The sequence below is a fragment of the Ylistrum balloti genome, unplaced genomic scaffold (genome assembly GCF_031769215.1).
Source record: "Ylistrum balloti isolate Yb309-2 unplaced genomic scaffold, AGI_CSIRO_Ybal_v1 Utg369730, whole genome shotgun sequence".
NCBI lineage: Eukaryota > Metazoa > Mollusca > Bivalvia > Pectinida > Pectinidae > Ylistrum > Ylistrum balloti.
This window is the reverse complement of record NW_026781945.1, coordinates 1760762-1904940: the sequence shown is the minus strand read 5'-3', so window position 1 is coordinate 1904940 and position 144179 is coordinate 1760762. Positions and strand designations below refer to the sequence as shown.

Below are 144179 nucleotides of genomic sequence, written 5' to 3'. Positions count from 1 at the left end.
CCTACTCGTCTCTACAGAACGTCGAGATAACACGAGTTTCAATGGTTCATGTTATTACAAAATGTAACTAGACCTGCTCGTCTCTACAGAACGTCAAGATAAAACGGGTTTCAATGGTTCTTGTTATTACAAAATGTAAATAGACCTACTCGTCTCTACAGACCGTCGTGATAACAAGGGTTTCAATGGTTCATGTTATTACAAAATGTAACTAGACCTACTCGTCTCTACAGGACGTCGAGATAACACGCGTTTCAATGGTTCATGTTAATATGAAATGTAACTTGTCTCTACAAAACGCCGAGATAACATGGGTTTCAATAGTACATGTTATTACAAAATATAACTAGATCTGCTTGTCTCTACAGAACGTCGAAATAACACGGGCTTCAATGGTACATGTTATTACAAAATATAACTAGATCTACTCGTCTCTACAGAACGTCGAGATAAAACGGGTTTCAATAGTTCATGTTAATATGAAATGTTATTAGTCTCCACAGGACGTCGAGATAACATGGGTTTCAATAGTACATGTTATTACAAAATATAACTAGATCTGCTTGTCTCTACAGAACGTCGAAATAACACGGGCTTCAATGGTACATGTTATTACAAAATATAACTAGATCTACTCGTCTCTACAGAACGTCAAGATAAAACGGGTTTCAATGGTTCATGTTATTACAAAATGTAAATAGACCTACTCGTCTCTACAGACCGTCGTGATAACACGGGTTTCAATGGTTCATGTTATTACAAAATGTAACTAGACCTACTCGTCTCTACAGGACGTCGAGATAACACGCGTTTCAATGGTTCATGTTAATATGAAATGTAACTAGTCTCTACAGAACATTGAGATAACAATGGTTTCATTGGTTCATGTTATTACAGAATGTAACAAGATCTGTTCATCTCTACAGAACGTCGAGATAACACGGGTTTCAATGGTTCATGTTAATATGAAATGTTATTAGTCTCCACAGGACGTCGAGATAACAAGGGTTTTGAATGGTTCATGTTATTACAGAATGTAACAAGATCTGTTCATCTCTACAGAACGTCGAGATAACACGGGTTTCAATGGTTCATGTTAATATGAAATGTTATTAGTCTCCACAGGACGTCGAGATAACAAGGGTTTTGAATGGTTCATGTTATTACAAAAGGTAACTAGACCTAATCGTCTCTACAAACCGTCGAGATAACACGAGTCTCAATGGTACATGTTATTACAAAATGTAACTAGATCTACTCGTCTCTACAGAACGTCGAGATAAAACGGGTTTCAATGGTTCATGTTAATATGAAATGTTATTAGTCTCCACAGGACGTCGAGATAACAAGGGTTTCAATGGTTCATGTTAATATGAAATTTAACTAGTCTCTACAGAACATCGAGATAACATTGGTTTCATTGGTTCATGTTATTACAGAATATAACTAGATCTGCTCGTCTCTACAGACAGTCGAGAAAACACGGGTTTCAATGGTTGATGTTATTACAGAATATAACTAGATCTGCTCGTCTCTACAGACAGTCGAGATAACACGGGTTTCAATGGTCCATGTTAATACAAAATGTAATTGTGGAAAAGAGATCTGATGCTGTTGATGAGTGGAGTGTTTAACAGAAAAGCATATCAACCACGAAAAATCAACACACACAAATAACAAAATATGCTAAAAGTTTTCAGTTTTTTATCACGAGAAATTCATGTAGATCAACGAATGTCTAGGGTTATTATTCGTACACGTTTCGGGTCATATGCTGAGTACAGGGTCAATTTTGAACATTTTACGGTAAAAATGATCAGGGTGGGAGCATACAATTTTGTGTAGCTATGACTAACGAACAAACAATATAATTTTTCATTAAAGTATATATAACTCAGTCTTATCTTTAACGCATTCCTTTGCAAAACAACGTACAATTTTTTACCCCGAAAGTTAGAGTACCGACAAAATGAACTCGCAGACGTGACTTTTTGCCTGATTTTCGGCTTTACTTTCATCACCACTATTCTTCTATTAGTGAACAGATGATCTTCGCTGGACATGGGTATAACTTTAGATTACGTCCCTTGTTAGTTATTGTTAAGAAACAAATTTATTCCTCTATACCAGAACTAACACATTCGTTTGTAGACCCGAAACATATTTCACTTTCTATAAGAGTATGAATAATTTCACTAAACTGGAATGTATAAATACAACCTCTGTTACAGTTAAGACGCATATGTCCGTTTCATGTAGACATAAGTAAGGTCCGTATGATTTCTCGACAGAGACGGATCGTTAAAAATGTTAATTGATTTCAACGAATTTGACCAAATGTATTGAGAAATAAAATCACTTTTAAATGATATGTTACAAATTCATTCATGATAGAAAAAGTTATGTCACACATGTAACATGAAGTATCCAGACTTATCACTCCTAGACAACTATGATTAATGAATAGCGAAAGCAACACAATTTCAAACTCTTAATTTTTTTATCGAAGTCAAGATAATGTATAGTTTTCTATTTAACGTAAGTCATTTACAGATCCGACTACAAAGAGAGTAAGCCTACACGTAAAAACGATAACTATGTCCACCAACCCGCCTTTATGTCTATTGTATCTATATGTACACATGTATCCTTTGTTAATGGAAAATGTCTTGTTGCTATACTAACACATGGTTACCGAGACAACAAAGAAAATACCGACGTCACCACACTCTCAATTCAAGCAGAATAGGTTTTTCATTACTCCTCCTAACTATTTATTTATTTGACCAGTTCATTGTTCGAGGGTCGAAGAACCCGGTTTATGGTCTTTGGGTACGAAGACTTAAGAAGGACGAGAAGTCGAGAAGACGTTCGAAATCCATTTACCGTTTCCTAGTACAACATCACCATGAAGGCAACCTCGTCTGTTCTCCGCTTACGGATCGATGAAAATAGTAATGATTAGCGAAACACCTTTAGAAAACCGCGTTTCATAATTCTACCAGGAAATGAACGCTCGTACGAGATTCAGTCGCATGGCAGTATAAACCAATACATGTTTATTGGCGGTGATTCCCTGTGTGTTCAGCCCACCATCACCACTAGCTGTTCCGTATCGTCAACAAATGTACATCATCTTATACCACACCATATAAGTCAACTAAACAGCATTATAATGAATAATCATGTTTGGTAGTATAAAATACACTTACCATAATGAATACACGTGACTGTTGGTTGGTATGTGCTAGTATATCGTCTTGCGAGTTATCCGAGGCAGTGGTTGTTTTGGCGACCCTCATGCTATACGTTCATGGAGTACATTTAGCATGTGGACACACTGAAGCTGTGACGGGTGAAAAGGTACAAAATGTCTGACAGGATCAGCTGATCGTCTTTACATTCTCGCCACTTAATGAAAACTCCGCATCCTATGGAGAGAGTGTTCCGCACGTGAACACCTCGTGCTAGTGTTCATCGGAACACTTCCGACACATCTCCGAACTACTCATGCGTAACCCCCTTTCTAAAACATGTGGAGTAAACTATGTGCTGCATTTTTAGCCTGTTTTTTTACTTTGTGATATATTTCACTTTTCTTAAGGTTACCAGCAAATATTGAGTAAAATGTCATATTGTTTTTTTCAGCTTCCAGTTTTCCGTTATCCTATATATGTAGTGATATATACGACATATACGACCTTAACAGTTACATCCAATCCGTATTAACGGTAAAGGTCGTCATCATTACACCACACCCGTCACCATTACACTACACCCATCACCATTACACCACACCCGTCACCATTACATCACACCCGTCACCCTTACACTACACCCATCACCATTACACCACACCCATCACCATTACATCACAACCCGTCACCATTACACCACACCCGTCACCATTACATCACACCCGTCACCCTTACATCACACACATCACACTCGTCACCATTACACCACACCCGTCACGATAACATCACACCCGTCACCATTACATCACATCCGTCACCGGCATTACATCACATCCGTCACCATTACATCACACCCGTATTATCAGTAAAGGTTGTCACCATTACATCCCACCCGTCACCATTACATCTCACCCATCACCATTTCATCACATTCGTCACCATTACATCACACCCGTCACCATTACACCACAACCGTCACCATTACACCACACCCGTCACCATTACATCACACCTGTCACCATTACACAACATCCGCCACCATTACACCACTCACGTCACCATTACACCACACCCGTCACCATTACACCACTCACGTCACCATTACACCACACCCGTCACTATTACATCACCCGTCACCAATACACCACACCCGTCACCATTACATCACACCCGTCACCATTACACCACAACCGTCACCATTACACCACACCCGTCACTATTACGCCACACCCGTCACCATTACATCACCCGTCACCATTACACCACACCCGTCACCATTACACCACACCCGTCACTATTACATCACCCGTCACCATTACACCACACCCGTCACTATTACATCACCCGTCACCATTACACCACACCCGCCACCATTACATCATACCCGTCACCATTACATCACACCCGTCACCATTACACCACAACCGTCACCATTACACCACACCCGTCACTATTACGCCACACCCGTCACCATTACATCACCCGTCACCATTACACCACACCCGTCACTATTACATCACCCGTCACCATTACATCACACCCGTCACCATTACACCACACCCGTCACCATTACACCACACCCGTCACCATTACATCACACCCGTATTACCAGTAAAAGTTGTGCAATGTTCAGTGACTTCTGAATTAATTTTGATTACCAGCAGGATGAAGATTGAGCTTTCACAGTAGACGACATTGCTCGTTTAGAATATTATTATAAAGGTGTACTAGAAAAGATCTATCGTGGAACATGTATTCGTATGTACATTCATATAAGTAAACAACTGGAACATTTAAGATTGAATAATTATACAATTGATGAGCGAACTAGTGACAGTATTGGTGTAAAAATGAGTGACGTCGTTGATGAGTGACAAAGTGTTTCATAATTATCATTTTTCTGAGCAGTCAACTACAACAGCTGTGAAGCATTGGAGATTTCGGAGGCGGTATCAAACGCCCATCGATTACATTTTATGATACATCTTTTATTCAGTGATTCAGCATTACGGCACAGATTGAACGTAGACGTCCCTGCTTTAATTAATATGCACCATTTGGTACATACAATTTATGTGTATTGATAGAGAGAAGTTATAGGTGTTTTATATACATATCAATGCCTTTTCGTGACTGATGAAATATTCCTAGACTGCTGCAAGCGTGACCTTCACATAGCAGCACGTGTGCGCTGCCATGGATCACGCTCCAACCATGAACACAGCACAAAGGGATTTCCCGTAAAACGCCTGATGCTATTAATAATTCAGTCATAACACTACTGATACCAAGCTACTACAACTTATATTTGAGATCTATATACGACCCAGTGTTTTCCGTTCACTTACAGTAAGTGTAGACTAATCTTTACACCTAAACACACTTGTAGTACACACGATAAAAACCTTGATTTAGACAAGACATAGACTACCTGTTCACCCTTTTGTGTGAATGACCTTGTTTTATTCTAATGCAAATTATTATCTATTTCATAATTCAAAATGAAAATAATTTGAATAGCTACAGACTTGCAGTGATAACTGATACTTGAAAAAACAGAGACTTAACAGAAACAAAATATCCGTGGTGAATGAAAGTCCTCCTATTTGGAGGAGAGATTATATAACTTACAGAGTTTATATTGTTGGGAAATGAATTAATTGTAAGCACTATCTACTGGAAATTCTCAAACGTGTAATCAAATATATACATCGATATAAGAAAGCGAATTTTACACTTAAATGATTTGATTTAAAACATAAATGAATAAAAACTTATCTAAATATATTATTGTGTTATCGTCAACAGTTTATACACTAGTTTGATCATCTAGATAGAAATCATTTATTTCAATACATAGGGAATGCGATTTATATATAATGTAACAGCTACGTATACTGATAGAGGGGGTGGGGGTGGGGGGGGGGGGGGGGGGGGGGGGGGGGGGGTTGTTGTCTAGAAACCACATGAGGGGCTTACACGCATGTACAATGTTCGATGTAAAAGCTTACACCTACACTGTATAACACTGTATAACTATAGCATCAGTGAGTCTGTCTTTATACTTAAGACACAGTCAGGCTACAAATTATTAATCTGATGATATCATAACATCATAGGATAAAGAAACACAGGGAAAACTTTGGAGATGATTCTATGCAAGAGGTCGAGTATAATGTTCAATTTATTTTTAATAAGTAAAATGAAGATGAATCCATACAGACAAACTGCTGGAGTTCATGAATGAGTTTACCCTCCTCATTGGGATGTTGGTCCTTAATTCCAAGAAGGCTGCTCTCAGTTGTATTGGGCCAGATCAATAAGGGATAGGTCGGGGCTGTATGGCGGCCAGTCCAGTTGGGTGTTGTTTGTGAGGAGGTCGCGACAGATCCTTGCTACATGGGGCCGAGCATTATCCTACTGGAAAAGGTGGGATTGTTTTGCTGCAATAATGGGACAATATGGGGTCGGAGGATCTCATCTCTATCCCTAGCGGCAGTTAAATTACACGCTACCACAACCAGTGGTGATTTAATTCCATGTGATATTCCTTCCCACAACATAACCGATCCACCCCAAACCTATCCGTCTCTACTACGCAGCAGTCGGTTTACACGACGTCGAACGTCTGCTCGAAACAGGATGAACTGGGACTTATCAGTAAGCACGATCCGCCTCCACTGCCTCAATGGGAATATTCTGGTGGCATGTGCCGCCACCCTAGCCATACGACGCTGACGACGAGCAGTGATAAGGGTGCAGACCTACAAACGTGTGACGTTTCCGCAGACCAACTTCCTGCAATCGTTTCCTTGCAGAATTTGTATGGACGGTTATGAGTACCTTTGGTATGAAAGGCAGATTCAGTGGCAGTAGGGTGTTGGTTGCGCAAATGCGCGAGATGAATTAACCGTTGTCCTGACGTTGTGACGTCACGCGCGGACGGTCAGACCTAGGTCTGTCAGCAACCAACCCGGTTTCCATTAGTTTCCATAGTGCAAATATGTCTGGCAACTTGTATTTGCCATTGACCTTGCATAATCATCGCAATGACCTGATACCTCCGAACTTCCGTCAGCCGTGCCATTGTTTAATGCTATCAGAAATTAAACAAAATATCGGAAAATGATGTGTCGCTATGAAGACTACCTAATGGTATGGCGAGCAGTGTAACTCAATGTCACAACACTGCTGTGCACGAGATTTTCCCATTTCGTGCTTTCCGCAGAAGATATCGTCACGCAATGCAATAATGCAACATTTGATACAGGACCGCATGCACTGTAACCTAGAGAGTTGCTTGACCGATTTTCATCGTTTATGAACAACGCGTTCGCAAGATATTGCAAATAATGTCACCCTCCGTTTGTTTATCCCTTGAGTATATAATAAACGAAATCTTGAATAACAACAACTCAATACTTAACAGATAAAAAATCCATTTTAAACCAATGCATTTGTAAGATACCAAAGTTTTTGGAATAATTTGTCATGTAGATCTCAAATATTTTTCTGTGTGTTATTATAATTTGGTTTTGTGTGAGTAATCATGTACGTGTGTAAGGTATATAACTAACTAAAGTGTGTGTGTGTTTCATTATTTAGATCTTGTTACAGGTAAATATCGTTTTCTGTCATTCTGTTGTTTGTTTAGTATGCTTGGTGGTTTGTTTGTTTTTTGTTTTGCTGATTTATCTTGTTGAAGCCCTTCATATTTTACTTAAAGTTTGGCTAATTACAAGAGATATGCAGTGTACAGTGTGTGCACACGAGCGTGACGATCCTGAGATGTACGTACGAATACTAAGTCAAGTATGACCTATAATGCATGAACCCTGTGTAAGAAATTAAGTATGGGCATGCGTTTATCAACCTAACATAAGTTATTTCAAACGTTTCATTTCTTGTTCATTGGTGAATATACCATTCACATTTTGAAGATAACTATATAGATATATAATTCACTAACGTAATGCTTGTTTAGTTCGGTAGTACGGTTTATATAGTAAATGACAAGGGACGTAACTCTAACGTTCTTGACTGACACATTATATGTAATCCTCCCTGTTTTTTACATTATCAGAAATATCTAGTGTCTCCTTCAGCAGAAAGTTAATCTATATGTGTTTAAAGTCTCCGTCTATAGGTGTCTTATATTGTATATGTACAATGTCTCCGTCTGTAGGAGTATTACATTGTATATATACGATGTCTCCGTCTGTAGGAGTATTACATTGTATATGTACAATTTCTCCGTCTATAGGAGTATTAAATATGTACAATGTCTCCGTCTATAGGTGTATTACATTGTATATGTACAATGTCTCCGTCTATAGGTGTCTTATATTGTTTATGTACAATGTCTCCGTCTGTAGGAGTATTGTATTGTATATGTACAATTTCTCCGTCTATAGGAGTATTAAATATGTACAATGTCTCCGTCTATAGGTGTATTACATTGTATATGTACAATGTCTCCGTCTATAGGAGTATTAAATATGTACAATGTCTCCGTCTATAGGTGTATTACATTGTATATGTACAATGTCTCCGTCTATAGGTGTATTACATTGTATATGTACAATGTCTCCGTCTGAAGGAGTATTACATTGTATATACACAATGTCTCCGTCTGTAGGAGTATTACATTGTTTATGTACAATGTCTCCGTCTGTAGGAGTATTACCTTGTATATGTACAATGTCTCCGTCTGTATGAGTATTACATTGTATATGTACAATTTCTCCGTCTGTAGGAGTATTGTATTGTATATGTACAATTTCTCCGTCTATAGGAGTATTAAATATGTACAATGTCTCCGTCTATAGGTGTATTACATTGTATATGTACAATGTCTCCGTCTATAGGTGTATTACATTGTATATGTACAATGTCTCCGTCTGAAGGAGTATTACATTGTATATACACAATGTCTCCGTCTGTAGGAGTATTACATTGTATATGTACAATGTCTCAGTCTGTAGGAGTATTACCTTGTATATGTACAATGTCTCCGTCTGTAGGAGTAGTATATTGTATATGTACAATGTCTCCGTCTGTATGAGTATTACATTGTATATGTACAATTTCTCCGTCTGTAGGAGTATTGTATTGTATATGTACAATGTCTCCGTCTGTAGGAGTATTGTATTGTTTATACACAATGTCTCCGTCTATAGGAGTATTATATTGTATATACACAATGTCTCCGTCGGTAGGAGTATTAAATTGTATATGTACAATGTCTCCATCTGTAGGAGTATTGTATTGTATGTACACAATGTCTCCGTCTATAGGAGTATTATATTGTATATACACAATGTCTCCGTCGGTAGGAGTATTACATTGTCTATGTACAATGTCTCCGTCTGTAGGAGTATTGTATTGTATATACACAATGTCTCCGTCTGTATGAGTATTACATTGTATTTGTACAATGTCTCCGTCTGTAGGAGTATTGTATTGTATATACACAATGTCTCCGTCTGTATGAGTATTACATTGTATATGTACAATTTCTCCGTCTATAGGAGTATTACCTTGTATATGTATAATGTTTCTGTCTATAGGAGTATTATATTGAATATGTACAATGTCTCCGTCTGTATCAGTATTACATTGTATATGTACAATGTCTCCGTCTGTAGGAGTATTACATTGTATATGTACAATGTCTCCGTCTGTAGTAGTATTACATTGTATATGTACAATGTCTCCGTCTGTAGTAGTATTACATTGTATATGTACAATGTCTCCGTCTGTAGGAGTATTATATTGTATATGTACAATGTCTCCGTCTGTAGTAGTATTACATTGTATATGTACAATGTCTCCGTCTGTAGTAGTATTACATTGTATATGTACAATGTCTCCGTCTGTAGTAGTATTACATTGTATATGTACAATTTCTCCGTCTGTAGTAGTATTACATTGTATATACACAATGTCTCCGTCTGTAGTAGTATTACATTGTATATACACAATTTCTCCGTCTGTAGTAGTATTACATTGTATATGTACAATTTCTCCGTCTGTAGGAGTTTTACATTGGTATGTCTCTATCTACTATCATTATTTCTTATATTGGGTATAACAGATATGCTTGACATTTTACTCTGCTAGTGAAACTATTTAGATTTCTATTGAAATAGCGTGGCTTCACATTGTTAACTTTTGCTTTATCACTAACAAATTGAGGTTGAAAAGAATTTTTTTGATCTACAAGGTTATTATACTGTAGTTAGTGTTGCTTCGTGTCAAGCCTTTCTGTTCACAATCGAACACAGGAAAAATCTATTACAAATTTCCCTGTTCAGAAATGACCGAATACTGCGTACGTTGATGCAAATTATTAATTAATTATTTTATTTCCAAATGCAGTACAGCATATAGGATTTACAAATCAGGGTACACAATAATATCAATACAGTTTATGCAACATGACGGTGGAGAACACTACACACAATTAAAACGTAAATAATTTCATCAGGTATTCTGACAGTAGCAATTGTTTCCCAATTTCGATTTGATCTCACAAGTTTTTCTAACTTACGAGACACAAATAATTGTAATCAACTTATTGGATACAGACAATTTTACGGATTTATAATATAGTTATATAATTTGTAGTTAAATTACAAAAATAGTCATTCCTTACATCATCATCATCATCATCATCATCATCATCATCATGTCATCATCGATGTCAATCATCATCATCATCATCAACATTATCATCATCATCATCATCATCATCATCATCATCATCATCATCATCATCATCATCATCATCATCATCATCATCAACATTATCATCATCATCATCATCATCATCATCATCATCATCATCATCGATGTCAATTAATCATCATCATCATCATCATCATCATCATCGATGTCAATTCATCATCATCTTAATTATCATCATCAACAACAACGTCAATTATCATCATCATTGACGTCATTTAATCATCATCACCATCGATGTCAATTCATCATCATCATCATCATCATCATCATCATCATCATCATCTTCATCTTAATTATCATCATCAACAACAACGTCAATTATCACCATCATCGACGTCATTTCATCATCAACATCATCATCAGCAGCAGCAGCAACTTTAATTCAAATCAGTTCAAATTCAAATCAGTCGAAAAAATTAAAACCAATATCATAAACATGTATTTAAGATGGCGTAGAACACAACAGACACAGTTAAAACATAAACCTCTACATTCATTTATAAACACACAAATTTACTAACTTGTTCTAGCATTAAGAAGTAAAGTTCTTCTTGTCAAAGCATAACTGAAGTATTTACTGAGGTTTCTCAGCGTTTTAACATTTTTAACTGCCAATAATTCAGTTAATTTATGTACAGATGGACGTCGATAATAATACGGTTTAATATATAATGCTCTTAAATCTGAGTATGTTGGACATAATAAAATAAAATGAATCTCGTCCTCCATTTCTCTTTTGTCACATAATATACAATACCTTAGAGCTCTGGGTATACCATGGTATCTACCGGTTTCAACGTTTAGACTGTGTGCCTGAATCCTAAACTTAGAGAGGATATTTTTAGATTTAAAAGTCAAAGACTTACGAAGATAAAACTGCAGTTCAAACCGGTCAACAATATGTTTATATAGTATACACTTGGATGAATTTTCAAAACTGTTTCTTGTCTCTTGAATGAAAACATCATGTAACCGTTGAGTATATAGCATCAAAAAATGCTTTTCATTTGAAATACACTGAGTCAACCAAACATCATGAAACCCTAAACTACTAAGCTCTTGCTTTACATGGTACATAAAATTCATCTTAAATCCAGGTTTTCTTTAAATTTAGCTCTACAAGTTCATTATAACATGACTTTAAAACACAATTATCGGTATGCAGTAATTTAAGCCAATATTTCATAACAGCTATTTTACGATTTATTAACAAAGGGAAACGACCCAGCTCATGGTAGACCATAGAAGAATTCACGTTCTTTTTAACACCCAACACATTTTTTAAGAACAATAGATGTATTTTCTCTAACTGGGGTGCCGGACTAAAACCCCAAATTTCACATGCATAATTAAGTAAACAGGAAATATAGGTATCAAATAATGACAACTTTGTTTCACAATTTAACATGAATCTTTTCATTCTTCTGTTTAACAGGAAATAAGCTTTTCTACCTTGCGCAGCAAAGTTATCCAAAGCAATACTAAATTTACCATTGAAGTTAAAAAATAAACCAAGGTAACAAAATTGATCAACCAACTCAATGGGCGAACCATTGTAATTCCAACGTTCATTAGGGTAAATATTTTTACTTTTCCTGATTACCACAATTTTCGTTTTGTCCAAATTAACATCTAAATTCCACCTTGCAGAATAAGAATGTAGAAAATCTAACATCTTTTGAAGGTTGTCTATATCTTCCGAAAACAGGACAGTATCGTCAGCATACATCAGTATGAACAGGTTAATCAGCTGCAACTCGTAGCTTTGACAATTGGAATTGACTAATTCAGACTCTATGTCATTAATGAACAAAGAAAATAGAATCGGGGACAAAGATTCCCCTTGTAACAAGCCGACATGGAGGTCGTACATAACAGATAGTTTACCATTCAACCTGACACAAGACTTAACATTATCATATATAGATCTAACAATATCCAATAATCGATCTCTTACTCCAGCTCTCCATAACTTATACCACAACTTTTTATGAAATATACTATCAAATGCCTTGCGGTAATCAACGAAGACACAATACAACCTTTTGTTATTTTGTAAAGTCTTAGTAATCAAAGCATTTAAAATAAATATTGCGTCTCTCGTACCAAAGCCCGGCCGAAATCCAAACTGGGCGTCTGAAACGACATTTTCATTTTTACTCCATGTTAACAATCGCTTATTTAAAAGAGAAGTAAAAAGTTTTGCTACATGGCTAATAAGAGTAATACCTCTATAATTATTAACATTGTTCTTGTCACCCTTTTTGTGTAGAGGTACAATAACACCTTGTGCCCAAACTTTAAGGAAATAACCTACTTGAAAAATAGTGTTAAACAACTTTAATAATACAGGTGCAAATAATTCTTTATATTCAACAAAATACTCGTTAAGCAACATGTCCATGCCAGCCGATTTCCCCTTTGGGAGGCATTTGATTGCTTCAAGTAACTCATGTATACTAAATTCATCATCGAGCTCGGCATAAACACACTCATTGTTATCAATAATTACATCATCATGTAGAATTGTGTCCATTGGATTATCAGATAAATCACTAAAATATCTAAAAAAAATCGTCAAGAGACAAGTTACCGGTACCACCTAACTTACGTTTCGAAAATTTTTGATAAAAAGACTTTGGGTCGTTACGTTTTAAAGCGTACATCATATCGCCCTCCATTTGGAGGTACCTACGTTTCATTTTGACCTCATAACTTTTATAACTTTTCTTGGATCTGGTTAAATTAACCCTATATTGTTCAGACTTACAACTATTAAAGTGATAAAGTGCAGTTTTATAATTATTGTATAATCGTTGACATTCCGTATCAAACCAAGGCTTGTCAGGCTCTTTTGATTTACGAAAAGAAGACTCATGACAAGAACAATTACAGGTCCTGACAGTTTTGCTCTGACAACAGTAACGGTCAAACAAAAAATGGACATTTTCTTCAAATACAGCAAGACAACGATCGATACTTTCACTAGTATTATCGAGCCCATTCAAGGCATTACTGATCAGATATTGATTATCATACACAAATTGTTCTGACTTTTCCTTGTGATCACTAGACCAAGAAACAGATCTTACTACAGAATACTTACTTCCATCATTGCAGCAATCACAGCCTTCAGTCTTTACTTTTAAAGTAAGCAATAAAGGTGCGTGGTCAGAAAATTCGTTAAAGAGACCGACTTGGCAGGTATTAACTAACTTTATAGAGGTAATATTACAAAGAGCGCAGTCAATAACACTGGTGCCTAAGGCATTATAAAAAGTTATCCGACCATCCATATCTCCTTCAGTGCGACCATTTAATATACGGAAGTCGGTTGTTTTACACAACTGCAAAAGTCGACGGCCAAACGTATTGACTTGTCGGTCCTGGGACTTACGATTGGTATTACTTGACTCACTCTCGTAAGAAAAAACATTATCAATAACACGATGAACATTTTCAGGAAGAACGTCATGCACAATGTAGTCAGGCATATTACCAGTTCTACTGTTTAGGTCACCCATTATGAAGACATGACCAAATGTACTAAATTTCCCAATACCATTTAAAAGCAAATCAAAAATGTCTTCGTCATAAACGTGGTAAAACGTGGACCTTTCAGGAGGTAAGTAAGTTAATGCAAGAAAAACATCTTTGCCATCTGAAAAAAGCTTACCATTTATCTTTACCCAGACAATGCTATCAGCATCTACAGACTCTAAACTAATGTTACCCTTAAGCCATGACTTGAATAAACAAACAATGCCCCCACCTTTACACTTAGCCCTCTGAAAAGGCGGGAAACATTCAAAACCACTCACAGTGAAATTGTCAACAAATAAACTGTACACGCAAATTTTCAAGATGCACAGTATATCGCACAACAGAAAAAATTCCCAGTTCTCCATTTTATTTCACACATTTACAACATAATTATACAATTATACATATGCAATGTACAAAGTACCAACTAATTAAAACAACAATAAACTTGGTATATATTGGATAAACATACTTCCTACTCACGTGTGTTCTAGGTTTTTACTTCGCCTGATACCTATATCATTTCATTTCCAAATTATGGGCATTGATTAAACACTATAGAAACACATGAGATGCTGGCAACAAACAGCGGTCACATGACATACTTACATTACACACTATGGAGACAAACGAGATGCTGGCAACAAACAGAGGTCACATGATATACTTACATTACACACTATGGAGACAAACGAGATGCTGACATCAAACAGAGGTCACATGACATACTTTCATTACACACTATGGAGACAAACGAGATGCTGGCAACAAACAGAGGTCACGTGGCATACTTTCATTACGCACTTTCGAGACACATGAGATACTGGCATCAAACAGATGTCACGTGATTCATTTACACTACACACTATGGAGACACATGAGATGCTGGCATGAAACATAGAGAATTTCTGATATATTGACATTAAACACTAAAAGGACACGTGTTTCAGTTATATCTTAAACACTATAGAGATACACGTGTCCATTCAGTGTTTAATTATATAATGATGCGAAACACTAGGGAGACACATGATAAACGAATATTAAGACGTTAATCCCTATTGAGACACATGTTATACTGACATTTAATAAACATCAAGATTGCATGTTACTTGTATACTGACATAACTGGACAAATATTACCATTAGATTTCCGCCTTAAATGCCTTCGCTTATCAGTCAGAAACGACTGTAGTGTAACCAATTATCAACAAAGTTGGAGTAGTCGATACGCCTAGCAGTCTACGTGAACGTCTGGTGTTATTTTCTGTCAGTGACTCAATCAAGGACCCTGCTGTTGATTAAACACTGGGCGTTGCAGAAACCACCAAAGTTGGGGTCAGTTCCCACACCTCTTCCTCCCTTAGATATTGGCTGTTCAAACATTAGTACCATTACCCTACCCGGGGAGGGATCAACTTAGTGTGCAATTAAAGCAAGTGCGTGTACAAACATGATAAGCTATAATAAATGTAAGTTACGGTTTCCTTCATATCGTCCGTTATTTATTTTCCCATGTTTACGTCCATTAGTACAGCTTTCCATCGGACGAGAACTAACCAGTCACTTTTTGTACAAAACATATGTCACTGAACCGAAGCAGGCGTAATACGCCTGAGTGATCACACACGAGGAAGGCCTGCCTGCGAGGCAGTGTAGATATTTGCGTTGTGGACTTCGTAGTTTTGGAGATAGGGGTCGGCTGATTTTAAACACACAAATTTAACAAAATGGATCGGAATCGCAGCAAAAGTACCCGCGTGACAAGTAAGTAAACTTATTGTTTAATTGGGCAGGTAAAATAATCCCAGGTAAACCGTGAACGATGACAAGTACCTAGTTCCATACACGGGTCTGCTAAACCAGTGTAAACATACTGAGGGCTCTATCTCCAAACTCTAGAAAAAACTGCTGATTGTCATATTTTTCTGATTTATTTATAGCTTAACATGGTGTTATACCTTTAAACAAACACTTGACGATATAGCTGGGTAGTTAATTGTTGATAGACAAACCTATAACACACACGCACACGTTCGGTGGGGGACAGGCATAAACTTATTATGTGAGGGAAACCTGGGCAGATTATCAGCTGGGACGTTCAGTCAAATGGGAAACTGATGTGGAATTTGGATCACTAAATTATTGCCTGGATTTAAGTACAAGTAAGTTTACCGGAAACAGTAATACCGATATATCTATGTACGATCGTTATTTTAAATGTCAAAGCGTGGCTGGTCCTCCAACAGGTATGTGCCATGTATAGGTACTGGCTTTAGTTGATCATGAATTTCACATGTTAAGTGGTTAGGAGTCTTTCATCAGATATATATAGCTCTACAAATATTAGTGTAAAATAACACATACATATGCCATACCTCTCCACACTTACCCCCCCCCCCCCCCACCATTTGGGTACATGTATGTGTCTACCTTAATTATAGTGAAGCAGTGAATGTGTGTTTATTTATAACAATGTATGTGATATACCTAACAAGTTCTCCAGAATATATGTATTTATATATATATATATATATATATATACATAGATATCACCTTGCCTCCATGAAGCAAGATGACCGTAATTACCCAAAGATGATGGTGTTTTATGGTACACCCTAAAAGAATCATCACGATTATAAAAATTTCATCAGTCAGACATTTCCTCATTCCATATTTAACATTAAAGCTGACAATGTAAGTTAAAAAGAATCCATTTTGAAATAAATAAATGAAGTTTCTGTTTCCAAAATGCTTCGGAGGTGTGCCCTATGTTAACAACATCTTCTGGTCAGTAGATCTACAGAAGTGGCTGTTATTTTAGTCCAAGCCTTGCTTGGAAACAAGTATGGCATCCCAGGGGGTAAAAAGCTTGCAAGCTGTCAAACCGGTTATCATTTCAAAACTGACCACACAAAGTAAAAACCTTTATAATTTGTTAACAAATACGTGTGACTGTGTGAGAGAGAGCACTCGCCTGAGGACCCTAAGTTACGTGCAGATGATCAGTACTTGTCAGCTATCCAAAGTTAAATAAAAAACACCAGGAGAATGATAAACCGAAAACTCTGCAAACTCCCTATAGTCCATAACATATATCCCGAAACAAGTGCATGTACACTAGACATGACAAAGTTTACGATATCACTAAAGGGATTGAAAAAGGATGTAACGTGAGTATTTGTTAATTGGTTGACTGATAAAACCAATAACCACTGATAAAACATATACAAAGTGGTGACATGTTGTAGTTTGTGTAAAATTTGATCAGTTAATTTTTTTTTTAAGGAAATAGCTGGAATAACATAAGAATTAATTTCTGTGGTCTGGAAGAACAAGGTAGGGTTTGCCCCCTAGTTATTCATTTGTAGATATGTTGTGTATTTTTTCCTCCAAAATTCACAGCTGAAGGTGTAAAGATTGTAATATAAATAAATAAATATGTAATTCTGTTATTTGATTGATATTGTTTTGTCATAGATACGTGTTCAATATCCACTTCCCAGTTCTTAAATTACTCGGACAAAAAAAAGGAAGTGAGTAAATGTATGTTTTGACGCAATGCTTCTATTTATATATATATATATATACACTTATTTGTATATATATATGTATGATGTATATATACATATATATATATTAGTCTGCCACTTCCTTAGATATGATGACCTGAAGATATCGTTAGCTTAGAGGGAGGTCTTGTAAGCATTCTAAAAATATAGATTTTTTTTTATCTCAACATGGATATTTTTTAACTTACATTGTCAGCTTTATTATCAGAATGTCCCACTGGATGAACCCTTTTGTCCTGTCCACCAACTTATCCATTATCATCTCATACAATGAAATGTCCCAAATAGATGTGTTACTGTACAGCTGTGTTCTATTCACTGACAGATCTCATAGTGTATGGCTGTATGTCTTGTATTTTCAATTCAGTTTATTTCCAAATGCAGTACAGCATATAGGATTTACAAATCAGGGTACACAACAATATCAATACAGTTTATGCAACATGACGGTGGAGAACACTACACACAATTAAAACGTAAATAATTTCATCAGGTATTCTGACAGTAGCAATTGTTTCCCAATTAATTTCGATTTGATCTCACAAGTTTTTCTAACTTATGAGATACAAATAATTGTAATCAACTTATTGGATACAGACAATTTTACGGATTTATAATATAGTTATAAAATTTGTAGTTAAATTACAAAAATAGTCATTCCTTACATCATCATCATCATCATCATCATCATCATCGATGTCAATTCATCATCATCATCATCATCATCATCATCATCATCATCATCATCATCATCATCATCATCATCATCATCGATGTCAATTCATCATCATCTTAATTATCATCATCAACAACAACGTCAATTATCACCATCATCGACGTCATTTCATGATAATCATCATCGATGTCAATTCATCATCATCATTTCATCATCATCATCATCATCATCATCATCATCATCATCATCTTAATTATCATCAACAACAACGTCAATTATCATCATCATCGACGTCATTTCATCATCAACATCATCATCAGCAGCAGCAGCAACTTTAATTCAAATCAGTTCAAATTCAAATCAGTCGAAAAAATTAAAACCAATATCATAAACATGTATTTAAGATGGCGTAGAACACAACAGACACAGTTAAAACATAAACCTCTACATTCATTCATAAACACACAAATTTACTAACTTGTTCTAGCATTAAGAAGTAAAGTTCTTCTTGTCAAAGCACAACTTAAGTATTTACTGAGGTTTCTCAGCGTTTTAACATTTTTAACTGCCAATAATTCAGTTAATTTATGTACAGATGGACGTCGATAATAATACGGTTTAATATATAATGCTCTTAAATCTGAGTATGTTGGACATAATAAAATAAAATGAATCTCGTCCTCCATTTCTCTTTTGTCACATAATATACAATACCTTAGAGCTCTGGGTATACCATGGTATCTACCGGTCTCAACGTTTAGACTGTGTGCCTGAATCCTAAACTTAGAGAGGATATTTTTAGTTTTAAAAGTCAAAGACTTACGAAGATAAAACTGCAGTTCAAACCGGTCAACAATATGTTTATATAGTATACACTTGGATGAATTTTCAAAACTATTTCTTGTCTCTTGAATGAAAACATCATGTAACCGTTGAGTATATAGCATCAAAAATGCTTTTCATTTGAAATACACTGAGTCAACCAAACATCATGAAACCCTAAACTACTAAGCTCTTGCTTTACATGGTACATAAAATTCATCTTAAATCCAGGTTTTCTTAGATTTAGCTCTACAAGTTCATTATAACATGACTTTAAAACACAATTATCGGTATGCAGTAATTTAAGCCAATATTTCATAACAGCTATTTTACGATTTATTAACAAAGGGAAACGACCCAGCTCATGGTAGACCATAGAAGAATTCACGTTCTTTTTAACACCCAACACATTTTTTAAGAACAATAGATGTATTTTCTCTAACTGGGGTGCCGGACTAAAACCCCAAATTTCACATGCATAATTAAGTAAACAGGAAATATAGGTATCAAATAATGACAACTTTGTTTCACAATTTAACATGAATCTTTTCATTCTTCTGTTTAACAGGAAATAAGCTTTTCTACCTTGCGCAGCAAAGTTATCCAAAGCAATACTAAATTTACCATTGAAGTTAAAAAATAAACCAAGGTAACAAAATTGATCAACCAACTCAATGGGCGAACCATTGTAATTCCAACGTTCATTAGGGTAAATATTTTTACTTTTCCTGATTACCACAATTTTCGTTTTGTCCAAATTAACATCTAAATTCCACCTTGCAGAATAAGAATGTAGAAAATCTAACATCTTTTGAAGGTTGTCTATATCTTCCGAAAACAGGACAGTATCGTCAGCATACATCAGTATGAACAGGTTAATCAGCTGCAACTCATAGCTTTGACAATTGGAATTGATTAATTCAGACTCTATGTCATTAATGAACAAAGAAAAGAAAATCGGGGACAAAGATTCCCCTTGTATATACTGACAGTTCTCACACTCTTCAGTTGTATGTACCATGAACAGGTCCCACACTGTACAGGTGTATGTCCCAAACACTGAAGTGTCCCACACTGTACAGGTGTATGTCCCAAACACTGAAATGTTCCACACTGCACAGCTGTGTGGCTAAAGCACTGAAATGTCCCACACTGTACAGTTGTATGTCCCAAACACTGAAATGTCCCACACTGTACAGGTGTGTGGCTAAAACACTGAAATGTCCCACACTGTACAGTTGTATGTCACAAATGCTGATATGTTCCACACTGTACAGGTGTATGTCCCAAACACTGAAATGTCCCACACTGTACAGTTGTATGTCACAAATGCTGATATGTCCCACATTGTACAGGTGTATGTCCCAAACACTGATATGTCCCACATTGTACAGTTGTATGTCACAAATGCTGATATGTCCCACATTGTACAGTTGTATGTCACAAATGCTGATATGTCCCACATTTTACAGGTGTATGTCCCAAACACTGATATGTCCCACATTGTACAGTTGTATGTCACAAATGCTGATATGTCCCACATTGTACAATCATATATTCCAAACGCTGAAATGTATACACTGAAGAGTTGTACATCTGAAACATGTAATTGTCCCACACTGTACAGTTCACTGTCCAAAATGCTGAAATGTACCTGATAAATAAAACCCATGTTCCAATATCTGTAGTCCCATGTTCCATGTTCCCATATCTATAGTCCCATGTTCCCTAATTTGTACTCCTTAGTTCCTTTATCTGTAGTCCCATGTTCCCATATTTATAGACCCAATTTCCCATATCTATAGACCCATGTTCCCATATTTAAAGTACCATGTTCCCTAATTTTTAATCCTATGTTCCCTTATCTATAGACCCATGCTCCCATATTTATAGACCCATTTTCCCTTATCTATCGTCCCAGATTCCCTAATTTTTAATCCTATGTTCCCTTATCTATCGTCCCATGTTCCCATATCTATAGACCCATGTTCCCATATTTATAGTCCCATGTTCCCTAATTTGTAATACTGTGTTCCTACATCTTAAGTCCTGTTTAACTGTCCATGTTTCCTGATATATGTAAATCTGGCTGAATACAGAAGGAAGATCTTGTGGAGAATGTGTCCACATTATATACCAAAGTATTGTAAATATCATGGCCAGGGCTGTGTTATAATGGTTATGTAGAAACTTAATATCTATATAGTTTTTAAAAACTTGATTAACGTTTTTCATTGCAGAATAATTGTCTTCTACCAGAACTGGCAAAAGTGAGTTTGGGTTTTTAGAAGTGTGAAGCAGTTTTGCGTTTTTGCTTGAATAATTAGAGGCATGATTACTTGACTGCATATTGCTATGTTTAATAGCCTAGTGATTTCATTGATAAAACTAAACACTTTAACTTCCATGCTTGTGAAATGAATGACCTTGCTGTGGTTATAGTTAAAAGTGATAAAAATAAAACGCTATACAAAATGTATTGTATAGTCTTTGTTGTATAGATTAGCTGTATTTCCTGACATGAAATATTAAATATTACATAATTTATCGTGGATGTTTTTTTTACAAAATTATGTCATTACTCTTGGTTGTTGTCCGTGTTTGTGTGTGAATTTTTGATTGGCATGCTTGATATACAATGGCTGATAGCAAGTGGACATTTGTCAATAATTACACTCTGGTCACTTTTAAAAGTGAACCATTGTACACTTTTAATCACTTTTAATGGTACACTTTTTGAGGTAAACTTTAAAATACAAAAAATAATCAAATGTGTGCTTTTTTAATAACATCAGCTGATAGTAGGCATACAGTTTTTGGCACTTTTGTGTTCCAAAGTATACCGTACAGTGCATTTGTAGTGGTACACGTTTATTAGGTTTTAAATCTAATGTGTACCAGGGTACAACTTCAGGTGAAAGTGGCCAAAGACTGAGTGACATTTGGTGTAGAAGAATGTTAGATCAAAATTGATGAGTTTTATCAGTTAACGTGGGTACCCAAATTAAAACAGAATAGATTGATGTGAAACATAATTCTGAACAAGATTGTCTTTTTAAATTGGATGTTATAACAGGAACAATGTTTTCAATTGGGTGCTTGTCCAAGTGTTAGTGTCATTTGACAAAAATATGTCCAGAACATCTTATGAATATAACTATTGCAATTTTGAACATATGGAAATGTTGAAGTGGTATAGGGAAGAATTGAAAATAATGGCCTGTTCTGTTAAAATCAACCATCCAGTTCACTTAAATATTACATGCGATACACCAGTTAAGAAGCTATGTTGACCTGTTTTTCGGCAGGCATTCATGTCAGGAGTAAGTTATTACGATCTAATGAAAACCTTTTGTATAACCAGTAGCTGTTTTCAGCTTTAAATGAAGGACAAATGCACAATTAAGTTTGTATTACACAAATGATTGTCATGATATACTTTTAAACATAAAAGCACTGAAAAGTGTCTGGTCGTTACAGGTCGTTGTACTAATATTACTTATTAAAGCACTCAATCTGTAAGGTATAAGAATGACTTCAGTACCTCCCATTTGCACCATCCTTTGTCTTCCATTCAGCCTGTAAATTATAGCAAAATTCATTGTTATATGTCATTGTATGTCAAAGTTTACATTCTTGTATTCTAATCAAATTTTTCATCTTACCATTTGACTCATATCATTGCTGATGAGAAGTATTTAGTGAGAAGCGATATTCTGTAACCCCTACCAGGTACTAGCTACAGGTCAGTGCTTTTTCTCTGAGAATTCCGGCTTTCCTCCACTATCCAAACCTGGCACATCTTTGTATGTCTCTTGTTACATGTTTAAACAATATAGGGTAGGTATTTATTTTGGAAATATGTAAGTAATCCAGCGTGATTACAAATAGCTATAAATAAGCTTATTACTGGTTAGATATATTATATAGACTTAATACAGGGCAGAAATGGTAGCTAGATATAGGATTATTACAGGGCAGAAATGGTAGCTAGATACAGGATTATTACAGGGTAGATAAGGTAGCTAGATATAGGATTATTACAGGGTAGCTAGATATAGGATTATTACAGGGCAGAAATGGTAGCTAGATATAGGATTATTACAGGGCAGAAATGGTAGCTAGATATAGGATTATTACAGGGCAGATAGGGTCGCTAGATATAGGATTATTACAGGGCAGATAGGGTAGCTAGATATAGGATTATTACAGGGCAGATAGGGTCGCTAGATATAGGATTATTACAGGGCAGATAGGGTAGCTAGATATGGGATTATTACAGGGCAGAAATGGTAGCTAGATATAGGATTATTACAGGGCAGAAATGGTAGCTAGATATAGGATTATTACAGGGCAGATAGGGTAGCTAGATATAGGATTATTACAGGGTAGCTAGATATAGGATTATTACAGGGCAGATAGGGTAGCTAGATACAGGATTATTACAGGGCAGATAGGGTCGCTAGATATAGGATTATTACAGGGCAGATAGGGTAGCTAGATATAGGATTATTACAGGGCAGATAGGGTCGCTAGATATAGGATTATTACAGGGCAGATAGGGTAGCTAGATATAGGATTATTACAGGGCAGAGAGGGTAGCTAGATATATGCTTATTACAGGGCAGATAGGGTAGCTAGATATAGGATTATAACATGGCAGATAGGGTCGCTAGATATAGGATTATTACAGGGCAGATAGGGTAGCTAGATATAGGATTATTACAGGGCAGATAGGGTAGCTAGATATAGGATTATTACAGGGCAGATAGGGTAGCTAGATATAGGATTATTACAGGGCAGATAGGGTCGCTAGATATAGGATTATTACAGGGCAGATAGGATAGCTAGATATAGGCTTATTACAGGGCAGATAGGGTAGCTAGATATAGGATTATTACAGGGCAGAGAGGGTAGCTAGATATATGCTTATTACAGGGCAGATAGGGTAGCTAGATATAGGATTATAACATGGCAGATAGGGTCGCTAGATATAGGATTATTACAGGGCAGATAGGGTAGCTAGATATAGGATTATTACAGGGCAGATAGGGTAGCTAGATATAGGATTATTACAGGGCAGATAGGGTAGCTAGATATAGGATTATTACAGGGCAGATAGGGTAGCTAGATATAGGATTATTACAGGGCAGATAGGATAGCTAGATATAGGCTTATTACAGGGCAGATAGGGTAGCTAGATATAGGATTATTACAGGGAAGATAGGGTAGCTAGATATAGGATTATTACAGGGCAGATAGGGTAGCTAGATATAGGATTATTACAGGGCAGATAGGGTAGCTAGATATAGGATTATTACAGGGTAGCTAGATATGGGATTATTACAAGGCAGATAGGGTAGCTAGATATAGGATTATTACATGATTTCATGGATAGCTTATATATGCTTATTACTGGAAAGATACACATAGCTATATATAAGTTTATTACAGGATAGATAGATAGATAGATATAGGCTTATTATAGGATATATAGCTTTATATAACTTATGACAGGATGGATAGCTATATATAAAGGTTATGACAGGATAGCTTTTTATATATAATATATAAATGCCATGGTTTATTACTTGATACAAAGATATATATAAATTAATTACAGTGTAGATATATTCGGACTTATTACAGGATATATAGCTATGTACTACCATATATGTAGGTGTAAATAGGAGTTAATTTTTTTTTTATGATAATTTCAAATCATGGTAAATTGAAAATAAATGCAGATGTATTATACAACATAATATGATTCAGAGTTTTCTCAGTGTTGTACAATGTTTGAACATTTAGACCTTAACTGTGTAGGAGGGGAAAACTTATTACCTGTCAACATGATCTGTCATCTCACGATACAGGAGACTTACACATTGTGTTCAGTGTTGAGTGATGACATGCATGACAGATTCCTATTACAATATTCTGATCTTTACTGTTTAAATTTATAGATATCATCATAATTCTGTCGATGAATATATTGCAATAGGATTTTCCAAAAAGATGTCATCATAATTATGATTTATGATTATCAGATTGTGATTATTAAGGATGATGTTAAAGTTTAAAATAGATATATGTTTATGACTATCATCACCTGGATACAAAATAAGAAATCTGCATGTTCAGTATATGTTTGTGTGTGATATCTCTTATCACATCTACCCTATTGTTATCTACAATCTGCTTACCTCGACACACTTATGTTAGGTTGTAGCAGCTTTTTTGAAGTGAAAACAAAATATTTTGATCAAGACATGTTATCAGCTGCAGATTAAAAAAGACATGAAATTCATGATGAGGTTTAAATTGGTTTTGCTCCGTGACATAATTTTACAGACACAATATATATCTGAGAGATTGATTTGATGTAAATCTGTAAGTAAGCTTCACCAATCTATAGCTGTCCTGTTAAGGTGTCCCATGGATAAGTCTAGGACTGATTTAACCTATTTAAGTTGATTGACGTTTCCACCATCCTAACACAGACCATAGATACTTTAGTGATTAGAGATGTCGTGGATGTGGACTAAAAAAGATGAAATCTTACATGAAGCCAGGTTACCTGAAAACGAGATAAGTATGCATCAGCATCCTTTCTGCACCTGTACATATTTATCAGCATTTCTTATTGTCTGATGCCCAGCCAATTAATACCGCATGCAGGACACTACTATATAAATAAATATATACTAAAATGTGTACTTGGCGTGCTGATGTGCCTGTATGTTACGAAAAAAATATTGTCTCTTGTATCTACCACAGAGCTTCCAATTATTCCAATCCAGTCTTTACAGTGTCCAGTATATAGATATTTACCCTGGAGTGTTCATCACCCTCCTCAGTCATAACAGTGCCCAGTATATAGATATTTACCCGAGAGTGTTCATCACCCTCCTCAGTCTAAACAGTGCCCAGTATATAGATATTTACCCTGTAGTGGTTGTCACCCTCCTCAGTCTAAACAGTGCCCAGTATATAGATATTTATACTGGAGTGTTCATCACCCTCCCTAGTCTAAACAGTGCCCAGTATATAGATATTTACCCTGTAGTGTTCATCACCCTCCTCAGTCTAAACAGTGCCCAGTATATAGATATTTATACTGGAGTGTTCATCACCTTCCCTAGTCTAAACAGTGCCCAGTATATAGATATTTATACTGGAGTGTTCATCACCCTCCTCAGTCTAAACAGTGCCCAGTATATAGATATTTATACTGGAGTGTTCATCACCCTCCTCAGTCTAAACAGTGCCCAGTATATAGATATTTACCCTGTAGTGGTTGTCACCCTCCCCAGTCTAAACAGTGCCCAGTATATAGATATTTATACTGGAGTGTTCATCACCCTCCTCAGTCTAAACAGTGCCCAGTATATAGATATTTATACTGGAGTGATATTTATACTGGAGTGTTCATCACCCTCCCTAGTCTAAACAGTGCCCAGTATATAGATATTTATACTGGAGTGTTCATCACCCTCCTCAGTCTAAACAGTGCCCAGTATATAGATATTTATACTGGAGTGTTCATCACCCTCCTCAGTCTAAACAGTGCCCAGTATATAGATATTTACCCTCTAGTGGCTGTCACCCTCCTCAGTCTAAACAGTGCCTGGTATGTAGACATTACCCCGAGGGAGTTGTCACCCTCCTCAGTCTATACAGTGCCTGGTATGTAGACATTAACCCAGAGGGAGTTGTCACCCTCCTCAGTATAAACAGTGCCTGGTATGAAGACATTAACCCAGAGGGAGTTGTCATCCTCCTCAGTCTATACAGTGCCTGGTATGTAGACATTAACCCAGAGGGAGTTGTCACCCTCCTCAGTCTATACAGTGCCTGGTATGTAGACATTAACCCAGAGGGAGTTGTCACCCTCCTCAGTCTATACAGTGCCTGGTATGTAGACATTAACCCAGAGGGAGTTGTCACCCTCCTCAGTCTATACAGTGCCTGGTATGTAGACATTAACCCAGAGGGAGTTGTCACCCTCCTCAGTCTAAATAGTGCCTGGTATGTAGACACTAACCCAGAGGGAGTTATCACCCTTTTCAGTCTTAACAGTGCCATCAACGTAACAGACATTGACTGACATTTACTACATTCGTGATAAGAATTAAAAGTTTGAAATCAATTTTTAGGAGATAAAAATGTCAAACATAAGGAAAAATTTGATAAAAATTGAAGAATAAATTAGGAGGTGCTATTCTATGACTTAAGGATTATTTTTTGTATTCAGATGTTTTTTGTCTCAACTAGTGTTGAATAGTTTTACTTTGATGGAGATATAAAGCTATCTTCTTCATTGTTACAACATAGCATGAAGGAAACTGATATCCATGACTCCCATCTCAAAAAGGACCATCGCTGAAAAGAATTTATGACAAAGTGACCTAGTCAGATAGTCACACACAGAGAATCCAAAATTTGTTGTCTGTAGTGTGTAGATACTCCATTGTGATATGTTTGTCATTTCCACTGTCCCAGATTAGCTGAGTTATTCGCTTTAACTGGCTCAATGTTGTAATTAAAACTTTCAGTATGACCTTTGCATTAAGATATTAGAAACAAAGTAGAATTATCACAACAAATTTAATTCATGTATAGTGGAATTTGGGTTATTCATGCAACATTTCATGGCAAAAATTTCAATGATGAATGAAATTGGATTTGCCATGGATAAAGCATACCAGGTAGAATTGATGTTTAGAAATCTGAGGTAGATAAAATAAACTGTTAATTACCAAAGGATAATAATACATAACTATTACACATGTTTTAGAAAGAATTACAAAGTTTTTATATCTGGTTATAATCAATAATCATTTACAACAGAATTAATAGCGGGTTTCTTACAATTCCCAATCCTGTACTTCTGATCTAATATTGTGGTCATGCTCTAGTTTCCTGGATTTCTCTGAGTGCACAGTGTATATTAATGGCTGTTTTGCCTGTTTTACGATGCCATGCCACTGATATTAGGAAGGAGGCATCAGTATAAGCCCAGGGGGATAATGAAACATATATAACTAGAGCTAGGACAAGGCTAACTGTATTAACTAAAGCTGGTCTGGCTGTAAGATATGGGTATGATTATAACATATTATTGATTTTTCATCACTGGTACATTCTACAATCAATGTGTCTATTTGTCATCTCTGTAAACACACTTAAGCATTGGATCTGTGTGTTTTACAGTCACATCACAATCAGATCAATATCAACTATTGTACTGGCAGAAGTATCCTTAACCATTGTATAGAGTAGGCCCAAGTGTCCCTAACCATTGTATAGAGTAGGCCCAAGTATTCCTAACCATTGTATAGAGTAGGTCCAAGTGTCCCTAACCATTGTATAGAGTAGGCCCAAGTGTCTCTAACCATTGTATAGAGTAGGCCCAAGTGTTTCTAACCATTGTATAGAGTAGGCCCAAGTGTTCCTTACCATTGTATAGAGTAGGCCCAAGTATTCCTAACCATTGTATAGAGTAGGCCCAAGTGTCCCTAACCATTGTATAGAGTAGGCCCAAGTGTCCCTAACCATTGTATAGAGTAGGTCCAAGTGTCCCTAACCATTGTATAGAGTAGGCCCAAGTGTTCCTTACCATTGTATAGAGTAGGTCCAAGTGTCTCTAACCATTGTATAGAGTAGGCCCAAGTGTCCCTAACCATTGTATAGAGTAGGCCCAAGTATTCCTAACCATTGTATAGAGTAGGTCCAAGTGTCCCTAACCATTGTATAGAGTAGGCCAAAGTGTCTCTAACCATTGTATAGAGTAGGCCCAAGTGTCTCTAACCATTGTATAGAGTAGGCCCAAGTGTTCCTTACCATTGTATAGAGTAGGTCCAAGTGTCTCTAACCATTGTATAGAGTAGGCCCAAGTGTCCCTAACCATTGTATAGAGTAGGCCCAAGTGTTCCTAACCATTGTATAGAGTAGGTCCAAGTGTCCCTAACCATTGTATAGAGTAGGTCCAAGTGTTCCTTACCATTGTATAGAGTATGCCCAAGTGTCTCTAACCATTGTATAGAGTAGGCCCAAGTGTTCCTTACCATTGTTTAGAGTAGGCCCAAGTGTTCCTTACCATTGTATAGAGTAGGCCCAAGTGTTCCTTACCATTGTATAGAGTAGGCCCAAGTGTTCCTTACCATTGTATAGAGTAGGCCCAAGTGTTCCTTACCATTGTATAGAGTAGGTCCAAGTGTTCCTTACCATTGTATAGAGTATGTCCAAGTGTTCCTTACCATTGTATAGAGTAGGCCCAAGTGTTCCTTACCATTGTATAGAGTAGGTCCAAGTGTTCCTTACCATTGTATAGAGTAGGTCCAAGTGTCCCTAACCATTGTATAGAGTAGGTCCAAGTGTTCCTTACCATTGTATAGAGTAGGCCCAAGTGTCCCTAACCATTGTATAGAGTAGGCCCAAGTGTCCCTAACCATTGTATAGAGTAGGCCCAAGTGTTCCTTACCATTGTATAGAGTAGGCCCAAGTGTTCCTTACCATTGTATAGTGTAGGCCCAAGTGTTCCTTACCATTTTATAGAGTAGGCCCAAGTGTCCCTAACCATTGTATAGAGTAGGTACCTGTGGGCTTTTATTGACTCAAGTTTCAAAGTGGAGATAGCATTATATTTCTGCTTTTAGATTCTGAAGTTGCTAAGCAATCATGAAATAATATTTTTGATAATAGATTATTGATTCTTGTACTTGGTGACCTCAAGGTGTGTATTGTCTGATGACAGTGTGATACACATGGAGTAGACAGCAAATTTCAATAAATGATATAAAAACATATATAGGAATAAATTCTAGCATTCCAACCAAAGTACCTTGCAACCAAGCTATACCGACTGTCTTAAAGAATTCCCTGACCTTGACCAGTTAACTGGTCTTCTAAGTACGGGCTGTACGTTGAGTACTGGTCTTCTGAGGTTTGTTGTACTCTGGGCACTAGTGTTCTGATTAATGGCTGTACGTTGAGTACTGGTGTTCTGCGGAATGGCTGTACTTTGAGTACTGGTTTCAAAGTGGAATGCATTATATTTCTGCTTTTAGATTCTGAAGTTGCTAAGCAATGGCTGTAATAATATTTTTGATAATAGATTATTGAGTACTTGGTGACCTCAAGGTGTGTATGCTGTACGTTGATACTGGTCTTTCAATAAATGGCTATAAAAACGTATATAGGAATAAATTCTAGCATTCCAAGGAAAGGTTGTAACCAAGTATACCGACTGTCTCTAAGGAATGGCTGTACCTTGACCAGTTAACTGGTCTTCTGAGTACGGGCTGTACGTTGAGTACTGGTCTTCTGAGGTTTGTTGTACTCTGGGTACTAGTGTTCTGATTAATGGCTGTACGTTGAGTACTGGTGTTCTGCGGAATGGCTGTACGTTGAGTACTGGTCTTCTGAGGAATGCTGTACGTTGAGTACTGGTCTTCTGAGGAATGGCTGTACGTTGAGTACTGGTCTTCAGAGGAATGGTTGTACATTGAGTACTGGTCTTCAGAGGAATGGTTGTACGTTGAGTACTGGTCTTCAGAGGAATGGTTGTACATTGAGTACTGGTCTTCTGAGGAATGGCTGTACGTTGAGTACTGGTCTTCTGAGGTACGTTGAGTACTGGTCTTCTGAGGAATGGTTGTATGTTGAGTACTGGTCTTCTGAGGAATGGCTGTACGTTGAGTACTGGTCTTCTGAGGAATGGCTGTATGTTGAGTACTGGTCTTCTAAGGAATGCTGTACGTTGAGTACTGGTCTTCTGAGGAATGCTGTACGTTGAGTACTGGTCTTCTGAGGAATGGTTGTACGTTGAGTACTGGTCTTCTGAGGAATGGCTGTATGTTGAGTACTGGTCTTCATAGGAATGGCTTTATATTGAGTACTCGTCTTCTGAGGAATGGTTGTACGTTGAGTACTGGTCTTCAGAGGAATGGCAGTATGTTGAGTACTGGTATTCTGAGGTTTGTTGTACTCTGAGTACTGGTCTTCTGAGTAACAGTTGTATTCTGAGTATTTGTTTTTGATGTAGATGTTGTGTTTCTTTGAGTACTTGTTTTCTAAACAGTGGTTATACTCTATTGGTGTTAACCATCTTATATCATGCATTTACTGTCATTTTAAAAGAGGCTTTAGACCAGTTTACTGTGAAGTCCTGGTCCAATTGTTTCTATATCAAAATCAATGTCATTAACCAGATTGCAGCTGACTGAATAGTGAGTCTACAGATGTTCAATAGTTTTATTATCAGTGTTATATAGTGCTGTCACAGATAGTGGTTCCTCAGCCTTCCATGGTCATTGGTTCCCCGACAGTACTGGCCTTCCATGGTCATTAGTTCCCCAATAGTACTGGCCTTCCATGGTCATTAGTTCCCCCCAACAGTAGTGGCCTTCCATGGTCATTAGTTCCCCGACAGTACTGGCCTTCCATGGTCATTAGTTCCCCGACAGTACTGGCCTTCCATGGTCATTAGTTCCCTGACAGTACTGGCCTTCCATGGTCAATAGTTCCCCCCGACAGTACTGGCCTTCCATGGTCATTAGTTCCCCGACAGTACTGGCCTTCCATGGTCATTAGTTCCCCCCAACAGTACTGGCCTTCCATGGTCATTAGTTCCCCGCCAGTACTGGCCTTCCATGGTCATTAGTTCCCCGACATTACTGGCCTTCCATGGTCATTAGTTCCCCGACAGTACTGGCCTTCCATGGTCATTAGTTCCCCCCAACAGTACTGGCCTTCCATGGTCATTAGTTCCCCCCAACAGTACTGGCCTTCCATGGTCATTAGTTCCCCCCGACAGTACTGGCCTTCCATGGTCATTAGTTCCCCGACAGTACTGGCCTTCCATGGTCATTAGTTCCCCGACAGTACTGGCCTTCCACGGTCATTAGTTCCCCGACAGTACTGGCCTTCCATGGTCATTAGTTCCCCGACAGTACTGGCCTTCCACGGTCATTAGTTCCCCGACAGTACTGGCCTTCCATGGTCATTAGTTCCCCGCCAGTACTGGCCTTCCATGGTCATTAGTTCCCCGACAGTACTGGCCTTCCATGGTCATTAGTTCCCCCCAACAGTACTGGCCTTCCATGGTCATTAGTTCCCCGACAGTACTGGCCTTCCACGGTCATTAGTTCCCCGACAGTACTGGCCTTCCATGGTCATTAGTTCCCTGACAGTACTGGCCTTCCATGGTCATTAGTTCCCCGACAGTACTGGCCTTCCATGGTCATTAGTTCCCCGACAGTACTGGCCTTCCATGGTCAATAGTTCCCCCCGACAGTACTGGCCTTCCATGGTCATTAGTTCCCCGACAGTACTGGCCTTCCATGGTCATTAATTCCCCCCAACAGTACTGGCCTTCCATGGTCATTAGTTCCCCGACAGTACTGGCCTTCCACGGTCATTAGTTCCCCGACAGTACTGGCCTTCCATGGTCATTAGTTCCCTGACAGTACTGGCCTTCCACGGTCATTAGTTCCCCGACAGTACTGGCCTTCCACGGTCATTAGTTCCCCGACAGTACTGGCCTTCCATGGTCAATAGTTCCCCCCGACAGTACTGGCCTTCCATGGTCATTAGTTCCCCGACAGTACTGGCCTTCCATGGTCATTAGTTCCCCCCAACAGTATTGGCCTTCCATGGTCATTAGTTCCCTGACAGTACTGGCCTTCCACGGTCATTAGTTCCCCGACAGTACTGGCCTTCCACGGTCATTAGTTCCCCGACAGTACTGGCCTTCCACGGTCATTAGTTCCCCGACAGTACTGGCCTTCCACGGTCATTAGTTCCCCGACAGTACTGGCCTTCCACGGTCATTAGTTCCCCGACAGTACTGGCCTTCCACGGTCATTACTTCCCCGACAGTACTGGCCTTCCACGGTCATTAGTTCCCCGACAGTACTGGCCTTCTATGGTCATTAGTTTCCCGACAGTACTGGCCTTCCACGGTCAATAGTTCCCCGACAGAACTGGCCTTCCATGGTCATTAGTTCCCTGACAGTACTGGGTGGGGTAGGGGGATGATAGGTTCGTGTTTCATCTGTCTCTCCTCTTGTCCATCCTTTCACATTTTATTTTGTCTGGCTCTAGATCCTAAACTGCTTGTCACTGGGACTTCTTACTAGGAGCATTCTAGTTGTATCAAAAGTAGGTCACTTTGATCTATGTGTTGGTCTGACCTCCTGCACCATGTGCATTGTAGAAAAACCTACTTACCTGTCAAACAAGATGGATATTACTTAATCCGTTCACTTTTATATCACCAAATGAAGCTAAATAATGAAACCCAGTCGAAGACATGGTGTTGATGGATGTGATTTGATAATACAGCACCACTTACTGGGACATTTCCACTAGATTTGTTTGTAATAGTTACTCTGACATAATTCCTTGTTGAATGTGATGGGTCAGTCATACATTTAATGTCTGTAATTAGTCCTGTTCAAATTCATCATCTGAGAAACTGGAAAATAAGGGGAACCAACACTCAAGTTGTTTCAAATAGAGGTATCTTTTTGGATGGTATTAAACAGAGGTCGTTTCTTTGTGGTGAACATAAAATGTGGGAATGAAGACTTCTAAATACCCAAGAACTGTTGTTTTCTATATTGTAATCTTGATGTCGATGACATGATTTGACTGTTATGAGGCAATCATCAGGACGCCTTTTACTACTTTCATATACCCTCAGTGTATCATTCTGTGATCAGTGGCAGTGTATAATTCTATGACAGTGACAGTGTGTTATTCTATGATCAGTGGCAGTGTGTTATTCTATGATCAGTGGCAGTGTGTTATTCTATAATCAGTGGCAGAGTGTTACACTATAATGAGTGGCAGTGTTATTCTATGATCAGTGGCAGTGTGTTATTCTATGATCAGTGGCAGTGACAGTGTGTTATTCTATGATTAGTGGCAGAGTGTTATTCTATGATCAGTGGCAGAGTGTTATTCTATGATCAGTGGCAGTGTGTTATTCTATGACAGTGACAGTGTGTTATTCTATGATCAGTGACAGTGACAGTGTGTTATTCTATGATCAGTGGCAGAGTGTTACACTATAATGAGAGGCAGTGTTATTCTATGATCAGTGAGTGTTATTCTATGACAGTGACAGTGTGTTATTCTATGATCAGTGGCAGAGTGTTACACTATAATGAGTGGCAGTGTTATTCTATGATCAGTGGCAGTGTGTTATTCTATGACAGTGACAGTGTGTTATTCTATGATCAGTGGCAGAGTGTTACACTATAATGAGTGGCAGTGTTATTCTATGATCAGTGGCAGTGTGTTATTCTATGACAGTGACAGTGTGTTATTCTATGATCAGTGACAGTGTGTTATTCTATGATCAGTGGCAGTGTGTTATTCTATGATCAGTGGCAGAGTGTTATGTCATAGGCATGTTACACACTGTCACTGTGTGTTATTTTAGAATAACACACTGCCACTGATCATAGAATAACACACTGTCACTGTCATAGAATAACACACTGTCACTGTCATAGAATAACACACTGTCACTGTCATAGAATAACACACTGTCACTGTCATAGAATAACACACTGTCACTGTCATAGAATAACACACTGTCACTGTCATAGAATTATACACCGACCTATTAATTTAACATTTACCTAAGCCTGTGACCTTCATTTTCGTTCAAAGCTATGACACAATGTTCCTATTTATGATTACAGCTGCCACAGTTGTACCGTGATGCATTCTTTAGTGAATGAGATTTACATGTCCTCAAGTTTACCTTACAAGCACATTAAGTTTATACAATATCTAGACATTGTTTTCTTTTCTTATGGTGACCTTCCAAGTTCATTTTTTATTTCTCTATACCTGACAAGTCTCTGTAGGTAGAAGTTTGAGAACTCTAGCTTATACCCTCAGGTCATAAGTTGTGTCAAGTAGAAGTGTTTAGGCTATCTGTTATGTTTACTTTAAGGATTGAAGAATGTGTACACATATGGTAATATACAGGGCAGGTAAAGGCAGAGTGATGGGTATAGATATGGCAGACAACCTTATATATGTGGCCAGCAGGCTATTTAATATTACACAAGTGTCTTGACCACTTTAGGCCTTTTATTGGGTACTTACCAGTTGCTGGCATTTGTTACACAACATGTTCTGACCATCTGTCACCTTATATAGGGTAACCAGGCACTGGGATCCTTTATACAACATGTTCTGACAACCTGTCACCTTATATAGGGTAACCAGTCACTGGGATCCTTTATACAACATGTTCTGACCACCTGTCTCCTTATATAGGGTAACCAGTCACTGGCATCCTTTATACAACATGTTCTGACCACCTGTCACCTTATATAGGGTAACCAGTCACTGGGATCCTTTATACAACATGTTCTGACCACCTGTCACCTTATATAGGGTAACCAGTCACTGGGATCCTTTATACAACATGTTCTGACCACCTGTCACCTTATATAGGGTAACCAGTCACTGGGACCCTTTATACAACATGTTCTGACCACCTGTCACCTTATATAGTGTAACCAGTCACTGGGATCCTTTATACAACATGTTCTGACCACCTGTCACCTTATATAGGGTAACCAGTCACTGGGATCCTTTATACAACATGTTCTGACCACCTGTCACCTTATATAGGGTAACCAGTCACTGGGATCCTTTATACAACATGTTCTGACCACCTGTCACCTTATATAGTGTAACCAGGCACTGGGATCCTTTATACAACATGTTCTGACCACCTGTCACCTTATATAGTGTAACCAGGCACTGGGATCCTTTATACAACATGTTCTGACCACCTGTCACCTTATATAGTGTAACTAAGGCACTGGGATCCTTTATATATATACAACATATTCTGACCACCTGTCACCTTATATAGTGTAACCAGTCACTGGGATCCTTTATACAACATGTTCTGACCACCTGTCACATTATATAGGGTAACCAGTCACTGGGATCCTTTATACAACATGTTCTGACCACCTGTCACCTTATATAGTGTAACCAGGCACTGGGATCCTTTATACAACATGTTCTGACCACCTGTCACCTTATATAGTGTAACTAAGGCACTGGGATCCTTTATATATATACAACATATTCTGACCACCTGTCACCTTATATAGGGTAACCAGTCACTGGGATCCTTTATACAACATGTTCTGACCACCTGTCACCTTATATAGTGTAACCAGGCACTGGGATCCTTTATACAACATGTTCTGACCACCTGTCACCTTATATAGTGTAACCAGGCACTGGGATCCTTTATACAACATGTTCTGACCACCTGTCACCTTATATAGTGTAACTAAGGCACTGGGATCCTTTATATATATACAACATATTCTGACCACCTGTCACCTTATATAGGGTAACCAGGCACTGGGATCCAACAACATGTTCAAAAGCTGTAACTAAGTATAACAAGAGGAACAAGATCCTTATTCAGTCTGTGACAGACTGTTACTCTGTATACAGGAATACAAGATCCATATTCAGTCTGTGACAGACTGTTACTCTGTATACAGGGATACAACATCCATATTCAGTCTGTGACAGACTGTTACTCTGTATACAGGGATACAAGATCCATATTCAGTCTGTGACAGACTGTTACTCTGTATACAGGGATACAAGATCCATATTCAGTCTGTGACAGCCTTTAACTCTGTATACAGGGATACAAGATCCATATTCAGTCTGTGACAGACTGTTACTCTGTATACAGGGATACAAGATCCATATTCAGTCTGTGACAGCCTTTAACTCTGTATACAGGGATACAAGATCCATATTCAGTCTGTGACAGACTGTTACTCTGTATACAGGGATACAAGATCCATATTCAGTCTGTGACAGCCTTTAACTCTGTATACAGGGATACAAGATCCATATTCAGTCTGTGACAGCCTTTAACTCTGTATACAGGGATACAAGATCCATATTCAGTCTGTAACTCTGTATACAGGGATACAAGATCCATATTCAGTCTGTGACAGCCTTTAACTCTGTATACAGGGATACAAGATCCATATTCAGTCTGTGACAGACTGTTACTCTGTATACAGGGATACAAGATCCATATTCAGTCTGTGACAGACTGTTACTCTGTATACAGGGATACAAGATCCATATTCAGTCTGTGACAGACTTGTTACTCTGTATACAGGGATACAAGATCCATATTCAGTCTGTGACAGCCTTTAACTCTGTATACAGGGATACAACATCCATATTCAGTCTGTGACAGACTGTTACTCTGTATACAGGGATACAAGATCCATATTCAGTCTGTGACAGCCTTTAACTCTGTATACAGGGATACAAGATCCATATTCAGTCTGTGACAGACTGTTACTCTGTATACAGGGATACAAGATCCATATTCAGTCTGTAACTCTGTATACAGGGATACAAGATCCATATTCAGTCTGTGACAGACTGTTACTCTGTATACAGAGGATACAAGATCCATATTCAGTCTGTGACAGCCTTTAACTCTGTATACAGAGGATACAAGATCCATATTCAGTCTGTGACAGCCTTTAACTCTGTATACAGGGATACAAGATCCATATTCAGTCTGTGACAGACTGTTACTCTGTATACAGGGATACAAGATCCATATTCAGTCTGTGACAGACTGTTACTCTGTATACAGGGATACAACATCCATATTCAGTCTGTGACTCTGTATACAGGGATACAACATCCATATTCAGTCTGTGACAGGCTTTAACTCTGTATACAGAGGATACAAGATCCATATTCAGTCTGTGACAGACTGTTACTCTGTATACAGGGATACAACATCCATATTCAGTCTGTGACAGGCTTTAACTCTGTATACAGGGAGTATATGTTGTATAGGATCAATAGTCTATTGATCACAAATTTGGCAGCTATAGGTAAGATTATATAAAGCAGAAGAGCTCGAAGTAAAGCACAATGGCCCAAGGGTCCTACCTGTACCTAGTTGACATTACTAAAGGTATAAATTTAAATCTATTCCATTGTATTGGTGGTCAAAAATTCTTTACCTTTTCTACTGTGTGAGTGTGCACATCCCAATAGAAACACTAAAGTGGGTGTGTCCCTGATTGTGTTTGATTGTTTGGCTGTGAAGACATTGACAATTATCAGGGTAATTAAATAAAGAAAACTTTGACATCTGTATATAGAAATATCCTGAGGATGGGATGGTCAAAAATTTACATCTTGATTACATACCTTTTACCCTAGATAAATTGTCTATTTATATAATGTTTGTTTGCATAAGGTGTGGTAGAAAATTCAAAATTTTTATTTAGCCAAGGAAAATACAATAATTTTATTGGATATGAAAGAGTTTAACAAGTCGTATAATGAAATTGATTAATGTTCACTGTTTAGACTATAAATGACAAGATTTGACAAAATTTTATTCTTTAATGTTAATTTTAATATTTCCATTACTAAACGTAGACATCTATTGATCTTGCTTTAGGGTGTATTGATCAAATAGATTACAGATCAGGATCACAGAGTGAGTGGAAACAGCTATCTCACTGATCAATCTACAGAGGAATTTATGACAGTAGAAAATCAGCAAAAGTTGGTTCAAATATGTAGGTTTAAGATGCATCATTGACCATCACACATGGTTGAGCAGGAATACCACCCATGGCTGAATACTGTGTCCACGCCATCGACTGCAATGAAGAACAGTTTAAGCCAGGAATAATGTCAACTAACTAGAGAATAGATGTGTCTTTTTACCTGTAAAATTTTCAAAGCTTCTCCTGGTTTCATGAAATATTGGTTTCAGTACAGTAATTTGATAGACTCTATATTCCATGTCAATAACTTCATAAAAATGAAACAGCTGATGATGAGAGGCATCAAAATGAAGTTATTAATCCCAAGAGAAGGGAGGTAATTTATAGTAAGATATACATAACGTGTAACACAGGGGAAAACACATTCAGTTGAAAATATAAACTTTGAAATGAAACTCTCTTTTTATGATCATTACTTTTACTGTGTCAAAAACTTGTTTTCTTAAATAGGTAGGGTTGTACGCTTTTACGAAAATGATTTTCACAACCAGGTACAGAGAAGGTTGAGTTGTCATATGTAATTAGACTGTGTTTATAAATGAGTTGTCATATGTTATCAGACTGTGTTTTGAAATGTTGAAGGTTCAGTTGTCATATGTTATCAGACCGTTTTGAAATGAGTTGTCTTTGTAATCAAATGTGATGAATTATTATATAAGTCAGCATAATAAAAAAACACAGTGTAAATTTTAGTTTTGTGTTTTTGTTGTTGGCATGAGGTTGCACATGTTATGTTTGGGTTAGCCTCAACCCTAGACAATGTATTTGTTGTTCACAGAAATTCTATTTCATACATGACTAGAAGATAAGCTATTGGTAATACAGATGATCAATATATAAACAGCATAATTTGATTTCTGTCCCATCAATTATTAAAACTAGAAAAATATGATTAGTTTAGTGTTCATCAATGTACTGTATAGATACATAGTACAATCAGCCTACCTATTGTGTATGTGTGCTCTGTAGGGCCACGGGGGACATGATCAAACATTAAACAACGTAAAATTGAAGCTAACGGTAGATATGTGGGAAAGTCCGACGTCATGGAGCATTGGCTTGTGTGACGCATGTGTATACAGGTACATTAGGTATAGATTCTGATAGGATCTTACATCTGTATAAGTCTTCAAACCATCCACTGCTTGAGTAGAAAGTACTGTGTAGATTTGTAGGACTGTGGAGAGTAGGAGAAGTGTTACATAGTAGACTTTCCTATAGTCTGCACTGCTGTTTCAATGGATATATGCATCTGCCAGGGGGCTCTTTACTACAAAAGTGTGATGTTCTAATATCTTAGTGTCAATTAGTGTGCTTTTTGTGTGTAATCATGGCAGTTGTCATGTCACATAGACCTATAAAGATGACTTCCAAAGATCTGGCCGTACAGGAGAGCCACAGACAGCAAGGTGAGCCCCGGTATATCTGTAACTGTCACAGAAACTTCTAAATGATTCATGGTTTATTATGTATAACAACACCCAGGAGACACCTACAATTGTAGATATGTACAACTTCACTCACCAGACACCTACAAATGTAGATATGTACAACTTCACCTAGGAGACACCTACATATGTAGATATGTACAACTTCACCTAGGAGACACCTACATATGTAGATATGTACAACTTCACCTAGGAGACACCTACATATGCAGATATGTACAACTTCACCTAGGAGACACCTACATATGTAGATATGTACAACAGCTTTACCAAGGACTGACCCCTACAAATATATTTCTCAAACATTTTCTAAATGCATAAATGCTTTTATTTTTCTCCTGGGTATATAATAATTTCTGTGATAGCATTACATTCTGCATCAATTAATCATAGATAATTAATTCTCATTATATAATGATCAGTAATTAGTGACAGTAAATTGGCAGTTAATGGCATTTCATATTTTTGACAGCAATACTATTAACTATGGGCTTGTTAAATCAACATAAAGACCTATTCATTAATCTGCTAATATGCTCTTGGGGGTTTATGGAATTTAGAACGTTTATGTGATCTTGTCTGCAGAAATTAACTGATAATGATATAGAAATGTGCAGGGGATCTTGATATTGAAGGAAGAGATAGTAAACTTCCGTGGTCCTTTAGGTGATCTATGTTATAGTTAGATTGATTATTGGAGACGAGAGAGTATCCTGGCTGGACAGAGATAGCCACACAATATATAGCTACAGGTCAGAGAAAGTTATCTTATCAGCATATACAGAATATTCATTCATATCAACATAACTGAAAGTTACAAATGTGAATGTCAAATGTAAACAATTAACAATAATTAAACATGATAGCTGTATATACCAATGAAAAAACTACCTCTGTAATTAGTGTATGTTACAGTACTAAATAGTTCTTTAGTGGTACTCATGTAGTTGTCCCCTACTCCAATAGAGATTTCTCTGTCCTACCACCAAGCTTTGGAAATCCTTGGGTTAGACAGTCAAATATCCCCTACTCCAATAGAGATTTCTCTGTCCTACCCCCAAGCTTGGGAAATCCTTGGGTTAGACAGTCAAATATCTCCTACTCCAATAGAGATTTCTCTGTCCTACCCTAAAGCTTGGGAAATCCTTGGGTTAGACAGTCAAATATCTCCTACTCCAATAGAGATTTCTCTGTCTTACCCCCAACCTTGGGAAATCCTTGGGTTAGACAGTCAAATATCTCCTACTCCAATAGAGATTTCTCTGTCCTACCCCCAAGCTTGGGAAATCCTTGGGTTAGACAGTCAAATGTTTCCTACTCCAATAGAGATTTCTCTGTCCTACCCCCAAGCTTGGGAAATCCTTGGGTTAGACAGTCAAATATCTCCTACTCCAATAGAGATTTCTCTGTCTTACCCCCAAGCTTTAGAAATCCTTGGGTTAGACAGTCAAATATCTCCTACTCCAATAGAGATTTCTCTGTCCTACCCCCAAGCTTGGGAAATCCTTGGGTTAGACAGTCAAATATCTCCTACTCCAATAGAGATTTCTCTGTCCTACCCCCAAGCTTGGGAAATCCTTGGGTTAGACAGTCAAATGTTTCCTACTCCAATAGAGATTTCTTGGTAAGCAAATTCTAAAATATGTATTTTCATGAAATGTTGTTTTCAGAGAAAGAGGTTTTGGCCAGGCTAGTCTGCTATTAAGGGATTCAAACTGGATTAAGTCTACCATTCAGGTGTATCTACTTGCAAATCTGAAATGCTTTGTTTAAATGTTGTAAGTTTTCTTTGTTTTGTATTTCAGTGGACAGAATTCTCCATGAGTTGTCTCGTGGCACCTTGCTCCATAAAGTCAAGAGTGGTGGCATGTTGTACCCACGTACCTTCTACCTAGACACAAAGGATATGGTCCTACGTTACACCGGCTCCGAAAAACGCTTCCGCAAAAAAAGACTTACATGTAAGTACTCTTAACTTCGTAAAACAGACACAGATTTTTTCATCTAAAAATATCTCTCTTTTACTTCTTGGAGATGGTGTTGTCATGATTTAATTGGTTTCCTTGTTTATTACGATTCTTAAATATTGAAGCATTGAACTCTGTTGTATTATAGTCCTATAAATGACAAGGCTTTTTCTGACAAACATCAAATTGCACACTGATGAAATTCCATTAGAAAATAGTTCATTGCTTATATTTACATTCCCAAAGTTTGTTTTTACTTTATATAAATATAACTGGATTTGGACAATAGAAATAGTCATCATTGTTGGTGTTAATCCTTCAAGTGAAGCAATCATTTTGATAATGTACGGTTGATATCTTTTGCCCAATATACTGATGTCACAATGGTCACGCACTTAGTGTCATTTATGGTACCATAACTGACATTTATGATTGGTAATAATATGCATGTGTCAATATATAGATGTAATGAATTGTTGGTACTATAAGACGTAAAGTAATAAGTTGGGAAGCTTGTAACATAAGGGTACTAATGGAAAGGGAAAGCAGTATGTATGCAGTGTTATCATAATAGAACTGTATGGCTGTAAAACCTACAAACTTATCTACCGTGAGAACATGTCGGTATTGGATTGTCAGGAGTGATGGGAATGCTGGGATTTACATTCCTAAATGAAGTGCTGACAACTAAGCTTTACTATTACTCTGTGCTTGTGTCCTGTCGGATTGAATGAAATTGGGATATATACTCCTCATCTTAAATTGATCCAAATACACCCTGTAAATACACAGCTAAGTGCTGACCTTCTCATGAAAGGGTATTTGCTGATCGTAGATAGGAATTGATTTTTTGGCTTCTGAAGAAAATATTTCAATAGGAATATAGCACTGTGTCATTTACAATAAAAAGTGACATTGTCATATCAGCTGTAGTGTGGTATGTGTTGAAGTGGTCTGGTTATCGTGCTTGTAAATATCCACTGACAGAAAACAGGTTCACAAGTGCTTCTAAAGGCCTCTCTTTTTTGCCTTCATATTTCAGCGAAGTATGAAGGATTGGTCTATTTGAATTCAGTAATAGTGTAGCCTTGAGAATTAACCAATGTGGAAAACGGTACCAACACAAAGCGAAATATATAGAAATGGTAGCTGCAACTTTGTGTTCAGTAGTAGCAGCAGTCCTTTCTAGTACAATTTGACAGGATGGGGTGTCCTGCTACTGCCTCCATGCAATACATTTCACTGTGATGGCATTACATTAAATATATCAACAGCTAAATCAGCTCTTGACACTGTCTATATATGATGTTTGCTGTTACAAAGATTTAAAACCCCTAAAAAATTAAAATCTCCTAGACAGGTCTGTACTTGAGTACTCATTATCATACAGAAAAAGATGAATTTTTCATAAAATGATATTGATGTTGAATAGATTTACAATCGGACATTGTAAGTATTGAAATATTCCTGCTGGGATAACAGGGTTCATTTTTGATATACTGTGTATTAGTGGCACAATACCCTGAATACTTGAAGAACCATATCTGGTAAATAAATGGTTTGAAAATATTTCAATGAATCCTTGTTAATCCAGAGGAAGTTGTGTCATGTTGGTGTAAGGCGTTGTATGAACCTAACTGTTCAAACATTCGAGATGGTGACAACAAAAGTTCATTACCATATTTCATAACAATTTGTGTGGGAAAATTTATCTCTTGTACGTATACATATATGTATTAAATAAACAGACATATGTGTCGTCTTATCTCCCGGAGTGTTTTGTTCCAACTGGTGTGTCATGCAGTGAGATGCATATCATGCACTAGCATACAATATGAGATATGATGTAACATTTGTGTTGCCTGTGAAGTGAAAGTGATAAAGCTGTCTGCATTGGCAGCCTTAAAAACATTCCTTATAAGGAGTGCTGTAAATTTCATCAAAATATGTATACTTATCATTTACAGGATTTCATTTAGATAATTAAAACTGAGAATTTATGCTTTTCTTCGTAATAGCAGTCAATATACAGTTAAATTACATTTGATCTTTGATGACCAAATCATATAAATACTTCATAAAAATGAAAATGATTAAAAAAATATGCTCATGATATATTTCTAGTCCAGAAATTGTACAATCTCTTTATAAAGTTTGAGTACTCTGAGGTAGCTGTAGGTTATCTACTTCAGCCCTGCCAAGTGCTGCTCTCACTAACCCAGATCCTTCATTAAATGAGCAGGTCTTATTCAGGTCTGTGAAAACATGCTGTGCGCACATTTAAAAAAAATTGATGGACAGCCAAGTATTCCAGTGGAGTGATGTAAGATATCACATATAAATGGCTATGAAAACTCTGTTCACATGATAGGATATAGCTTTACATAGAAATAGTAAATATTTACAACAGGTGTTTTATACATAATGGTGAAGTTTTGCCATTATTATAAAGTAATAATGAGAGATAAACATGCCTCCGTAATTCTACACCACCTGTCATTCATTACAGCAGGTTTCTCTACTTCTATTGCATGTCTATATAGGAAATACTTAAACTGTATAGATATAATGAGACTACTCCATCAGGATTTAAGGGGTATTGCTGGAATTTCATGTGTCCCCTTCTGACATAAAAGCGACAAACATGCACCATAGCAAGAAATCTGGTATCAATTAAAAAAAACTGGGGGGTGGGTGAAGAGGGGCAGAGGTGGGGGCGGGGGTTGAAGTTGATCTTGTTCAAGTATTGTCAGTAAATTTTAACTTTAACAATTTAACTTCTGGTAGAAAGAGTGGATTTCAATGATAGGCAAACACTCCCTTTAGTCAAGTGAATCAGATGTCAGAACCCCAGTAGGATATGTTGATAATACATTTATAATAACACTTCTGTCTTTTTGAATCCTGATTTAAAACTTATCAATACACGAGGAAATTATGTTTTTTTTAACAACATCGTATCATAAATGGCAACACCTAATATTTGAAATTTAAATGGGGTTATATACTCCCGGACCTTGTGCCTACACAACTCTGTAAAAAGCCTTTATCACATTTGTTTGTTCTTCATCGATGTCACTTCTCTGTGTTCTAAAAACATTTTGTAAGTAAAACGTGATATTTACATTTGAACATGAATGGTGGCATGATTCAGTTAGTGTTTAGAATACTATTTATACTCTTTAAATGTTAAAATATCCATATCTCATTGAACACATACAGATGTCAACACGAAATCTCAAAATAAAGTTTTACTGATGTTATAGATCTTTTAGTGTGGTTCACAGCATGATAATATACTGTATGTATACACCTGTAAACACACAGGTAAAAAGGTCAATATGAGTCAGGACCTTACAGACAAATCATACGTGGACCTGCCTGAAGTGTCCTGAAGTATAATCTGTTTTATATTTTATTGGGTCTGGAATTAGGAAAAGGCTTGTCTGGGATTTAGAAGTAATAATAAGTAATAATTATTGTAGACAAAATACAACAAATATTTACAAAAGAAAATACATAACAAACAAAGTCTGTTTACTCACCAGTTTAAGCATAATTTTCTCTGCAATTAAGAGGAATTTTGTGTTTCATGATATTATGTATGATTGATATTGCTCATTCCCCATATCAGAATCCTAATTAAGCTTTGTATTACTTCTACTCTGTCAATATTGCAGTCTATTTCAAAGGGGGATAACTGAGATAAAAGATGACATGGTTTTTGCCATTGTATGACATTGCTTCTGTATTACCAACTCATCAACTGCCAAAGGAGTAGAAATCTTGCTTGTAATATAAACAAACTGAGTTTGTCACCACTTAAAACAAAATGAAATTTGAAATATTGAACTGAGTTGGCATTCCAGGGCATATAGTTAAAACAACAGGAGGTGCCTGCGTGCTTCATTGAATTTTTCTTTAAGCAGTTGGCATTCACGTGGTTTATGAATGCTAGGTGAAAGCATTTTGTTGCTTTTAAGTAAAAACTGCATCATTAGGTTGTTCAGTTTGAACACATTTCCCGGACAAATTCCTATGTATGAAAACTGATTAATTCTAGTTTTTTTTTTCAGGGCAAATTTCCAAGATCCGAGAAGTTCGGGACGGAGAAAAGGATTACTCCAAGAGATTAGATCCTTTTGATGTGAGTCTTACTGTATAGAATTTCTACCAGGACAAAGCTATGATGATTGTTGTACTGTACTAGTACTGGTAGTCAGGTCCAATGGTCGGTAGAGAGGCTATAGTTATCACCAAGTCAGGCTAGCTGTAATTCCATCCATTGTTTTAAACGATTCTCTTTCTGTTGACGTAATTTTTAGCTATCGTGAGATTTTTTTGTATTCCTGATGAAGGTTGATTGAAACAAAATGGATACAAATTACGTTTGTTTCCGGGGATGAAAATAATCATGTACACTATTCTATCCCTGTGTGTGTGGTGACATTTTGAGTTCCAATTTGATATGACCTGTTATGACCTCAACACAAACGGTACCTTTCGTTGCTTAACAGTATTTAGTGTGACTCTGATCTGTATATATACCATTTATGTCGTGATAAACCCAGGTGACTAACACATTAACTTTGATGCATGGAGTGGACTTATTTACATATGTAATGTTGCCCCAGTGATAAGCCCAACTTCAGATTTTGTGTAAGAAATAATGTTTTCCCTAGGACTTATTGTTTGGTGATAAGGCTACCCCCTGACTTTGAGTTAGAGGTGAGATGGTGCCTCCACCCCCCCACCCTCCCACCTTCCCTCACCTCTTCTCACTGGGTTGCAGGATGAATATGGTGAAAAGCAAAAAAAAAAAAATGAAAAACCTTAATGTGTATTTTCCAAAACTATTTTTGTGTCTCTTTACTTGCTAATTACATTGAAATTGTCAATCAAGATACTAACGAGGGCTATAAATAGCGGTTTTTACCACTCTAACTCAGACACAAAATAAAAAACAGTAAAATGTACTGTTTATTTTCTGTAGACACCAGATCTGGTAAGTAACCTTATCACAGGGACTGTTGGACTCTGACATTCTCTTGTTCAACTTGTGATTTAATGGTGCTACATATACCATTAATCTAACGTTTTATTATCAATTATTGGAAACTAACTGTACTATAAGCTATAAAACATACTTAACAAAAAATAAAGACTTACACAGGAAATAAAATGGTGACACCCATCGTTCCTCTTGGTCAATGTTATCTCAGGTATATAAATGTGTTTGGTGGAGATTTGAAGATGAAATATATTTTCTAGATTTTTAGTTTATGAAAACATAGAAATATTGAAGTCTCCTACTGTATGTGTTCTTACCTGTTATATCTAGAGCCTAACAGAAATTAATCTTTTCCTTAGGCTTAAGCCTTACAGAAACTAATTTTGTGTCAGATGCAATCTTTTTGGACAAGAAGAGGGTCCTCATTCTGTATCGTAATGGTAACATAGTGTTAATATTTCTTATCTTTGAACTGAACCAGTAATTAAACTTTACAAAACAAAATATGGTAGATACTTTATGTCTGGGTGGTCATGATCATAAGGAGTAAATTACTCGCCTTTCAACTAGGTGACCAGGGTTTCCCTGATCAGATGTTAAAGTTTGGCATTGCCAGCCCAACAATGCAAGTTTCCCCTGTACACTCTGCCCTGCATTTTCCCTATGTGTCAATGTGATTCAGTGTACTGTTGTCAATATGGAAACAACAGATGTAAACAGTATGACTTTTAAGATGTGCTATGTAACGTGTACACATTGATGTATGTAATGAAGATTGTACAAAACTAGATGACTATAATTTTAGGATCTGATATTTCAGTGAGATTGTACTATATTTTATATTTTGCATTATGAACTTCTATTAACTCTGTGTTAATCTTAATTAAATTCAGGGATAATAGATACACAATAGATCATAAGAAAATCAGTAACTAAACATACAAGGAAAAAAAACTTTTCAGTTTGATCTAAAAGATCAATTCATATTTTATGATTATATCTGAAATATTAATATAACTATTAAACGGACCTAAAATTGTATTTATTGAATGCCATCATGTTATCAGATAAATAATCTGTCATCTAGTTTGTATTCATATTGATGTTAAAGACTGACTGATAGCTGTTCATTGGTAAGGTAAAGTTATTTTAACTTTGTATCTGCTTATTGTTTTGGGTGATAAGGTCATCAGTTACATAAAGGGACACACAGGAATTTACTGGGACATTCTGTATAGGAATTTTTTTAGGTAGTGTTATGTCAAGCTGCATATTATTACCTACAGGTCATAAGGGTCATAGGGATAATACAACTGGTATAAAACCTGTCATTATACACAGTATATACCTATAAAACACAATGTCTTTGTCAACATGTACTGATACACTGACGAGAATTCACAGTTTGTGTACCTAGACAGTCTAAGGTCACCTGAGGGTCAGGGTTCAGTAGAAACTCACCACACAAATGATATGTCCTTGTTTCTTAGGGTTGGTTGGTTAAAGGTTTATCAGCTCCTTGACTTGTCAATCTCTGAACGTTGTCTCACCAACGAATGTCAGTGTTCTGGTGACATTTTTTGTCTTCTATTTGATATACAAAATATAAAACTGGCTTTAGCTGGGGGGATTTCCCTTTAGCCTAGGTAGGTAGTTAATATCTTTAACAATGGTCATCACCAGGTCATTAATGTGAGCCCCAGCATGGGCTATGGTGTGTTTTGTTCTTTAAAAGAGCTTCAATACTATTCCTGAATTAAGAACTTTCCTTCTGCATTTTGTTGTATTTCTGTCTGTTTGTAAGGGTTCAGAGGTTAGATAACTGCAGCTTTGTCCATCTGATTTTTGTGAAATTGGTGTAGTCACCAATGTCCGTGAAGTTGTGGGCATGAACATGCTTTTTTTTCTCTCTGGCTGTGTCATTTATGATGCTGGCGGTCAAAAATTGTCGGTATAATTTATCCTGGAGTGAAAACAAAAGTTTGGTTTCACCTCACTCTGTTACTGCCTCTTTCTTTACTGCAAAGGCATTGAGTTACATGTGTCTCATTTCTTATGCCAATGCATTAGCCAAGCCCTGTTTGCGAAAAACTTTTACATCTAATACAGCTTTTGATTCTCAGCTCTCTGTTGATGTCTAAGTACTGCTATGATTGGAACTTTTGTACTTAAGTTGTTATTTTGAAGTTTTTAGCAGAAATAACATTGATATTATGTTATGACATTTTGGACAGATATACCTGAGTTCATGAAATCGGGATGGAAACGATGCCCAGATGAGAATAAATGCATTTTTTGTGCTTTCATTTTCAATTCTTACATGGGGCAACCACAGTATGCTTTTAGGGTGTATACTTCACTATGTGTAACATATCGCTATCTATCTATACATATACATATTTAACACTGAATTGTATTACGGTAGTAACCTATTTACAACCTAGGCCTTCAGATTGTACGTGTTTATGCATCATTGATTAATGTAGTCTGTATTATTGTCTATATTGTATATGTTATTACCTTTTGTTTAGGTATTTTAATAAAGAATGACTCACTAATTCATTTTCATTAGGAAAGCCTAAGTAGTGAAATACAGAAATAGATTATATATGTGGGGTATCAGGGGAGGTAACTGTGAATTAACAGGGAGGTATCAAAGTATCATATTTGTTGATTACTGTGTACATTGACAGTGTTTACCACAACTGTCTTATTAATGACCTAATCTTGTATAACACAGGTATATTGTCAAACGTTTATCACATCTGTCTTATGAATGTGTCTTATTAATGGCCCAATCATGTCTAACACTGCTATATTGTCTAACGTTTATCACATCTATCTTATGAATGTGTCTTATTAATGGCCCAATCATGTCTAACACTGCTATATTGTCTAACGTTTATCACATCTATCTTATGAACTTGTCTTATTAATGGCTCCATCTTGTATAAAACTGCTATATCGATTAACGTTTATCACATCTGTCTTATTAATGGCCCAATCGTGTCTAACACTGCTATAATGTCTAATGTTTATCACATCTGTCTTATGAATGGCCCAATTGTGCTTAACACAGCTATAAAGTCTAGTGTTTACCACAACTGTCTTATTAATGACCCAATCGTGTCTAACACAGCTATAAAGTCTAGTGTTTACCACAACTGTCTTATTAATGACCCAATCCTGTCTAACACAGCTATAAAGTCTAGTGTTTACCACAGCTGTCTTATTAATGACCAGATTTATATATCACTGTTGTTTTGCATAACACATCTGCGGTTTATAAGAAACAAAAAAATGAAACATCAACATAGTGATGGATCTGATGGTGGCTAGCTGGGCTAGCCAAAACATTTCATTATCACACTTTACTACTGAATCAGAATCCCAGTTAGGTAAGAGAGAGTACCTAGTAATCACGTTGTGACTATACTGCACATTATAGAAGGTACTAATTTAAATACATCAGAATCTTGATTCTGGGTGCTAATGTAGGTTAGGTTTTGCCAATCCACTGACACCCTAATTAGATGATAAAAACAACAGCTGCAACCCTAACTACCATAATGAAGTTTCTCTGTATACCTATATTGACCTTGACCTTTGTAATTATTATTATAACTTTTTGTTCTTTTAGAGATGGAATTTTGTAAACCTTGAACATTTTTTTCTGTATTTGACAGAGAGGGCGTTGCTTTGCAGTCATTTTCGGAGCCAATCATGAAGTTCTGTACCTGTATAGTAACTCCATCTATGAGCGAGACATGTGGGTCAAGGGCATCCAGTTTGCGATTCACATGGAACAGTACATGGACCAGAAGCAACAGGCTGATAGATATCCTTTATGTAACATCATCACTGGTGGTTTAGACGATCATGGATACACATTTCTACATGATGAAACCCATCTGTCCCCCAACTTGTTGTGGCCCTATCAATGTTGATTTAGATATTAACATTGTTTACTGCCAAGATTTGACAAGCAGTGGCTTGTCAATATAGCAACCCTATTAAAGACCTAAGAAAATCTCACCATGTCATCAAAATTGTAATTTTAACTTTAAATTGTTAAAATGAAGTCAACATAGAAACAAGTCTTGAGATGGATATCATTAGGTATGCCAAAAATCGGTTGGGAAATCTTACCACAAAACTCCGCAAAATTATTTCATCAAACTCTTTCTTTTGGCTTACAGACGATGGATTTATGACTATACTTGTCAATTTTAGTTTATACAAAGTTATTTTAAAACTTTTTTAAAAATGTTGTGCAAATTGAAGGAGTTATTTTGGTTTAGACATTACCAAACATAAATTGAACATGTGGCTGTTAGAGTTCCCGTAATTGTTGCCAGGTCCTCACATCTGTGGACTAACAAGTGAATATTTGTAGCATCGTTTAACGAGAATGGTCTGCAGTAAACCATTTCTATGTAATGCCACTGACATTTGCAGACTGAAATGAATATTTCCCAAAGTTAATTGATATTTGGTGTTCCATTTAAGACATTTTTTTAAAAACAGCTGAAAACAAATATCTTTAAGAGTTTTGTTTTTTTTTTAGTTAACATGAGAATCATGTGCATTAGGTAACTACTTGTCTCTGTCCATAATTTGTTTTTGTATTTTCTGACATCTTCACTGAACTAATTAAGCCAGGACCAGATTCCATTTCTTTGCTGATAATTTTAAAAACTTATATTTTATTGGGGTGTCTGATCAATGCTCAAAGCTGGAGCCCAACACCTTGTACTGTTTTCTTAACACAATTTACATGGATCAAAGACGCTTTCAACATGGCTGACAAAAACAATGATGGCAGTCTGGATTTTGATGAGGTGATGAAGCTTCTGAAGCAGTTGAATGCTGACATGGATAAGAAATATGTGAAAGCTCTTTTTGATGTAAGTTGATACTATTTGGAAGAAGGAGCAAGAATGTGTTTAACAATTCAGATTTTTTGTATGGAAAAAATCTGATGAAAACCAGTGAATATAATTATAAATGTGCATGAGTTATGAAACTACTAGGTACAAGTCAAGCTGACACAGTCTCTTGTTACATATCAAATGTCTTTAATATGAATACATTTGAGTTAAGTAGACCGTAATACAGTGTAAACAGTATGGAGTTGTAACGGTTGTGAGATCCAGCTGGGTTATAGTAGACCTGTGATTTCTAACATGACTTAATTGGATATGTTACTGCTGGACTTGAATAATTATCAATAACATGGGTGATATTGACCTAATTCTGAGGGAAATATTTACCATGTAATCATAACTTATTCATTCTGTATTAAAATCATTTCTGCATCAGTTCCCTCTCTCAATGAAGTAGAATTGATTACAGATAAACAAATAGCATTGACAGGTGGAAAGTTTCATTAGTGATATTAGCAATATATAATATACACACAATGTGAATTGTTAATTACTAAATCGTTACATAATCACTTTTTCAGCAGCGATTGAGATTTATAATTCAATTTAAAAATATATCAATAATATAATAATCTATTAGATTTGTTTAAGTGCTATATTTACTTGGAAATAAAGTTGATCATATATCCATCGAGGATTTATCTTTGATAATCAGCACATCAGTACTGCCACTGTCCTCCAGTTAGACTACACCCTGGCTTTACATGATAATTTGTTGTCTTAAGTTAAAAATTAGACTGAGTGAATGATAAGTAATAATTGCCATTGTATTATAATAATTATCTATTACAACCCTAATCAACACAGAATTAGAGATTTTAAATATGTGTACCAACATTGGGTGAAAAACATGACACTTGTATGGTTTTTTCGAACAGAGCAGAGCTCTTTATAAGGTGTTCAAATTGACTTGATTACCTTTGGGAAAGGGGGGTGTTAACTCAGAGAAGATTGGTGTATTTTATTGGGGTAAAAAAGGGGTCAATGGTTTATTAAATAAGTAATGAGGAGACAATTATGAGAAAGTGGATGTGGCTTATCTAGGAAGAAATGAGGGGTTTATTTAAGAGGAAGTGGCTGTAGTTTATTAGCTCACTTGGCCTGAAAAAAATTACCACTCGTCATAAACAATAAACGGGACTTTGAACAAAATTGGTCTGATGCATCCTTTGGGAAGGGCAACAATTTTTGTATAAATGGTGTGTCTTGATCCCCAGGGGCCTGAGATGCAGGACCCAAAAGAGGATATTTTGAAATCCTATTCCTTTTGTAGAAATGATTGCACATTGCTCGTATTTGGTGTGAAGCATTCTTAGGTGAAGAGGAATCATTATTTTATAAATAGAAGGTCTAAGCCCCCTGGGGCTCCAGTAGGGGAAATAGAGTGAATTCTTGTAAATCCTACTCCTGTAGGAATGCTGCAATTATGCCCAGATTTGGTCTGAAGAACTCTTGTTGAGCAGGAATCACTTTGTCAGGTGAATTGTATAGGTCCTAAGTGCCTCTTGTCAAGGAAGCAATGACGGGTTAATTACAAGGAAGTGGCTGTGGTAAATCTTGGAGGAAATAAGGGGGTCAGTTAAGAGAAAATGGCTGTGGTTAATCTGGAAGCTGTCAAGGGTCAGTTAAGAAGAATTGCTCAGGTTTATCTCAGAAACAATGGGGAGGAGAGGAGGGGTGGTTATTAAGAGGAATTGCTTAGGTTTATCTCAGAAACAATGGGGAGGAGAGGAGGGGTGGTTATTAAGAGGAATTGCTTAGGTTTATCTCAGAAACAATGGGGAGGAGAGGAGGGGTGGTTATTAGGAGGAATTGCTCAGGTTTATCTCAGAAACAATGGGGAGGAGAGGAGGGGTGGTTATTAAAAGGAATTGCCTAGGTTTATCTCAGAAACAATGGGAAGGAGAGGAGGGGTGGTTATTAAGAGGAATTGCTTAGGTTTATCTCAGAAACAATGGGGAGGAGAGGAGGGGTGGTTATTAAGAGGAATTGCTTAGGTTGATCTCAGAAACAATGGGGAGGAGAGGAGGGGTGGTTATTAAGAGGAATTGCTTAGGTTGATCTCAGAAACAATGGGGAGGAGAGGAGGGGTGGTTATTAAGAGGAATTGCTTAGGTTTATCTCAGAAACAATGGGGAGGAGAGGAGGGGTGGATATTAAGAGGAATTGCTCAGGTTTATCTCAGAAACAATGGGGAGGAGAGGAGGGGTGGTTATTGAGAGGAATTGCTTAGGTTGATCTCAGAAACAATGGGGAGGAGAGGAGGGGTGGTTATTAAGAGGAATTGCTTAGGTTGATCTCAGAAACAATGGGGAGGAGAGGAGGGGTGGTTATTAAGAGGAAGTGGCTGTGGAAGTGGAAATTGGATACCAACATTACTTGATAGCTAATCTTTGTTAACTCATGCTAAGCTGCAGTAAACTCTCTGAAAATTAAACATTCTTTCAGGGACAGATTCTGGTGGTATTGAGCCTGATATTGTTCTGGTAGTGTTAATTCACACCAAAGCTCCAGTTAATTAAGTGAAAGCTCTGAAAAATTTCCCAGCCTTAATATAATAGTAACAGGTGTTTTGGCATTGTATCCACCGTCAGCACTGATGATGTTTATAGGACTAATGAAATCACAGGTAAATTGATTCATGGTCTGGTATTTCATCATATGATTTGATATCAATTCCAATTAAAACAAAGCTGTAATTCAGAAGTAAGATTCAGGTTAGTATGTTTTTCATCGTCGCATAAGTTATTCTAAGAAGGTGTTATATTTTCAATTTTCTTTACAAAGAAGAAAATATGTACTGAAATTTAACACCATCATAAATTCAACTATTAGAAGAAAATTGAAGAATGTATAGAAATGTCTGATTTATAGCATCATTTGGTCAGGAGGTTGTAGTCCCATTTGAAGCATTTTTAGGCCTGATTTTGTTAGTGATATTTAAAGTTGTTAATAATATCAGTGTAACCATAGTTCTGTTTTAGATGTTGCATCATTTAAGACGGAATTTTCATAATGTTTTTATAAAATATATCAACATGGACTTGAATATCCATATCGACTTAATCTGGGTCTTTTATCTCCTTGATTTGTAGCTCATGAGGTCTGTTTAACGAAAGACTGTCATCAATATTCACAAGAAGTTTCCACAGGCTGTTTAATGTCTTTAAGAAGTGTTCTGTATCTATCCCTAAATGTCCCGCAAGTGGTCTATCATGTCCCAATTTAATGATATTGAGACACAGCTAAAGTGCAATGTTAATGTGATGTAGATGTAAAAAGCCTTACTGTCAATCTTTGTGTGACCCCAGAGTCTCATCTTTACCAACTGTAATCGGTACATAAGGCAACCATTGTTTCAATGTGTAGTAAGTAAAAGGCCAGACAAAGTCAGTTTCTTGTTGGAGTCTGTGTTTTGATGTGTACTAAGAAAAAGGCCAGACAAAGTCAATTTCTTGTTGGAGTCTGTGTTTTGATGTGTACTAAGAAAAAGGCCAGACAAAGTCAATTTCTTGTTGGAGCCTGTGTTTTACATGCATTATATAAAGGGTATTACATATATTTCATATCTAATGTGTAATTCTCTGGAAATGTGTTGGTCAAGCACATAGTCATTCATCTGTTTGTTTCACTGGTTGAGATGCTTGTTTAGGGCCATAATTTATGACTTGATAAAATCATGTTCACTGTGGCGCTTACCACGGTTAAATTAAAGTAGAAAGGCTAGGTCAAAATGAAGTTCAAGGTTCTTGTCCATCACATGTCTTCTTACGCAATGAGAGAAGCTATAAAGAAATAACATGTATGTATATAAATGTAAGGTGTATGTTGCTAAACCCTTTTTGTGTCCTGTCAGCTTAGGTCAATAGGTCAGATTTACAATTCTAACCCAGAATTAAACTTCTTACTCCATGTGGTTAGAAGAAAAAAAATGCATGATATAAATATATAAATATTTTGATATCATGGTTTATTACCAATGCATGTATAACCAACATTTTTATGGCTGGCCTGAAAGCTGTCATGATAAATATCTTTCTGCTTCTTCAATCAGTGGACAGTGTATTTAGTTCAGTGGTGTGTTTTAACAGGACTTGGCTGCTGACATTGGTCCAGCTGTTGGATCTTTCTTGCTGTTCAATATCCTGATATATTAGCAGCATTGTAATGGGGGTAGCCTGGTCATTTACACTAATAACAGCTACAAATGGACCAGGGATGTGATTAGACAGGACATATTCTTTTCTGTCTAGGATAAAGACAGCCCATTGGCCTAAGGTGGAATTAACTTACATAAAAAATAAGTGGTCACCAATTAGTAGAGAACAAAAACCTGGACATGATACAGAACTATGAGTTTACACCTTTTTTTAGGTCAAGTCATGCTATCCTGCATTGTCTGTTGTGGTGCACTATCTGCCATCCATCATCTGCCATCTGTAAACTTTTCCTTTAAAATACTAATCTTGCATAATGCCTGCATGGATTTGAACCAAATTTTGTCTGAAACATCATTTTGGATGGGGAATTATTTCTGAAAATCAGAAAGTTGATTCAACCCAAAGGAACTGGGGAAATGGGAAAGTTAGTCACTAATTTTCATATATAGCTGATCCTTACAGCATATCTTTTATATATAGCTGATCCTTACAGCATATCTTTTATATATAACTGATCCTTACAGCATATAATTTATATATAGCTGATCCTTACAGCATATCTTTTATATATAACTGATCCTTACAGCATATCTTTTATATATAACTGATCCTTACAGCATATAATTTATATATAGCTGATCCTTACAACATATATTTTATATATAACTGATCCTTACAGCATATCTTTTATATATAACTGACCCTTACAGCATATATTTTATATAGAACTGACCCTTACAGCATATATTTTATATATAGCTGATCCTTACAGCATATAATTTATATATAGCTGATCCTTACAGCATATATTTTATATATAGCTGATCCTTACAGCATATATTTTATATATAGCTGATCCTTACAGCATATATTTTATATATAACTGATCCTTACAGCATATCTTTTATATATAGCTGATCCTTACAGCATATATTTTATATATAGCTGATCCTTACAGCATATATTTTATATATAACTGATCCTTACAGCATATAATTTATATAGAACTGACCCTTACAGCACACCTTTTATATAGAACTGACCCTTACAGCACACCTTTTATATATAACTGACCCTTACAGCACACCTTTTATATAGAACTGACCCTTACAACACACCTTTTATATATAACTGACCCTTACAGCACACCTTTTATATAGAACTGACCCTTACAGCACACCTTTTATATATAACTGACCCTTACAGCATATATTTTATATAGAACTGACCCTTACAGCACACCTTTTATATATAACTGACCCTTACAGCACACCTTTTATATAGAACTGACCCTTACAGCACACCTTTTACATAGAACTGACCCTTACAGCATATATTTTATATAGAACTGACCCTTACAGCACACCTTTTATATAGAACTGACCCTTACAGCATATATTTTATATAGAACTGACCCTTACAGCACACCTTTTATATAGAACTGACCCTTACAGCACACCTTTTATATAGAACTGACCCTTACAGCACACCTTTTACATAGAACTGACCCTTACAGCATATATTTTATATAGAACTGACCCTTACAGCACACCTTTTATATAGAACTGACCCTTACAGCACACCTTTTACACAGAACTGACCCTTACAGCATATATTTTATATAGAACTGACCCTTACAGCACACCTTTTATATAGAACTGACCCTTACAGCACACCTTTTATATAGAACTGACCCTTACAGCAGACCTTTTATATAGAACTGACCCTTACAGCACACCTTTTATAGACAAACAAACCCCAGCTCCTTTCATGTGGAGAGCACTTTTGGTATAGAACTTTGACACTTCTGTGATACAAACACCTGTCTATCATTTTGATTCCCTGACCTTAGTGACTAAGAATATATTGTATTTCAAAGTCTGGCCTTTACAGAGGCTTTTAAAAATTACCTTAGTTATGATATATGCCTAAGTTATAAGCCTGGGGATGTTACGTTTATTCAGATCAAAAGACAATACATGTATGTTTTCCTGATTTAATTGTAAAAGTTTTAAATCTCTAATACTTAAAAAAATGAAAATAACTGGATAAAAAAAGCTGATAGCTTAAAGACTGCTTTAAAGATACAAGCATCAAAGCTAACTACTATAAGATAACAGAACACAAACATTTGATGCAATATATTCCGAGGGTTCAGGACACTGACTCTGATATGGTAGGACTTTATTGGAACTTTCTGTCTATCCTTTACATAAGGCTGATTACTAGGAGCCTATGGCTATGACTGAAAGTTCAATAAACAAAAGGATTATATGATGTTATCTTTACACAAAAGATGTTTTGTCTGAGGTGTATAAAGGGGTTTTATTGAATGTGTGTAGTGATGTTTTGTCAGAGATGTTTTAAAGTGTTTTGTTGGTGATGTGTAGAGATGTATTTTGTCAGACATGTGTAGAAAAAGTGAGTTGTGTTGATGTCTGTGAGGTATGTAGGAGTGTGGAACATGATATCATTATTAAAAAAATTAATTGTTCAGTTTAAAATTTATATAGTCAGAGCTGTACACTTTAGTGAAAGGATAAGGGAGGAACTTGAAAGAATTAGGTTTCACCTCTTGATGGTTTTTGCATTGTGAACAATATGTTGGATAACTAATGCATTTTATCTGTGAATTTTCCAGAAAGCTGATACAGAGAAGTCTGTTAAAGGCAAGTCTCGCTTGGACAAATCAGAGTTTGTACAGTTCTATCATCTCCTCACAGAGAGGGCAGAGATTGAAGAGATATTCCTCAGGTAATAATTCTGTCATCTCCTCACAGAGAGGGCAGAGATTGAAGAAATATTCCTCAGGTAATCATTCTATCATCTCCTCACAGAGAGGGCAGAGATTGAAGAAATATTCCTCAGGTAATCATTCTGTCATCTCCTCACAGAGAGGGCAGAGATTGAAGAAATATTCCTCAGGTAATCATTCTGTCATCTCCTCACAGAGAGGGCAGAGATTGAAGAAATATTCCTCAGGTAATCATTCTGTCATCTCCTCACAGAGAGGGCAGAGATTGAAGAAATATTCCTCAGGTAATCATTCTGTCATCTCCTCACAGAGAGGGCAGAGATTGAAGAAATATTCCTCAGGTAATCATTCTGTCATCTCCTCACAGAGAGGGCAGAGATTGAAGAAATATTCCTCAGATAATCATTCTGTCATCTCCTCACAGAGAGGGCAGAGATTGAAGAGATATTCCTCAGGTAATCATTCTGTCATCTCCTCACAGAGAGGGCAGAGATTGAAGAAATATTCCTCAGGTAATCATTCTGTCATCTCCTGATGGAGAGGGCAGAGATCAATGAAATATTTCTTATGGTGATTGTCCTATCATCTCCCAATAGAGGGGGCAGTGATCAATGAAATATTTCTCAGAAAAAGTCCTATCATCTCCTCACAGAGAGGGCAGTGATCAAAGAAATATTTCTCAGAAAAAAGTCCTATCATCTCCTCACAAAGAGGGCGGTGATCAAAGAAATATTTCTCAGAACATAGTCCTATCATCTCCTTACACAGAGAGGGTAGTGATCGATGAAATATTTCTTAGAGAGGGCGGTGATCATACAAAAATTTCTCAGAACATAGTCCTATCATCTCCTTACAGAGAGGGCAGTGATCAAATTAATATTTCAAAGAAAATAGTCCTATCATCTCCTTAATGAGAGGGCGGTGATCAAAGAAATATTTCTCAGAACATAGTCCTATCATCTCCTTACACAGAGGGCAGAGATCAATGAAATATTTCTTTGGGTGATAATTCTATCATCTCCTTATGGAGATGACAAAGATTATGATAGTATATAGGATAATGGTTTCCACTTGTGAACTATATGTAACCTTTTGTCTGAATATTGCTGAATATTGAAAAATAAATCTAGGAAAACAATCCAGCCATCCAAAAAACACCTAATTCATGGAACTTTAGATGATGTACGTCTGTGGTGTGTATGTATCCTATCAACTGTACAAATTCTTTACCAGAAATGTCCATACTTTATGATTGAGACCTTAACTTTGTATACAATAACATTTTCTAAACATATAGAAGTACTTTGTCCTATTTTTATTCCTTTTTGTCTATTACAGGTACGATGGTGGTAAAGGCTACATGGACTGCCAGGACCTGCAGAACTTCCTCAAAAATGACCAAAAGGTAGAGCTACATATGTACTTAGATGAGACAAGTTGTTACTTTGTCAGTGTTTATGTTTGAGTTCAGAAACTCTGGGAAACAGTTTTTTTGTTAAATTAAGTGTACAAGTTCTATAGAAATAATCAATCCCCTTTTTCTGTTTGTGATTATATATACCATGGATGGTCAATATTTCATGAGTGGTCAGATGGGGTAGTGGTAACAGATGTGAAATATATGGGGTCACCTACCTGACCATGTGAGTTTTCTCCGAGTACTCTGGTTTCCTTCCACAGTAAGATCCCAGAGTGCTCCCATCTGGGCCAACAAGAATGATTAATATAAGCTTGTTTCAAATTGTTGTAAAGTAGATAAAGTTTATATTATATCTATATTATATTACTATATGTACAGGTGACCATGCATGAGGAAGATGTCAACGAGATAATTGCCGCATATGAACCACAAAAACAGTTACAGTTAGATGACCGCATGGGCCTTATAGGTAAGAAGAAGGCAACTTCATCCAAAAGACAATATTGAAACATTGTCAGAATGGGATGATGAAAAATAATACAATTTCACATTTGGTAGGGGATTGTAATTCACCGTAATGTCTTATTACTATAGGTAGGAACCCTGTAGATGATGTAGATGAGGACAGTGATTGCATGATTCCTGTAGGAATAACTACACAATCTTTTAAGTCTGTGTATTATTTCTTTGCATTTTTTATATGTGTGAAGATAAAAATGTCTTTGCCTAAACACATGTAAACATAGATCAATCTAGATATCTGTAATACTAATTATACTATTACTAATAGTTAAGTCATATGTTGAGGAGATTCCTTCCATTTCAGGTTTCAGAACATTCCTTACAAGTCGAGACCAACAAATGTTTAACCCATCCTGTCGTCGTGTTTATCAAGACATGACACAACCCATCACAAATTATTACATCTCATCATCTCATAACACGTAAGTATGTTTGACCTTGACCCACTTTCAAAGTCAAAGGGATCAGAAGTGTTGAAATCATCTAACAACATATTTTCAGTTACCATGAGGCCTTATGTGATAATGTTTACCTATTAGCATGCATGGATGAAGAGCTATCAGCTTTGTTATTATAAATGACATTGACCTACTTTCAAGGTCACAGTGGTCAGTTGTGTTGTAAACCAGCATGCTATAACCTTAATATTGTACCTGTTATATGCTGGCATGAATTGCTACCAAGGTTAGCAATGATTTGCTTTCAAGGTCACAGGGATAGAATGTATTTAAAGGTTAAACGACTTTTTCTGAATAATGAAAAGACTATGGCCATGATATGGGGTCAGTTGATTTGGGTATTTCTTCATCATGACAGGGATAAGTATCACCTTACGATACAGATGTGGTTATTATCAGAGATATGTCCCGAAAGTCACCAGCTCCCTAAACTTGGTTTGCACTGGGGTCAGCTCTCTAACCTTGACTTACAACGGGGCCAGCTCCCTAAACTTCACTTACACTGGGACCAGAGAGTACTACGATGGTTAAATTATTAATAATATCAAGTTCTACAGATTCTCACCACAGTTTTGATGAAGTGTAACATGTCTATTTTTAGTTGATCTCTATGTATTTTTTGTCAGATACTTGGTGGAAGATCAGCTCAAGGGCCCTAGTCGTGTGGAAGCTTATATCACTGCCCTCTCCCGTGGCTGTCGTTGTGTGGAACGTAAGTGATAGCAACCAGTAAGGTGATAGGCTGTACAAATTGTGTTTTGTCTGTTGTCTATCCTTAAACTGTTCTCGTTATTGCTTTCTCTTGAGAAGGACTTGATGGATTAGTTTCAAATTGTAGGTTTCCTTTAATTCTAGTTGTGCCTTGTCTCATTTTGAGACTGATCTGAAAGCTAAATTGCCAACAGGTGGCCAACTTCGATTTATTGTTTATTTTTGTTGTTTCTTGTTATGGAGTCAAACTTCATATCTAGGTTTGTCTTAGTCACTAGTTGTGCATGGTTCATTTTGGGACAATTTGGAAAATAAAATGGTAGAAAGACAGCCATCCTAAATTTTGACAGTACTGGTTTGTTATAGCTGCCCCTGGAGAAGTAAAAGATCGAAAATTCTCAGATTCCTTATGTACATTTCCTTTAACCCCTAGTTGTAACTTTTTAAATTTTGTACCAATCAGAAATACAGAATTTGTGGTGTTCCACAAGATTCACCTGGGATCTCTTGTTAGGTCACATGAGACAAAGGCTTATGATGACCTTTTGTCCGGCATCATAGATTATTTGTCATATCTATTGACATTTTCTGGAAAACCCTAGAACCATTTTCAATGAAATTTTGTACATATCTTTAATCATCTCAGTATTTGGATATGGTAGAGTCAAATACCTTCATGGATGGAAAGGTCTTAAGCTGCTTGACCAATATTGTAAACTTTATGATGTTAAGGTCTCACATTTCCCCTGTTGTGGGGAGTGGGTACAGTAGTTTATATAGGAAAACTACAATTTTGTTGTTATTTACAGTTGACTGCTGGGATGGCCCAGATGATGAGCCTGTGATATACCATGGTTACACACTCACCTCAAAAATCCTATTCCGAGACGTTATTGGTGCCATCAAAGACTATGCTTTCCACTCCTCACCGTAAGTTGAATCAGTACAGGAACCATATGGTTACTGTAGAAACTCATTAAATCTTTAATGGCATGGTAACTGCCGCTACCCTAGAAATCACTTAGGCTACTGTGAAATACTCTTAATTCTAGCTACTAGAGAAATCACTGAGGCTGCCATGAAAAGTTCTACTAATGTATCAGATTATATATGTATACAATGCACACACTTTTTATATAGTGATTTCCCCTCCAATCAAACAAGAGTTCCATTTTTGCACCTTTGTTAGTCATAGAAGGAAATCTGATGTATCCTAGATCAAACTTGTATATATCTCTGCTACAACAATACATGTGTTTACTGTAGTTTTCACTGCTGAGGTAGGTGGTCATAGGTGGATCCACAGGGGGGTTATTGAAGGCGCAACCCCTCTAAAATTTGCCAAGTGGCCATTGTTTGTGAGAATAATAAACTAAAATTCCATTGTCATACATCAGTGTAGAAGTCTATTGTAATTTGGCACGACATATAACTCAGTTGTAAAGTTGTAAACTCACATGTAAAGTAATTATTTCTATTCACAAAACATTTCGGAGCTGTGTCCCAATTCTGACATTAAAAAGTTGACCTGTTAATTGCCATCAAGTATTCATGGCTTTTATTGGTTAATTTACCATAACATTATTGTACTTTATATTTTAGTTTTAATTTTTGAGGAATATACACAGTCCTATTTATGATGTAATCCATGATTTTTGTCAAACTCAAAGCTAGAATAATTATACAATATATAAAATAAATGTAAATATGTAAATGAAAATCTTGAAAATAAAGGGAGGTGTGGGCCCAAGACAACAAAAATTATTATTCTGTTAACAAAAATGTGTGCCCTTTTTACCCACAATCCTGGATCAGCCCCTGGTGATGGCCCTTAGTTTCTGTACAATTTGGTTTTCTGTGAAATTTGAATGAATTAAAGGATTGTCCACCTATAGAGACCTTGTTATCTGATTAGTACTAAAGCATGCTGTTATGCTATTATAGCCCGAGTTAACAGATCTACTAACTGTACAGGATTGTAACAGCCATTTTCAACAGACATGTAGTATGTGAATGTTCCAAACTCTTTCAGAGATGTGACTATGATTTAATGATGATAAAGTGTCCTCTGTATTTCTGTATTAGAAATTTATCGTCTTTCCTTTCTGATTTCCTTGAGCTTTAATCTGATTAGAAATTTTGAAAACCGTATCATATAAACATATACTGCATACTTATGAATTTCCCTGAAGGGTTTAAGAAAAGGTCTTGAAAACTACATTGTGTATTAGTGATTCTATCAGTTAGACATATATCTATATGATATCTGAATTAGGGCCCCACATCAAAGATGTCATCCGTACTGTACAGCTGAAAGTCACCAGGGCAAATATGGAAGTCACATTTGAAATGTTATTTAAATTTAACAGACAAAGCGATTAAGAAAAGTTCAATATCAATGTAACACACAGAGAATCTTGGAATGTGTCGAGGCCCTTCCTGATGTGTTTCAGTACTCTATAGCTGGTTAGAAGTTGCTAGTTCATAGTCGAACATGCTGTTGGATGTATTCGCTCAAAAAGCTTCTAGCCATATGATTTCTGTCATTTGTACGATGGAAATTCAAATCTAAATCTTGTTTAAATTCATTCAAGATGTCACACTACATTTGATTGGTCAATTAAAGTAATTTGGGACAATACAACCATAAAATGTCATCCACCACTTTCTTATCTGTATATATAGAAAGGGAGATGATTGTAATGATCTCAATTGTCCCCAACAGGTCATGAAAATGACGTTGGCAACATTAATATGATCCTGAAAGGTCGCCTGATTTTAAATGTTACTGGTGTCACAACTCCTGAGCAATGTAATTCAGATTTCTGAAATTATGTACAAAAGTGACACTAAATCATTAGGATTTTTACTCGTTTAGAAAAACATGAAAAAGAAATTTGCTGTGGTTCACCATGATTACACAGTCACAAATATCTGTTTTATTTTAACATAGAGCATCCTCTAAATGAACACAAGTCGTTGCACTGTATTGTTTCAAACCTAATTACTACAATGACATATCTGTATATACACCAGTACATTTCTGAGTGCTATAATTTAGAATTTCGCTAGAAACCCAATCCTTGTATCTCTGTATATTTAGAATGTAGACCTGCACTAATATGTCTGTGAGACACTAAGGCCATGACAATAAATATATATATAATGTCACATGTTTTGTGCATGCTTTTTACTCTACAGAAGGGATCAAGGTGACAGAAGGTAAATCTTGACGCAAGTGTGATTTTACAGCCATTTTCTACCTCTTATTTTCTTCTCACATGTGTGGGTTGTGCTTTCTTCTCACATATGTGGGTTGTGCTTTCTTCTCACATGTGTTAATTGTGTTTGCCTTTCACATGTGACACTCTGATTGTGTTAACATGTTGGGTAGCTGTACACCTTGTTGTAATAGAAGTAGATTATTTATATAATAAGTAGACCTTGGTTTGTAGTTGTTTCTTTTAAAACAAGAATTGATAAGACTTTGATTAATGATTTGTATTCTTTTGTTTTATCATAAGATTGATTTTGTTTCTATAATTACTTAAAACAATAATAAACCTTCAGAAAAGTTCGAAATCATAACCTTAGAATTTAATGCTAACCTTTTCTGTTAAATGGAGACAATTCTGTCAGTTTCAATGAAAGCTGAATACACTCATGTAATCAATTGTTATCATATCACTATGAAGGATAAATTTCCTGGTACAATACCTTTTGATTAACAGTGTGTAAATACATCACTACCAGACATTTTTGGCATTAAATTTTATAAAACATAAATGACATAGTATTTGTGTCACCATTGAAGACAATACAATAATACCATGGCTGTTGATGAATATATCAAGTTCGATGCTCAGCAAAATTCTTTTATAACTGATATCACTGCTTTGACATGATTTTCATCAAAACCAATGTTCACAAAAATCACGAACAATTCACAATTAAAAAGTGTAATTTCTTTATCATTTTTGTTGTCAGCTGAAGATTTGCCTGTATAAACTCTACATTTTTGTTTGTTTATTATTTTTACCAATATATATATTTGTTTTTTTCTGATATTTTATTTACATATCATGATATGATGATTATACTTCGACTGGTTTATTTATAATACATAGCATATTTTTTGTAATAATATTACTCAAAGGGAGAAATTTAACATTATTGACAATATGCTTACGATATCTAGCTGACATTTCAAATATAACTATATATGTCAAGGGGAGACAACTTGCAGTTGACATGTTAATATCAAAAAAGATTTCATTATTAATTTTTATTGGCAATATCTAAGACAAATTAATGAAACATTGTCACTTTAATTCTACTACCACCTTTCTCTAACCTTTACACTTTCTCTGTCTTCTAAATGCTAGTTTTTGACCTACTTTTGACAGAGTTGTGGAGTGAGACATAGTAGGCCTTACTTTTCTTGCAGCAGCGACATCTATGTTAAATTCTTATTTAAGTTTCTATTATTTATATTTACATGTAATTCTTATTTAATAATGATAATGCTACATTGCTTGCTTTTCTCAGAGTTTCTAACGCCAGTGCTTTATTTTGATGATCTTTTTTATCATGTCACCAATGCATTAACCTCAAAAATTCATAGCTATCCCACAATTCTGAAGTCTTAGAGAGGGAGGGTTTCATTGACAATGTTAGATCCTTGTCATAGACAGGGAGGGTTTCATTGACAATGTTAGATCCTTGTCATAGACAGGGAGGGTTTCATTGACAATGTTAGATCCTTGTCATAGACAGGAAGGGTTTCATTGACAATGTTAGATCCTTGTCTTAGACAGGGAGGGTTTCATTGATAATGTAAGATCCTTGTCTTAGACAGGGAGGGTTTCATTGAGAATGTTAGATCCTTGTCTTAGACAGGGAGGGTTTCATTGACAATGTTAGATCCTTGTCTTAGAGGGTTTCATTGAGTTAGATCCTTGTCTTAGGGTTAGATCCTTGTCTTAGGGAGGGTTTCATTGACAATGTTAGATCCTTGTCTTAGACAGGGAGGATTGCATTGACAATATTAGATCCTTGTCTTAGGGAGGGTTGCATTGACAATGTTAGACAGTGTTAGATCCTTGTCTTAGACAGGGAGGGTTTCATTGACAGTGTTAGATCCTTGTCTTAGGGAGGCTTTCATTGACAGTGTTAGATCCTTGTCTTAGGGAGGGTTTCATTGACAATGTTAGATCCTTGTCTTAGACAGGAGGGTTTCATTGACAATGTTAGATCCTTGTCTTAGACAGGGAGGGTTTCATTGACAATGTTAGATCCTTGTCTTAGACAGGGAGGGTTTCATTGACAGTGTTAGATCCTTGTCTTAGGGAGGGTTTCATTGACAATGTTAGATCCTTGTCTTAGACAGGGAGGGTTTCATTGACAATGTTAGATCCTTGTCTTAGACAGGGAGGGTTTCATTGACAATGTTAGATCCTTGTCTTAGACAGGGAGGGTTTCATTGACAATGTTAGATCCTTGTCTTAGGGAGGGTTGCATTGACAATGTTAGATCCTTGTCTTAGACAAGGGTTTCATTGACATGTTAGATACTTGTCAGACAGGGAGGGTTTCATTGACAAATGTGTAGACAGGGAGGGTTTCATTGACAATGTTAGATCCTTGTCTTTTTCAGACAATGTTAGATCCTTGTCTTAGGGAGGGTTTCATTGACAATGTTAGAACCTTGTCTTAGGGAGGGTTTCATTGACAATGTTAGATCCTTGTCTTAGACAGGGAGGGTTTCATTGACAATGTTAGATCCTTGTCTTAGACAGGGAGGGTTTCATTGACAATGTTAGATCCTTGTCTTAGGGAAGGAGGGTTTCATTGACAATGTTAGATCCTTGTCTTAGACAGGGAGGGTTTCATTGACAATGTTAGATCCTTGTCTTAGACAGGGAGGGTTTCATTGACAATGTTAGATCCTTGTCTTAGGGAGGATTTCATTGACAATGTTAGATCCTTGTCTTAGACAGGGAGGGTTTCATTGACAGTGTTAGATCCTTGTCTTAGGGAGGGTTTCATTGAAACTTTCATTTGTGTCGTGACATACACAGTATTCTAGATGTACTTGGTAATTGAAAGGTATGTTAGATCCTGACATACACAGTTTCTGTTAGATGTCAAAAACAAAATGTGTAGTACTTTTTTCATTGACAATGGACAATGTTACCTTGTCAGACAGGAAGGGTTGTCGTTGACAATCCTTGTCTTAGACAGGGATACTATTGACAATGTTAGATCCTTGTCTTAAAGGTTTCATTGTGTTAGATCCTTGTGACAGTGTTCTAGATGAGTACAGGGAGGGTGGTAATTGAAATGGTTTTGTCGTGACATACACAGTATTCTAGATGAGTACTGGTAATTGAAATGGTATTGTCGTGACATACACAGTATTCTAGATGAGTACTGGTAATTGAAATAGTTTTGTCGTGACATACACAGTATTCTAGATGAGTACTGGTAATTGAAATGGTATTGTCGTGACATACACAGTATTCTAGATGAGTACTGGTAATTGAAATGGTTTTGTCGTGACATACACAGTATTCTAGATGAGTACTGGTAATTGAAATGGTTTTGTCGTGACATACACAGTATTCTAGATGAGTACTGGTAATTGAAATGGTTTTGTCATGACATACACAGTAATCTAGATAAGTACTGGTAATTGAAATGGTTTTGTTTTGATTTCTATGCAGTATTTTTGATGTACGGTATTTTTTATCAAAATCAGAAATTTTATTGGCTTTATTAGATTTCTAGAAAGGAAAACCTTCATAAAATAATTTTGTTCTTTTATTTTCCTGTTTGCTTTCAGATATGAAATATTCATTATTGTTTGTTGTTAGATTTACCCTAAAATATGTTTAAACATGCAATACTGATAAAGAGAAACTTTTCCTACTATATATTTTCTTCCTGTTGTTAAAAAGACTTCATAGGTGAAAGTTTAACGGTGAACAAGTCCCTTTATACAATGTTTACAATGTTTTAACATATCGTCAAAATATAGAATCAGTTTGGTGGCATTTTCCCATTTACACAATTTACAGAGCTCTTCATCATGTCGCCTTTGTCCAGATGCATAATATTACTGTGTCTTTACTAAATTGTTTTTTATTAGATTTGGTATATGCACCCACAGAACTGCCAGACAAGATCCCATCTCCTGCTGACTTGATGGGGAAAATTGTCCTGAAGGTACATTACTTGTAAACAAAAGTCTTAGTCTCATTTCCTAAAATTAAGGAAAAAATGAGGCAACATAAAAGATGTTCACAAATTTTACATAACTGTCCACCTTCTTTGAATGCATCACTATATAAAATTAACATTATATTAATACATGTACAATACTGGTTATAATTAGTTGTCAGAAGTAAAACTTCAAATTGACCTCCTGTTATATCAATACATGTACAATACAGGTTATAATTAGTTGTCAGAAGTCCTGACTGTTATATCAATACGTGTACAATACTTGATAAAACTTCAAATTGAATATCAATTGTACAATACAGGTTATAATTAGTTGTCAGAAGGTTATATCATTACAGGTTATAATTAGTAAAACTTCAAATTGACCTCCTGTTATATCAATACGTGTACAATACATTATAATTAGTTGTCAGAAGTAAAACTTCAAAATATCAATACGTGTACAATACAGGTTATAATTAGTTGTCAGAAGTAAAACTTCAAATTGACCTCCTGTTATATCAATACGTGTACAATACAGGTTATAATTAGTTGTCAGATAAAACTGTCCATTGACCTCCTTTATATCAATACGTGAAATACAGGTTATAATATATAAAATTAACACCTTATATCAATACATGTACAATACAGGTTATAATTAGTTGTCAGAAGTAAAACTTCAAATTGACCTCCTGTTATATCAATACGTGTACAATACAGGTTATAATTAGTTGTCAGAAGTAAAACTTCAAATTGACCTCCTGTTATATCAATACGTGTACAATACAGGTTATAATTAGTTGTCAGAAGTAAAACTTCAAATTGACCTCCTGTTATATCAATACATGTACAATACAGGTTATAATTAGTTGTCAGTAAAACTTCAAATTGACCTCCTATTATATCAATACGTGTACAATACAGGTTATAATTAGTTGTCAGAAGTAAAACTTCAAATTGACCTCCTGTTATATCAATACATGTACAATACAGGTTATAATTAGTTGTCAGAAGTAAAACTTCAAATTGACCTCCTGTTATATCAATACATGTACAATACAGGTTATAATTAGTTGTCAGAAGTAAAACTTCAAATTGACCTCCTGTTATATCAATACATGTACAATACAGGTTATAATTAGTTGTCAGAAGTAAAACTTCAAATTGCCCTCCTGTTATATCAATACGTGTACATAATACAGGGTAAGAAGTTGCCATGGAGTCAGAGCTCAGATGAAGCAGAAGTGAGTGATGAAGAGGATGAGGCTGCTGAGAGTCAGGAAGAGGTCAAAAGCAAAAGCAAAAACAAACACAAGCTCTCCAAACAGTTCTCTGATGCCGTGGGCATGAAGGCCATCAGCTTCAAGTCAATAGACGAGGCCATCTCATCAAGTAAGTTAACCCTATCATAGCCACCCCCCCTCAAGTTACTGAAGGAGTTCAAATATAAATCAGCATTTGGAAATTTCCCTTTTGAAATGTAGTAGACGTTAGATTTTAAAGATATTAATGCTTGCCAAATATTGCTATACAAGATATATTTGAAACTTCATGTGCTGTAAAAGTAGGAAAAAATTGTGACAGTTATACAATTTTACATTGGGATCTTTCACATAAAAATGTAAATATCAATAAATTCAGAAATGGAACCTTGTATTAAAAACTATTCTCATTAGGTGTGACTGGCAATGTTTAGATTTTCTAGATGTTACAGAAGATCAGCATACCATATTAGATATCTTAATGGATTTCTCTGTACCTCGTCACATATACTCGGCAAAGTCACATTACCAGGTAACTGTTGTCATCATTCTATTTCTGTCCCTTACAGATGGTATATTCGTGTCACTGGGGGAGAGCAAAGTGCTGAAAATGATCAATAATGAAATAAAAGCTGTCAACCGACTTTCCCATCATATGTTGGTACGAACCTACCCCTCTGGCTCCCGAACCGACTCCAGTAACTATAATCCTGTCCCCATGTGGACAGCTGGCTGTCAAGTGGGTAGGTATCATTTCATCTTCACTTTAAATAATTTGATGGTCAGAGTTTCTCTGGACACCAGACATTTGGACATTTTAATGAACAGAGATTCACATGTCTAACGTCTGAGTAAGGAACCATATGAATTTAGGCTAGTGTTTAACGATTGTGAAAATACTTTATTTTGGTGACTGAAATCAACTTTTTGCAAGGATGCATTGGTTCTTGAAAATTAATCCCCCACCAGTACAAGTATATTCACAAAAGCAGGATCATCTGTTTCATTTTGAGTCTTAACTTGTCCTTTTACATTTATTATATTTGACCTTGGTCAATAGGACGGTGTAATGGTGTTTAGAAGTCAATAAATGCTGTGAATGTGATTGACATGATGATTTTTTAAATAGTCTTAAAGTGAAATTTACTTCTTCTACAGTTGCACTCAACTTCCAGACGACTGGTGGAGAACCCATGCAGCTATTACACGGAAAGTTCCTTGACAATGGAGGTTCAGGATACGTACTTAAACCAGATTTCCAGCTATCAGGTACACCACCTGTCAAGCTTACCTGATTTCAGGAGTGTCTCTATCAGATTCTGTAACATTTATACATCACCAAGTAAATCTCCTTAGATGAGCAATATTTCACTTCTCTTCTGACAGCTTTATAGATATATGTTGTATACCTCGTACATTATCCCATTTTCAATTTGCAGAGTTGGCAAGAACACATTGTGATATTAGAGTTAAAATCAGAATTAATTAATGGAGACTACTTCACACCAACACTATAATCTAACCAAATTAATCAAAAGGAATGATATAACTTCAGATATCAATGTTAAGAGAGAAAATCTGTTGTAACTATATATAAATCTGAGTAGATACAGACAGCACATACACAAATTTAATTTGATTTACTTACAGAAGAGAAGTTTGCTTCCCAGGTAGCAAAACCTACCAGGAAGAAGAAGCTGAAAATGAAGGTAAATTTAAAACAAGCACTTGTTGTAATTTCACCATAAACATTTCAGTTTAACTCTTTATAAAAATTGTAGACATTTTCTACATCCAAAATAAGAAAGAAAACAAAGATGTATAATGTGTTTACAGGTTGTAGAAACTGTAGCTAAATCAGTAAACAAATATATCCTGAAGGATAAGGTTCATGATATATAAGTGAAGGGAGATAACTCAGATATTACACCTGCTTACAGCTGTGAAATGTCAACAAATCGTGACAAGTTTAACGTGTACCGTACATTTGGCACATCCAAAAACTGGAATCCATTTTCAAACTATTTTCTGTTAGTTTTCTGGATGACAAGTTTCTCTTCGCACATATTCAATATGAGTTAAATTTGTACCATATTAAAAACATTAAGAAATCAACTAGTACTCCATAAGTAAAATATTTATGAACAGGAAATTTGGTATATGAAACATTGAATGAAAACCATGCGGAAAATATGCCAATTTTTGTAATATGTGAAAAGAGGATCTGTTGAAGAAAAACAAAAGAGTAATGAAATCCCTGTAAACCATTAAAGACTTGACCTTGAAATTATCACTTCCTTGTCTTTGAATCTGAGAATAGTTCACCAACCTTGATTTTGGTTACAGATAATAAGTGGCTATCAGATTCCTAAGCCAAAAGATTCAAAGAAAGGAGAGGTCATTGATCCGTTCATCAAGATCGAAGTACACGGAGCTAAGTCTGACAACCAGCAAGTGAAGACAAGTGTTATACAGAATAATGGTAGGTTGACAACCAGGAAGTGAAGACAAGTGTTATACAAAATAATGGTAGGTTGACAACCAGGAAGTGAAGACAAGTGTTATACAAAATAATGGTAGGTTGACAACCAGGAAGTGAAGTAACCATATCCTTATTTTTACTCATAAAAAATTATTCATTTTGAAATACTTGGCCCAGTTGTTATAACAAATTTTCAAGTATATTAACATATAAATTGCATTTGACTTCAGAATTGCAATATTCTTACAAAGTAAATTAAGGTGAATTTGTGTATTATGTTTAAAACTATGTTTTACAATGTGTTATATGAAAGTGTGACATACAAACAGAGGGCGTTGATTATTCGTTTACCTGTTGATATGTGGTAAGTTAAGAAAGAGAAATAAGTTTCCAAACATTTTCATAATTATTTTGAAGCTCTATACAAATGAGTTTATGTATGTCTGATAAATGTGGAGATTTTAGTCTATAAAGTGAAAGTTTTAGCAGTATGATTTCCACCTTTTACCTGATGTAAGAGAATTGCTGTGATAAAATACTTTAGAATTCATTAATCGACAACACCAAACCATCATCTTATCAAACCTTTACACAATGTATGTATTGTAGGATTCAACCCACAGTGGAATGAAACAGTGAGCTTCACATTGAACTTTCCTGAACTGGTGTTGTTACGATTTGTTGTATATGACAGTGACAGATATGTGGACGACTTCATCGGCTATTATGTCATTTCACTCTCATGTTTACAACAAGGTAAATATCAGTTAAGGTTGTATGCTACCTTATCCAATTTATTTTTACATGTGATATATGTTATATTTTAAACATGTCATCATTAGTAAGTCATTTATAACCCCATCTTAGGTAAGAAAAGGTGTATAATGATCACTGTCTGTGTGTATCGATGATGACAAGTATGTGTACGAGACATGTTATGAGCCCATTAACAGATTTAATTCAGAATCTCACCATAGCATCACAATACCAAGGTCTACACCTGATTAGGTTTTGGTAGTCATTGGTCAAGGATAAAGGCTACCCTTGACCACATTGTAAAAAAAATGTTTGTGTACAAGATTGAGGTGGGAGGTATATTTACACCAGCTGCCACTCGCTTTGTTATTACTGACCATTATTATGCTGTCATCACCTTATCACACCCGCATCATCATCCATGCAATTATACTTCAGTTGAATCATTTTATTTTCAGGGTATCGCCATTTCCCACTGTTCAACAAGGCTGGAGACCAGTTGCCGCAGGCATTGATTTTTGTCCACACCGAGATCCTGGATGCTTGAAGGTTTATCTGATAACTACCTGCTGGTCGTTGGTTCTTCAGCTGATTTTTGGTGACTTGTCTGATTTTCAGGATATACTGAAGTGTACAAATGTGTGTCAAAATATTTCAAATCACCCGACATTCATTTACCAAATTTTTAAGCAACGTAACTTTGAGATGGAGAACAAGTGCCACCAGCATTAGTGACACACATACAGATGCAGGGCTGTGATTGAATCTACAATCCTGTTCACATTTTATCTATAGAGTTGTCAAATGTATATTTTTTTACTTGGTATGCTGGTCCAGTTAAAGTCTATGTTATATGGCTTTATTGTTACCTGACCTAATATTCTGGAATGGCATCTGTAACTGTGTACCTAGTGTATATCTGTTGGCTCAGCTGTCATGGGTTTTGTAGTCAGAGACAAACCTTTAAGTTCATGAAACTGCCCAGTATCTATTGCTTGAGAGCTTAGATAGCTTTGGTGGTGGAGGCTGAGAACTGAGAAGCTTTGGAAGTTGAGACTTAAAGCTGAGGTAGCTTTGGAAGTTGAGACTTAAAGCTGAGGTAGCTTTGGAAGTTGAGACTTAAAGCTGAGGTAGCTTTGGAAGTTGATACTTTAAGCCATGGAAGTTAAGACCTAGATTTGAGGAGGCTTTGGAAGTTGAGACCTAGAGTTGAGGAGGCTTTGGAAGTTGAGACCTAGATTTGAGGCAGCTTTGGAAGTTGAGACCTAGATTTGAGGCAGCTTTGGTGGTGGAAGCTGAGATGCAAGGTAGCTTTGGAAGTTAAGACATCCAGGTAGCTTTGGAAGTTAAGACATCCAGGTAGCTTTGGAAGTTAAGACATCCAAGGTAGCTTTGGAAGTTAAGACATCCAAGGTAGCTTTGGAAGTTAAGATCTAGAGTTGAAGCAGCATTGGTGGTGGAGGCTGTTCGAGTTCGAGTGTCTTAACAAACTTGTATACTGTACATATGCCTAGATTTATTTAATCTTTCTCTACATATATTGATGAAATTTTGCCAGAAATTTTGATTTAAGAATGATATTTTGCTATAATTGCCAGCATTCAGCCTTAATACACCTGAAATGACTAGTAACCAAAAATTACTGCTATCAATTATACAAAAAATGTGATATTTTGCAAATTTTTTATAATTTCTGTTTGTACCAATATTACATAGAGTAACGAACAAATACAATGTATAGTGATACTGCTGATTTAGTACCTTGTACCCCAGGGGCCTGCAACATTGTTACAACCTTGTACCCCAGGGGCCTGCAACATTGTTACAACCTTGTACCCCAGGGGCCTGCAACATTGTTTCTGGGATCCCTCCAGAAACATTGTTACAACCTTGTATCACAGGGGCCTGCAACATTGTTTCTGGGATCCCTCCAGAAACATTGTTACAACCTTGTATCACAGGGGCCTGCAACATTGTTTCTGGGATTACTCAAGAAACATTGTTACAACCTTGTATCACAGTGACCTCCAACATTGTTTCTGGGATCCCTCCAGAAACATTGTTTCAACCTTGTATCACAGGGGCCTGCAACATTGTTTCCTGGATTACTCAAGAAACATTGTTACAACCTTGTATCACAGGGACCTCAACATTGATTCTGGGATCCCTCCAGAAACATTGTTTCAACCCTGTATCACAGGGACCCTGCAACATTGTTTCTTGGATTCATCCACAAACATTGTTTCAACCTTGTATCTAAGGGGCCTGCAACATTGTTTCTGAGCTCCCTCCAGAAACTTTCTTACAACCTTGTACCCCAGGGGCCTGCAACATTGTTTCTGGGATCCCTCCAGAAACATTGTTACAACCTTGTATCACAGGGGCCTGCAACATTGTTTCTGGGATCCCTCCAGAAACATTGTTACAACCTTGTATCACAGGGGCCTGCAACATTGTTTCTGGGATTACTCAAGAAACATTGTTACAACCTTGTATCACAGTGACCTCCAACATTGTTTCTGGGATCCCTCCAGAAACATTGTTTCAACCTTGTATCACAGGGGCCTGCAACATTGTTTCTTGGATTACTCAAGAAACATTGTTACAACCTTGTATCACAGTGACCTCCAACATTGTTTCTGGGATCCCTCCAGAAACGTTGTTACAGGCCACTGTGCCTTGTACTGTATATTTATATTTTTCTTTAGATTACTATAGAATTATTTCTGTTTATACATGATAACACATTTAAAGATTCATTGCTGGTGTTTTGTTTGTTTATTTATATATGTATGTTTAAAAATTGATATGCTTCTTTGAATATACATTACTTATATACTAATACAAAATATTTTGAAAGCATGTGTAACATTGAAAATTCAGACTAGCTACTGGTAAAATTTTGGCATTTATATAAATAGATCTTATTACTGATGGTAATTTAACATCAATTTGGGTAGTATCATGGGATATGTCTTGTCGTCTGAAGTTTTGAATTTTTCAGTAATGTAGAATTTCTACAATTGTTAAACAAAAAATTTGTGTAAATATTTCAGCATCTTTTCACAACTTTTATGATAAATTTAGAAAACCCACCATGTCAATGTACAAATGTAGATATAGCATTACTAGGAATGAGGTATGGTTATCATTACATTCACAGGAAACCTTATTGATTATAGTATTAAGCTGTAAATAAACCCATTCTCAGTAATACGTCACAGAAAGGTGCTGCTGTTTATTAGAAATACAGACAGTAGATAGTCTGAAGTGAGGTGGTTTTACAGAGACACATCAGGACGAGGTGGTTTTACAGAGACGCATCAGGACGAAGTGGTTTTACAGAGACACATTGGTACTGGGTATATATTGAGTCCGAGTTTTTGTGTTGGTTCACTTGGGCTTATCACATGATAAATACAGGGAATAATGGACTAGTTATGAGATGGTTTAACAGGGTCACATCAGTGGTGAGTAGATTTTAAGTAAAGATATTTTGTGTCAGGCCACTTAGGCTTATTACATGATAGATACTGAGTATGATAAAGGCTAGGCTATGAGGTGGTTTAACAGGGTCACATCAGTGCTGAGTAGATTTTGAGTTTGTTCACCAGGGCTTAATACAATATGACAATTATGATAAGGGTCTGGCTAAGAGGTGATTTCACACAGACACATCAGTGGTGTGTAGTTTTTGTGCCATTGAACTCACATTGTTGTAATAAATGTTTTATTCTTTCTCACTAAAGTCATTTGTCTCACATAAAATGTCACTTTCAAATTTCATTATTTTGTTTTTTCCCTGTTTCTTTTTCATATTTCCATCTCTTTTAAAATTCTGTTTTGCGGTTATGTGGAGTTGACAGTGGAAAACAAAAGACTAATTGCAAAATGTTTGATCCTAGTATAGTGTCACAGAAATCAGTTTAGGCAATGATTTTCTTTAAAATATATTTTATATCTGTATGGTTTGTGTCGGATTAATGGACAGCTACATCAGATATTGTCTGAATCGTATTAGTTGTTCATATGAAAATTTAAAATTGTATTCCTTTTGGAATTAGAAAAATAAATTAGAATTTGTTATCCAATGAACACCTGTTTGTTATCACTGTGTGTTTTTATTTACTCACTTGGTCCCAAGGACAATGTACAGAATAAAGGTACATGCTTTACATACTGAAGGTATAGAGTATACACACTTAAAGTATACTGTACATACTTAAGGTACAGAGTGTACAATGTAAAGTATACTGTACACACTTAAGGTACAGAGTGTACAATGTAAAGTATACTGTACATACTTAAGGTACAGAGTGTACAATGTAAAGTATACTGTACATACTTAAGGTACAGAGTGTACAATGTAAAGTATACTGTACACACTTAAGGTACAGAGTGTACAATGTAAAGTATACTGTACATACTTAAGGTACAGAGTGTACAATATAAAGTACACTGTACACACTTAAGGTACAGAGTGTACAATGTAAAGTATACTGTACACACATAAGGTACAATGTGTACAATATAAAGTACACTGTACACACTTAAGGTACAGAGTGTACAATGTAAAGTACACTGTACACACTTAAGGTTCAGTACACTGTACACACTTAAGGTATAGAGTATACAATATAAAGTACAATGTACATTCCTAAGGTACAGAGTGTACAATGTAAAGTACACTGTACACACTTAAGGTACAGAGTGTACAATGTAAAGTTCACTGTACATACTAAAGGTAAAGCATGGACACACTTAAGGTACACTACACACTAAAGGTACTCCGTACAAACTTAAGGTACTGTAGAGTCGAAGCATTGTTGCCTTTTTATGAGTTTATTCTTCAACCATTACAAACCATTGGTGAGAGGTTAAGAATTGCAAATTAACATAACATTTGTTACACAATTTGCCTATCAAACAGTAATTTACATAACAAATTATAGGGCCTAACCAGGATGACATGGATAAATACTACACTAGTATCATATTGAAGTCTATAATGCTAGACTAGACCTAGATATATTGACCTAGTTACTAATTAAACTGATACAAAGTGATGTAACATGTCCTTAATCTGATTGTGTTTACATATTACATGTACAGTAATTTACATAACAAATTATAGGGCCTAACCAGGATGACATGGATAAATACTACACTAGTATCATATTGAAGTCTATAATGCTAGACTAGACCTAGATATATTGACCTAGTTACTAATTAAACTGATACAAAGTGATGTAACATGTCCTTAATCTGATTGTGTTTACATATTACATGTATAGTGTTAACAGACCGAACTAACTGCCCAAGTGACCCAACTAATATGATCAGATTACATGGGTGGTTTTTTTTAATACAAAGTCTTGATATAACCACAGCAGGAAATAGCTAGACCAAGTAAAAATATAATTCCTAATACAGTAATTGGACGGGCTGGTTCAGATTAGTTATACCGTATTATACATGTCCTAATAATATACCGACACAAATGACTAGTAACAGCTTATAATTCTGACTACAAAGATAACTAGAGACAGCTAATAATATTGAATACGGATGATTAGCAACAGCTTATAACTGACTACAAAAATATAACTAGGAACAGCTAATAAAACTGACTACAAATGACTAGCAATCATGCATGGATTTCAATCTCGCACGGACTGTACCATGCATATATAGTCACAACAAAGGTGTGGTTTATGCATAAGGTAGAATTACCAGTGATACCTACAAGTCTTTATGATTCATTCATACAGCGAAATCACATAACATAAAATGTTTTGTTCATATTTCGGACGGGAAATACACTTACTCTGTGGGGGACCCTAGCCTTATTGTTTTGTGCTGCAACATTCCGCACCATTTTACTCTATAAACACTAAACTGGGGATTTCCCCACAAGGGAGATAACTCTAACGGCACTACCTGTACGTATGCCTAGACTACAAGTACACTATGAATAGTAATCCAAAAACACAACAGGTACATCGTACATGTAAGTAACACTGTACCCGATAAAAATACACTGCACCCAATAAAAGTATTCTGTACCCTTTAAAAATACACTGTACCCAATAATAGTATTCTGCACACAATTACCGCACACTGTACACACCAAAGAAACACTGTTCCAAATAAAAGTACACAGTACCCAATGAAAATACACTGTACACAATTAAAGTATACTTCACACTTAAGGTACCCAGTACACACTTAAGATAAATTATGCATACTCAATAATTTGAGTGAACATATCAAGATGTGTAAACCAATGATTACAAAAGAAAAGTGAATGAAGATTACAAAGAAAATGTGAATCAAAACTACAATGAAGATGTAAATATACAGATTGAGAAATGAGAATGTGACTCAAGGATAACAATTAACGTGTGAATCAAGAATCACATATAAAATGTGAATCAAGGATTACAATTAAAATGTGAATCAAGGGTTACAATTGAAATGTGAATCAAGGGTTACAATTAAAATGTGAATCAAGGATTACAATTAAAATGTGAATCAAGGGTAACAATTAAAATGTGAATCAAGGATTACAATTAAAATGTGAATCAAGGATTACAATTAAAATGTGAATCAAGGGTTACAATTGAAATGTGAATCAAGGGTTACAATTGAAATGTGAATCAAGGGTTACAACTAAAATGTGAATCAAGGGTTACAACTGAAATGTGAATCAAGGGTTACAATTGAAATATGAATCAAGGATTACAATTAAAATGTGAATCAAGGATTACAATTAAAATGTGAATCAAGGGTTACAATTGAAATGTGAATCAAGGGTTACAATTAAAGTGTGAATCAAGGATTACAATTAAAGTGTGAATCAAGGATTACAATTAAAGTGTGAATCAAGGATTACAATTAAAGTGTGAATCAAGGATTACAATTAAAGTGTGAATCAAGGATTACAATTAAAGTGTGAATCAAGGATTACAATTAAAGTGTGAATACAATTAAAGTGTGAGTGAATCAAGGATCACATATGAATTGTGAATCAATGATCATATAAATTGTGAATCAAGGATCACATATAAATTGTGAATCAAGGATCCCATATAAATTGTGAATCAATGATCACATATAAATTGTGAATCAAGGATAACATATAAATTGAACTTTTTACTGTTAATTAAGGCTCACATATACAAGGCTGTCAGAGACAGGTTATGCTTCCACCGAATGGGACAAAATTTAAGAATAAAAAGTAACAAAGGGCAATAATTCCTAAATAATGCAAGGAGAGTTATGGTTCTTGTGCACTGCACTTCTCCTCATCAAGATCTATCTACCTATGAAGTTTCAAGTTGATACCTCTGATAGTTTTGGTGTTATGCTCCAGACAAACTAGGACAGATGGATGAGCAGACGGACAGACAAAGCTGTGACTATAAGCTCTTCCTTCAGGAAGCAAAATAAACTATCATTTGATTCTGGTTCTGCTTGGGCAAGTCAACTGTTGTATGCTGTCTGTGTAAACAGCTATTACTGTTTGTACAAGCTATCCTGTGTTGGTAGCTGCTTAATAGCTGTCTTGGACTATAGATGTGACGGATGTCCTTTGTAGGAAATCATTTCCCTAGATGGGTGTGGCTGACTGTAGATTGTCTGTTGTGGGCAGATTTTTTTATTTTGTTGTATATTGACTGCAGCAGCCATCATTTACAGGAAGTCTTCGTGTATGATACATCTGTGAACATGATCATTTAATCCTATGTGTTCCTGTTTTAGACATTGCTGGATTGACTCTGTTAAGAGACTTGAGTGTTTCAGTCCTTACTTTTAGAGACTGTACTGTGTAGATGTAAATAACAGTCTGGTTTGATATGATTTGATTTTGTGTGCAAAGGTATTTTGTCATAAAACTATTTTTGTTAAAACAAAAAATAGAGTTGTTTAAAACATGTAAAATAGTAATGTGTGTATTTTAAAAGACAGGTCATATAACTGTTTTATCAAAAAGGCGGATTTCCTTTGTGTAATGATATATAAATACAGTGTGTTCATTATATAGATATATGAGTATATATATTGTAATAAACCTTGTTTATTGTGTATTTGTGATGTTGAGCAATGCGAGTTTTACTCACCCACAATAAAACATATAAATTGTGAATCAAACTATATCAGGGATAGAACTGGCATTTCAAATGTGATTCAATGCATTCTTTCATGCGTAGTACATGTATGTCTACATAAGACTGTAAATACAGCGGTCTCTATAACGATACATATGGTATGCTGGCAATCTTTGTTTCCTCGATAAAATGTCAAATATCTAAATGATAGATATAGATGTGATTTCTTCTGTCCCATGAATCAAAGGTCACAGCAAACCTGTTACCATGCATTGAGATATCTAATGGGTGTCGTACACCATCTTCAACTGATAGCAATTCACGGAGCCCGTCACCAGTTGGTGATATCTGAACAATGTTATGAGAGGCATTACCACAAGCATAAACATTTCCTTCTTTGTCAATGTCAACACCATGTGTTCCTTTCAAGATGTCTGCCATAGCTATGCTCTGTACTTGTTTCTGTTTAGAGAATCGGCACACAGCTGCATTACATCCATTCTTGCTTGTTGAACTAAAGACAATGTCTTTTCTCTGATGGTCGTATACCATGTATAGGGAAGAGCTTTCGGGCTGCAGCAGAGGAGAAGCACACCTTCGTTTGGCACAGTACAAGGAATATTTGCAATGAAAAACAAGCACATTTTTATTTGGACTTCTTCCATAAGTCGGAAAATCTGAGATTAGGTAGAAAGTATCCTTTGGGTGTGAAATACCATAAACACTACTAGTTTTCTCCAAATTGTCTATCTCATGCTCATACAGTAGTTTCAAACTGTTGGCACCAACTCTCACTACTGCAATGAAATTGCAACCTGTCATAGAAATGGCAATTTGGCTCTTACTATGATGACATATCCCCCACGGAGCATGATGTAGCAAAATGTGATGTATATATGTTCCATCTTCAGTGAACATCTTTAAGCTCTTGTTGTTATGGTCAGCTACAATAATACGACTGTCAGACATAAACAAAACTCCAGTAGCATAGCAGTCAATTTCCCCCGTACATTGGATTTTAAAATTTGACTCATCTACAACTCTTCGTTGTGAAAACGGGACTTCTAAATTGTCAAAAATGGGCAGGTTTTTTGTAAAAGCGGATGTTGTGACCTTTCCCAAAGAAAAATGCTTTTGCAAATTATTGCGATCAAAGTCTACCTTGTGTTCCACAGTCCTTCTCTGCCATTCACCTCTGGCCCTATCAACCATCAGATGGCACTGCTCTACAGCAACCCTACACTTTTCATAAACTGATATTGTTTTTAAGTCATCCTCCATCATTTCTTTGGACTTGAGTGCATCGTTAAGGTGGGTTATACGATTCAGGATGGAGGTGTGCAACTTCAAGCCTTCCTGTAATTTGCTGTGTTCCTCCTGATGCACCTGAGTAAGCTCTTGTTCCATCATTGTTTGAAGGTTATTCAAATGACCATCTATATCGTGTCGAAGACTACGTATCTCCCCTAGGGCAGTTTGTTTCTTAAGATCAAGGACCTGCATCATTTGATTTGAACCATCAACAATAAAGTTCATAGCCTTAAAGGCCTTTTGAATGGAATACTTCATGTTTTTGAGGTTAGGACCTGCTCTGAGAGCATGGCTGTAGTCCTTGGCTGGTTTGACTGAAATGCAATGTCTGTGCATTAGAACTACACATTTGGAGCAGTAAAGAGACTTGTGGTCCTCACAAAAAAAATCCATAATTAGATCATGTTTTTTGCAGGTTTCAAATGGTGTTTCTTTTGGCGAATCCTTATCTGTTATTGTCAAGCCACACCCCTCATGTATCAAGTCATGATGGTTAATTTTGCAGTCCTTGCAAAAAGCACTCTTCATCACATTACACCAATAAACAGCTGCAATCTTGGATCCTTTCTTGCAACATGGGTTGCAAAAGGATGGCCTTCTCACTTTGATCTTGTTCTGTTGACCTTGGCTGGATTTTTGGCTCATTTCATCTAAGAGACTGTTTAGAGGAAAGGCTTTTGCCCATAGTTTTCTGTCTATAGATGGATCCAATGATGTTATTTCCTTCCTGCATACAGGACAATCAAAGCCTGTTGTGGAAGAGTTGTTTTGAATGATGTAAAAACTAAGGCAGTCCTCACAAAATGTATGCAGACAAGGCAATGAGCGGGGTCGCCGGAAATATTCCAGGCAGATGGAACATTCTAGGTTTTTGTGATGTATTCTCATTGTCGCTTCATCAGAGACCATTTGCTCTTCCATACTGATTCACCATCAAGTTTACAGCTCACTACCAGGGTATGACACCGGTAATCTGCACTATAAATACCCTTTGACTTGACAAGAAATCAGGTCTGTGGAAGTGAACCTAAATAAGAAAGGAAAAAAATAAATGTGATGAATGAACTACATAAAGAAGTTCCTATTATGAGCATTACCATAACGTATTCTAGATAAAAAAAACTTACATATCAACCAATCATCCTCTCAATTCCAAAGTTTGTTAAGTAACTTCAAAGCTCAACCAAGATTTCTTCTGAGAATGAAGCAGTTAATGACAAATAGTTGGAGGGTGGATATCACACAGAATACAATATTGTAATGTTATACCATTTTCTATTGACTTTCAAATTGGTGTGGAGACCATGAACAACTCTATTGTCTTTCTGGAGTCATTGAATGAGCGTGTCTTACCTGTTAAACACCAAAATATTAAATTCATTATATTTTATTAATATTCACACTTCTTGTAGTGGTCTGAATTATCCTTACATTCTATCAACTTTTTATATTGGTCTGGAGCTGATGTATCACTCTATCGACTTTTTTTTATCCATCTGGGGTCAATGAACTAGTGTGTGTTACCTGTTAAATATTAAATTAAGATTTTAATTAATATTCACATCACTTTTAGTCTTCTGAAGGACATTCCTCTGAACTTAATTTTCAGTCTGGGGTCGATGGACAAATGTTGTTCATAGACTCCAGACCAATATATATCTAAACAGGAGGTCAACGGGCCTTAACAGTCATCTGACTACAAAATCTTTCAGCAGGGAGGGTTATTTTTGCTACTTTGAATGAAATCTTACTAAGCTTTTTTCCATCATGCAGATGTTGGTTTCGGGCAGGAGTAGGAAATTACAACAAGTGTTACCTATTTTTTGACAGTAAAGTTGGAGCTCAATCCAAATGATGAAACCTGAGAAGTTTGAAATAGGTGTTGCACAAGAAAACCATGATTGCTCAAACATGTTACAAAATGGCTTCCTTGGCTGCCACATCAAAGTTTTGACAAGGTAAAAAAAAATAACAATTTGTTGGCTACCTTTCCTTAACATGCCCATCAGTTTTGGCTCAATGCCACCAGTGGAACTGGAGAAAAAAAATATGGTATGTTTTTCGGGCAGCCATGGTGGCTTGTTACGCACTTTCTAGCGAAAACGAAAGTAAACCATAAAATGAGGAAAAAATACTGATCAAAAAACATAACAACAAAAATACAATAGCAGATAGCTACAGTGATATAAAGGAATTGGTGAAATTATTAAAGTAAAATATCTTTGTGGTCACCAAATTTTCAAAGTTCACTTCTGCTGTGCTAAAATTTGTATGCCCACAAACCGCAGTCTGTAACCGGTTAGACGATTGACAGGATCGGGTGCAATCGGGCGGGATCGGGCAGAATCGGTGTAGAATAGTGCCGTTTTAATTATTTTAATAAATTTCTTTTGCAGTAATACCATCATATGTTAAAAATCATGAACAGTTGTTAAGGGAAAATAAAGACGTATTATCTAAAACATTTATATCTGTTTTGGTCGTGCAAGACCGAAAGACGATTTACAGGATCGGGCTGAACCCGGTGGTTTATATGTAGAATTTTGGAATTAAATTGTTCTTAGTGTAATAATTGTGGTGATTAATGACCATAGTTAAAATATTACAGTTTCATATTAATCGTAAACGGCCACAAAATATATTGTGTTCTTTTCACATAACGCAATGTGCCGCACAGGATAATGCTGCTAATTACGTAACATTATCAGGAAACGATCACGCATTGCCCAGGTCTCGGGATCGTGGACCCTGCTTTCATGGAGACCTCCCTTTTCATTGGGTGGGGTGATGTTTTTTTATGTCTATTTGTACCTAAACAACATTCTATCGGCACTAGCATCTTACTTACCACTAGCACACAGTCCGTCGGACGGAACTTAAAATGGTGACCCGTATGGGAATGGCCATCTCGCACGATAATGCGATAAAGATCCTTCTGCGGTTTTTCGAAAGAGAGCAGACGTGATAACGTCGGTCCAGGGGGAAGGATTAGATAAGCAATATTATTAAGTATATTGTATATTTTGACGGACTTTCAAAAAATATATTTAAAAAACTACATCGAAACGCGTATATTATAGGATCCCTTCCTTTTGGTTTGGTAAGGGTTTGTTCTGTGGAATTTTCCATCACCATTCGACCCCATTCATTCATATGAACATGTAAACTCGCATTATATGAAAAGGCGAGGAGTACCATAACTTGTCAGAGAAATTAAAATTTATTTATTTCACATCACCAAATTAGATACAGACACTTCTTGAAATGATAATGAAAATTAATTTTTAAAAAGAAACAAAAACAAAAGAAGAAATACTACAGTAGGTCTCCGTGAAAGTAGAGTCCACGATCCCGAGACCAGGGCAATACGGTGATATATTGCTGTTTAAACGACACCAACATATCATTGTAGCTGATGGCTCTCAATTTGTATTTTTCTAGATAAGTAACACAATACACAGAATGTATTTTAATATCAATTAATATATAAGTTAAGTTGAAAAATAAACCATGCCGGTGTCGATTCTGCACATAACCCGTGCGTGTAAAGCGTTTAGATAACGCCGTTAGGTTGCAGTTGGTGATGAGACGTTTCGTCCAGTATCATATCATCGTCATATGACTAAGTAGTCATTTATTAACACAGGAACTTTGGATTCTATAATTCAATAAAACCATACTCATTCAAAAAATGAAAATACACTGTAAAATCGTCCACATGATGAACATGAAACAGAAAAATATTGTTACCTGTATCAAACAGATTGAGGGGACGAATCGACTGCGACTTTGATCTGCGTTCCTAGAATGCTTTGTTTGGCGCGTGGCTGGAAAACGATAGGTATACTTTCATTTTGATGTAGGTTTTGGTTTATTTTAGAGTTCGGAGATTATCCAGGGCTTGCTGTTCACTTCATAATTCTATTTTACAATCAAATATTGGACTTGACGTTTTTTATGCTGATTTTAATTGCAACAGAGCTTTTCCAGTTGAACTAGATACAAGAATTTTTATTTGAAGTCGTGTTTTTGAACATTAAAACATTAGCTCTGTAGAGCAATTATTACGATCATAAAAGAAAATATCCCTCTATAAAATTACCTATTGTACTGCAGTAGAATGTAGAACAACAGATAGTAGACAGATATACTGCTTTTGGCGAGCACAATTGTAAAAATGTCATATTTCTAGGTACTTGCAATAGATAAACAAGAAATTGGGTTAAATCAGAGACATATATAACACAATATCTTATATATGTCTCTGGTTAAATATTGATGGTTACGACAATTCATTTATGGGTAGCAACAAATAATTTTACGAAAATCTTCATGTTAAAAAAACCCCAGTGCTTTCAGCTATTGTCTATTATTGTGAATGGTTAAGTATTACTTACAAATATCCACAAATAATTTGTGAAATGCATTGACTTATTGATCAACACTGATCCTTTTCTTCTACCAATGGAAATTTTACTATATTTATCCGACATTAAGTCCATATGCATGCCTAATCATTGAATAAGTCCACCCTTGTCTATCTGATGTAGACATAGGAAAATAGATAAGTAAATTTATTAAATGGGGGTTATGGTAATGGACTATGAATTAATCAAGGAACTGAGGACGATAAAAGTAAGTCTTCAGTGATTTAGAGATTTAGTTTTATCGGTATAGAATTAAAGGAATAGGACCATTTTACTTCTGTTTTTCACCAACTCTTCATGTTTGGTTGGGTTAGGGATACAAGTATAGGTAAGGCAATAAAATGGGGTGCAAATTGTCTTGTACATGAATGAATCGTGTAGATGAATTGAATTATAAACGACATTAAAATCAAAGGTCTTTGTAGTGTGATTGATCTATTTTTGTTTCCCTAACAGCAGTGTTTTGTTGCAGCCAAGGCATTACAGTTTGTGTCCCCACTCATTACTGCTGCAAAGCCAATGTCTACTAGCAGTCCTCCAGCAAAGAAAGCTAAATCAGACATGAAGATTGGAACACATAACGGATCTTTCCATTGTGATGAGGTTTTAGCATGCTTTCTCTTAAGACAACTCCCAAAGTACAAAGATGCACAGATTACAAGGTGAGACGACCCTCTGCCAGGGTACATAGATTACATTTGAAACAAATTTTATAGTACAATGATTGCAATATGGGTCAATGCTCTTAATACAAAGATCCTCAGTTAAGATCACAGGGTGAGATATAAACTCACAAAGTTCAAAGACCACAAGATTTAGAACTTCTTCCTTTATATACAGCAACATGAATATACAATAACTGAATGTAGAACAAAGAAAACATGTTCATGAAAAAAATTGAATGACACTAAACTTTTCTCATCAGTAATAATTTATTGCTTAATTCTGTGAAAATAATGTTAGTGCTCCAATAATTTAATGGTTAAATAAATCATTTATTTACTTAATGATAACAGAATGTAATGAGGACATGAGATGATTTGATATTTACCATATTAGTCTGCATTATCTTTTATAAGAAAATTTATTGATGGATAAATATCTATTTCAAGAACACGTGACCCTGCTTTACTGGACACATGTGATATAGTTGTTGATGTTGGAGGAATATTTGATGCAGAGAAAAACAGATTTGACCACCACCAAAGGTAATCTGGGGTTTGATAGTAATATATTTCATCATTTTCATCGTTTTGGTGGTAAACATTTAATTAAGTTTCCCTATCAAAACAACGAACATAAAAAGATTGTGATGGAAATTAAAAGCTTTCTTTTCATGGAAGTCCACATCGTCTGATGGAATACGAAATATTTTCGAATTCTTGCTTTATTTTGCAAAAGAGATGCCCATCAAAAGTTTTCATGCCACAGGGTATGGTTATGTCATCTGTATGTTCATCCTAAACTTGTATTTGTATGGAGATCTATCACTGTATGTTCATCCTAAACTTGTGTTTGTATGGAGGTCTCTTGTCACTGTATGTTCATCCTAAACTTGTGTTTGTATGGAGATCTCTCACTGTATGTTCATCCTAAACCTGTATTTGTATGGAGATCTATCACTGTATGTTCATCCTAAACTTGTATTTGTATGGAGATCTCTCACAGTATGTTCATCCTAAACTTGTATTTGTATGGAGATCTATCACTGTATGTTCATCCTAAACTTTTGTTTTTATGGAGATTTATCACTGTATGTTCATCCTAAACTTGTATTTGTATGGAGATCTCTCACTGTATGTTCATCCTAGACTAGTATTTGTATGGAGATCTATCACTGTATGTTCATCCTAAACTTGTATTTGTATGGAGATCTGTCACTGTATGTTCATCCTAAACTTGTATTTGTATGGAGATCTCTCACTGTATGTTCATCCTAAACTTGTATTTGTATGGAGATCTATCACTGTATGTTCATCCTAAACTTGTATTTGTATGGAGATCTATCACTGTATGTTCATCCTAAACTTGTATTTGTATGGAGATCTATCACTGTATGTTCATCCTAAACTTGTATTTGTATGGAGATCTATCACTGTATGTTCATCCTGAACTTGTATTTGTATGGAGATCTATCACTGTATGTTCATCCTAAACTTGTATTTGTATGGAGATCTATCACTGTATGTTCATCCTAAACTTGTATTTGTATGGAGATCTATCACTGTATGTTCATCCTAAACTTGTATTTGTATGGAGATCTATCACTGTATGTTCATCCTAAACTTGTATTTGTATGGAGGTCTCTTGTCACTGTATGTTCATCCTAAACTTGTATTTGTATGGAGATCTATCACTGTATGTTCATCCTAAACTTGTATTTGTATGGAGACTCTCCTATCATGGAGATCTGTATGTTCATCCTAAACTTGTATTTGTATGGAGATCTCTCACTGTATGTTCATCCTAAACTTGTATTTGTATGGAGATCTATCACTGTATGTTCATCCTAAACTTGTATTTGTATGGAGGTCTCTTGTCACTGTATGTTCATCCTAAACTTGTATTTGTATGGAGGTCTCTTGTCACTGTATGTTCATCCTAAACTTGTATTTGTATGGAGGTGTACTTATGTTCATCCTAAACTTGTATTTGTATGGAGATCTGTATGTTCATCCTAAACTTGTATTTGTATGGAGGTCACTGTATGTTCATCCTAAACTTGTATTTGTATGGAGGTCTCTTGTCACTGTATGTTCATCCTAAACTTGTATTTGTTCACTGTATGTTCATCCTAAACTTGTATTTGTATGGAGGTCTAAACTGTATGTTCATCCTAAACTTGTATTTGTATGGAGATCTATCACTGTATGTTCATCCTAAACTTGTATTTGTATGGAGGTCTCTTGTCACTGTATGTTCATCCTAAACTTGTATTTGTATGGAGATCTCTCACTGTATGTTCATCCTAAACTTGTATTTGTATGGAGGTCTCTTATCACTGTATGTTCATCCTAAACTTGTATTTGTATGGAGATCTATCACTGTATGTTCATCCTAAACTTGTATTTGTATGGAGGTCTCTTGTCACTGTATGTTCATCCTAAACTTGTATTTGTATGGAGGTCTCTTGTTACTGTATGTTCATCCTAAACTTGTATTTGTATGGAGGTCTCTTGTCACTGTATGTTCATCCTAAACTTGTATTTGTATGGAGATCTATCACTGTATGTTCATCCTAAACTTGTATTTGTATGGAGATCTCTCACTGTATGTTCATCCTAAACTTGTATTTGTATGGAGATCTATCACTGTATGTTCATCCTAAACTTGTATTTGTATGGAGATCTGTCACTGTATGTTCATCCTAAACTTGTATTTGTATGGAGATCTATCACTGTATGTTCATCCTAAACTTGTATTTGTATGTCTCACTGTGTGTTCATCCTAAACTTGTATTTGTATGGAGATCTGGAGATCTATCACTGTATGTTCATCCTAAACCTGTGTTTGTATGGAGGTCTCTTGTCACTGTATGTTCATCCTGCACTTGTATATGTATGGAGATCTGTCACTGTATGTTCATCCTAGACAAGTATTTGTATGGAGATCTATCACTGTATGTTCATCCTAAACTTGTATTTGTATGGAGATCTCTTGTCACTGTATGTTCATCCTAAACTTGTATTTGTATGGAGATCTGTATTTGTATGGAGATCTGTATGTTCATCCTAAACTTGTATTTGTATGGAGGTCTCTCACTGTATGTTCATCCTAAACTTGTATTTGTATGGAGATCTATCACTGTATGTTCATCCTAAACTTGTGTTTGTATGGAGATCTATCACTGTATGTTCATCCTAAACTTGTATTTGTATGGAGATCTATCACTGTATGTTCATCCTAAACTTGTATTTGTATGGAGATCTATCACTGTATGTTCATCCTAAACTTGTGTTTGTATGGAGATCTATCACTGTATGTTCATCCTAATACTTGTGTTTGTATGGAGATCTATCACTGTATCACTGTATGTTCATCCTGTATGTTCATCCTACTTGTGTTTGTATGGAGATCTGTCACTGTATGTTCATCCTAAACCTGTGTTTGTATGGAGGTCTATCACTGTATGTTCATCCTAAACTTGTGTTTGTATGGAGATCTACTGTATTTCATCCTAAACTTGTATGGAGATCTATCACTGTATGTTCATCTGTCTGTAAAAACTTGTGTTTGTATGGAGATCTATCACTGTATGTTCATCCTAAACTTGTGTTTGTATGGAGATCTATCACTGTATGTTCATCCTAAACTTGTGTTTGTATGGAGATCTATCACTGTATGTTCATCCTAAACTTGTGTTTGTATGGAGGTCTCTTATCACTGTGTGTTCATCCTGCACTTGTATATGTATGGAGATCTGTCACTGTATGTTCATCCTAAACTTGTGTTTGTATGGAGATCTATCACTGTATGTTCATCCTAAACTTGTGTTTGTATGGAGATCTATCACTGTATGTTCATCCTAAACTTGTGTTTGTATGGAGATCTGTCACTGTATGTTCATCCTAAACTTGTGTTTGTATGGAGATCTGTCACTGTATGTTCATCCTAAACTTGTATATGTATGGAGATCTATCACTGTATGTTCATCCTAGACTAGTATTTGTATGGAGATCTCTCACTGTATGTTCATCCTGAACTTGTATATGTATGGAGGTCTCTTGTCACTGTATGTTCATCCTGAACTTGTATTTGTATGGAGATCTCTCACTGTATGTTCATCCTAAACTTGTATTTGTATGGAGATCTCTCACTGTATGTTCATCCTAAACTTGTGTTTGTATGGAGATCTGTCACTGTATGTTCATCCTAAACTTGTGTTTGTATGGAGGTCTCCAGTCACTGCTTTAACTATAATTTCTTTGAAACTTAATACGTTCTATCACCCTGACATGAAGTAATGTTTTCCGAACAATATTTAGATTCAAATGCTTAGAAAGTATTACTTTCCATTGTTCTATTCATGAGTTACTTCCCTTAATTTTACTGACGGGCAATATAATTTGACAGTTTTTGGAAGAGTTGTTGCCCATTGTTAGCCCACCATCTGATGATGTTGGGCTATTCAAATCGCCCTGCATCCGTGGTCCGTCTGTCCGTCGAGCCGTCCGTCCGTAAACAATTCTTGTTACCGCTATTACTGGATGGATCTTTCTCAAATTTCATATGCAGGTTCCCCTTGGTCCCTAGTTGTGCATTGAACCTTTTTTGGACTGATTCGAATTCAAGATGGCCGACAGACAGCCATCTTGGAGTTTGAAAGTAGAAGTTTGTTACTGCTATTTCTGGGAAAGTACTGGATGGATCTTTCTCAAATTTCATATGCAGGTTCCCCTTGGTCCCTAGTTGTGCATTGTACCTTTTTTGTACTGGATGAATCTTTCTCAAATTTCATATGCAGGTTCTTGGCCCTTGGGGCCTGAGGGGCATGTCCCTATATGAGACATGTAGTAAAATCTCTAAAATCCTTCTTCTGCAGGAATGATAGGATTTTGTTGTTCTGAGGAATTTAACAAATGATGGGACTTCTTTTCCTGTTTTGATGGTGTTTTCATCTAATTTGGTCACAATCATCCCTGCTTGAAGGTTTTTTTTTTTGAAAGCCTTGTGTCTAACCTCCTAGGTAAAAGGGGCTGGGCACATCAGAAGGTTAAAATTCTTTTTTTAAAAATTTTGAACCATGCAAGACTTATTTTATTTTTTTGTTATAGTGAATGAAAACATATCATAGAACCTGTATCTAAAGCAATGTATGAAAAAAATGTCTATAAATTTCCAATTAATCAACTTAGATCCATGGTGTATGTTGTGAAACTGTAACAAGCTGTTTTTGAAAATATTGTTATACAAAATATATATCAATATAAAATATTCAGTCTAGTAATGATACAAGAAAATTTGCTGTATACGTGTATGTTATAATGAATCTTTGTTAGGACTTTTAAGGAAACCATGAATAGCCTAAACCCAAAAAAGCATTGGAATACCAAACTGAGCAGTGCTGGACTTGTGTATCTCCACTTTGGACATGAGGTTCTGAAACAAATACTCGAGTTAACTGATGACGATCCAGTCCTAGACATAGTGTACGACAAAGTTTACGATAACTTTGTGGAAGAGATTGACGCTGTGGACAACGGTATTGATCAGTATGATGGAGAAGCAAGGTAAATAAAACAGAATGTCACATGTCTGAATTTTAGATGAATAAAGTAGAACATGGATGATCTGTGTAGTTGGATTTGTGAAGCGGACTTGGAAAAAGCAAGTTGTTATGAAGAAATTTTTATGATGCCTTCCATGTTGTCGTTCTGATCTCATCTCAATAGTTTTGAAAGTGAGGACATTCTGACATGACATGGTATATGTATGTCAGCATGATTCGGATGTCATTATAGACGATACTACATATTAAAACACCCATTATATTAGGAAGTGGGTGTATTTACTACAAAGGTGGTATGGATATATTATAAAATGCAGCATTCTCAGATAATTGCTGAATCAATATAACATTTCCAGATCAGTGTAAGAAGTCAAAACAATTTCGCAGAACAAAATATTTTCAAAGTGAGAGAGAAATTGGGAAATTTACTTGATTGAACGAAATTGTGAAAAGTTTGATTATTAAGAATGTATGCAATGAAACGTCATTCTTATTGTGGTTTGAAAATTCTTCAACTTTGACATATAAACTAGCTGTGGACCTCAAGCTAGTGGAGTAATGGAATGATAACCCTAGCAGTCTTCTGTAAAACTTCAAAAAATAAAATAACCAATGCAAAGTAGACTTACACAGTGATAAATGTACATGCGAATCTCAAGTCCATAGACTTTTGATGGGACTCAAAGAATTTCAGGAAATACTTAAATTTTACATTGTGGGACCCATTGTTTTTAACAGAAAAGGTCAAAAGGACTCCTGAAAATAAATTGTAGATTAATCCATTGCTTAAACATTTCCTGTTATACTTGCCAGGTATCAAATAAGTACAACTCTCAGCAATCGTGTTCGACACCTCAACCCAAACTGGAATGAGGATGCTGAAGAGGAGGTAAATAGATTACCGAATTAGTAGAGATTCTCTGAACATTTTCCTCTTGTTAGTAACATATATTGAATAGAAGTTTTTATAACACACATAATTATGATTATATCAGAAACAGTTCTGACTTCTGTTATTGGTAGAGTCGATTGTTCAATTGCAGATTGATGTCTTAAATTCCTCTTGAATTAATATCCATACAGGTTTACATTTAGTCCCTAATAGTGTCTAACAAAATTTTACTTAATTGGTTTTGGTGAATTTGTAGGTCCAGTTTAAGAAAGCCTACGACATGGTTGGAGCGGAGTTTCTAGATAGGGTTCTGTATTACAAAAAGTCCTGGATTCCTGCTCGGGAGCTGGTAGAACAAGCAATCAAGGAAAGAGCAGAGGTATTGTGTGTAGTCTGTCATTGTACTGTTATTATTTCTGGCAGAGTTTGATATGATGTGTGATAGTAAAAATAAACCAGTTATTTTGAAGTAATATGGTGATGGACACCTGACTTTTACTTGTTACATTCCTGTAAGCCTTACTGATCACATTGAAACAGTGTACCTGAATTAAAGGGATATACCACCCAGGTTGTCAAGATATCTTGTTAATTGTTTGTCACGTTGGACAGATGAAATTGGTGGAAACACCCCCTGAACAGTATAAAATTAGAATGTTTAAATATAGTGTGTTTATCTCTTGATCATTTTGAAAGCGAGGCTGTAAAAACAAAACCATGATGTTGGATGATCAGTTGTCAAACATCATACGCAATGCAATTTCATTCGTTTTGCACTGCCTGTTCTTTTCCATGAAATAAATCCGCGGGAGTCGCCATTTCCATTTGTTTACAGTGTAGTACACAGTGGCAAACCGGTGGTGACGTCATCAGGGTAGTGTAAACATTTATAAACAGATCTAGCAAAAGTTGATTTTTTGGGGAAATAAAGTGTGCCATTTCCAGAAGAATAAAAGTAGATACTTTTGTACAATTTTCTCAAAAAGCATCTTATGAAATCTCAACTTGGAGCAGAATATCTCTTAAATCTTCCTCAGGATATAGTCACATATCAGAATGTAGAATGACACCTTATACAACTTGAAAGTTGTATGTCAAGGTGACATTGCTATAAATAACTTAATTATTATGTAATGTAGGAACTCATGTGTTGACTCATTATGCAGGATCAGTAATCGTTGTATCTTCCCTCTAACACTGATCCAATGTCTTCATGTCTGCCCTTTACTCGGAGTCAGAGATCATTGTGTGTTTTGATCAAGCAGGGTCAGAGATCTTTGTGTTTAACCTTTATGCAGGGTCAGAAGTTATCGTGTCTTCCCTTTACTTAGGGTCAATTGTCATTATTTCTACTCATTATGCAGGGTCAGAGGTCGTTTTATTTACCAGTTAACTTTTACAATTGGTCAGATATTATTATATCTGCCCTTTATATAAGGTCAAATGTCATTGTGTCTGTTTTTCCAGGACAAGAGGTCATAATGTCTGATGACCATGTACATGAAAGTACATTCTCATAATAATGTAATAATTCACACTGATTGTCTCCCCTGTATAGAAAATATTACTTGCCTCTGGTCTGATTATTTTGAAGGTAATCTATGAGTTTTGAATGTAAAAGTATAAATTGTTATGTAAAGGTTGACCCAAGTGGGGAGATTGTGACTCTGAAAAGTGGTGGCTGTCCCTGGAAGGACCACCTGTTTAACATTGAGGAGGAAATGTGTCTGTCTCCAAAACTCAAATATGTCCTGTATACAGACAACAGTAAGAAGTGGAGGATACAGTGTGTCCCTCTAAAGATAGGCTCCTTTGAAAACAGGTCAGTCTGTGTGCTGGATATGCCAGTGCTGCTGAAGGGGACACAAAGGGATATCTTCTGTGTGGTTGTTTAACTCAGAGGGCTAAAGCATTTTGCAGATGATTCAGTATATTTGTGGAGATAAAATTTTGTGCAACACAATCTTGTCAAATTTTGCAGTCACATGTATACATATAATTGAAAGCATTTTACTTTGCCATGATCTGATATTTTAAAAATGACTTTTCTGTTGGCTCTCTGAAATCAGATATTCCAGATTATATATTTATGTGTAACTGTATTGTTGTCGTTTACTATAATTGGAAATTAAAAGGTAAAGTTATAGTTGTTGGTTTTAAGTTTGATTTATAAGTTAAATGTTTTGGAGCTTGCATTGTCTATAATGACTGCAAATAAGGGCTGATGACACCACTGTCAAATACTAAATACACAGTACTGTATCATGACTATAAAATGTATTGTGGGAATGGACATCATTAATTATGTTTTTTTTCACTTTGCAGACTTTCTCTCCCAGAGGAATGGCGAGGTATACGAGATGCTGAATTGTCAGAAAAGTCTGGTATTCCTGGCTGTATATTTGTACATGCTGGAGGTTTTATAGGAGGGAATGAAACTTATGATGGTGTTCTAGAAATGGCTAGGAGGAGTCTCAAACAACAGAATAAAAATGGTTCCTAAACCCATACCACAAGAAAGCGGCGGAGATACATGACACTAGCAATTCTGATGAGAGTGAATGTTCACTGGATACTAAAGGAATGTTTCCATCATCAGAACAATAATTGTCTGGCTACTACAAGATAAAAGTGTTTAAATGTTAGGAAAAGAATTCTCAAATTTGATAATCATAATTGTGTCGCCTGCAGAGCTGACAGACACTATGGAATCACTTTGTCCGTTGTCACGCGTCGTCGTCTGTACGAAAGTTTTCTGGACTTTTTTCGGTAATACTTCGAGTTATCAAAATGAAATGTGGCATATGGCTTTTTGTTGCAAGGGTACAGATTAAGATCGATTTCCGGCTGTCTGTGACCTTTTTTGGTAGAGTTATGCCCCTTTGAACTTTGAACTTTGTTTTCTTGACTTTCTTTGGTTATGCTTCAACTTATAGAAATGAAATTTGGTATTACAACTTTATGGTTGATGGTTGAACATCCAGTTCAATTTCTGGGTGATCGTGACACTTTATGCAGGCGACACACAGTTCCGAGGAACTCTTGTTCAAACTATGTGCAGACTGCCTTGCAAGAAATCAGAGTTTCAAGTCTGTTGAACATGGACTCTTAGAAATACTGCATTTATGTTTAAGATGATATTAGATATAAGAACAATTTTATCCACAGATATTCACAGACTCCACATTTTGTTTATATTTCATTGCCAATAAAAAAAAACAACTATAAATTGTTTTATATTTTAGTTTTGTTTAAGTTCATATTGTTTTAACTATTCTTTAATTAACTCTCTTATTCAAAGGGTAACTGATAACATATTTGTCCTGCATGGAGCTCAAGGGACTCAAAGTCACGATTTGGCTAAAACAGGACAAAGAATTAGGTGAAGTAAACAGCTGTAGAGATTGGCTTATTACCAGGTATGGGCACACTGCAGGCGAGTACTAAGCAGTTCTACACCTGATTTGATTTTGTTGGTCATTTGTCTCTAAACCTTCCATACACATGTATAGTTATGTATCCATTATGCAGTCAGGTCTACTGACTCAATTGATGCTAAACATAGAATCATTCATGACGACAAATTGTCATATTTATCAGGGAATAAGTATTTGGTTTTAACACATGTAAATACACTGTGTGCCAATCTGATGAAAGTACATACCATCATCATAAACTATATGATGGAGATCTTACTGTGACTGGTAACAAACAAAATGTGACTGGCAAAATCAGAGCCTGTGTCTCTTAAGCTGCTATCATGGCTGGTCTTTACTATAACGATCACAACAGAGTCCCAAATGTCAATTATACTAAGATGGCTGTGCCCATTGCAAGCTGCCATGCACCAAAAAGTACATATTTACTGGAAAATTTATCTATTTCCATCACGTTAACTGCCTCTAGAGTGAATGAAGTGACGCTTTTAAGTGTATTTTCTACCCTGCTTCTTTTGCCAGTTCCATCACTTCATCTTTTTCCTCCATTTCACACGCACTGATGAACAGGCAAATGAGAGACGTGTTGATTGGCTGAAAATATCACGTGACCCCCTCCCCCTACTGGCCACTGTCAGATATTCAGAATGAAGTATATAGTGATATCTGTATTTTAATCAGCTTCACTTTATGCAGTGCATATAATATTTAGAAAGCATGGGTTATAAAATAAATGAATAGAACATCACTGTTGATACAAGGTAGACATCCAATGAATCATCCACGATTTTTAACTTCAGTGAATGATAATGATTTTGACTCAAGAGAATTTGGATTCATATGCAATTATATATGAAAATGAAACTTACTTAGACAATGAAAAACAGAAAAAAAACCTGCATTCACTGTATATAGAAATACTATATAGACATTCTGAAAACATTCAACAGCATCATAGCAACTAATTCATCGTCATGTTATCAAGGGAGATAACTTCGGTAATGTTGGCTGTTTCACTTAACTCAGCAATCCAGAAATCTTGAAATCCAGGATTACAGGCCACATTTTGCAGCTTTATATTTATTATCTTGTTGTTTAAATAACGTAAACATATTTATGTAAGTGCAATCAAGGTTTAATACAATGTAATCAACAAATAAGTGCAATGATAAATTCACACATTTACAATAATTGGTCAAAACTACGTTAATGACAAACTGTGATTGGTGATATTATAGTTGGTTTGCTGAGTTTATCACTTATTGACCAGCCAGGGTCATTTTAAGGTAGGATCTATTTACAGTAGCTGATGGCAACTTCACTGAACAACATAAGGGAGACCCATTGCAAGCTGTTCCAAGTGATTGGAGAAAGTATCTTGCCTAAGGACACAAAAGCACAGAACGGGCCATTTCTGAGCTTCATGAAAAACAACCGTTACTAGTTAGGAGTGCAGAACCACACACTGTGATCTCTGAAGGACACATGGACAAAAACTCTACCAACTGAGTTATCTGGGCCCTCTTTGTGAATCATATTTAGGCCACCCGAGACAAAGTCTCATGGTGACCTATTTCAGTCACCTTCATCTGGCATCGCGCATCCATAAACAATTTAACATTTTCAACTTCGCAAAAACTCCTGATCTGATTTCTATAACATTTTGAAGAAGACATGCCTGGCCTAAGATGAACCAAAATTGTGAATTATACAGTTCTCAACCCACAGAGACCTGAGGAGCACGACCAAATTGACTCGAATTTCAAAAATCTTCGCAACTCCCAGATCTTAAGAACCTTTACCAAAATTGTGAATTTCGTGGCTCCAAGGTCTCACATTTCTCTGAAGGGGGGCAAAGTTTATACAGGAAAATAGATTTTTGAGGGTAACTTGTTTTATTTCTATTGGAAAAATTTCAAACTTGGTTAGATGGCTGACCCCAAGGGGCAGGGCAAAAAGGGATCAAATTGATAAAATTTCTTCTCAACACCCAGGTATGGTAGATTCAAATGCTCTGTATGAATGAAAGCATCTTCAGTTGCTTTATTACGAAAATGGGTCGCACATTTTTTCCAGAGGAGGAAGCTTTTTTTAAACTTTACTGTAATTTTCATGGAAAAGTAGCATTTTTAGCATGACGTTGGTTATTTCCCATTATGAATTATTAGTGTAGGATGACAGTTTTGATGGTATGCATGTATTGACACTGGCTTACTATATTCAGTGTCACAATTTCTGTTTCAGGACATTTGATAACTTCCTTTTAACCTTTCTATTCAATATTGCTTATCTCAGGTGACCGTCAAGGCCACTAGGCCTCTTGTTTAATGTTATATCATTAGCATCAAAAACATTAAGATTATTTGCAGAATAACTTACATTAGTAGATCACTGCTAGCTCTTTTATATAGACCAGTCCAAAATCTAATTTTTCGCCATCTCTGAATGTAAGTTTTATAACCATTACATGAAAATGTGTATTCCTCAATGGGTTGTGGTGTTTATAATATGGAAGAGTTATTTGACTTTTATTTCAACATTTTTATCTTCCCTCAATTTATAGAAAACTTTTAAAAACCTCAACTGTTCTCATAAATACCATTCGATACAACTCTAACACACAATTTTATAAATGAAGTCCATCAGGAAGTTTTATCAATGTTATCAACAAAGTCTTTCCCACAACCTTATCTATGAACTTGCAGTGTTGTCAATGGTGTCTTCCCCACTGTCATCAACAAAGTCTTTCCTACTCTTTCATCAATGGAATTTTCACCTTTCATCATACCGTTATCAATTGGGTCTTCTCTAGTGTTGTCAATGGAGTTCTTCTCCATGCTGTTATCAAATGAATGAAATCTCTGACCTATTATTATCATCAGTCTTCCCCATGCACAGTTTTCCCCTACACTAATACCAAAATGGAGTTTCCCTCTACAGTGATTCAAACATGGAGACTTCCCCATCCACAATGTTTTCCTGTGCACTGTTTTCAATCAAGTTTTCTCCACACTTATAAATCGAGTCCAAAACATTTAACTTTCCACGCATCAAACTAAGTATAAATCTCACACCTGTCTGGACAGTAAAGGTACTGACAGGACTTAGGGTTGGTATATTTTACAGTGAAAACAAACATATTGTTATATTTCCAGTTTAATGAACACTGGTACATGTATATGAATGAATTGAATCAATGATTATTTGTCTTGGACAGTTTGGACAAAATATATATTTACAGCTTGATATAAAGAACATTGTATTACCTGACTTTCAACATTGCAAACTTTCTATTACTGGTTTACATCAAAATAATAGTTATTAGAATCTGCATCCAAAATTTCTATTTATTTTGTTACAACAGAGACCATCCAAAATCAAAACAATAGTAAGCTGGTGTTTCATCTTTAATTAGTAAAATAAGCAAACCACTTATATACTACAACTTATTACAAGACTGAAGGATGTTTGTAATGAATACAAAATATCACATTTACAGGTCTAATAACAGGATGAAAGAGTCTCTATAAAGCCCTCTTTGTTCCTTTTTCCTTAGTGATACATTAAGTTTATGTTTAACATCATACATTTCTTCATTACATGATTTAAGATGTAAAAAAAATGGTTGGTAGAAATGTTTGTATGGTATTAGAAATGATCAATACTGTTGATAAAGAAGTCAACATTTTCAGTACTAGCCAGTATAACAGCAATATAATACTGACCAACCGTGTCATCAGTAAAGAAGGCTCTGTAAGCTAGTCAGCACAATGAATGAAGCCATTGCATCTTGTGGGGATCACAATGCTGATTGATTACACCGTCCTAAAATGGTTTTGTTAGTTTTCTTACTTCTCATAAATTTCAAAATAAAAACCCTGTAAAACCAAACCCGAGATGCTGACACAGGTTTTCTATTTTGACTTGCTCACATGCAACAAATAACAAAAATTGCAAATTATGTTGTTGCCTTGCAGTTTCCTTGTTTTGTGAAGTAAAGCTGAACTTGAAAAGCTTTTCTCTGTGTCCTCCAGATTTTTTAATCCCTACATACCTTTGTGGACCAGCAAGAGTGATTAATAAACATAAGTTAAACTTGTTTCATATTTGTTGTAAATAAATAAAGTTTATATAAATGATATCATTACTGGACGTAATTATGATTATTGATTTTTTTTTTTTTTTTTTTGCAAACGTGATTTAAATTTTAGCAAATTCTGTACAAAAAACAAAAAAAATATGGGAATAAAAAAAGTGGAACATTACAAACGTACCAACACAACACAAATGAATCATTTATATACATTATGAAATTATGGAGTACACCACCATACTTAAAAATGTTAATTCCTACATAAAGTTTGAACATGTATGTCAATAAGATCTTAAAAGCATGCTCACTACAAAGATTATAAATACACACAATTCAGTGAAATTTTTACTACATCATTATGTACGAAATGTCAACATACTTTATCTACATACTGTATGTGTACTTACTTTAGTGCACTCATATCTTAGGGCTTTGAGGGGTTAGACCTTCTTGTGCAATCTTAAATTCTAACAAATACAGCAAGGATAAGTTTTAAGCCTGTCGTGGAACTCCATTCCCTGTCACCAGGCCAGGTTAGCTTGCTGTAAGGTGCTCAGGGGATGTGGATCTGTACTGACCTGCTCATAGATGGGAACCACTTTTGGAATCTTACAACACCTGTGGCACAATACCCCAACTCATTCCTAGCCTAATTAAGTTCTAAATCAAGTTTCAGTTTTCTGGTTTTGTTTCATTTCAATTTGAATGTCAATAAAAAAATTATTCAAAAGTTTAATGTATGGCTTTGTATTGAGATGACTCAGATCTACAACTAGGAGTAACAAATGTTGCCTATGAAAATTGGTCTTGAACAATATTTTAATTGATAAGTGAAATTCGATAGTAATCCTAAAGATAGAATAGAGAAATTTTAGCACTGCACTTGAACAAGTGCAAAAGGTGCTGATATTAGAATGATGGCACTGAAATAAGTACACACACAGTCAATAATAAAAGAAGTTTAATATATGGAGACAAGCAGCCTTCTATATTAATCATACCCTAACATAGAAGATATACTGAAATAAATCTTCTTCGTGTTTTTGACAGTATGCAGCCTTAAAGTCTAGGAAAATGCTGGGAATTCATCCTGGCTGATAAAGGTACAGCTCCAGAAAAGTCTTTGGTCTCATTTATCCAGATCTTCCTGTAGAGACTTGAAACAGATCTATCATATCAACACTTAATACAGAGCAATCTGTGTCCCAGAATGATAGCTTCTTCATTAACATTACATAGTAATGATTCTGAAACAAATCTGATAAATGGTCTGTTAAGATAATAACAAAATACTGCATCTGTCAAAACGTCCACGTAAAAAAGCCTAGCCATACCTATTGCAGCTTCAGTACAGAAGCTATATCATTTCCTTGTAATAAGCCACACCCTTCTATCTGGAATCTCATGTCGTATTGTTCGTCTAGTGTTTGATACTATGGCAATAATTGAACAATACAAACTTCACAATTAACGTGGGCCACAGCTAATCCTGTTCTTGCGGTGTTAAAACTGACGCAACCTTAGGATAGCTTTTACTTTTCAGTACATCAGTATCGCTGCCAAAATAGTCCAACATCTCAAGGAAGATTTGTTTACATAGCCTATAATCCTCTGGAAGAATGGCTTCCTAGAGAGGACTTTTGGTATTGATTTGTACAGAGATATAAACACACTCTCTACACAAATATGGGAGATTGCTTTGGCAGTGTCAATAACTGGTGACCCTAAGTAGGTTCCTCACACCCGCAGTATCTCGAGACAGTTATTGTAACAGATAGAGATCCAGTCTGGCTGTGTTGATGACCACTGTGTCTGGTTAATTTCACCACCAGCTGTGTAAGCTAGTATCGGATCCTCGATTGCCCGAGGCATTGACTGGATGTCCCATATCAGTGCTTGATGGTCATCAGCTGTAAGAAATAAAATACCAGTAGTTATTATTCAACTGAATGTAAACAGCAGATTTTTTTATATGTGACATGATGTAGTGTTATTTGTACCCTGAGATCAAATCATTGTAACACACTAGATTGAACAAATACTTCTTACAAACATATTTCAGTGTCACTTAATCCATGGATCTATTGCGACAAGATTATGACATCATCACTCAGGAACTGTCCTTAAATGACCATAACTGTTGATAGGATATAAAGAAATGTTAAACAGAATCATTATCACTCATGAAAATCAAGTCCTGAGGTCAAGGACAAAAAAAGGTCAAAGGTCAAAATATTATACGTATCCTCTAAAAAACATCTGATACAATTTTTTTTATGATACTTCATAAATATGTCCAGTTTGTGTCCTCATTGCCCTACTTTTAAAATAAAGGTCAACGCAAACGATCAAAAGTAAAATCCTCCTACATTGAATTAGGGGGTCAGTAATATCTTACCTGCAGTACAAATGTGGCAGCTAGAGTGAGGAGCCCAGGCAATGCCATTCACACAGGCTCTGTGGTTGTTGAGTCTGGCCACTGGTGTACATGGTACACGAACATCCAGTATTATCACCTACAATTTCATTATCACAAATCTATATCTCTTGATGTAAACTTAACAATAGGGATAACAAAGATGATGCATGGAAAATAATTAATAGACCGAACAATACTTCATGAAACATGAAGCTTCAAATCTTGTACAAATGTTGAGATCTCTGTTGATCTCTTTAGATATGAAATGTTTCTGATTATTTACCAATCTTTTAAATCCATTACATGATGTGAGATGAAGCATGATATCACTATACCAACATCAATAACTAGAATATGAATGAGAATGACTGTTGACTAATTATAAATAGACAGACCTCCAGGGAATCCATGGCCATGGTGGCTAGGTAGTTGGGATCTTGTTTGTTCCAGCCCAGTCTGAGTAAGGGATGGTGCTGAGGATCCTCATAAATAATTGTGGAATGTTCTAGATGTCGGAGGTCAAACATACGCACAGACCCATCAGCACCTATACAAGTCAATAGAACAAACATTGAGTCAGACACTAGATCTACAGGGTATATACTAAATCAAGCTTTTCAAGCAAATTCTGTCATTCACTCCTGGATGGTATATCCGGCATCCCATGAGATGCGTGCACATCGTTAGCAGGCATAGCGTGTTTTGTTAGCAAATAGTACAGAGGGAACTGCGTTCCTCTGACTTTATATCGCCTTTTATACTTTCATTATTTGTTTCACACCCCCAGAGGCTCTCTAGGGTTTACTTGTTGGTTTTCACTGTTTGTGCAAATACTTTTTACATTTCTGAACACTGCCATCTCGGCATATTTTCACGTTTTCTTGTGAGGAGGGGCTCCCTTTCGGGCGTGCTTTATGGCCATCCATCTTGGAAAAACATAACATTGTGAGTGAATTTGATTTTGTTGGGGGACATTCTGAACAATATGGAGCCCCGTTACACAGAAAAACCCAACAAAAAAGGCGACAAAGGCAAAAAATCCAATGTTACACATAACACTGGCAGTGTCTCTATAAATTTGGTTGATGTACACCAATCTGTTATACTTTGTTCAAACTATTGGCTGTATCTATAAATTTGGTTGATGTACACCAATCTGTTATACTTTATTCAAACTATTGGCTGTATCTATAAATTTGGTTGATGTACACCAATCTGTTATACTTTATTCAAACTATTAGCCGTCTCTATAAATTTGGTAACTTGGGACATATGGTAGTCTTTCACAAGGGACAAAAACAAATTCAAACCTCACTCACCAACACTTGCAAACATATCACGTCCCCCTCCTGCTCGACTGAAAGCGATATCATAGACCTCTTTGTCATGTGCAATGAGTTGTGTTTTTACATGACCAGACACAACATTTACACGTCCCAACACCTGTCCTGTCTGTAACATAGACAACATATATCAACGTATTATCCAAAGGACTGACCAGTGTGATGCAAATATCTGGTTCATAACACACCTGTTCATCGTAACATAAACTGCTAACCAGTGTGATACAAATATCTAGATCATAACATACCTGTTCATCTTAACATAAACAGCATCAATTTAAGTTACGTACAATTAGAAAACAAAAAAAATCATGAAACCTTAAGTGAAATTTGAATGTGTTTAACTTTTCACACCAATATATTACTATTATCTTTTTGTATTTCTGTTCATACTCTACAATCACAATTGCAAACTGTCCACATTTATAAATGATGTGTATTACAATCTACTGTATATGCATAAGCATAACTAAGTTGTCACAATAAATTCATATAAATTGGTAAGTATGTTTGAATTCAACTTGTTGAAATATGTATGGAGTAAACACTTTGTAAAAATCTAAATTGCAATCTTAGTGTTGCTTTATTTTCACCAAGAGGGCAGCTGTCATACAATTCACTTACTTCCAAACCCCATATTGTACAGGTTGTATCTATACTGGAGGTCCCGAGTAAATTTGGGTCCACTTCATTCCAGTCAAATGATGTTAAAGGAGCACAGAAATCAGAATTTTTATTCTGAAATTAAATAACAACAACTATTACTGTAGAATGGTAGCTATACCTGTAACTAGTCTTCTGATCCAACACAATAATTTCTGCAGGCAGGAACCAATATTTTCCCATTTTCCAACTTATACTGCAGAATTTTCATTCTTATCAAATATCAAATACATGCCAAACGGGAGGACTTTAACCTCATATGTGTTACAGTAAACCAATGTAAATGTGATTATCAAACTTCTTGTTTGAAAAAGAAATGACTTACATTGTTAAGTAGGCACTCTAAACGTGTATCATTGTCACTGCCAACCCTCCACACTCGCAGGTAATCCCCACTGGTGGCCAGCAGATCAGGAAATACACCTTTCTGTAATGACAAACAAATGTCAGTCAGTGAGTACATCTATACATAACTCAAGTGTAATTGAAATCCTGAAACAACATTATAATTGTCTATATGCACAGGAAGTAATTTGTATCAGGATTCCCTAAAGGAATTGTATCATATGTTTTGAATTAGGATTGCTCTGTAGTGTTATTTGTAGTAATAGGACTATATGACAAACCAGCTTGTGTACCAGGTACTCTATTTCTTAATATTGATAACATAGAATGTAACATTTCATTGTGACACAGACTTGGATATTTCTAGTACATGAAAAGCCAAGTATTGACCATTAAAGTTTATAACATACAGAGTCTGGTATCCACATGATCTTGGTGGTTGGGTATGGGTGATCAAATGTGCTCTTCGATGTAAATTCAGATGTTTCTTCATCAAGGGAGACAATCTGGACCTATAACAAACAAAGTTCCTTGGTTAAATTTGCAGAAAATTATCAACAAACAACATCAAATTTTAAATGCTCTAAATGCAAGACATCTATATTGTCTGGAAGCTAAACATTTACTAAAAAAGTGGTCACCTTATTGTTGTATTCTTCTACAAAACTTCCCAGTGCTAGTCTGAAGCGTTTGTCAGGCCGGATGCTCCAGTTCATGCTATAGACTGTCCATGGTGCCTCATACTTGTAGATCTCCTTCCTCTTGGTGGGAGGCTGGGAGGATGGCAGGGCACACATGGTGCTTGATTCCTACAGAAGTCAGATGCAGTATATCTATAAAGATGACTATGTACAAACATCAAAACATCTGTTAATATGTGATTTGAATTATTATGAAACTTTTATGATATCAATAAATCTAAACACAAATAGTGTGTTCACAGTAATTTTATTTTCTTGTTTTACTGTTGAAAACAGCAGATTAACAGATTAATGATGCTAAGTAACTAATAATTTAATATAACAATGATTCATAATGCTATGTAATTATCAAATTTGTTTAATTGACTTAAAAAAACACATGAGAGAAAAAATTATCAGCAAGACCATACAATATACTGTACTTTCTATAATGTTATTTTTAATGATCAATGATGTGTAAATTAAGTTAGTATGAAAAGAGGTTTTATGATTTATGTGTAAAACAACTATATACCACTTTCCATTCGAATGTTTAGGTCAACACTGTAAAGTTATCACTACATTTGATTTCCACTAGACCATGCCTAACCACTATTTACTGTATTGTAATATATTCTATGCTCACAAATCTCTACTTATATACTGCTTATTTAAACAATATTGAATCATGTTTTATTCATTAATTCTTAACAAACACAAGAGATGTATATCTTAAGAAAAACTTGTAGCTCATTTTTTGTTCTGGTTAGTTACACATCAAATGTAAATTAAGTCCCTTGATTCTGAACATGACAGCTAATGGCATTGGCTTCAGTAAAACTGCAGGTCATTACTGTACCAAATTGTCCTGATGAAAGGATAGGCAAGTTAGTCAATTAACAATAAGTCAACACTATCGTACAGGAAAACAAGAGGCTACTGTGCCTTAATAGTCACCACAACCACAGTCTTAAACATATTATTCACATGGGCACTAGTCCATGGAGAGCTTACTTTTCTGTCAGTTTGTAATTACAATTCTCCAAAGATTATGTAGTGGTGTCCATGTCAAAAATATGCTTGAAACTGAGAATGTTGGAAAAAATGAGATGAGGTTTATTGTATTTAGCTAATTATACTGTAATTTAAGTTTACAAATGTTTGATCTTTTCATCAATGTATTATCTATAGGCATCATGTAAATTATAGAAAACATCACATGGATGATGAACATAAAATCACACATAGACAATCAGAATCATTTTGACTGATAACCTACAACTGCTAGCTGGAAATTATGAGTTGTCACATGTAGAGAATGGGACCTGTCAAATTTTGTTGCTTGTGATTTTGCACAATTTTAGAGAACTAAGTACAAGAACAAATGGCTATGTGTTTTGGGGAGATCTTTTCACATATCCTGTCATTTATAGTAATATTGATAAAGCTGATATTGTTTCTTTGGGCACTTTTGATGTAACTTTGTACTCCATAACACTTAAAAGACTATTGAATATGCATTATAGAAACTTTCATTATTGATATAATTAGATAAAATGAGGTGTTTTCATACAATTTTGCTTTAAATTAACATCAATTGCAATCAGCTGGAACTCTGCATTGGGTATACAGAGTACCAAATTGTGTAATACAGGGCTCACCCTGGACTTGTTTATGTCGGAGCCAATATTCCGCATTTTTTGTTGAGTCTACTGGAGAAGTGGCTCATATGTGCTGCTGCAGAATTTACTGTAGCAGCTTCAAGGCCACCGTTTTGAAGCTATATCTGTAAAGATAAATAAACAGTGGGTGCATGGCCTATTTACAGGATGAGCCCTGGACTTGTGTGAATACAGTGGCAATTATACTAACAGAAAAACCAATTAATAACAGCCTTCATAAACAATATGTTATAATTAACAAAACAACTTGTTAGATTAATCAATATGAAATTATTAAAACGATGTTATCGTGGTTACATTTTGTGACAAATGAAGTGTACAGTAGTGATTGGGTTTCACGCATAAACGATATAGCATGTGCTAAATGGTGGATGTGAAAGATATTACCAGAAACTCGTATAAGTAAAAGATTATAATCCTATATGTTTACCTGCTATGTTTACCAAGAGAAGGCGTTATTTGTTTTTTCTTCACACTAACAATAAATTTGTCTTCGATATTTCGACCGTGTCAACAACTGTTCGTACGTTTGTGTACGACACTGAGGTAAGCAAGACCTTATTTCATTTCATTATCTTTTTCTGTCTTCAAATAACTACATGTACAGTATGTTCTTTGGTTAACGGGTGTTGATTAAATTTTTCTTAATTATAATTTTCATGTCTTTGTTTACGACAATGCTCAAATTGTAAACATAATCAGTCGCGGTTTTAAATACGCTTGCATATTATTTCACGTTTTGCTTCCTCCGATACAAACACGTCAGTGTCTCTTGAAAGATAACCTTGACCGATCACTTAGCGGGAAAGCGACATCTTGCAAGATTAGATACGATGAGAGCACAGAAACACTGCATTTTGATTTGTGAATAAGTCAAAATGACTGCTGATGCAGAGAAAAAGGAAGATGAAAAGATCCCAGAGGATCTTTTTAAAGATGTGACGTATTACGTGGTCGGCGATATCGACCAACAGGTATTTCGGAAACCAAAGACAACTGTTGGGCACGTCTAAATATTACCGACCTACCCAATATTGAATAACTATTTCCAGAAACTACACAATACTTCTCTAGTTTTAACAAATATCAGTGAATAAATACATAATTCAACTTTGATAATGATACTTTTAGCAGAAAATGAATGTTCTTGTGAATAATATCGCATGGCGTTACCTAATACAACAATATACTCTCCAATACTGAAATATGGATAACGACAAACCATTTGTAGCGAACGTAGTATTTTAACTTGTGTATTTCATTGTGGCAAACAACAGTGACAAAATATTTAAAAGATAACTAATCATTTAACCTTATGTTTAAGGAACTCTTTCTTCCTTGAATAGTGTACATATTGAGTTACTAACTAGTTCATGGGGTTTTGTTTTTCCAAGTTTATCTAGAAAAGTATTACTGTGAATTCCGCTTCCCTGTCACAACTTCAAGACTAAAAGCATGTGTGAAATTTTTCACCTTTTCTCTTTACATGTGTTATCTTTAGGGCTTGTTAGCAAGTAGTACCTTTGGGGCTGCTTGAGCTACTCTAAATGCTACCCAATACTAAATAGATATTACACAATACCACCCAATGCTAACAAAATATTACCTAGAATTACCCAATCCTACTCTAGCTTTTACAAATATCAGTAAATAGGTAAATATTATCACTTTGGTCATTATATTTTAGAAGAAATTGTGTGTTTTGGTGAAAATTTTGCATAGTAACAGGAAGAGTATTTCACACTTGTAATGATCTTAAGACCCTTGGGTTTAATATTATTGATATCCAAACTATTGCAAAAAATGAGATTTTTGTTGCTACCCATATTTTTGACTTTCTAATGAACACATGCACTAACTAGATGAAGTTGTTCTCTTCTGCTTGCACTTTGATACTAATATATATGTCTCAATACATTATCACTTAAGATAAAAAAAACCTTCATCGCCATATCCCACATTCTTTTTTAATACAAAGACTACTAAGAGTTTATCCTCAATACGCAAGGAGTTGCAATCACTTTTGCTCTCTGCACCCCTGGATTATCCAATGACGCCTTGATTTTTCATTGATCTTTTCCTGGTGATAAATCCCATACCATGTGATATTTCAGATATCACATATGTGACATCTAAAATATCGCATGGTTCTCTCTGATTGGCATGTGGATGAGAAAACCTTGGTGGTCACTGGATAAAACAGATACATAATTGACACTCGTAATGTATCGGATATATCACGCTTCGAACTTGTGTAATATATCCGATGCATTACTCGTGCTCATTATGTATCTATTACACATATCATGGCAAAATTGAAGGTTCTATGAGCGACACCTGATGGACAAAACCAAAAACACAAGTTTGATCCTTTGATGTACCGATACATCAACAAATCTCTAGGTCACATAACAGTATCTTCTAATGGCTTTGAAGTTTGGTAAAGCTACTCTATAATCTTCGAAAGTGGTGTATCAGTTTGTGATTGATCAGTTTTCTCCTGGAACTAGTCAAATTAATTTGCGTGTGCCTTCAGTTTTGCCATGACATGTTCTAGGGGTGCAGAGAGTGAAAATGATCATAACACCTGGAGTGTCGAGAGTTTAGAGTTATGTGTTTATCGAACTGGAATTTACACACCACTTAATCAATATTGTTTAGGTACTTGCTCTTTTGAATGCTGGAGGAGCTAAGCGAGACACCTATTTGAGTCAGATGGTGAGCCATGTCATTGCTGATGATCACACACAGGATGACTACTCAGAAGCCAAGGAACTCTTTGAACTCCCAGTGGTCACGGTGGGTTTAATAATCAAAAAGTATTTTGATGCCATGCTTGACTTGTAAAAGTGAGGTCTAACAGAAGGAAAAGTGGGGGAGGGGTTTAATATTTTGTGTACTTTTTAAAAGTTTTACAGCACTGTACAATATATAGATACCCATTTTCCTTCTTCAAACTTTGCAATTGATTTCTTTTTTAAAAATGCAAAAAATATATTTTTTGGTATTTTATTGTAAGGGATGAGTTGTGAAATATATCAGAATCTGATTTCTTTTTTGCAGAGCCAGTGGGTGACCTTGTCTGTGAAATGCAAGAAAAGACTTCCGTATCCTTTCCATTCCAATAAAAAAGGAAATTTAAATAAATTAGTATTGAATGATAAACATTATTATCATTATACCTGTGTCACTAACACTATCTTCCTTTATTTTCGTTAGTTTCCTGTATAGTACTAAGTTTTGATGTATAATTTCATATAAGATGTGTCAACTTACATATTAACATATTTAAAAGTCTAGACATATCATAAATGTGCACATATAATGCAGTTTTTTTTTTTTTTTTTTTTAATATTTGTTTTTCGAACATGTGATGTGGGCTGTATACAAGAACAAGGCATTTTCATGAAAGTTCATGCTCAGACTTGGGCCCATGTATTGGTCAATGCCTTCCCATATAGAAGATGATTTGTGTATGATGCTATCAAAACAATGCAAATACAAAGAATTAAAAGATCTTTCCATGTTTAATTTGTAAGTTTTATCTTGATGAATTATGGAACATAGTAAATTAGTTGCTGTGAGTAACCAGACAAATGCAGATATTTATGTAACTCAGCAGCATTTCCATCCTAGGTTTGTCAGCTCCAACAATTATGACAGATTATAGTCAAGGTGTCAAGAGTAAATGAGTGTCTACCCAGTAATTATTTTTTTCAGATCACATCTTCTCTCTTTAGTTCATTGAGCACACCTTGTGAAAACAAGGTTGTGTTCTGATCAGGAGACACATAATTTGACCAAGCCAAATATCTGAACAATACTGGGTGGCAAAATTTACAGTACTGGTAAAATTTCAGTAGTAATGTGTAAGATGAGATTTGCTTATGCAGCTCTCATCTTTTCATCTGGTCAAATCAATTAGTGAAAATATATTTGTTATTACTACATCTTCGTATTGATTCTTGTTTGCTAACTCCTTAGCTTGCCATTAGTATTGAAATATTTGCACCAGAAGGACGTTTGTTATCTGGAGTGGTAGCTTGTTCCTCACAGGTAAGACCTGTCAAACCTCTTTATAATTACATCAGCAGAATTGCAAATGTTCATACTTGCAAACATTTAAAATTTGCATGGCAGTGATTGCACACATTAAAAACTTAAAGCCTCAGAAAGGTGGGTTTTTTTTTATAGACCTCGTTTTCAGAAACTGGCACCTTAAACCACATTGGCTAGACTGCTCTGTTTGATGGCAAAATTAATTTTTTGTAAATATTAACAACTTTACAAAAAGACTTATGTATATACTTTATGCTGAGTTAGTTATGTTAAGTTTGCAGTGTTGTTTGTCTTTGTAGGTTAATTATATACACTGAATGCTCTGTTTCAGTTGGAGCCAGATGATGCCAAGGCACTGTGGGGTATGGTGACCTACTATGGAGGTCGATGTCAACAGAACCTAGACCAGAGTTGTACCCATCTCATCACCTACAACACTGAGAGTGTAGGGACAATTTCTATTAGGCGTAATTCTGTACCTCAGTGTTTCACACTGTTGTCACTTCATCAGAATTTTCATTTCTAATAATGTCATAAGCATTACCATAAGTTTGCCCCTTTTTTTAAAGGGGAGTAGTTTATCCAGTTCGAAGTCTATGACGTGATTTCTTTCATTCATTTCATGACTGGTTGATATTGAAAGAAATTAAAAGTTTTGCTAACGTATATGATAATATCTGTTTTTGTAAAATTGAAAACTTGATGTTAAGGAATGTTGTGAATGTAATATCTTGTTTTAACAATAGAATACAAAAACATTTTGATGTTGCTGTTATATTTTTTCCTTAGGAAAAGTACCGAGCTGCCTCCTTGCATGTATCTGATATGAAGATTGTCACTCCTGACTGGGTCACTGATAGCATCAGCAAGGGAGAGAGGCTTGATGAGACGATTTATGACCCGGAATTAATTGAGTATCCACGCCCAAAGTCCCCAACGCCACCTCCTCCACCCCCACGGGAGCCTTCCCCACCACCAGTCATGTTTCCTGAGGCCATGGATATCAATGACCAGATGATGCAAAATCAGTATCTACACATGATGGGTAACCATGGGAACCATCCTCGGCAACGTGGGGAGATGACTGCACGGTCGCCCGGAAATCAGGTGAACACCCCCTTCCAGCAGTCCGCCATGGCTGCTTTAGAGCGACGCGTGTCAGGGGAGGAGTCAGGAGCAGGGTCAAGGCCACCTACACCTAGTGCTAAAGAGGCATTGGCTCGCATGGTCAACAATCGCATACAGGTTTGCTTGCTTGCAGCTTCTCTGCTTGCACATTGCATGCTTCATAATCAAATACAGGGTCAACTTGAACAATACATTGTTAGGATGTCAAACCTGCAAATTATTCAACTCATTTTAGAAGCTGTTTGATTCCATCATATGTATACATGAAAGCAATGATTTAATCAAAATCTAAATTCTCATTATGATAAAATAAGTGATATAGAAGTGCTACTAAATCTCACAGTGACTTTAAACTTAAGTTTTAGATGTTCTGATTTTAAAATTAAATCTGTTCTGATCTGATTTTAAACTTCCATCTTATCTATACTATATTCCAATATCATTTAACAGCTATATGGCTGAGTGCCAATGTATAAATCTCTTTAATTGCTTTCTTTCAGACTAAACTTCTTGTTTCTTTTTATGACATATATAATATACTAACTATGAAAAAGCTTTTATTTAATAGAATTTAATCAGAAATATATGTCAAACATTGTTTTAAGTCAGCTTTAGTATTCTTTCTGTTTCAAAGTCTTTCTAGCATCACTTTTTCTGCTAATAGGATGTGTACTGAGGTACTAGGTAAAGTGGTAACATTTAGAAATTAGCCTGCTTTTTACTGCAATATCCTGTTGACTAAATAATCATTCTCTTCAATGTCTCAAAAATACTGTTCATGTTATCAGTTTATTAAAGATTTGAAACCATGTCTCTCTCAGATAGAAATAAATGATTGTCTTTTAATCTGAAAACTTGAGCCTTCAGTATAACTTGTACAAGGTTGATTACCTAACATACAACAGTGAGGTAAGTGTGTGGTCATAATAATATTTGACAAGATTTATTTTTACTTTCATCAGAATGCATTTTAATAACACATTATCAATATTAAAAGTACTTTTTATTTATTCTCAATAATATTTCTTCACAAAACGTCCTCACTAATGCACACAAAACATGTATGTGTTTGTATATAAACATTTATTCCACAAAGAATATCTGCACTTAAGTCAGGCCTGTCTAATATCTGGCAGCTTGACAGGAATGTGTGCACATCTTTTAAAGATATTCAGTAAGTCTTTCATTTTTCAATTAGAATTAGTAACTTCTTGTTATTTCAAATGGTTTTTATCATAAACATACAGAAATCGTATTACAGCGAAAGAATGCAAAATAACTGTTTAAAATAGCATATACAACAAACCTTTACCTCCAAGAATATTAAACAATATGTTTAGCTCACATTAAAACAACCTTGGCTTTCTGGTGCAGGCAGCTTCTTGGTGGCGGACTCTGTAATCTGTAGTATTTCCTGATAGTAATCCTTTTCTCTACCAGTGTGTCAACTGCAATCAGTATTTCAACTGCCTTTTTATCAAATTTCAATTGATTGAACTTACAATCTGTTCACTGTCTCCTTCAAACACACATGCTGAAATTATTATTACGTGTATTTTTAAACAGATGTAAACAGTTGTTTCTTTAACCAGATATTCCTAGCTAGCATGGTTTGTAATGAAACAAAAATTGACCGGGCTCTTAATTGTTTAGCCATTGTGAAGATTTTGAACATTTTGATTCAATTTTTTTTCTTTAAAAGTCTCAACCATTTTGTTGATATGAAAGTCCCAGTAATTGAATCTAATGAAAGTCCCAGTAATTGAATCTAAAGAAAGTCAAGTACTAATGCTGTTATTGAAAGTATTTATACACATCAAACATGCTTTTATAACAGAAAATTTTATTGGACGTAATGGGTAAAATCAAACTGATGTAGAAATAACATCAGTGTAATAAGCAAGTTCTTACCTCTAGAATAATCATCCAAGCCTGATTTCTGCCATATATTGTTTAAGAACAGGCTTAATGCCAAGTATGTATATTCCACAATAAACGACGGATGATCCCTTCGATAACCCCAATGTTTTTATAGTCTAGTAGTGAAATCTGTAATAGGACATAAAAATACATTTGCTTCTTATACCAGTGAAAGACTGCTGTAAGAGATAAATGTTGTAGACTACTGTATTTTTGCCAGTTATGATATCAAAGGCTAGTTACATCGTGTAAACATATTTAGCATTTTTCACACTTGAAGTATTGTGCTAAATTATGACTTGTTTTCTAGATTTTTTTCTGTATTGTGTGTGTGTATCTTTCAATTTTCCATATCTAATGTAACAGTACATTCAGATAACAGATATCATAAGATGACACAAAAAAAATAATAATATGGGGTCTCATAGCAGATATGATGGAAGCTTTTAGAATGTTTTGAAGTGATTCCAAACATGAACTGCTATCATACTATCTGTGAGTGGTGTTTTTGTTACTAGCTCTATCAGACATACGTAGTAAGAATGACTTTTAACAAAAGTGTACCATAATAATCATTTGTACACTCATATTTACGTCCTTCACTCAGAACATCAGTATATGCATGTTTTCACAGATCTGCAACAATCATCAGCTTTTTCTAATCAAATTTACCGAAATTTTCAAACACAATAATTATATCAAAGCCTTAATTGCTGGTATTTCAGCTAGTTCATTTCTGAAGATAATATTTACTAAACAATAAAATTTAAAATGCTGATAACACGTATTGTTAATACTTATTTGAGATGAATGCTAAATTAAACTTTCAAATAATGATAACATGCCTTGTTAAATCTTAATTAAAATAAATTATTTCACTTTAAAGTTTTTGTGTGAACACTTTGATGATTTTCTTTGTGACCTTCAATTTATGGTTGTTGTATGCCAGTCCTGTTAACTAATCTCCTCTGCTTGGATTTCAGACAATTTGTCAAAACTTATCTCACCAGTTATATAGATCAGATGTGAGAGCTATTTCTTTAAAAAATACAAATTCCCATTTAGTGGAGGGATATATTTGAATGGAATAGCTCTTCCATTGCCTAATCTGTATTCTATAATCCATGCTATACAGTAGTAATCATGACCATATTGGTCAGATATTATCAACCCTGTGTTCAGGCCTTTACTCTCTATGGTGAGATTAGACCGGCAGAGGAGGTAGTTGTCACAAGACTGAATGTGTATTTTAATATTATCACCATTTTCTCCACCTGTTGACCATGGAGCCAGACATCCTCTGAAAGAACTTTACATTATCTCATAATGAATATAATGATTTTTGTTACGTTGTTTGGTAACTGGGATAATTTGGTTTTATCCATTGAAACTCCTCAATACTGCCCATTAATAATTTAGTGTTATTTTGTCCTTATATGTATGCTATTAAAGACAAAACTATGTATCAGTAAGTCAGTATTTATCTGTCAGTAAAAAGTGTAAAATCTGCTTTATGTAACATCTCACCACTGCAATATTTCCATCAGAATTACATATATATTTGTTTACATTGCAACATAAATTTAAGTTTTGTAAAAATTACTTGTTACTGTAGAATTTTCAGACCAATTATACAGAATGAGACATATTATTTGAAGTTAATTTTGAGTTATTTTGAAACCTGATATATAAGACCAGACTGAATGCTAAAGTTAACTAATAGTTGAGCATGAAAATTCCCCTGCTGTAGAAGTATGAGCATGGTGTGTTCCCCTGTGTATATATGTAATCCATGATATTCATTATAACAAACATATATTGACACAGGCTGGAGGACAACCACGAGCCATTCACTCTCCTAAATCTCCAGGGAAGCCACACCCTGCCATGCCTGGTGGTATAAGCATGCCTTCTCCTCACCAAATGCAACAGGCAGGATTGGGCAGTTATGTAGGCATGCCAGGCCCAGGGTTGTCTCCCTTCCCTGGGCATGACCCCATGGGGATGCAGAATCAACAAGGGGTGAGATTTCAGAAACACTCTATTTTGATATGAGGACCATTATGTAGTTAAAAATCTTGCGGATGGTTAGGTCATCTGACTGGAAGGGACAGGATAAACTATTGTCACCTTGTTACATCCATCATTGTGTTCCTTGTTGGATCAATAAATAGTTTCTCCATGCTGGAAAGTTGATATCAGTATTTAGCATGATCTGAAAGCCATGTACTAGCCATTTAAATTACCTCTCTCCCATAATGTGTAGTCATTTAAAACAGCCCTTTTGTCTGAGTTGCAAAACCAAATTTATACTTTAAATTCTGAAAAAAAATGTGATCAGGCATCGTAAACATAGCAATTTTTTTACTCCAACAGAATCAACCACAGCGAACGTTACGAAACATCACCAATGCAGGCCCACAACACCCATCACCTGGACCACGTCCAAACACAAACAAGGTAGGTCTACAATCAGGTTTCTTCCTGAAAAATATAGTTAATTTAAACAATAGTAGTTAGTAAAAGCAAATTATGTGTCACCAAAAGACTTATTCAGGATAATTGATTCCCCAGAGGTACTAGAGATATTGTAAACTAAATTGTGGTATGTAATGGACTTGTTAACAAAATCCTAAAAAATAAAACAAGAAATAAGTTTAAGTTCAAATAATGAAATTAAATTTTGAATTTTCTATGTTGATAGATTAATCAAATTCTTGGCCTGAATATGAATGTGCCACACCGTCATCCTCCTCCACGATATGGATCAGCCACAGGGTCACAGAAAGGTCAACACCCATCCCAGTCACCACTGATGCCAACATATTGGGGTCATGACCCTACAGACAATGGTAATGTACATTTAGAAAACGTTACTGTCTTAAATCGGGCAATTTATAATTCTGTCATACTGTGGATAAAATATCCTTACATCCTTGTGAATATAATATTAGTGTAACCACTTATATTGTAGTGCCTGCCGACATGTGTTTGCTGGGATGTATCTTCTACATAACTGATTACCAAAAGATTGTGGGTCCAGATCAGATTGACAACTGGAAAAAGGTTTGTAATCTGTGCACTTACATTCAATGTACAGTGAATCTGAAAAACCAAATTTCATATGTCATGAATATGACATTGACTAGAGAATGTGTCCTGAAATTTTACTGAGGAAAAGTGAAATATCTTCACTGTGAAAATAACCATGTCTACAGTATTGTTACAGGATTTTGCTGTGAAGTTTTCTATGTTTTGACAGAAATTGCTCATCTTCATCAAACATTACCCGAATGATCACTAGCATTTAAACTTTAAATGATTGTACTGAATCTGATATCAAATATACCCACCAGAAAAGTCTGATATATTCAGACATTATGATGTATGTTATCCTCATAAAACTTAATGTAGGGACCGACATTATTGTAAATATTTTGAACTGGCATCCAATGGGAGGTTACACTGGTAGATTGATTTGGTTGCCATCTTGTTTAAGACTCATCTTCAACTGCAGTCCATCAATTTTTGATGTCCATTCTCCTATTAGATATGCTGGGATTTTTTTTTTTGTTTCAATTTAAATTTAATGCATAATATTTCTAGGTATCAAAGTTCATTATCAATTTTAAATTGTGATTCTGTGATGACAGGTGATTGGACAGCATGGTGGCCAGGTGGATCCGGCTTATTCCAATCGTGTGACTCATATCTTGTGTGCCAACCAACACAGTGACGTGTTTGCACTGGTGAGTGATTGTAGCAAATTATGATAATACAGGGGTCTTCAAAAACCCTTGAATTTGATATCTGTTTTCAAAAACTCTTGAAGATGACTGAGCATAAAAAAAACCTTGAAAGTGAATGAAAGTTCTTGAAAAGCCCTTAAATTGTAGTTATTTTATACTGTATTCTTATCATGGAGTTTTCTTCAGTGTAAGCAGGTTTTTAGCTCACCTGGTCTAAAGGACTTTTTCTACCACTACTAGTTGTGAACAACTGATGGGATATTGACCTTATTTAGAATAGAGGAAATTCAATATCTTCTGTAGGAATGATTGAATTTTGCCCAAATTTGGTGTGATCCTTCATTGGTGAAACGAAATCAGTTTTGTATGAATGATGGGTTTATGCTCCTTGGGATAGGAGGGACTCATTCGAGGGGAAATAGAGCAAAGGTTTAGTCATCTGACTCAAAGTTGAAGTCGATGGGATCAAATGAAATACTCAACTGTATTTCTATGAACAAAGACATTGTGCATGGAAGATTGACCCTATTGTCGTTGGTTGTTAACTGGATACATGTCTCAGCATGGCATGACAGTTAAACAGAAATATTTATATTTTTATACATTAACAACACCTTTTTATTTAAATAAACAGTTATAAGTACGAATATAGAAAAAAAGAAAGTGAAGTGAAACACTGTGTCTAGAGAGAAGCTAGAAAAATTCAGTAAACAAAATGACAGACTTTTTATTATATATCTGATTTTAAATATGATGGAGTGTTATCTGTTGTGAAAATGCTGCATCATATTGCATGGTCAAGTTACTGTTGAATGAGGTTTATCTTTAAATAAAGAAGTGGAAAGTACTGTTCTGACACAAAGGAACCTGGTAGTACAATGCATAATCTATGGTTATGTGACATGCTGTGGAGGAATTATGAATATTCCTATTACACATAAGTTAATTGTAACAGCAGGGAGTGCAAGGCAGACATATAGGTATCTTAATTGTAACAGCAGAGAGTGCAAGGCAGACATATAGGTATCTTAATTGTAACAATAGGGAGTGCAAGGCAGACATATAGGTATCTTAATTGTAACAGCAGGGAGTACAAAACAGACATATAGGTATCTTAATTGTAACAGCAGGGAGTACAAAACAGACATATAGGTATCTTAATTGTAACAGCAGGGAGTACAAAACAGACATATAGGTATCTTAATTGTAACAGCAGGGAGTACAAAACAGACATATAGGTATCTTAATTGTAACAGCAGGGAGTGCAAGACAGACATATAGGTATCTTAATAGTAGCTGTAGGGAGTGTAAGGCAGACATATGGGTATCTTAATTGTAACAATAGGGAGTGAAGACAGACATATAGTATCTCAATTGTAACAATAGGGAGTGAAGACAGACATATAGGTATCTTAATTGTAACAATAGGGAGTGAAGACAGACATATAGGTATCTCAATTGTAACAGCAGGGAGTGCAAAACAGACATATAGGTATCTTAATTGTAACAGCAGGGAGTGAAGACAGACATATAGGTATCTCAATTGTAACAATAGGGAGTGAAGACAGACATATAGGTATCTTTATTGTAGCAGCAGAGAGTGCAAGACAGACATATAGGTATCTTAATTGTAGCAGCAGGGAGTGCAAAACAGACATATAGGTATCTTAATTGTAACAGCAGGGAGTGCAAGGCAGACATATAGGTATCTTTATTGTAGCAGCAGAGAGTGCAAGACAGACATATATGTATCTTAATTGTAACAGCAGGGAGTGCAAGGCAGACATATAGGTATCTTAATAGTAGCAGCAGGGAGTGCAAGGCAGACATATAGGTATCTTAATTGTAGCAGCAGGGAGTACAAAACAGACATATAGGTATCTTAATTGTAGCAGCAGGGAGTACAAAACAGACATATAGGTATCTTAATAGTAGCAGTAGGGAGTGCAAGGCAGACATATATAGCAGCAGGGAGTGCAAGGCAGACATATAGGTATCTTAATTGTAGCAGCAGGGAGTGCAAGACAGACATATAGGTATCTTAATAGTAGCAGCAGAGAGTGCAAGACAGACATATATGTATCTTAATTGTAACAGCAGGGAGTGCAAGGCAGACATATAGGTATCTTAATAGTAGCAGCAGGGAGTGCAAGGCAGACATATAGGTATCTTAATTGTAGCAGCAGGGAGTGCAAAACAGACATATAGGTATCTTAATTGTAGCAGCAGGGAGTACAAAACAGACATATAGGTATCTTAATAGTAGCAGTAGGGAGTGCAAGGCAGACATATAGGTATCTTAATAGTAGCAGCAGGGAGTGCAAGGCAGACATATAGGTATCTTAATTGTAGCAGCAGGGAGTACAAGGCAGACATATAGGTATCTTAATTGTAGCAGCAGGGAGTACAAGGCAGACATATAGGTATCTTAATTGTAACAGCAGAGAGTGCAAAACAGACATATAGGTATCTTAATTGTAACAGCAGAGAGTGCAAGGCAGACATATAGGTATCTTAATTGTAACAGCAGGGAGTACAAGGCAGACATATAGGTATCTTAATTGTAACAGCAGGGAGTGAAGACAGACATATAGGTATCTTAATTGTAACAGCAGGGAGTGAAGACAGACATATAGGTATCTTAATTGTAACAGCAGAGAGTGCAAGACAGACATATAGGTATCTTAATTGTAACAGCAGGGAGTACAAGGCAGACATATAGGTATCTTAATTGTAACAGCAGGGAGTACAAAACAGACATATAGGTATCTTAATTGTAACAGCAGAGAGTGCAAGACAGACATATAGGTATCTTAATTGTAACAGCAGGGAGTGAAGACAGACATATAGGTATCTTAATTGTAACAGCAGGGAGTGAAGGTATCTTAATTGTAACAGCAGGGAGTGAAGACAGACATATAGGTATCTTAATTGTAACAGCAGGGAGTACAAGGCAGACATATAGGTATCTTAATTGTAACAGCAGGGAGTACAAGGCAGACATATAGGTATCTTAATGAGGAATGACAAAAAAACAAATGTCAGTGGAACAGTCTCACAAGAGAAAGAATGTACTAGAAGAAATAGAAGAACTTAAATGAGACTAAAAACATATATAAATGTTTTGAGTAAAGGTGATAATTTAGCAGATAAGGCTTAGGAGAGTGGACAAATAGCATTAATAACATAATCCCATTGTATGAGAAAGCGGTCACAGGAGAAAGAAGAGGAATTGAATAAGTCGGAAACCAGTATTTCAGAGAAGATTGAATGTTTGAAACACCTAACATCTAAAAATTTACGTGACCCTTGTAATAGTAAATAGATGTTTCATTGCAGTGCCATGTGAAAATTTTGGATATTTTGAAGATTTGTTAATGATGAAATATTTAACTAGTGGTGATATACAAAACAAAAAGCTGGCCTCCACACAAATTTTACATATTTTAACAGTGTTTAACATGAATTGATTGCCATGTTCAGGGTTTGAAGGACCAGCGACGTGTTGTGACAGCTTACTGGCTGAATGATGTACTTCTACGTAAGAGGATGCTTCCTCCATGGCAGGCCTTGCATATTCCACTTATCTTCGCTGACGTGAAACCCTGCTCAAACCAGGTAAATGACAACAGTCCACATGATCCCCCTATCAGAATACCAAATTCCTTTGTCTTAACTATACTAATATTTATTGTGACAGTTATTTAGGGCTAAATTACTGATCTGATAGAAGTTCTTATAACACAACCGTGCTAGTACTGACTTACGTATTGTACAAGATGGTAAGGAATCAACTAACTTTTGCAGCTATACTGTAATCCTATAAATACTTAGGTCGAAAATATTGTAGTACAGCTAGAAAAATTTCCTTACCATCTGGTTCACTACATTTGTCAGTGCTAGTATGCTCAACACTGGTCATTTGTCTGCTGAGAGTGGATGTATAGTTATGGAAACATCATTCTGTAATCTTCTACTGGGTGTGTTTTAGGATGAAGGTGACCTTGTAGTCATCAAAACCTCACACTCTAGTCTTCTACTGGGTGTGTTATAAGATGAAGATGACCGTGTAGTCATCGAAACGTCACACTCTGATCTTCTACTGGTTGTGTTATAAGATGAAGGTGACCGTGTGTAGTCAACAAAACGTCACACTCTATCTTCTACTTGTTGTGTTATAAGATGAAGGTGACCGTGTAGTCAACAAAACATCACACTCTAATCTTCTACTGGTTGTGTTACAAGATGAAGGTGACTGTGTAGTCACCAAAACATCACACTCTAATCTTCTACATGGTGTGTTATAAGGACTTCTATTCTGTTTACATTACCAACATGAAGAAAATGTTGTGATTTTTTATCTGATGTTCCTTTCTGCTTTTAACAGTAATTTCCCCAGACATTACGCATGAAAGTGAAATCCATGTTTAAAGATTTGAACTGTATTGTTATCTGTTTGGCAGATTATCTGTGTGACAAACTTTGAGGGGGATGAGAGAATGCGTATCAAACAGATGATCAATGCCATCGGAGCTAAATACACTGGTTATATGACTCATTCAAACTCTGTACTCGTCTGTAAGAGGTAAGTATGATCAGGTACTCACACATCACATTACAAGGGCAGGGTTAGTCAATTCACGATTTAGGTACTGGGCCTATTGTTTAGTCAGCAAGGTAGCCTCCATATACTTCATGGAGACCCCACCTTAAAAATTTACCAGTCTGTCCAAAGGGCAATAATCCCAGCAAAGAAATAAACAGGCATGAATTAAGGTTTTGACAAGGTTTGAGTATGAACTTTGTTTAATGAGGTGGAATCAAGTAAAATTAGACAGTGTTGAACTGTAGACATTTTGCTCTGATTTTGTATTGATGTTTTACAGATCAACACAAAAATGAAAGGTATATTAAATATGTTGACTCACTTCAGGGATTCCAAGATGCTTGTTGTCACTTAAGCTTCAAAAACTTGTGCAGAACTGGGTACTGGTATTCATTATTCCAAAAAACGTGTTTTCATATGACCACTAACCAGCTGGTACCACTAACCAGCTGGTACCACTAACCAGCTGGTACCACTAACCAGCTGATCTCACATTGATATATTAGAAACAGTGATACATCAGATGTTACTGTACCAGCTGGTATCACTAACCAGCTGATCTCGCATTGATATATTAGAAACAGTGATACATTAGATGTTACTGTACCAGCTGGTACCACTAACCAGCTGATCTCACATTGATATATTAGAAACAGTGATACATCAGATGTTACTGTACCAGCTGGTACCACTAACCAGCTGATCTCACATTGATATATTAGAAACAGTGATACATTAGATGTTACTGTACCAGCTGGTACCACTAACCAGCTGATCTCACATTGATATATTAGAAACTGTGATACATTAGATGTTACTGTACCAGCTGGTACCACTAACCAGCTGATCTCACATTGATATATTAGAAACAGTGATACATTAGATGTTACTGTACCAGCTGGTACCACTAACCAGCTGATCTCACATTGATATATTAGAAACAGTGATACATTAGATATTACTGTACCAGCTGGTATCACTAACCAGCTGGTACCACTAACCAGCTGATCTCCCATTGATATATTAGAAACAGTGATACATTAGATGTTACTGTACCAGCTGGTATCACTAACCAGCTGATCTCCCATTGATATATTAGAAACAGTGATACATTAGATGTTACTGTACCAGCTGGTACCACTAACCAGCTGGTCTCACATTGATATATTAGAAACAGTGATACATTAGATATTACTGTACCAGCTGGTACCACTAATCAGCTGGTCTCACATTGATATATTAGAAACAGTGATACATCAGATGTTACTGTACCAGCTGGTATCACTAACCAGCTGATCTCGCATTGATATATTAGAAACAGTGATACATTAGATGTTACTGTACCAGCTGGTATCACTAACCAGCTGGTACCACTAACCAGCTGATCTCACATTGATATATTAGAAACAGTGATACATTAGATGTTACTGTACCAGTTGGTACCACTAACCAGCTGATCTCACATTGATATATTAGAAACAGTGATACATTAGATGTTACTGTACCAGTTGGTACCACTAACCAGCTGATCTCGCATTGATATATTAGAAACAGTGATACATTAGATATAACTGTAAAATTATATCTTTCCATGAGGTTCAATATTCATCGTTTTTCAGTAAATTACTTTTTTATGGACACTTGATGTCGTCAATGGATTACACTCAATAAGTCTACTAATACCAATTTTAACATTTCATGGTAGATGCCTTTTGTTGATTAGTAGTACTCACAAAGAAGGAAAATAACCCCCCAACAAAATTAATGATTTCACAGTATATTGATACTTTTTACACGATTAATTCATGGAATATTTTATGAAGTATTATTTATTGAATACTGTAGTGTATGCACCTTGTATTGCTTGCAGACCAGAAGGAGAAAAGTATGAAAAAGCCAAGGAATGGCACTTACCTGTAGTGAATGCTCAGTGGCTCAGTGATCTAGTTCTCGGTAACTTGGATGCTCTGAAACTAATACAAGTACTCTGTTATCAATCCTCGTTATCCTATCAATCCTCGTTATCTTCTACAAACTGTCCATCATTTGATCCTCGTTAACTTAATCTTCTACAGCTGGATACAAGTCGTATTGGACATTTATTAGGTAAGATTTGGATAGACTTATGAGATATGTGAGGGCAACAGAACTAATACAAGTACTCTGTTCCATCATTTGATCCTCGTTAACTTAATCTTCTACAGAACTAATACAAGTACTCTGTTCCATCATTTGATCCTCGTTAACTTAATCTTCTACAGAACTAATACAAGTACTCTGTTCCATCATTTGATCCTCGTTAACTTAATCTTCTACAGAACTAATACAAGTACTCTGTTCCATCATTTGATCCTCGTTAACTTAATCTTCTACAGAACTAATACAAGTACTCTGTTCCATCATTTGATCCTCGTTAACTTAATCTTCTACAGAACTAATACAAGTACTCTGTTCCATCATTTGATCCTCGTTAACTTAATCTTCTACAGAACTAATACAAGTACTCTGTTCCATCTGTTCCATCATTTGATCCTCGTTAACTTAATCTTCTACAGAACTAATACAAGTACTCTGTTCCATCATTTGATCCTCGTTAACTTAATCTTCTACAGAACTAATACAAGTACTCTGTTCCATCATTTGATCCTCGTTAACTTAATCTTCTACAGAACTAATACAAGTACTCTGTTCCATCATTTGATCCTCGTTAACTTAATCTTCTACAGAACTAATACAAGTACTCTGTTCCATCATTTGATCCTCGTTAACTTAATCTTGATATGTTTATGGATTAGTCATTTAGTGATTCAGAAGAGTAATACTGCTATTGATACCAATCTAGAGATTTATGGATGTTGGTAGTGAGATGGGGGGATCTCAACCCACGAGGAAAATGTTTCAGTTCAGGAGTGAAAGATTCTATTAATCCCATCCCTAGCAACCACAGCATCACCCAGGGATACTCCTGACCAGAGTGAGAGAAAATTGTGTCCAATTGACGTGGCACATGGAATTAGTTTGGAAAGGTTTCAATACATTATAGAAAACAATGGAACACAAGGAGGTGGATTGTAATAGTAGAAACAAATGTGTGTAGATTTAATTGATCAGCTTACATTGTAGAAATTAGGGATCAGACTAAAGTTATAAATTAACTTTGCGGAGAATGTGGGACATGCTTTTAATGTTGATAATGAATTTATGAATGTACAACTCATAATCAAAACTGTGATTGATATTAATGAACTTTTACAGTTGGTTGGAGGAATCCTATGAAGATTCAGAAAGAAGTATGGAAGGTATGTATAACACTGTTGTACAATTAAATAATGCTGTTCAGTATTGTGACAGGACGAAATTGCCATGGATCCATGGGAAATGAAGTATGGTTGGAATTAACTTAAAGGTTTATAGGCTGTTACAGTTAGTGCTTTGTCAATTGTAGTGATTGTTTGATTTTTTTCTGGCATAATTTGTTCTTCTCTGCAGCGATTTTTACCTGGTCTGCCAAAGTCCCGCCCTGCTGCAGTATCTGGCCAGGAGAATGTACATATCCCAAAGCCTGAGGCAGCTGAACCACCTGTTAAAAAAGCCAGGTAATAAACAGTATTATACAGGGTCAGATATAAATTGTTTTCTTGAATCACTTCAAATCTTACTGTTGGGGTTTGGTGTACTGGGATACACTGAAGTAGGGGTGACTTTAACGAGTATTTCAGGATTTCAAAGACATTTTTACCTTTCTCCTTCATGTTGTCAGTCTACATGCTTTATTTTTTACTGATTTGATTCAACTGACGATGCCTAGAGAGGAATTTGCACTATCTTTGTGACAAAAGCAAGGAGAATGCTTTTCCATACATGGAAAGTGTTCACTATTCAAGTGGGAAAAAAATAATAATGAATATACTTGATAAGTTGGATGATGGAGTTGATGATGTTCTCGGTGTTTTAAGAGGCACAGTGGATTTGATTTCTATTTGCACATTTATTTGTACAGAGTTACCAGATATTTCCTCCTTCTCCTGGTAGTCTGGTAGCCTCCCACATATTTTATTCTGTCAGTGTTTACCTGGGCTGACGATTCTAAATTGTTTAATTTTTGTTTAATTAAACTGTCCATATAATACATGTAAAGTTTCTATGGGATTGAATTCACCATTACTGTATAGAAAGTTCTGAAACAAAGGAAACTACATGACTGGATAAATGTGGATGTTTGAGACATATTTAAAGTGTCTGATTTGTTTTCAGAATGGATCTAAATAAAGAGGACCAGTCCATTCTAGACAGACCTGGGCCGAGAGTCATGTTCACAGGGTTTCCTCGCGGCATTGCTAGACGACTACAATCTGTGAGCCTTTTTTCTCTAACAAACTACAAATATTTCTAATAATTAATGAGCCAGATATAATGTAAAAAGGAAGTATGAGAATCTGTCGCACCATATTTTTTGTTTGATATGACCCAGTACAAAAGTGAGGGTGTCCTATAGTAATCACGGTGTCCATCCGTCTGTCCGTCTGTCTGTCTGTCAGCACTTTTGTTTCTGTGTGATAACTTGATTTTCGTTGGGCCGATCAAGCTCAAACTGCACACTGTGCTTCCTTATTGAAAGTGCTTGCATGGGATTGCTTTTCAGCATCAAAGGTCAAGTCGCTGTTCCTATAAATAGAATAATTAGTTTCCTTGCAATAACTCAAATTTTGATTTGGCCAATCAAACTCAAACTTCATACAATGCTCGTTGATTGCTTTTCAGCTTTGAAGGTCAAAGTCAAGGTCACTGTTACTGCAACTAGAAAAATCAGTTTCCTTGCGATAACTCCAGTTTGCTTTGTCAAACTCAAACATCATAAAATGCTTCCTTACTAAAATGGCTTGCTTTTGAATGCTTTCAGGTCACTGGGTTCATGGTTCAGATTACTGTTACCCTAAATAGAAAATTGTGCAATAACTTTGGTTCCCTTAGGCCAATCAAACTCAAACTTCATACAATGCTTACTTACTGAACTAGGATTAGTTCCAGACCCAGAAGTTAAAGGTTGAGGTTATTGTTGCTCTAATTTTGTGGAATAACCAAAAGTACTGTACATTTTACACAAGATTTCAAAGTGTTCAACTTACCTGGTAATCTCATTATAGGACAAAAACAAAAAAGCTGGTTCTGTAATTTCATTGTTCCCGTTTTTGATGATTTATATGCAAAAAGGGCTATGTACATGATTTTTGATGTTTACAGAGTGCTATGCAGCTGGGTGCCAATATCACAGAGAATCCTCGTTATTGTACACATCTTGTAACCCCAGCCTTTTCCCGCACCCTGAAGTTCTTCATTGCTATCAATGTTTGTAAATATGTGGTAACGCGCAACTGGATTGAGGACAGTCTGGAACAGAATCGATTCCTGGGTATGTAAAATTAGATTCATTTTATTTATTGGAAAAAAAAAATCTTTAAGTCGATATAACTCAAACAGACAGATATATTGTTTTTTGAACAGAACTGTCTTTCAATAATTTTGTGTTCAAAATTCATATGCCTGCAAAGGCAACCAACGAATAAAATGACCATTGCTGAAATATGTATCATGGATTTCTATACTCGGTACCCTAATGCTAGCGTTCCTGGCCATGCAAGGGATTGAGACAACATGTGGTGAAGATCTAAGATATTTGGTTCATAGAGCTTAAGACATACATGTTATCTGTAAACTAGGCATACCCTTATATGTGCAGGATAGTAATTAAAATTGCCTTTATTTTTTCTTTATCAGTGTACATTAGAAGGATAATTTACAGATCCTATATTTTAGTTTAGGTAAAATTTCTTTTGTATGCTCTCTCCATTTCATGGTGAGGAGGGGGACGTATATTATTTTATTTTTCCGTCATTAATTCTTTTTCCACTTATTTACTTTTTTAACTGATACAGATATAGAAATATTCTTTGATATGTAGTTGTATATCGGTCATTTAATCATAGAATTAGCTTCTACTAAATTACAGAATGGATTTCAACAAAATTTGACAGCAATTTATCCATAGATATTGTAGTTGTGCATAATCTATATCAGGTTTAGTTGTAATCTCCCCTTTTCACAAAGTTATACCTCACTACAATTTTGTCTGACATTTATTAAGGACTCTTTTCTTTGACAATTTCTGAAACTGCTATATTTGCCAGCCAAAGAAATATTGCAAAATAAAAAAAAGTTCCAAACTTTACGTTGGTTGCTAGCAGGGACATTTGTGTAAATCTGACACATTTAGTTCATTGTGATATTTAAAACACTTAACTTGGGATTGAAATTTGTCCCTAAGTAAAGTAACTGGCATCTCTCTCTGTGATGAATGAGATTGAAAGTGAGATCGTTTTATTCTGCCTATTGTTAGGAATACAATTTATCAGAACACTGAATGCTTTAGCTATTCTCTGACAGATTTTACAGGGAATTTATTCCAGATTAATGTTAACTAAAGTGAAGTTGATTACAGGGCATCTAAATTTTTGTATACAATATGTTACAGATGAGGCAAACTATATGCTGAGAGATTTAAAGGCGGAGAAAGAAATGCAGTGTAGTCTACAGGAGTCTCTAGCTCGGGCTCATGTCAAACCTCTATTCCAGGTACAGTCTCCTATCAGGGAATACTGATATTACCGTATTCAGTGACAGTTCCTCAGAAAAAACTACATAACACTATATTTTGTTCAGCTGAATACTTCCTATACCCTGTAATTAGTATAGTATTTAATATGTAGAGTTGGTACTATATTACTAGTCCCATTTACTGTTTGTCAAGCATTACAATATTGGTGGAGATAGAGGTAAAATATCTATTAAGTAATTGCATTAGAACTGTAAGAACTAATGTACTTTTTACTTCAATTGCAGTTGTATTTATTACATAGGCATTAATACATGAATAAAGACCAAAGCTTGTGATAACTCTTTTTAATCATCTTTAGTATGTCCCCAAAGCTTAGTCTATTGTTTGCTATATACACACTGTTGGCTGGAACCTGCCACAGAGTGGATTAGTGGTCGTGACATGGCACTAATTAGTTAATTGGGTTCGCCTTGATGAGACAGTCTGATGACCAGTATTACCCGTATTACATACATGAATGGACTACAGGCTCACTTGCAACAAGATTTTACAAAATTATCAGTGATATTTTTATCATCAAAAAAATTGCCCATCTCAATATTTTATTGCAAATTTTAATTTTATATCACAAAATGTGACATTTGTGACTACTGGTGTGAACCTTGTATAAACAGTATATAGCAGATTAGTCTGTAAAGATAAAAACATCCAACTTCAATTATTAATATTTCTATGATATGTATCAGGGATTGACATTCTACATTACACCAAGTGTGAATCCTCCTGTTGGTGACCTCATCAATATTGTGGAGAGTGCAGGAGGCAAAGTAGTGAAGAGGAGGCCGGGACTACGAACCTTTATCTCAATGAAGGATGAGCAGGTCGGTTTGTTGATATTGTAAACTATTTTACCTGTTCAGATACTTACTGTATACTGTAGGGGTTATGATCACTTTCACTCTCTACATCCCTGGAACATGTCATGGCAAAATTTAATGTTCCATGTATGACACCTTGTGGCCAAGACGAAAAGACTGGTTTGATGATTTGATGTATATCAAACAAATCTTGGGTCACATTACAGTATATTGTAATGACTCTGAAGTCACACCTCTATAATCTTCAAAAGGAGCGTATCAGCCTGTGATTGGTCACTTGTTTTTTCCTGGAACAAATCAAATTATTTCGCTTTTCCGTATCTAGAAAATTTTAACGAGTACAGGGGTTTATACTTAAGTGAATGGTGTAAGTGGAGTAGTATTAGAATAAGTGTACCTTTACTTGATTCAGATGTAAGTTAGTAATGTATGATACATTGCAATGTGTAGTGCCCGATGTTGTAATGGTAGGGATATTCATCTATCTGGCTATAGTTTTGAAAGTTTACACAATATTGTCAATATTTTGTTGATAATCTACGTGTTCCTAATTATGAAATATTTCTTGAAAATTTTATTCCCTAGTTAAATCTATATCTTGTTCTATTTGAATTTGTGTATGAATAATGTTAAATGTTTTCTTGTTTCAGGGAAATCCAAAATGTATACTTATTACCTGTGAAAACGACATGCATTTATGTCGAGATTTACTGGCGAAGAACATAGGTAAAACAGTCTACTTCCATAATGTGTTTAGAATGAGAACCTCTATTGTGATAATTTTTCACTATTCAAGCATACAGTTGTACCTACAAAGTAATGACATACCTTGCCCTACAAACCTTACTGATACTATATTTTGTTAGTGTATAATTCTCATTCACTTGTTACAAACTTTTCCTCCTTAGATTTTGAAGTTTTCAGTTTTCATGATCTACGCTATATACATTTTGAGATTTTAAGATCATCTTTTTCGCAAAACTATTTTTTTATTGTTGTATGCTTTACTTACAGCTATGTACAATGCAGAGTTCATTCTTACCGGAGTGATCAGACAGAAAACAGACTTTCGAATGTTTCAAATTGAAGTTCATTGACACAACCTGGAAGTAGAATGACGTAAACAAACCAATCCAAGGCAGCTAACCCCGTCACAAACTCTTCATGCAAGACTGAAGGTACAGCTCTGTGATCCAGTGAAGTGATCAGTAGTGGAGACACGGTGTGCCTGAATCCATATGACCAGGGTTTTAACAGGATAGTTTGGTGGAGATGTGTTTCATATATCATTTTTTATTTTATGAAGGAATGGACAAGAATTATATAGAGAGAAATGTGAAGCTTTGAACTAGTCAAGTTTGAACAGATGAGAGAGATTTTATGTGAGGATATATATGCTAGAGATGGAAGTTTTAGTTTTGAAAAGATGAAAAAACATTATTTTGTGAGACATTCCGTTTGAATGGACGATAATTGAGATTATTTAGTTAAAAGTTCTTAAGTGAAAAATAAATGTTTTTGATTCGGAATAAAAATGATTTGAGAGGGATTATATGTTACCCTGCATATTGGAATATAGCACAGTAGGTTGTGTGTTTATATTCTTTATTCATGTGTCAAATCTACAAGTCTGTTTCTAGTGGTATATTTACTCTGGTAATAGGGTGTTTGTTAGTTGATGTGAAAGATGAGGTCTAGTTTAGATGAGAGATGAGCTGTGTGTTAGTTGATGTGAAAGGTAAGGTCTAGTTTAGATGAGAGATGAGCTGTGTGTTAGTTGATGTGAAAGGTAAGGTCTAGTTTAGATGAGAGATGAGCTGTGTGTTAGTTGATGACAGAGATGAGCAGTGTGTTAGTTGATGACAGAGATAAGTTGTGTGTTAATTGATAACAGAGATGAGCTGTGTATTAATTGATGACAGAGATAAGTTGTATGTTAGGTGTGAGGTGGAGAGACAGGGTGATAAGTAATTCTCCTTCAGTGGGTTTTTTTATAGCAGTGAGTTTATGTATGTATACTTGCATATATCTGTATGTTTTTGTTTGTTGTTTTTTTTTTTTCAATTTTTCTACCCCATGTAGTTCTGAGCATGTAGATCATGAAAGTAAAAATAAATAAAAACATATACAATACTTGTAAGAAATGTTTGTAGTTCATTGTCCTTTATCACATCAAAAACAAAAGTCCCCTAGTACTGTGTCATCGATACAAATTTAACATCTTGGATTAACAAATGAAGTATCGAAAGAGGCTGAATGGGCCTGCATTGTTCACTTGGTATTATGTGCTTTTAAGAAATACATTAATATTTCATTTACATTCAAAGTATTGGTTAATGATAATGATTGTGAAGATTAAAAAAATTGGTTACTTTGACATTGAGTATGGCTCAAGAGCATTTCCTTTTGCAAACAAGCTGGGCTTCATCTCAGGAATCGATGAGGCCAATTATGATTCTTAACCCTTTTGTGAACTTAAATATATGTTCATTTCTTTTTCACAAGCTTTGTTACCTTCAGTCCAGGAACATACCAGCAAAATGTCATGATATTAGGCTTTTTGGTTGCTCAGAAGTCGTTTGAAGATTTCTAACTAATTTGACCTCTTGTCAAGGTCATTTTCTTTTCCAAAAGCTATACTTCATGCCAGGAACATATCAGTCAAATATTCGACATTGTAGCCCTTCCATGGTAATTAAAGCCATATTTGGTGTTACTACAGGGGTTGTGTGATCTTTGGAATTAAGAAACATGTCTGGCAAAGGTTTTCATTGCATGCGAGTGTTTCAGCATTTCTGTTGTTTTAGAACTGAACTTAGGAGAGGAAACTGACCTCTTCCTATAACCCAGACCCTAACTGCTTTAGAATATGATATCGAACTGTCCATAGCTCATCTCTCTAACTTTGATTTTCTGTCACGTGACTTTCCAATCCACCATCAACTGATGTTGAACTGATCAAATCGTCGGTCTGGCTTTCAATTCTAAAACTTGATCACTCCCTTTAGTTCCTAGTTAAGCATTATCTATTTTTGAGATTTAGGAAGGAGAAAAAAATGACCGACAGGCCATCTGGAATTTTGACACGCTTATACTTAAAATTGCAGAGTTTTGATAGGAAGGTACTTGATCTCTTCATGTATATCAAACTGATAAGACAAAAGAAAGACTACAAAGTAGTGGCCGATCACTCTGGGACATCTTCTTTCATAAATATTTGATACAGGCGTTTCTCGGACAAATGAACCATTCTACTAAGCGGAAGCAGATAAATGACTAGCGGTCAACATATCGCAGTAGCAACCGTAACGCATGCAAGAGTTATCTCCCGTTGTACACAGAATCGTAAAAAACTTTCTTGACAAGTGTTGTATTAGCCATGACATGGACAATGTTTGATGGGAAATTCAACGCTGAAACTCCTTTCTGAGTCTAAAAATGTTGTCAGACCATTTAGCTGCGTTCCCAATCACCAAGTTGCCAATTCTGAAAACATGTGACGAAATAACTTGAATAACCTTAAGGAAAAACCAGTGAGAAAAGCCGGAGTTTTCCGTAACTAGAAAGCACAACGAGTAGTGAATTATACGGACACATCACAACAGATTCGATCTTGTTCAGACGACATGTTCTATGTAACCTGTGGTTCCAGTATGTGATTTACACGTGTATTTGTGGTGTACACACTCTATCCTGGGCCCGATTTGCTTATGCTGCTAAATTTAACAAATAAAACGTAGACTGTGTCTTTGATAACAGGTTTACACGGAGGTGGTGACAGCAAGACAAGTTTTATCTTCTGAAGAAATTTGATAGCCTGACAGGAATCCATTCTTCACATTATTAAAATGTTTATTTTTTTTCTCTTTGGCATTGAAATAAATTTTATAACACTGAAATTTAAGCAAACGTAAAGGAATTTATCACAGTTTAATTTTCTACTATGTTATAAACGTTATTGTGCGTTGACCTTATGATGACGTACTATCAACGGGCAATGTTAGGACAAGGAAGTCATTCTGACGTAGATTTATCCCTGTTCTCGTCACTAAGTGTCAGTATGACGTGGATTTGTGTGTGTTCTCGTCACTAAGTGCCATTCTGGCGTAGCTTTGTGAGTGTTCTCGTCACTATATGTCATGATGACGTAAGAATGGTCTGTTTTCTCGTCACTGTGTGTCAGTATGACGTAGATTTGTCTGTGTTTTCACCAGTGTGTGACAGTATGACATAGAATCATTAATTTTCTCGTCTCTTAAGGTAAGTCTGACGTAGATTTATACATGCTCTCGTCTCTTTAGGTCAGTCTGACGTAAATGTGTCTGTGTTGTCGTTCACTTTTTCAGTCTGGCGCAGCTTTGTCTGTGTTCTCGTCTCTTTAGGTCAGTCTGACGTAAATGTGTCTGTGTTGTCGTTCACTTTTTCAGTCTGGCGCAGCTTTGTCTGTGTTCTCGTCTCTTTAGGTCAGTCTGACGTAAATGTGTCTGTGTTGTCGTTCACTTTTTCAGTCTGGCGCAGCTTTGTCTATGTTCTCGTCTCTTTAGGTCAGTCTGACGTAGATTTGTCTGTTCTCGTTACAGTGTGTCAGTATGACGAAGATTTGTCTGTTTTCTCGTCAGTGTGTGTCAGTATGACGTGGATTTATCCATGTTCTCGTCTATCTAGGTCAGTCTGACGTGGATTTATCCATGTTCTCGCCTATTTAGATCAATCTGACGTGGATTTATCCATGTTCTCGCCTATTTAGGTCAGTCTGACGTGGAGTTATCCATGTTCTCGCCTATTTAGGTCAGCCTGACGTGGAGTTATCCATGTTCTCGTCTATTTAGGTCAGTCTGACGTGGATTTATCCATGTTCTCGCCTATTTAGGTCAGTCTGACGTGGATTTATCCATGTTCTCGCCTATTTAGGTCAGTCTGACGTGGATTTATCCATGTTCTCGTCTCTTTAGATCAGTCTGACGTGGATTTATCCATGTTCTCGCCTATTTAGATCAATCTGACGTGGATTTATCCATGTTCTCGTCTCTTTAGGTCAGTCTGACGTGGATTTATCCATGTTCTCGCCTATTTAGGTCAGTCTGACGTGGATTTATCCATGTTCTCGCCTATTTAGGTCAGTCTGACGTGGATTTATCCATGTTCTCGCCTATTTAGGTCAGTTTGACGTGGATTTATCCATGTTCTCGTCTCTTTAGATCAGTCTGACGTGGATTTATCCATGTTCTCGCCTATTTAGATCAATCTGACGTGGATTTATCCATGTTCTCGCCTATTTAGGTCAGTCTGACGTGGATTTATCCATGTTCGCCTATTTAGGTCAGTCTGACGTGGATTTATCCATGACGTGGATTTATCCATGTTCTCGCCTATTTAGGTCAGTCTGACGTGGATTTATCCATGTTCTCGCCTATTTAGATCAGTCTGACGTGGATTTATCCATGTTCTCGCCTATTTAGATCAGTCTGACGTGGATTTATCCATGTTCTCGCCTATTTAGATCAGTCTGACGTGGATTTATCCATGTTCTCGCCTATTTAGGTCAGTCTGACGTGGATTTATCCATGTTCTCGCCTATTTAGGTCAGTCTGACGTGGATTTATCCATGTTCTCGCCTATTTAGGTCAGTCTGACGTGGATTTATCCATGTTCTCGCCTATTTAGGTCAGTCTGACGTGGTTTTATCCATGTTCTCGCCTCTTTAGCTCAGTCTGACGTGGATTTATCCATGTTCTCGCCTATTTAGGTCAGTCTGACGTGGATTTATCCATGTTCTCGCCTATTTAGATCAGTCTGACGTGGATTTATCCATGTTCTCGCCTATTTAGGTCAGTCTGACGTGGATTTATCCATGATTCTCGCCTATTTAGGTCAGTCTGACGTGGATTTATCCATGTTCTGCTCTTTAGTCAGTCTGACGTCTCTTTAGGTCAGTCTGACGTGGATTTATCCATGTTCTCGCCTATTTAGATCAGTCTGACGTGGATTTATCCATGTTCTCGCCTATTTAGGTCAGTCTGACGTGGATTTATCCATGTTCTCGTCTCTTTAGGTCAGTCTGACGTGGATTTATCCATGTTCTCGCCTATTTAGGTCAGTCTGACGTGGATTTATCCATGTTCTCGCCTATTTAGGTCAGTCTGACGTGGATTTATCCATGTTCTCGTCTATTTAGGTCAGTCTGACGTGGATTTATCCATGTTCTCGCCTATTTAGGTCAGTCTGACGTGGATTTATCCATGTTCTCGCCTATTTAGGTCAGTCTGACGTGGATTTATCCATGTTCTCGCCTATTTAGGTCAGTCTGACGTGGATTTATCCATGTTCTCGTCTATTTAGGATTTATCCATGTTCTCGTCAGTCTGACGTGGATTTATCCATGTTCTCGCCTATTTAGGTCAGTCTGACGTGGATTTATCCATGTTCTCTCTTTAGGTCAGTCTGACGTGGATTTAGGTCAGTCTGACGTGGATTTATCCATGTTCTCGCCTTTAGGTCAGTCTGACGTGGATTTATCCATGTTCCATGTTCTCGTCTCTTTAGGTCAGTCTGACGTGGATTTATCCATGTTCTCGCCTATTTAGGTCAGTCTGACGTGGATTTATCCATGTTCTCGCCTATTTAGGTCAGTCTGACGTGGATTTATCCATGTTCTCGCCTATTTAGGTCAGTCTGACGTGGATTTATCCATGTTCTCGCCTATTTAGGTCAGTCTGACGTGGATTTATCCATGTTCTCGCCTATTTAGGTCAGTCTGACGTGGATTTATCCATGTTCTCGCAGTCTGACGTGGATTTATCTATTTAGGTCAGTCTGACGTGGATTTATCCATGTTCTCGCCTATTTAGATCAGTCTGACGTGGATTTATCCATGTTCTCGCCTATTTAGGTCAGTCTGACGTGGATTTATCCATGTTCTCGCCTATTTAGATCAGTCTGACGTGGATTTATCCATGTTCTCGCCTATTTAGATCAATCTGACGTGGATTTATCCATGTTCTCGCCTATTTAGATCAATCTGACGTGGATTTATCCATGTTCTCGCCTATTTAGGTCAGTCTGACGTGGATTTATCCATGTTCTCGCCTATTTAGGTCAGTCTGACGTGGATTTATCCATGTTCTCGCCTATTTAGGTCAGTCTGACGTGGATTTATCCATGTTCTCGCCTATTTAGGTCAGTCTGACGTGGATTTATCCATGTTCTCGCCTATTTAGGTCAGTCTGACGTGGATTTATCCATGTTCTCGCCTATTTAGGTCAGTCTGACGTGGATTTATCCATGTTCTCGCCTATTTAGGTCTAGTCTGACGTGGAGTCTGACGTGGATTTATCCATGTTCTCGCCTATTTAGGTCAGTCTGACGTGGATTTATCCATGTTCTCGCCTATTTAGGTCAGTCTGACGTGGATTTATCCATGTTCTCGCCTATTTAGGTCAGCCTGACGTGGAGTTTTCCATGTTCTCGTCTATTTAGGTCAGTCTGACGTGGATTTATCCATGTTCTCGCCTCTTTAGGTCAGTCTGACGTGGATTTATCCATGTTCTCGCCTATTTAGGTCAGTCTGACGTGGATTTATCCATGTTCTCGTCTCTTTAGGTCAGTCTGACGTGGATTTATCCATGTTCTCGCCTATTTAGATCAATCTGACGTGGATTTATCCATGTTCTCGCCTATTTAGGTCAGCCTGACGTGGAGTTATCCATGTTCTCGCCTATTTAGGTCAGTCTGACGTGGATTTATCCATGTTCTCGCCTATTTAGGTCAGTCTGACGTGGATTTATCCATGGTCTCGCCTATTTAGGTCAGTCTGACGTAGGTTTATCTGGATGATAGCATGACGTCACCACTCGATCAATAGACTGTATCACTTTAGCAAGAAATCTGAACATCCTGTAATTGATACGAATTTGTAACATATTTTGATTTACTGAGTAACTGATGTTTCCATTTATGAATTGTTTTTGACAAAAACAGCAAACTGACCAAGAAATCATTGATTCTTCTGTTGTAGTCAAGGATTATGATCACTAATGTCTAGGTCTATTGACAGATCAACCAAACACGGATGTGTATTCTCAACAGTCTCAAAAGAATGAGCATCTATAGAAAGCATGTTTGTTATCAAAATACACTAAAATGACACCTCTTGTTAACTGAAATTTCTTTTTGACTCACCTGGTCCGGAGGACCGGTGACCTTATGACTTGGCGTGTCGTCCGTCCGTCCTTTCTTCCTTTCGTGTTCGGAGCATAACTTTGCCAACAGTTAAGCAAGGATAATGAAACTTCGCGTTACAATGGTCACACTTAAGCCATGTGCAGAGTATAAAATTCAGGGCTCACAACCGTTTAAATTACAGAGTTATTGCTCTTTGTTAAACTTTCGTGTCCAGGGCACAACTTTAAAACTAGGATAATGAAACTACGAATACATTGGTCGTGCAAAGAGGATGTCCAGTTTACCAAGTCAGTGACTGAGACCGCTCATTGACATAATTATTGCCTTTGGGGAGCATTCATCAGTTTAACTGATACTCTTGTTGTCTGTGTGATGTTGCCATGCATTCCATTACGCCGATGCCATCATTGTTTAAATCAACTTCCTCTCAATAGCCAAGTACCACAGGGTGAAGAATCCAGTGATAGAAAATTACCGCATTAAAATGTGTGACCTTGACCCCCTTGCAAGGTCACCAAAGTCAAAGATATTTAATTCTTTAAGTGACTTCTCAGTAACTAAGGGGCCAGAAGTTGAGGCATTCCAAGTTTGTTCAAATGAATGTGTATATAGATTACATGGTCAGTGTCTTATCCAGTAACATCGTACGTGTCTACAAACCAACCAACAACATCGTACGTGTCTACAAACCAACCAACAACATCGTACGTGTCTACCAACCAACCAACCAACAACATCGTACGTGTCTACCAACCAGCCAACCAACAACATCGTACGTGTCTACCAACCAGCCAACCAACAACATCGTACGTGTCGACCAACCGGCCAACCAACAACATCGTACGTGTCTACCAACCAGCCAACCAACAACATCGTACGTGTCGACCAACCAGCCAACCAACAACATCGTACGTGTCGACCAACCGGCCAACCAACAACATCGTACGTGTCTACCAACCAGCCAACCAACAACATCGTACGTGTCTACCAACCAGTCAACCAACAACATCGTACGTGTCTACCAACCAGCCAACCAACAACATCGTACGTGTCTACCAACCAGCCTACCAACAAAATCGTACGTGTCTACCAACCAGCCTACCAACAACATCGTACGTGTCTACCAACCAGCCTACCAACAACATCGTACGTGTCTACCAACCAGCCTTCCAACAACATCGTACGTGTCTACCAACCAGCCTACCAACAACATCGTACGTGTCTACCAACCAGCCAACCAACAACATCGTACGTGTCTACCAACCAACCAACAACATCGTACGTGTCTACCAACCAGCCTACCAACAACATCGTACGTGTCTACCAACCAGCCTACCAACAACATCGTACGTGTCTACCAACCAGCCTACCAACAACATCGTACGTGTCTACCAACCAGCCTACCAACAACATCGTACGTGTCTACCAACCAACCAACAACATCGTACGTGTCTACCAACCAGCCTACCAACAACATCGTACGTGTCTACAAACCAACCAACAACATCGTACGTGTCTACCAACCAGCCAACCAACAACATCGTACGTGTCTACCAACCCGCCAACCAACAACATCGTACGTGTCTACAAACCAACCAACAACATCGTACGTGTCTACCAACCAGCCAACCAACAACATCGTACGTGTCTACCAACCGGCCAACCAACAACATCGTACGTGTCTACCAACCAGCCAACCAACAACATCGTACGTGTCGACCAACCAACCAACCAACAACATCGTACGTGTCTACCAACTAGCCTACCAACAACGTCGTACGTGTCTACCAACCAGCCAACCAACAACATCGTACGTGTCTACCAACCAGTCAACCAACAACATAGTACGTGTCTACCAACCAGCCAACCAACAACATCGTACGTGTCTACCAACCAGCCTACCAACAACATCGTACGTGTCTACCAACCAGCCTACCAACAACATCGTACGTGTCTACCAACCAGCCTACCAACAACATCGTACGTGTCTACCAACCAGCCTTCCAACAACATCGTACGTGTCTACCAACCAGCCTACCAACAACATCGTACGTGTCTACCAACCAGCCAACCAACAACATCGTACGTGTCTACCAACCAACAACATCGTACGTGTCTACTAACCAGCCTACCAACAACATCGTACGTGTCTACCAACCAACCAACAACATCGTACGTGTCTACCAACCAGCCTACCAACAACATCGTACGTGTCTACCAACCAGCCTACCAACAACATCGTACGTGTCTACCAACCAACCAACAACATCGTACGTGTCTACCAACCAGCCTACCAACAACATCGTACGTGTCTACCAACCAGCCTACCAACAACATTGTACGTGTCTACCAACCAGCCTACCAACAACATCGTACGTGTCTACCAACCAGTCAACCAACAACATCGTACGTGTCTACCAACCAACCAACAACATCGTACGTGTCTACCAACCAGCCTACCAACAACATCGTACGTGTCTACCAACCAGCCTACCAACTAGCAGTGACATTTTTATCTCACACAGGATTTGATTTTCAGTTTATTTTTCGCTTTCTACACAATTGTTCAGATATGACATGGTTTAGGTTTCGTTATCAGTTGAGTCGTGTATAAATATATTTAACAAATTAAATCTCTATGTCATGATGATTATTCTTAAATAAAGCTACAACTCGTTAATTCTCAGTGAATATTTAAGTAGTGTAATATTCTTTAATTTGACAACGTTTCCCGATAAATTCTTCATACAAACACGAAGATTTCTGGCTTGCCGAGTATTATTTTATAATGTACATTTAAACAAACACTAGCTTGCTACTGAAGTGATATTCCTAATTTGCAGTCAACAAGTGATCAATTTTACATCGAACTTTGATTTCCTGTCCAATTTTCCGTTTCCTGATTCGGTCTAACAAATAAATGCCAATTTGAATAAAATAGTTTGCAGTTTGATATTGAAAACGGGTCGCCGAGCAAATGAATACCTTTCAAATTTGAATAAAAAATTGCCAGATCAGTAATATTTAAACAGGGTCATTGTTACGTTGAACATTATGGTGAAAATGAATCAGATCAGGACTTTGACGCAATGCCAA

General features: G+C 36.1%; 4 protein-coding genes, 1 long non-coding RNA gene and 1 pseudogene across 6 annotated transcripts; 4 read left to right on the top strand and 2 right to left on the bottom strand.

The window, feature by feature from the left end:
* The first annotated feature begins 40370 nt into the window (after positions 1–40370).
* Positions 40371–75246, top strand: LOC132565645 (1-phosphatidylinositol 4,5-bisphosphate phosphodiesterase eta-2-like). Its single transcript, XM_060230339.1, has 21 exons — positions 40371–40602; positions 42447–42602; positions 46685–46755; positions 51306–51457; positions 52397–52526; positions 59367–59479; positions 60819–60885; positions 61279–61369; positions 61727–61844; positions 62507–62592; positions 63401–63521; positions 65793–65813; positions 67216–67233; positions 69670–69817; positions 71020–71209; positions 71649–71822; positions 72238–72348; positions 72730–72788; positions 73426–73561; positions 74171–74317; positions 74776–75246. Exons 1-21 carry the CDS (start codon positions 40524–40526, stop codon positions 74862–74864), a joined length of 2277 nt encoding a protein of 758 aa, XP_060086322.1. The 5' UTR covers positions 40371–40523; the 3' UTR covers positions 74865–75246.
* Positions 75247–75288: 42 nt separating this feature from the next.
* Positions 75289–78408, top strand: LOC132565638 (uncharacterized). The gene is made up of 2 exons (XR_009554930.1): positions 75289–75650; positions 75704–78408. It is a non-coding gene; the product is annotated as an uncharacterized LOC132565638 (long non-coding RNA).
* Positions 78409–82709: 4301 nt separating this feature from the next.
* On the bottom strand, positions 82710–84660 carry LOC132565679 (uncharacterized; annotated as a pseudogene).
* A 2898-nt stretch (positions 84661–87558) lies between these two features.
* LOC132565660 (MYG1 exonuclease-like) lies at positions 87559–98510 on the top strand. Its single transcript, XM_060230355.1, has 8 exons — positions 87559–87580; positions 88639–88828; positions 89279–89374; positions 94166–94396; positions 95209–95284; positions 95544–95666; positions 96928–97109; positions 97613–98510. The coding sequence occupies exons 2-8, from the start codon at positions 88686–88688 to the stop codon at positions 97788–97790; spliced, it is 1029 nt and encodes a 342-aa protein (XP_060086338.1). The 5' UTR covers positions 87559–87580; positions 88639–88685; the 3' UTR covers positions 97791–98510.
* A 3608-nt stretch (positions 98511–102118) lies between these two features.
* On the bottom strand, positions 102119–110458 carry LOC132565652 (DDB1- and CUL4-associated factor 7). Of its 2 annotated transcripts, XM_060230345.1 has the most exons (10): positions 110380–110458; positions 109929–110053; positions 108229–108396; positions 107998–108099; positions 107568–107669; positions 107204–107317; positions 106556–106688; positions 105632–105783; positions 105216–105333; positions 102119–104727 (listed from the first exon to the last, which is right to left on the bottom strand). In XM_060230345.1, the coding sequence occupies exons 2-10, from the start codon at positions 109962–109964 to the stop codon at positions 104555–104557; spliced, it is 1098 nt and encodes a 365-aa protein (XP_060086328.1). In that variant the 5' UTR covers positions 109965–110053; positions 110380–110458; the 3' UTR covers positions 102119–104554. The 2 variants fall into 2 exon arrangements, with proteins under 2 accessions (XP_060086328.1, XP_060086329.1); XM_060230346.1 differs by lacking the exon at positions 109929–110053 and having other exon boundaries at positions 110380–110454.
* A 301-nt stretch (positions 110459–110759) lies between these two features.
* On the top strand, positions 110760–135028 carry LOC132565699 (PAX-interacting protein 1-like). Its single transcript, XM_060230397.1, is given in 24 exon segments — positions 110760–110923; positions 112611–112748; positions 113013–113056; positions 113945–114005; positions 114340–114453; positions 114798–115253; positions 118884–119078; positions 119433–119516; positions 119761–119908; positions 120031–120122; positions 120710–120805; positions 124289–124423; positions 125269–125390; positions 127282–127386; positions 127418–127472; positions 127475–127517; positions 128667–128710; positions 128901–129007; positions 129666–129765; positions 130653–130821; positions 131941–132041; positions 132771–132905; positions 133553–133628; positions 133917–135028. Coding segments are annotated over 24 exon segments (2799 nt in total). The 5' UTR covers positions 110760–110827; the 3' UTR covers positions 134000–135028.
* Positions 135029–144179: the final 9151 nt, after the last annotated feature.

Excerpts from the sequence above, each read along its gene's own strand:
- LOC132565645 (XM_060230339.1), top strand. The coding sequence starts at position 40,524 with ATGGCAGTTGTCATGTCACATAGACCTATAAAGATGACTTCCAAAGAT. Across the intron at positions 61,845-62,506 it reads ATCTCATCATCTCATAACAC|ATACTTGGTGGAAGATCAGC; the intron begins GTAAGTATGTTT and ends ATTTTTTGTCAG. Across the intron at positions 63,522-65,792 it reads TATGCTTTCCACTCCTCACC|AAGGGATCAAGGTGACAGAA; the intron begins GTAAGTTGAATC and ends TTTACTCTACAG.
- LOC132565660 (XM_060230355.1), top strand. The coding sequence starts at position 88,686 with ATGTCTACTAGCAGTCCTCCAGCAAAGAAAGCTAAATCAGACATGAAG. Across the intron at positions 88,829-89,278 it reads AAAGATGCACAGATTACAAG|AACACGTGACCCTGCTTTAC; the intron begins GTGAGACGACCC and ends ATCTATTTCAAG. Across the intron at positions 95,285-95,543 it reads ATGAGGATGCTGAAGAGGAG|GTCCAGTTTAAGAAAGCCTA; the intron begins GTAAATAGATTA and ends GTGAATTTGTAG.
- LOC132565652 (XM_060230345.1), bottom strand. The coding sequence starts at position 109,964 with ATGCGGAATATTGGCTCCGACATAAACAAGTCCAGG. Across the intron at positions 108,100-108,228 it reads TAGAAGAATACAACAATAAG|GTCCAGATTGTCTCCCTTGA; the intron begins GTGACCACTTTT and ends TGTTTGTTATAG. Across the intron at positions 104,728-105,215 it reads CTGCCACATTTGTACTGCAG|CTGATGACCATCAAGCACTG; the intron begins GTAAGATATTAC and ends TATTTCTTACAG.